General features: G+C 38.9%; 1 protein-coding gene and 2 long non-coding RNA genes across 3 annotated transcripts in view; 2 read left to right on the forward strand and 1 right to left on the reverse strand.

Moving 5' to 3' along the window:
* The first annotated feature begins 1371 nt into the window (after window positions 1-1371).
* Window positions 1372-8994, forward strand: LOC132659932 (uncharacterized). Its single transcript, XR_009600996.1, has 2 exons — window positions 1372-2805; window positions 5641-8994. It is a non-coding gene; the product is annotated as an uncharacterized LOC132659932 (long non-coding RNA).
* Window positions 8995-15433: 6439 nt separating this feature from the next.
* EIF4E (eukaryotic translation initiation factor 4E) lies at window positions 15434-56755 on the forward strand. Its single transcript, XM_004009683.6, has 7 exons — window positions 15434-15464; window positions 39427-39533; window positions 44856-44951; window positions 47706-47769; window positions 48473-48586; window positions 51272-51411; window positions 53494-56755. Exons 1-7 carry the CDS (start codon window positions 15447-15449, stop codon window positions 53606-53608), a joined length of 654 nt encoding a protein of 217 aa, XP_004009732.1. The 5' UTR covers window positions 15434-15446; the 3' UTR covers window positions 53609-56755.
* Window positions 56756-143412: 86657 nt separating this feature from the next.
* LOC105612638 (uncharacterized) overlaps window positions 143413-144179 on the reverse strand; it is a 3273-nt gene continuing 2506 nt past the window's right edge. Inside the window, exon 4 of the long non-coding RNA XR_001041040.4 lies at window positions 143413-143613. This is a non-coding gene — a long non-coding RNA (uncharacterized LOC105612638). The remainder of the gene's footprint in view (window positions 143614-144179) is intronic.

A 144179-nucleotide genomic window follows, 5' to 3' on the forward strand; every position in this document is an offset into this window, starting at 1 on the left:
ATCCAGCAATCCCACTCTGAGGCATATATTTGAACAAAACTCTAATTCAAAGAGACACATACACCCATATGTTCATAGCAGCATTGTTCACAACAGCCAAAACATGAAGACAGCCTAAACGTCCACTGATAGATTAATGGATAAAGAAGATGTGGACATACATATAATGGAACACTACTCAGCCATAAAAAAGAATGAAATAGTGCCATTTGCAGCAACATGGATGCAACTAGAGGTTATCATACTCTGTGAAGTCATAAGTGTTAGTTGCTCAGTTGTGTCCTACTCTTTGCAACCCCATGTAGCCCATCAGGCTCCACTGTCTATGGGATTCTCCAGACAAGAATACTGGAGTTGGATGCCATGCCCTTCTCTAGGGGATCTTCCTGACTCAGGGATCAAACCTGGGTCTCCTGCATTGCAGGCAGATTCTTTACTGTCTGAGCCACCAGGGAAGTCATAAAGAGAAAAGCAAATACCATGTGGTATCACTTATAAAGAGAATCTGAAGTGGCACAAATGAACCCATTTATTAGATAGACGTATACTCACAGACATAGAGATCAGACTTGTGATTGCCAGAGTGATGGGGGGTAGGGAGAAGGATGGACTGGGAGTTTGGAGTTGGTATAAATGCAAACTGTTACATTTAGAATGGATAAATGTAACAACAAAGTTCTACTGTACTGTAAATAGAGGGGAACTATATTCAGTCTCCTGGGATAAACCATAATGGAAAAGAATATTTTTTTAAATGTATATATGTGTATAACTGAGTCACTTTGCTGTACAACAGAGATTGGCACAACATTGTAAGTCAACTATACTTCAAATTTAAAAAAAAATTTGTGTGCCCCTTGACTAGGCTAAAGAATTCCTAGATAGCTGGTAAAACATTATTTCTAGAAATGTCTGTGAGGATGTTTCTAGAAGAGATTAGTGTTTGAATGGTATACCCATTTATGTGGGTGGGCGTCATCCAATCTGCTCAGGGGCTGAATAGAACAAAAAAGTGGAGGAAGGGTGAATTTGCTCTTTATTTGCTTTGAGACATCCATCTTCTCCAGCCTTTGCACTAGGACCCAGACTTAACATCAACTTCTCAATTCTCGGACCTTTGGACGTGGACTGGAACACACAACATTTGCTGCTCTGGTTCTTAGGCCTTCAGAGTAAGAGTGAATTACTCCAGTGGCTTTCCTAATTTTTCAGCTTGCAGACCACAGATTGTGGATCTTCTTGGCCTACATAACTGTGTGAGCTGATTCCTATTATATATATATATATATATATATGTATGTATATGTATATATATATATATATATATATATAAATCCCACTCCAATATTCTTGCCTGGAGAATTCCCATGGACAGAGGAGCCTGGCCGGCTATGGTCCATAGAATTGCAGAGTCAGACATGACTGAAGTGACTGAGTATGTATATATATTCCTGTTTGTATCTCCTATTGATTCTATTTCTCTGGAGAACCCTGACTAATAATCACATAATGTCACTTAGTGGGAAGGTCTGGCCTTCCGGGGTCCAGAATTTGGTGTTGAGGATTGGAGACTATAAGATCAGTTTGTTTAAATGCTGAATTTTTACCAAGCAAAAATAGCAGGGACATTGGAAATAACATTTCAGGATTTTAGCATTTCTAAATATAGATGTAAGTAAGGTATCTATCTAAGTATAATAACATTCAGCCACATTCTCAAACTGTATTATCCTAAATGGCAATAGTAATCCTTCAGGTCATGACATGGATTATTTACAAGCAATTTCTAAAAAATATGTAAATCACAACTTAAGTTTCCAGATGTGTCATTTTGCAAGTTAATACTTTTCATCTTCATTGACATATTCAGCTTAATATATGTACTCAGAGTGTTATGACAAATTATGCCATTATATCTTTTCTAATTCATTCATAAATTATAACAAATTATAAACTTCTCCAAATCAATTCAAATGCTAGTACATGTTCTTTTAAGTTTTTTAAAAATATGCTAAATATAGGTGTTCTTCTATACCTGTGTTTGAAACTATAATTATTCAAAATTTCGAACTGTCATCTATGTATATTGATTGTTACTGGTTGGGTTCCCTGGGAAGCAGACTCTGATACAGAGCTTGCGGCAACAAGCCATTCATTAAGTTGAACCTTGGTGGCTCACCATTATGTTGACAGCAGTTTAACCCTTGTGCTGCTTAGATCCACTTCTTATACATTCTGGAACACCTCCTCCCGGATCCAGTAGACCTATTTTTTAGGAGAAATTTAGAAGTGGAAAGAATTACAGCCCTGATGTCAGGGCCGTGACTCAGTTCATCTTGCCTCTCCTCCACTATCTGCTGAAGATTCTTGTCATTCTCTGAGAATACCTTTGCTGGTCTCGGCAGTTTGCCTCCTGGTTTGGCTCAGGTCCTTATACTACAAGTCTGATTCCCAGGGAACCGCATCTTCTTTGGTACATAATAATTTGTATACTTGTCCATTTGCCATCACAACTGGGCAGGATGTATCAAGAGGTACCCAAGTGGATTTTCTGGGCACCAAGCATATCTGTCCTCCCGGTTGGTCATCAGAGTCAGTGATTTCTGACACAATGATGATTCCTCTCTTTGTCTACTAAGTTGGATTTTGCCGATGATGGAGAAGAAACTGGCAACCCACTCCAGTGTTCTTGCCTGGAGAATCCCAGGGACGGCAGAGCCTGGTGGGCTGCCATCTGTGGGGTCGCACAGAGTTGGATACGACTGAAGCGACTTAGCAGCAGCAGCAGCAGATGGATCAGCCTTGGTAAGTGAAATTCATCTTTTGGGGTCCATGTGCAGCCACCATGCATATTCTATTTAAGCACCCACTGGTCAAGCACAGAAGTGGCTGATGACAGAGGCTGACTACTATCAAGTGGCCAAGTCATTTTGTTTCTTAGTTGCTTACGTTTCTTCCATGATGGATGCTGTCTGGTGGAGATTAACATAGGATACAAAGATCCTCATATTTTGCGTACACTCTCATCTGTTTATCCATTCTACCCTAGACCTACTCTATTCTAATTTTGTAATCTTCCTTCACATCTCTGCCCAGTTGGCCAAGCCATTCACCATTGACGTGAGTTTATATATGTTCTAACCGTGGGCCACTTATCTTTCCACACAAAGTAAAGGAGCCAGGGCACAATGTACCCTTGGGGAGGAAATTCACTCAACACCTTTTTTTTCATTGAGGCCACACTTACGTGGGGCTGTAGTGACTCTTCTCTTTTCAGCTTGTATCCACATATTAAGTTAACCCAGCCATGGTTCAAGCTGGAATCTTTCTCCTCCATAAACTCTTCCTGGGAAATTTCCCATATAGCCATAGTGAAAATGGAAGGAAAGATGCTGGTGCAACCTGCTTGTGCCCATTGGTCCTATTTATGCTGAATCCTAATGTACCACTTTCATCTTGTAATGAATCATTGCTAGCCTGCCTAAGCTTGGACTTGGTGAAATAGGTCTCACAGAACCCACCTCACCAGGATAGTTATAACCATATGGTTACTTGGTGTCCAGTAACCATGAGTAAGCCCCTTTTGGGATTTCCCTGGTTGTCCAGTGCACTCCGAACTCTCGATGCAGGGGCACAGGTTTGATCCCTGGTCGAGAAACTAAGATCCCTCCTACCGGATGGTGCAGCCTAAAAAAGCAATAACAAACAAAATAGACCCCTTTCTTCTACCAGGGTCTTATAACAGGCCAGAATTTTTTTTTCAAGAGTAAAATTTTCTGCTGAAAATGTTGTGGCCTTGCTCTAGAACCCTGGAGGCCTGCATTGTGATTATTCCACTGGGGTTTGAAAAAAGTCCGCATACTTTCACCACCATTGACACATCTAACATCATATGTCTTCCAGGCAGTATAGCCCAAGGCCTGATTGCACCATAGTCTGATACTGCTTCAAAGTCCTTTCTCCTCTGGGCCCTACTCAAAGCTAGCAGCCTTTCTTATCTCTTGAACCCACATGTAGAATATGCTGCCTTTAAAGCCTGAAGAGACATATTTGATGTTGGGCTTCCTTTTTCACTGTGGGGGAATGTGAGATACCATGATTGATCCTTTAGTTTGGAAGGCATATCCTGACATGCCCTTGACTAAAAAATTGTATTTTCATGTTTGATAGAAAACAACAAAATTCTGTAAAGCAATTATCCTTCAATTAAAAAATAAATAAGATTTTTAAAAGTTATATTTTCAGGGACTTACCTGGTGGTCCAGTGGCTGAGACTCTCTGTGCAGGGAGGGGGTGGAGGTGGAGCCTGGATTTGACCCCTGGTCAGGGAACTAGGGAGAAGGCAATGGCAACCCACTCCAGTACTCTTGCCTGGCAAATCCCATGGACAGAGGAGCCTGGTAGGCTGCAGTCCATTGGGGTCGCTAGGAGTCAGACATGACTGAGCGACTTCACTTTCACTTTTCATTTTCATGCACTGGAGAAGGCAATGGCAACCCACTCCAGTGTTCTTGCCTGGAGAATCCCAGGGACGGGGGAGCCTGGTGGGCTGCCATCTCTGGGGTCGCACAGAGTCGGACACAACTAAAACGACTTAGCAGCAGCAGCAGCAGCAGCAGCAGGGAACTAGATCCCATGTGCCACAACCTAAGACTCGGCACAGCCTAAATAAATACATGTATTTTGAAAAACTGTATTTTCATAGCAGGCTCCTGAATCTTAGTACATTTTATTCTCCACTCTTTGATTGCATGTATGTCCTGTCAAAGTCTCCAATATTGTAGCCCCTTCGTGCTTAACCAGTTTGATTAGAATGATGTCATTGATACAGTGGGTCAATATGATGTTTGCAGGATTTTCAGACATTCAAAACCTCACTGGGGGAATTCCCTGGTTGTCTAGTGGTTATGACTCTGTGCTTTCACTGCCAGGGCCCAGGTTCGGTCCCTGGTCTGGGAAGATTGCACAAGCTGTACAGTGTGGCCAAAAAACAAAACACCTCATGGGATTATACTAATGCTATTTTTTGTTGTTGTTGTTGTACAGTCACTAAATTGTGTCCCACTCTTTGCAACTTCGTGGACTGCAGAAGGCCAAGTTTTCCTGTCTTTCACTATCTCCCGGAGTTTGCTGAAACTCATGTCCATTGAGTCAGTGGTGCCATCCACTCGTCTCATCCTCTGTCACCCCATTCTCCTCCTGCCCTCAGTCTTTCCCAGCATCAGAGTCTTTTCCAATGAGTTGGCTCTTTACATCAGGTGGCCAAAGTATTGGAGCTTTAGCTTCAGCATCAGTCCTTCCAGTGAATACTCAGGGTTGATTTCCTTTAGGATTGACTGGTTTGACCTCCTTGCAGTCCAAGGGACTCTTAAGAGTCTTTTCCAGCACCACAATTCAAGAGCACCAATTCTATGATGTTTGTTATATTGTATTTAAAATGAAACTATTATAAGATTAAATGCATTTTTAAAAGTTACCAAGGGGTAAAAAAAGAAAAAAATAATCACCAAGCTAAAGAACAGTATAAAATAAAACAATAAAAATAAAATAATTGTTTAAAGAGTTTTTTTAGTGTGGACCATTTTTAAAGTCTTTATTGAATTTGTTATAATATTGCTTCTGTTTTATGTTTTGGCCCAGAAACAACTGGGATCTTAGCTACCTTGCCCAGGGATGGAACCCACACTGTCCTGCATTGGAAGGGGAAGACCTAACCACTGGACTGCCAGGGAAGTAATAAAATAACTTTTTAAATTCCAGTTTTACTCCAAAATTCCTTAATTTTTTTTTTCCTTGGCCATGTGTCTTCAGGGCCCTTAGTTCCTCAACCAGAAATCAAACCTGGGCCTTTGGCAGTGGAAGCAGGAGTCCTGACCACTGGAAAGCCAGGGAATTCCTTCCTTAAACATTTTGAAGGACAAAAGTTTAATTTATAGATTCAAGCCAATTTAAGCTGTTGTCCCATCCCAGCTTCAAATTAAAAAGCAAGTAGAAACATTCCCCTCTGGAAGTAGCTGTGATTTTTTTTTTAATGAAGCTAAGCACCAGACGTAGACCTACAAGACCTTCTAGAACTAAGACCAAAAAAAAAGATGTCATGTTCATTATAGGGACTGAAATTCCAAAGTAAAAGTCAAGAGATATCTCGAGTAACAGGCAAGCTTGGCTTTGGAGTACAAAATGAAGCAGGGCAAAGGCTAACAGTTTCGCCAAGAGAACGCACTGGTCATAGCAAACACTCTCATCCAATAACACAAGAGTTGACTCTACACATGGACAACACCATACGGTCAATACTGAAATCATATCGATTATATCCTTAGCAGCCGAAAATGGAGACACTATATACAGTCAGCAAAAACAAGACTGGGAGTTGACTGTGGCTCAGATCATGAACTCCTTATACAAAATTCAGACTTAAATTGAAGAAAGTAGGAAAATCCCCTAGGCCATTTGGGTATGACCTAAATAAAACCCCTTACGATTATGCAGTGGAGGTGACAAATAGATTCAAGGGATTCGATCTGATAGAGTGCCTGAAGGAACTATGGACAGAGGTTCACAACATTGTACAGGAGGTGGTGATCAAAACCATTCCCAAGAAAAAGGAATGCAAAAAGGCAAGATGGTTATCTGAGGAGGCCTTACAAATAGCTGAGAAAAGAAGAGATGCTAAAGGCAAAGGAGAAAAGGAAAGATAGATATACCCATTTGAATGCAGAGTTCCAAAGAATAGCAAGAAAAGATAAGAAAGACTTCCTAAGTGAACAATGCAAAGAAATGGAAGAAAACAGTAGAATGGGAAAGACTAGAGAACTTTTCACAGAGAATGAAATGGCAGCCCACTCCAGTGTTCTGGCCTGGAGAATCCCAGGGATGGGGGGGCCTGGTGGGCTGCCATCTATGGGGTTGCACACAGTCGGACACGACTGACATGACTTAGCAGCAGCAGCAGAGAACTTCTCAAGAAAATTAGAGATACCAATGGAGCATTTCATGCAAAGATTGGCACAATAAAGGACAGAAATGGTATAAACCTAACAGAAGCAGAAAATACTAAGAAAAGGTGGCAAGAATACACAGAAGAACTATTTAGAAAGAAGTCTTAGTGACCTGGATAACCATGATGGTGTGATCACTCACCTAGAGCAGACATCCTGGAATGCGAGGTCAAGTGGGCCTTAGGAAGCATCACTAGGAACAAAGCTAGTGGAGGTGATGGAATTCCAGCTGAGCTATTTCAGATCCTAAAAGATGGTGCTTTTGAAGTGTTGCGCTCAAAATGCCAGCAATTTGAAAAACTCATCAGTGACCACAGGACTGAGAAAGGTGTTTTCATTCCAATCCCAAAGAATGGCAGTGCCAAAGGATGTTCAAACTACTGCACAGTTGCACTCATTTCACATGCTAGCAAGGTAATGCTCAAAATCCTTCAAGCTAAGCTTCAACAGTACATGAACAAAGAACTTCCAGATGTGCAATTTGGATTTAGAAAAGGCAGAGGAGCCAGAGATCAAATTGCCATCATCTGTTGGATCATAGAAAAAGCAAGGGAATTTCAGAAAAATATCTACTTCTGTTTCACTGACTATGCTAAAGCCTTTGACTGTGTGGATCATAACAAACTAGGGGAAATTCTTAAAGAGATGGGAATACCAGACTACCTTACCTGCCTCCTGAGAAATCTGTATTCAGGTCAAGAAGCAGCAGTTAGAACTGGACATGGAACAACAGACTGGTTCCAAATTGGGAAAGGAGTACATTAAGGTTATATATTGCCACCCTGCTTATTTAACTTATATGCAGAGTACCTCATGCAAAATGCTGGGCTGGATGAAGCTCAAGCTGGAATCAAGATTGCTGTGAGAAATATCAATAACCTTGGATATGCCACCACCCTAATGGCAGAAGGTGAAGAGGAACTAAAGAGCCTCTTGATGAAGGTGAAAGAGCAGAGTGAAAAAGCTGACTTTAAAGTCACTATTCAAAAAACTAGATCATGGCATCAAGTCCTGTCACTTCATGACAAATCAATGGGGAAATGATGGAAACAGTGATAGACTATATTTTATTGGGCTCCACAATCACTGCAGATGGAGACTGCAGCCCTGACATTAAAAGATGCTTGCTCCTTGAAGGAAAAGCTATGGAAAACCTAGACAGCATATTAAAAAGCAGAGACATCCCTTTGCCCACAAAGATCTACATAAGTCAAAGCTGTGGTTTTTCCAGTAGTCATGTATGAATGTGAGAACTGGACTATAAAGAAGGCAGAGCGCCAAAGAATTAATGCTTTTGAACTGTGGTGTTGAAAAAGACTCTTGAGAGTCCTTTGGATGGCAAGGAGATCAAATCAGTCAATATTACAGGAAATCAACCCTGAATATTCATTGGAAGGACTGAAGCTGAAGCTCCAATACTTTGGCCACCTGATGTAAAGAAAGAGCCGACTCATTTAAAAAGACCCTGATGCTGGGAAAAATGGAAGGCAGGAGGAGAAAGGGAGGACATAGGATGAGATGGTTGGATGGCATCACCAACTCAATGGACATGAGTTTGAGCAAACTCTAAGAGACAGTGAAGGACAGGGAAGCCTAGGAGCCCATGGACTCACTGCAAAAAGTCGGACATGATTTAGCAACTGAGCAACAATGTCTTCTATCAGATATGTGATTTAATCTCCCAAAATAATGATACAGTTAAGTTGTAGTGTGGTACAGTTGACATATAATGTAACATTGCTTTTTAAGACAAAAAAAATGTTATTGAGTCACATTTAAATGTTTTCACTCAAATATTTTCAGTCAAGTACTATTGATTGATTTGCTCTTGAAGTATTAATTACATTTAGCTAATCTTTTTTTGTTACCTAACAAAACAGTAGTTCCCCTTTAGTTTTTCAGTTTCAGCAATGACTGCTGACATTTTCCTATGTATTTCTAAAATATATTTCAGAATGTAAAAATTAAGCTGTAATAAAGGAATAAGATCATGTTTACTTGCCATCTTATTTTATTGAAAAATGAAATAGATATCCCATTTGACTATGACTATCATATGAACCTATTTTCTTACCTTTCAGGAGGGAAAAACATATAGACATAAATGGAAAAATTTTTAAGCAAGGTCAGATTTTTTTTAAGGTTCCATCTCCATAAATTGCCTCACAATTAAACTAACAGGTTTCATAAATCTGCCTAGCATGGTATTTTTTTTTTTTTTTTTCATTTCCCAGAAGTCACTTTTTGTAAACTAAGTACATCCAGAGGAAAAGACCCTGATCCTGGGAAAGACTGAAGGCAAAAGGAGAAGAGAGTGGCAGAGGATGATTGGATAGCATTACCAACTCAACGGACATGAACTTGGAAAAACTCCAGGAGATAGTCAGGGACAGGGAGTCCTGGTATGCCGCAGTCCATGGAGTCAAAAAGAGTCGGACACGTCTTAGTGACTGAACAGCAACAACAGCAACATCCAGTCTGCTAATATGCATATCAGGGTCAAATCCTTTTCCCTTTCTTAAGACCTGATAATCTCAGGCACTGATGTGAGAAAGTATGGGCCTTTGTTTCCCAACTTTCCATTTCAGAGCTGTGAATGCTGTCACATTTGTACTGAATGCATCCACAGACCTGACAAATGCCCTCCCCAAATACCAAGTCTTTAATAGTGATTTCTCACTTTTTTAAAAAAGATATAAATGGCTTTCTGGGAGTATAATTATGATTATTTTATTTATTTTTACAAAACAGTAATCATGGTTTTCTGTTAGCTACTTGAAACATATAGGGTAATATCTGAGAATTTCTAGTACATCCCCTGTTTTTAAGAATTTAGAGGCAGATGAATTTAAAAATTTATAATTCACAAGTCTCCAAAGATGCTGTTGGAGAAGAACACTTGACAAGCCCTAGGGAGGGTAGCCATCCAGACAGTTCCTGTAGATTGGCACTTCAACAGAGAATCATCACAGTCTGAGGACACATAGAAAATCCAGTCCACAGGGGTAGTTTTGTTTTAGCCAAGCTACTAGAGCATAAGTAAAACAAGCTAAAAAACTTAATGCTATTTTTAAAATGGACTCTGAGCAATGTAACTATTGTGGCCTAGACATTCGTGTATCCATATCAACCCTACATATATACCATCAATACCAGAAGATATGTTTATCGTATGGTTGCTTGGTAAACCTGGAATCAAAACAAGGCAATTGTATAGTTGTGGTGTCCCCAAGAAACCATTCCCATTGGGGGCCAATGGACCAGAGTTCATATTTTTGTGCCAGGGTACTCTGTCCCCTCAACCCTGAATATTCATTGAAAGGACTGATGCTGAAGCTGAAGCTCCAATACTTTGGCCACCTGATGTGAAAAACTGACTCATTGGAAAAGACCCCGATGCTGGGAAAAATTAAGGGCAAGAGGAGAAGGGGGCAACAGAGGGTGAGATGGTTGGATGGCATCACTGACTCAATGGACATGAGTTTGAGGAAACTCAGAGAGATAGTGATAGACTGAGAAGCCTGGCATGCTGTAGTTCACAGGGTAGCAAAGAGTCAGACAGGATTTATCGACTGAACAACAACAACTACTCTGTCACCAGAACAATGCTAGATCATCAAATTTTGTTATCCTGGATTCTTCTGTTACACATGGCAAGCAGATCAACTTCCACCCATTAATACATTTCTTTCTCTAGACAAGTTCAGTGTAAGCAGTTAACTCAGGTATGTAGCAATGAAAATGCAGTCATGGATTTTCAGAAAATCCTCTCTGAAGTTCCACCCAAATTTCTGAATTTTGGGTGTTTACAATCATGTGGGTTATTTCTATAGACTATGATTGCATCCCATACATTTAAATTTTTTTCTAATTTCAATTTTAAAAGGTACATTAAGTGTATTTATAGTAATTGTTGGTACTAAACATGAATTTTTCACATCCTCTTCGCAGGTTATTTCTCATGGTTTCCGGTGTCTGACTTTCTTATTAGGCAGTCCAATTACAATCTAGTCAATATCATATATTGTTAATAGCCCTGAAGGCAGAGCTGTGTTTCTGGGAAAGTTATTTAACCTCAGTTTCATTATCTCAGAAAGTTCTTTTGAAGATAAAATGAGGTATCATCAACACATGTAAACTGCTTTATATGATGCCTGGACATAGAAATTTTTTCTATTGCATTATTAGTCCTGAGGCCCGACTTTGGTGAAGTTTTAAAAATCAGACTTGGGTTTTTCCCAAATATTGATTAGCAATCTACCTGCAAATCATCAAGGAGCTAATATTTTGCTAGTGGAGACAACAGACAATTAAATAATATTTAGTATAATATTGGGTTTAAAGCAAGGGTTACAAAGTGGTCTGATAAAGCAGTGCAAGGGGATAAATAGTAATATACTTCTTTCAGGGGACAGCACTGGAACAGAGATCTGAATGCAATAAGGGAAGAAGCTAAGTGACTGTCTCTATCATTAGGTGAATGAGCGTTTATTATGCTGCTTGTTAGCTGCACCCTTTCGGTTCTTAGTCACACTTCTTTATATGGGTAGTGAACTATTTATATACCCATGACTTAGGATGGCAAACAGATTTTACAGGCCAGAAAGGAAGTGCCTGGGCGTCCCATGTCCTTTCAATATCCTTTGAATATTACACATTTCCCATTACTAACATAGTACTTCTTGAATTGTCAAGTTTTGTAATTGAACTTAATATTAAAAGTTCTTCAAAGAGACCTAGGTATTTTGGAAGACCCTGTTGGAGGAAAGCAGCTCTGGTATGGAGGAAAGAATATCTTAGAGTCGAGAGAACTGGGTTTGGATTCCGGCTCACCATTGCCTGGTGGACTTGCCTGTGTCCCCTAACTTTACTGAGTCTGTCTGTCTATAAGATGGAGGTGATAACGTTTAATTATGCTTAAAGACAGTGAGTGGGGTTTTTTTTAAGCATATTATTTTCAGCATATTATACTATACAAAAAGTAGAAATAAGAAATTTATATTCATGTGATATTTTATCATGGTAATTATAGTTAACATAGAGTGCTTACTATGTTCTAAGAACTATTCTAAGCATGTTAATGGGTTAATTTATTTCTCACCCTGATCATGCAAGGTAAGTACTGTTATTGCCCCATCTAACTCATGACAAAAAATGAGGCAGAAAGAGACAGATATCTCCATATGGTCACACAGTAAATGGTAGAATGAGGATTATGAACCAAGAAAATTTGATATTGGAGCTCATGCTCACAAATACTAAACTGATTGTAATTTAAAAGATTATTCATCATGTTAGAAGCCATCATTTTAGGTCCTTCCTAAAGTAATATCATTGTAGAAAGTGACAATAGCAATTTAAAAAATAGACTGTCAAGTATAACCAAGTTTGAGAGTGAAAAAAGTGAAAAAAAAAGTGAAATGGTTTTTTAAAAAGTGTTAACTAGAGGTTGATTTAGATTATCTCTAAAATTAATACCCAACATTAAAATATTAAGAATCATTTACTTTATTATGGAATTTCATATCTTCAGTCTCAAAACCTACTCATTTTAAGACAAATGATTGCTTTGTACTAGTCAGAGTCTAAGAAAGGGATCTAATTTAAATAGATTGTCTAAAATTCCAAGGCCTATTTAAAAAAATTTCTAGACCGTGTTGCAGTAATATTTTTGAGGGATTGATCATGGCAGATGTGATTAGTTTGAACCAGAGTTAAACAGTGCCCAGTAAAACAATGACTTTGGTTATCTAGAAAATCTAAATAAAATTTGAATGACAAAATACATGATAAAAATGATGTGGTTTTTATTATGTATTTTATTAAATTATTTAAAGTCTTTTTACCAAGAGTTAAATCTATAAAGACTAGTAATGTATCAGCTTCAGGAATATACTATGCAAAGAAAAGATCATGACTAATTACAGATGTTAAATGATAACCAAATTATTCCAGGCTTTTAAAACAATAATTTCACTTCACTTCACCATGATACTGTGCTGGGTCATTAGTTATGTATTAATTATATAACCCCAATAAGTATAAAAGTATTTTTTTTATAAAAGCATTTTAATACCATATCCCATAATAAATATCCTGTTATTATGCTTTAAGTACAAGCACAAAAATGTACTTTTTCTGTGGATTAAAAGATAAAGTATAAAATTTCTGCTCTGTGTATTTCAGGTTGCTAAAACAAAACAACCATATAGATACATAGATTAAAAACCTAATCACCAAGTCTTCGACATGGCAGAATCTGATGGTAATATTAGGCAGACATATGAATGTGCCATAAAACACATGCAACAAAGCTCATACAAAATAGAAATTAGCTACAAAGAATAGGAGTATATACACATATATTGTAGAAGCACTAAGATGACTGATAAAAGTGAGGTGTGTTTTATCAAGAGCAAAGCTAATAAAATGGAAGCTATCATTAAACACAAGTTTTAAAAACATCACTGGTTTTCAATCCCACATGGGGACTAAAATCTCTTTAAATTTTAAATCTCTTTTGTTCTGTTATCTTGTAGCACTGGGAAAATAATACATCTATACTATATAGTCAGAGCGGGTAACAGGATACTAATTTTAAACAACAGAAAGTAAGACTGAGATCGACTGTAATTACTTTGCATAGGCTAAAAGTAGATAGTCTGTAAATAGAAATCCATATTATCCATTTATTTTTTCAGAATTCTACTTTAAACCTACTAAAGCTAAACTGACTGGTCAGAAGCTTCCATTAACTGTCTCTGACATCCAGGTAAACCAAAGCATATGAACAGGCCATGGTTTTTGAGTTCTTATTACAGCCTCAATTATGTGTTAGTCAACTCAAGCAACCATTATGTACTCAATAATAGGTATGACACAGTTAAGAACATCAGCAACACAGCAAGCAGGCAGGCACAGGCAACCTGCTTTTACTTATTTTTCTGGTGTGAACATTCTTAAAAAGCATGGAAAGTATCATTAAACCTTAGAGTAGCACTCTACTAGATATCTTTACCTCTATTTATAACCGTGCAGAGTAACACTGTCTTGAGAAATGACAGCACAGTATCCTACATGGAAAGGAAATGTAGGATGCCATAGTGGGGATGAATTTCTAATTGCCAGTGATTATTGTGAATATAACAATATTTTCCTGAACATTAAAGTCTCTGTGGAGGGTAGCTACAGTTAAAAAGTGGGGGGGGGGGGTCTTGTCTTGAAACTTTAAAATTGCGTTGGTGTATACGATAATGAAACAAAATACACAAAAGAAAAAAATTTTAATTGTTTAAAAAAAAAAAAACATTAAGGGAAGCCGCTGATCCTTAGGAAGACACGAGGTTGCTTATAGTGAAGCATTTATAGAGTCCGATGCATCTTCAAAACTGGTTACAATCACTAGCACAGCAAACCCTTGTGAGGTAAGTGTATTATTACCTGTGGTTCATAAATGAAAAAGCTGAGGCACTGACTAAGTCGCTTGCCTAACGAGAATGAGTCAACGTCAAGAGTCATAGTTGACCTAGCCTAACGACTCCTGACGGTCAGTCCAGGGCTTAGTCAGCGGGGGCCGGAGTGGCTTCCCTGGCTGGCACCTGGACTTGGGCTGTTTCCGTTCACGTTAAAGCAGAACAGTGGAAGCGAGAGGACACAACTTGCAAATCATTTTTACTTCCACTCAAGATTTAACCCTGAAGTCTTAATTTCAGGAGTTGAAACAGGAAAAGCTGTTGGGTGCATTCCCCCTCCCCCAACCTGTGGCAAGTGGGTACTGTGGGCGGTTCCGCCACCCCCTTTTCGCAGTGATGGCAATGAGTGACCACCAGTGTTAGCGGAGCCAAGGGACCGGGGAGGGTTGAATAATAGTTGCTCAAACAACTATTCTCCATCACCAACTCTTTTTAAAACTAAGAGAAAATGGTGAGAAGTCAAAAGAAAATTAAATAAACACACAGGCAACTCGTCCTAGGACCTCAACTAAGCAAATGAAGCCTTATTGAGCGTGCTGAGCCTTCGGTTCTCAACCTTCCGGGGAAGATGGGAGGACAGGGCGACAAAGGGCACAGTAGGCATGCCTGGCAGTAAGTGCGACAGCATCTATCCAGGCGGAAGACCAGAGGACTGAAAACCACCCTGCAGAACGCAAGTGTCCGCCGCTCCGAGAACCGCGAACCGTACCCACCGACCACGTGAACAGTTCTTTTTTTTTTTTTTAACTTCTTTGCCTAAAAGAAAAAAAAAAAAAGGAGGGAGCGTGAGAGACTTCACTTCCCAGAAGCCTCTCGTTAAACACGCAGCCGCAGTCTTGCGCAGGCGCCGCCAGGGCCAAACGGATACGTCCGTCACGTGAACAGTAGCCGGCCAATCCGGTTTGAATCTCCTTTTTTTCCTCTCACCCCCCCTCCCCCTTCAGGAGCGGTTGTGCGATCAGATCGATCTAAGATGGCGACTGTGGAACCGGTGAGTATTGCCTTTGGCCCCCACCCCCACCGGTCCCCGCGCTCGGTCTCCCTTCGGACTGGGGGACCCCGCGGGACGGCGTTCCCGGCGCGCATGCTACCCCTTGCCGCCCCCTCCCCCTCTTCTTGGGCCTGACCTCCCCGCGGACAACTGGGGGCGCCCCGGAGGTTGGCCGCTACGGCGTGTGGAGCACACGTTCTGGTGGGGGCCCGAGAGCTCGGGGAGAGGAGTGGGGGAGGGGCGGCGCGGCGCCTCCGGCGGAGCCTTGAGGGGGCCGCGAGGATGGAGGGTGTTCGGGGCCCTGGGCTAGGGTTGTGGGAATTGTGTTTTCGGGATAGGAGGGCGCGGAGCCGGCTCCGAGCAGGCGTCGGGATCCGCAGGGAGGGTGGGCGGCGAGCCGGCCTGGAATGAGATGGAGGAGGGCGCCCCGGGGCAGCCTTTCCCTCTCTCCCTCCCGAGCCTCTCTCTAGCCCAGGGACTCGGGTGCGGCGCGCGTGCCGGGGTTCATTAGACCCGTGGGCCGGGAGGCCGGTGGGCTCGCGTTGCCAGAAGGTGGGTTGGGCGGGAGTGGTGCCGCGGCACGCGCGGAGAAGCTTCGACCTCGCCGAGGGGAGCCGAGAGGGGCGAGCGCATGTTACTCCAGCGCGTCGGAGAGTTGCCGGGGTTGGCGGCAGGGGAGGCGAGAAAGGTTTGGAGTGGGGAGGCGAACCCCGTGCTGCGCGGTAAACCTCTGAGAGGAGGATGAAAGTTGGGGGGTGGTTAGAAGGGGGACCACATTGTCCTCGCCCCTCCGTGCTCGAGACCGGGCTGTCATGGAGGAGGGAAGGGGGAGGAGCGAGGCCTACGGAGAGCTGCTGCCGGTCTGGTTGCCGGCCGGACCGGCTGCATTTCACACGCGCCTGTCTTCCATTCATTCATCTTCGCGCTGTGCGCACGCCTCAGAGAATGGGACTGGGTCTAGATCCGTCTGTTCTTCCGAGTCTTTATCGTCTGGAAGATATCACAGAGCAGTTTATTGGAAATAGAAACTTAACTTTTCGAGTTAATTTTCCATTTGATTTTCTCTTTATCCGTTCTACTGGTTTCCCTCCCAATTTAGGTACCATCTTAAACTTCTCTGAAGCAAGTTGATCCCAGAGCACAAAGTTACCGCTCAAAGGAGAGAGTATCTTTGTCATAGTTTGGTTTTGCCTGCACTGGCTCACTAAAACTTCCAGGCTTATGTTGCCGTTTTAGGAATGTCGCCATCTAAGTGATAATTTAGAGGCGTAATACATTCACCAGAAAACCTTTGATATCTGGAACTAATTCCAGACCTTCGTTGCCAGATGTTTTCGTATATCTTTAATGATAGTTTGTGATTTTGATTATGGCTTCCCAATTTGCTTTGACTCTTTAAAGACTTCTATAACTACTTTGAAAACGAGGTATAGAAAGGTCTGTAGAATACAAAAATGCTTATTTTTCATTACATTGATGTGAACTATCTTGAGCTTCCTGCCAGAGTTCAAGGCAGAAAGCTTGATTATTTCTTTTATTGGTACCAGTATGCGTTTATTTTCCTGGAAATTAGATTGACTACAAAACTCTTAAGTTGCTGATACAATTAACTGATTTTTAGAACATTGATGTTAAATAGCTAAACGATAAATATGTAAAACCTTAAACTTAAAACCTTTTAATGGGTTATGGTATTACTTACAACTCTTTTGCCCTCTGTACTAGCATCAGTTAAAAGCTTACAGCTGGTAATAAGGGCAAGGCTAAACCCTCTAAACTAAACAATAATGTATTCTCTGAAGTTTCAGTAATATTTATTTAGGTCCTTTGGGTTTTGCAAATCTATGCTATTTTGTTTCAACAGCAGGGAGCAAAACTACAAAGTGTTGAAGGAGTGTTTTCAGTCAGTAAATATTTATAGCCCCTGATATGTTTAGGAGTTTGTACCAGGTGCTCTTGAAGATACAAATTATACAAAATGGGATTCTATACCTTGTTCAGTGTAAACTTTTAGAAGCTTAATTTCTAGTGATCCTGGTCAGTGATACAGTATAGTATTCCTTCTAGTTGCTGACCCTTGGGAGATTTGAACACTGCATTTAAATTTGGGGAGTAGGGAACATAAAAATCTGGTTTGTGAAAGTCGAGAGCCAGATTGAAACTATAGCAGTTTGAGGATGCTTGTAAAATACTTTAAAGGGTTCATTTTTAGTGTAAAAAATGCGGTTTTTTGTTTGTTTGTTTTGTTTTTAGTATTTTTAATGTACCCTTGTCCACAGATTAGTCGTTTAGAATTCTTTTTGGCAATTTTAAATAGTGGGATTTTTTTTTTCAAGCAACTGAATAGTATTTGTTGCAATTGAAGTATCCCTGTAAAAGCCTACAAAAAAGTGTGTTTATTCATTGCTATTTCAGTTAGCTTGTGAGTTTCCTTATTCCTTTTTTGCTGGGCATAATCATAAGCACCTAAAGACTCATAGGTTTTTCCTGCTTGTCCCACCTTGGTTGGCATTTGGGGAATTTTTGTCTCTGAAAGTTATGTAAAATATCAGTCATTGTCAATTTGATATTATGTGATTATCAAGTGTGTGTATGTGAGATCAGTTAAATTAAGATGTGTCTTAATGAATCTAAAAAACATGATAAAAATGAACTTACTTTCAAAACAGGAATGGACTCGCAGACATAGAAAACAAATTTTTGGTTACCAAAGGGGAAAGGGAGGAGGATGGGATAAATTTGGGATTAACAGAAACACACCATGATATATAAAATAGAGCACAGGGACCTGCTTTATAACACAGGGAACTATATTCGGTGCCTTGTAATAACTATAACGAAAAAGAAGGTAAATGTATGTGTGTATAGATTTAAAACTTTGCCAGTATACCTCAAATTAGCACAGCTTTGTAAATCAACTATACTTAAAAAAAAAACACCCAGGACAGAACACAGTTCAGTTCAGTTGCTCAGTCGTTTTGGACTCTTTGCCAGCCCATGAATCGCAGCACCTCAGGCCTCCCTGTCCATCACCAACTCCCGGAGTTCACTGAGACTCCCATCCATCGAGTCAGTGATGCCATCCAGCTATGTCATCCTCGGTCGTCCCCTTCTGCCCCCAATCCCTCCTAGCATCAGAGACTTTTCCAATGAGTCAACTCTTTGCATGAGGTGGCCAAAGTACTGGAGTTTCAGCTTTAGCATCATTCCTTCCAAAGAAATCCCAGGGCTGATCTCCTTCAGAAAGGACTGGTTGGATCTCCTTGCAGTCCAAGGGACTCTCAAGAGTCTTCTCCAACACCACAGTTCAAAAGCACGACAGAACACAGGGACACACGAAAGGATACTGAATGATAATAAATTTGTTAAGAAGGTTGATAGGCAAATTAAAGGAACCATTTATCTTAACAGGTACTGTGGTAAAACTTTGAACAATACTCTCCTGTTACTCTGTTGGCATTTGAATTGTGGCCAGGTCAGAATTAGAGCTTGTGAGTAGATCAAAGTTAGATTTAATATCAGTTGATAAAAATGGCAGGCCATCTTGCCTCCAGTGGGACATTGTTTTGGTAGCTTTTATCTTCATTCTGTTTTCTTCATTATTGGGTTGTTTTTTGACTTGTAATTCTTTTAAAGATAAGATATTTTTATTTCTTTAGTTAAACTGAAGGTATATAATTTTACTTGCTTTTACATTGTATCTTTTCAATTTTTTTAAACTATACCTTTGTTTCATAGGTGGAATCCACTTGGACAGTCAGCTAATCTAATGTTTCCTTTTTATCCCTTAGAAACATGTTTTGCAGAGAGTTTATAAAAAGTAAATCTTAAATTCATGTGGCAAATATGTTATATAAGGTGATGTTTTTTGCTAAACAAAGACTATTGACAAGCAGATCTTGCATATTAATATGGGTGTTTTTGTTTTAAGAAAACGTAGTGTTATCAGAGTTCATTCATCAGTCAAAGAAACTTGGTTCTAGTGTTTATATTTTACATTTTACTTTGTTTTTTTACTCTGAATTAATATTATGCCTAATTATTTGATTTAGAGAAGTCCAGCTTAGAAACAGACATAGTTTGCACTCCAAAGTTGCAGAGAATAAGATGTTTAATGAATTATGTAACCATAATCCAGTTTGGATAGAAAACTCTACACACACAAAAAATGTTTGTTAAGTATTCTATTTAATTTATATAAGATTAAGAATATAGAAGTACCTACAGTCCTGGATGTAACAAGGAACCTGTGAAGTAGTAGTTATAGCAATGGTAATTTTTTCCTCTCCTTCTCTGCTTCTATTGGAAATTTTCTTGCTGTTTTGGAGTTGCTCCATCTTTGTCATAGAGAATTTTTTGAGAAGTGGAAATGAGCCTGAATTTACAGTCTAATTTTAATATCTATGTGACCTTGAAATTTCTAAGGCTAGCTGAAAAATGGGAATACGATAGTGATTTTGATTTTCAAATGCAATGCTCAGAGATGACAATTTGTCAGTTACGAAGAACTAGATAAAGTTAATATTCCGTCGATGTGTTGCATGCAGGTGTATTCATGCATGGGTATGCTTACCTTTTCATCTCTGCTACGAGATTCACGTAGCTGACTTTATTTTTCTTTTCTTTGCCATTATTCAGAAATACAAAACTTATTACCCATTCAGTATCTTCTCTTTACAGTAAAAATCAGCAGTGTTCTCTTTAAAAGTTCCTATATGTGTCTAGAGAAAAAAGATGACTTTTGTCTCTTAAGTACTATGTAGTCATTTCTAGTCTCTTACTTCTAGAACCTGAGAATGTGATCAGAAAAATAAGATTTTTTTCCCCCCAGTTGGAGCTTTTGATACATCTTTCATAGAAACAGTGGGAAGCTGTAGTTTTTGCTCACTGTGTTCACTAAGAGTCTGTGGAATTATAACAGATCTAACCAGCCTTGCATTTCCAGGGCTACAGATTTAAAGTTCTAAGCAACTGACTTAATAGAAATGTTCTTTTAAATAATAGTCTGTAATAGTGAACTTTAACTTAAGCAATCTTTATAGGTTAATAGTTAACACAGCACTTACTGTATGTCAGGCATCTTACTAAGTGCTTTACGTATATTCATTTAATTTTTTAGCAGCCTTATGAGGTAGGTATTATTCTTATTTCGCAGATAAGGAAACCAAGGCACGGAGAGATGAAGTAACTTTGTGTGACTAACTTCCCCAAGATCGCACAGCTAAATAAGTGGTGGGGTGGAGTTCAAACTAAAGCAGCCAAGTTCCAGAGTGTGTTAAACGTGACACTGTCTTTCCAACAGGCATATAATGCGTGTTCCTTGTGTGACTTGGAATGATTAATTTGATAAACTTAATATTTTGCTACAGCTCTAAAAGAAAATATGTGGACGTTTGTTTTTAGTTTCTGTTGTACCACAGTGTTTGCTGATATCCAAAGTATAGAATCTTAAGGAAATAGCAACGTGTCCAAAGTCTGAGGACTAAACAAGTTAGTTACACTGTTCATTCTTCAGTAAATGGTCTAGGACTGACTTTGTGGGTTGATTTCTAAAGTAAGGGAATGATCTCTTCCCTTCTCCCCCTTCTGATTTGATTTCTGGACCTTGTCAATTCAAATGATTTGATAGGTGAAATATTTTGCTAGTTGAAACAGTATAGTAAAATTTTTTTTTAATTTGCAAATACGAAATCTGTTCTCAGCTAACTTTGTACTTTTAGTAATTTTGGTGAAAGGTCTGGCAAAGAGTTAAGCAGTTGTTTTGAAAAAGGTTCAGTTATAATATGTTACTCATCTTAAAAGTTGAAGTATTTGGGGGAGGTGGTAGTAATATGGCTAAGATTTCTCTGAGTAATCTTTGCAGCAAATTCTTTGCAGTAATCTATAAAGCTAAAATTTCTTTAGTTATGTATTTTAAACTTGTTACTGTAAAATGCTGTGCTTATTACAGTCAATAAGAATTTAATATTTATGTGAACTAAAAAATTGTTATAAAAAATTCTTACGGGGTTTTCCATGGGTCATCTTAGGATAACAGTTTATGTAACCACAAAGTCTGATAACTTAAAGTATTAACTAAGGCAAGAAATACTTCTTTTTCTTGTAGGTTTTAAAAAATTTTAATATGTGGATAAATACTTTTTATTGGTGAGATATTCACATTTCAAGTAACTAAAAAAAAAAAAAATTTCTGCAAGGGTCACATAGTTCCTAAGTGAGAGTGCTGGAACTCAAACCCAGGTTCTGTCTACAAGCTTTATTACTACACTTAGAAAAAACAAACTAAAATTCAACCAACACTCAGAAGTCCAACTCTTTACCTTCAGGAAAAAACTCCTACCTTAATGATAGAATTGATTCATAGGTCGCACACAAATAAACATAAAATCAAATCTGAAAGGATGTATGGGTGGTGGCATGATGGGATTATGAGTGATACAGTTTATTTTTTTGTTTTGAACTTGTACAACTTGTATTCTCAACCAGTATTAGTAAAATCACCCTTGGATCTTGATTTGTAGTTAATGTTATTTTAGCTTTTTTAATTACTTTTTCCTTAAAGGTGATGGATCCTTTTAGCAGTCTGCTGGAGTCTGTGACCTCATTATCAGAATATTGTTTTTAAATGTATTAAATAAAATATTAATACTTAGGATTACAAAGGAAAATAATTGAAGTACAGTAAGGATTAAAAGCGTTAACATGAAACATTAAGGATGTGCCTGGCACAGGCCAAGTCCTGTCTTACTGGTGTGGAAAACCTATCTCCTATTCTTTCCAACCACCTAGTTCTCTCCAAAGCATTCAGATGTTAACTGGCTTTTTTGAAGATTCTTCTGAAAAAATGCTGTCCAGGAGAATTTTCTGTGATGATCAAAGATTCTATATTTGTGCTTCCAATACAGTAGCCACTAGCTGCACTGTTCAGCCCTTGAAATAAAACTAATCCAACAAAGAAATGATTTTTAAACTTTAAATGTAATTTTTAAATTTTTAAATGTAATTTTTAAATTAAAATTCCATATGTAGTAAATGGATACTGAATTGGACAGTGGCTCTGGAATCTAGATATATCCTGGTTTATACAAGGATATATTGTATTACATATTGTATTACAACTTTGTAAGGAATAATGATACAACAAATGTCAGTTTTGTTGGGCAAGTTATTGTTTAATTTTATTCTAGGAAGACATCTTTCTAATTTTTCTTCTACATTGAACTTGCAAAGATAATTATTTGGTCTTGACAAAATTGTCAGATGACCTTGCTTTGCTGTTTAAGAAAATATGTGTGTGAATAGCCAGTTGTTGTTTACATTGTCCGCAAATCAATTTTTGTACAAAAGAGTACGCAATGAGGTTTGTTCAGGCTGTTCCCATCCAGATGGATCACTTCTAGGGTCAACCAGCAAGGTCAGTTCATATCTTTCTGTGGAGATTTGTATATTCAGTGTCCCTCCCACCCTCACCCCAGATTTCCATCCAAGGATCCAATCAACTGGTCGTATTTTGGAGGGCTCTCTGCTTTGCCATTTTATTTAAGGGACTTGAACATCTGTAGATTTTGGTATCTTAGAGGGTCCTGGAACCTATCTGCCACAGATACTGAAGGATATATATATATATAGATATATATATATATATACATACTATATTATATATATACACAAGCAAATGTGATATTGACCCTTGAACAACCTGGATTGGAAATGTGGGGCTTCACTTATGTATGGATTTTTTTATTTCACTAAATGCTTTCTATGATACTACATGATCTGCAGTTGAGTCCGCAAATGCCAGGTTTTGGCTGAGAAGAGCTGACTGTAAAGTTGTGTGTGGATTTTTGACTGTACGGGGTCAGTACCCCTACATTGTTGAAGGGTCAACTGTATATCCTTTACAAAAAATAAGTGATAGCCAACTCCATACACTATTCTGGCCTCTTGTGTTTTTAACTTACTATGTCTTTTAGAGCATTTCATATCAACAATCAAGTTTTCATTTTTTTTTTCTGATGATATAACATGGTTTGATGTTAAAACATTATATTGAGGAACACTTCTTGGGGTTCAATTAAGGCATATAAGTATATCAAAGTATATAATCCTGAATTGATTATAAGAGGGAATGTGATTGTTAATTTGGGGATGAATTATAGTACCATTTGTGTTTATTGGTTGGGCTGTGTTATCCATACCAGGTAAACTGAGGACTAGGTGATAAATTGAATAGTTAGAAAGGTCGGGGAAGTGAAGTGAAGTCGCTTAGTCGTGTCCAACTCTTTGCGACCCCATGGACTGTAGCCTACCATGCTTCTCTGTCCATGGGATTTTTCACTGGGTCTCCCGCATTGTAGGCAGACGCTTTAGCATCTGAGCCACCAGGGTAACTACTGTGATTATTTGAGAAAGGCAATATAAAATTCAAAGGTGTGGAAGATTGTTAGAGTTATGCCCCCTAAAGAATCATACCTCCCTGTATCTGTGTAATCATACTTTTGAGTAGTCTACAGCTCCCCTCCTGTCATACACACACATCCCTTACCTCTCACCCTAATTCTATCCCCAGTTTAGCCATGTAACTTACTTTGGAAATCCAACCATTTGCTAGTTAAGTGCTGTGATGAATAACTCTTACCTGTATTATTCTATACGTGAGGTAGTATATCTGTAGAGTGAATGTTTTGGCAACATAAAGCACTTCTATTACTGTAGTTGGCTATCAGGGTACATTTTTTTTCTTTTTAGAACTCCTTTCTAACTGAGATATTTATGTGTAGAAAAATACACACATGTCTGTAAGTTTTAGAGTAATGAACTGAAGACCCATCATGTAAGACATCATCAGTGCTTCAGCTTCCCTACTCCATGGTCACATTTCATTTCTCTACCTCCTCACCTACTCACTATCCTGACTTTCATGTTAATCATTTCCTTGATTTTTTTCAACAGTCTAATTATCTTTAGAGTTTAATATTCAGTCTGTGTATCTTTCAGCTGTTTTAACTTTGAAAAACTAAAGACTTAGATGATGTATCAGGAAAGCACAGTATTGCTACTGTAGTTGAATACACCTTCTGGGTTATAGCTTGGTTTCAACTTACTGAAATTTCTCCTAGAGTTCCTTTTGGGAATACCAATGGGTAAGATTATGTTCTGGGAAACACAGGACTCTATAGTTACCTGGTGGGGCTGTGAAATGGGCCAGGTAGAGAACCTTCAGTTAAGAAAGAGGTCTCTTGGAATGCGTTGTTCTGTATTTAAGAGTAGGTTAACTTTGGTGTCAAATCCTTAGCTGTTCCAGGGAGTAGGGCACAAAAGAAGGGGAGAAGGAGCTTTGTTAGCCTGTGTTTTAAGTTGAGTTAAGTGTATATAGACACCCAGGCCAGACACATGTCAATCTGTTTTTTAATAGAAGGTAGCATAGTAAGTAAGCCCTTTGGTCATAACAGATGCAAGATGAATGTAGCCTGAATCCCACTGCTCCAGTCTAGACTGTTGTTCTCTATATCTGGTGCACACCTGTCTTGCTTGGATCCCTTTTGACTACGTTCTTGATTTGTTCTCATGACTTCTGTGTTGCACCCCTCTGTTTGCCGAATCTCTTTGCTTCCTCGGATTATGGTTACTTGTTTCACTATGGTGGATCACATCTTCCAGAAAATTTTTGGGAAAAGGTGCATGAGAAAGATTTTTGAAACCATGCATATTGAACATGTAGTTTGGCTGGGTGTAGTCTTTTCTTTAGAATTTTTAAGTCCCATGGTCATTTTCTCTTATAATTGTTAATTCAGGAATTATTCTGATGACTTTTTTTTTTTTTTAACCGTGACCAGTTCCCTTTCCGTTCACCAGAAATTTGTCGAGTTTCCTTGTCCCCATTTCACAGTGACATACTTTAGTATGAATATTATCTGTTGTGCTGGGTACTCATTGAACTTTTTAAATATAGCAACTCATATCCATCTCTTCTGAGAGATCTATTGGTGATTTTCCTATGCCCTTTTTCTCTTTGAAAGAGTAAATTATATATTGGAGTCACTGAGTCGTTCATGTCTGCATGCTCGTGTGTGCTCTCTAAATTAAATCTAAATTTTGCTCTCATTTCCCATCTCTTTTTGTTTTGTTTTCTGTGTGTGCTTAGTCGCTCAAGTCGTGTCCAACTCTTTGCGACCCCAACAGGCTCCTCCGTCTATGGGATTCTCCAGGCAAGAATGCTGGAGTGGGTTGCCATTTCCTTCTCCAGGCGATCATCCCGACCCAGGGATCAAACCCCAGTCTCCTGCATTGCATGTGGATTCTTTACCATATGAGCCACCAGGGAAGCCCTGAAATGGAAGTAGAGGCATAAAACATAAGAGACTCTCATCCTTACTCATAAGTGAAATCGGAATTAAAACTACATTGAGATACCATTTTTCTATCATTAAATGGGGAAACTCTGAAATATAATTTTTATTGTACCCATATATCCAGTCTGGTGATAGTGGGTTGCCATGCCTCTCCTCCAAGGGATCTCCCCATTCTAGCAATTGGAACTGCATCTGTTGTGTCTCCTGCATTGGCAGGCAGGGTCTTTACCACTTCCAACTTTTTCTGTCTCATAATTTAAATTTCCAGATGTTCTCTCTCTCTCTGATCTTCTGAATGCTCATTTTTAGCTTCCTGGAATAATTGTATGCATGCACAATCTTAACTTTTGGAGGACATATATAGGTACATATTTTTAAAGGCATGATCTATCTATCCCTGGCTATTTTCTCCGAGTTGCTTTTTTTCTTTTTATTCAACTCATGGCAACAATCCTAGGGACTTGGAGTGGTTGGGTGGGGCTGGGGATGGAGAGACCTAGTTATTTCCGAAACAGCTTTCACTGGATTCTTTTTATTTATTTTTGGCTATGCTGGGTCTTTGTTGCTGCACATGGGCTTTCTCTAGTTGCAGTAAGTGGGGGCTGCTCTTTGTTGTGGGGTGCAGGCTACTCATTGATATGACTTCTCTTGTGGAGCACAGGTTCTAGGCCCACAGACTTCAGTAGTTGGGGTACATGGTTGCCATGCGGCATGTGGGATCTCCCCGGACCAGGGATTGAACCGGTGTTCATTCGTTGCAGGGCAGATTCTTAACCATTGGACCACCAGGGAAGCCCTCACCGAATTCTTTTTAATTTACTCCCTTCACTCCAACCTATAAAGGTGCTGCCAGGAGACTTTAAGGTGTATATTGATAGTTATCACTTGTCCATCTATATTCCACTTTCCTTTTTTTTTTTTCCGATGTTCTCCCCGTGATTGTGGACCTTTTTTTTTTTTTTTTAATTCACTGTAGTTTTAGTGCAGTTTTGACTGGGAACAAAATTAGAATCGTTTATTTATTCAAACATTTAAGTGCCTATATGTGCCATGCACTCTTGAGTGCTTAACTCAGCTCTCCCTTAACCTACGAGATACTGGATTACTGAATAGAAGAGAAATAACTAATACTTACTATGACATTTAAAAAGTAACTTGTTGCATTCTGATTATAGAATATAATGTTAACAATTTTTCTATATAACTGGGCCAAAAATGCCGGGGATAATAACAAACCTAGGAAGTTCTTTGCAGCAATCATATGCTCAAATACCGGAGTCTTTAAGTGCCTAGAAATTATAAATCCTAACAGTTTGCAGGATTCATAAATAAAGTGAGAAATACAGTAGAGGACTTTAATAAGTGAAGAATCATAATTTTTTTTTCAAAGAGTTACTGTTGGAAAGATGTTATTTTTTCCTAAAGTTAATGTGTACATTCCGTATAAACTGAATGAAAATATTTGCTAGTGCAGTGGAAGCTACACTTGATGCTGGGGTTCACAAGCTCGCCTTAGGGCTGCTTTCTTGTGTGGCCTGCTAACTAAGAATGGTTTTTATTTCACAAGATTGTAAAACAAAACAATGAATAAGTGATCAGATTCCCAGCCTAAAATATTTACTCTCCGGCCATTTAAAGAAAAAGTTTGTAAGTTTATTTGAAAGAATAAACAAATGAAAATGGCAGTAAATTTTTGAAAAAGAGGAGAAAGGGGGAAAGAAGAATGTCCCCTGCAAGGAGAAAAAAACATTCAACAAAGGTACTTTTAAAAATGTGATGTTGGTGCAAATGGGGAACTGACATCTCTGGAGCAGACTGAGCAGTCCAGAACTAGACACTGTATGTATTTGGGCTTCAGTATTAATTTTGTCATAATAAATTTGGAACATTTAGATATGTATGAAGAAAAAAATCATCTGTAATCCTAACAATATGTTCTCTGGTTTACTTGTTTGTGGGCTCTCCCCACCCCCCATCCCCATCATGGCTCTCTTTGTGCCTTTTCCTATTCCTTTGACTTTTTTTTAGAGCAATTTTAAGTTCACTACAAAATTGAAAGGAATGTCCAAAGGGTTCTGACATATCTTCTGTCCCAACATGCACAGTCTCCCCTGCAATCAGCGTTCCACGCCAGAGTGGTACATTTGTTAACATTGAATGAACCTACATTGACATATCATTAGTACGTCAGGATTCACTCTCATTGTTGCACATTCTGTAGGTTTGGACACTTGACATAACCCATTTACCATTATAGTTTCATACAGATTGTTTCACTGCCCAAAAGTCTTCTGTTTATCCCTCCCTCCTCCACAACCCTTACCAACTACAAATCTTTTTACTATCCTTTGTCTTTCGCAGAAATATAGTTGTTATCATATAGTTGTTAAAACATTATGTACCCTTTAAGGATCCTTTCACTTAATAATATGCATTTAAGATTCCTCCATGTCTTTTCACAGCTTGGTATCTTATTTTTTTATTGTAGAATAATATTCTATTATCTGAAGGTATCACAGTGTATTTGGGACTTGTTAAATTTAAACAGTGGCTCCCAGCCCCCTAAAAGTAAAATTCTGTTTATTCAGTCCTGAAATCTTTTTCCGCATTTATGTTAGCATAAATTTTATTTATGTTAGCATTTTAAAGTGATTTTTCCAAACTAGTATCATATCATATCATAAACACTGTGATTTGTCTGTTACCTTTGGTTGTATCTTTTTTGGCTCTACTTTTGCTTACTAATATATATAAAGCTCCTATTATCCTGAGAGTTCCTTTGAATAAATACAGAATTAAAAGTATGACTGGGTTAAAGATTATAGATGTTTTTATATTTGGAAGTTTGGGTGGTTCATGAAGTGGAAGGATATAACCAAACTCTCTAACCTGGGGACATTTGAAACTGTGACTACAGTACCTGGTTTTTTAATTTTTAAGGAAATACAGGTTACTTCTTTGGAAGGATGATTCAGATACTCAGAATAAAAGGATAAATCTAATACTCTTATTAAAACCATAGTTTTAGTAAGGAATTTTAACGTTGAAATTTAAAATTTTACCATTTAGCATTCAGTTCAGTCGCTCAGTCATGTCCGACTCTTTGCGACTCCATGGACTGCAGCATGCCAGGCCTCCCTGTCCATCACCAGCTCCTGGAGTTTACACAAAGCTATATCCCCTTGCTATTTAGCATTATAGAACTTAAAATTAATGCATGGAATTTAAAAAGAATTCAACTGCTTGTTTAACTGTGACATGTTAAAATTGATCATTTAAACTAACATTTAATCAGTATTGTTACATTTGAGTAACGCTTTTCAAATTAAAAGAAATAAACTTAAAAAAAAATCTTTTTACTTATTTTTTGCTGTGCTGGATCTTCATTGCTGTGTGCGGGCTTCCTCTAGTTGCAACTTGTGAGGGCTCCTTTCCAGTTGCAGTTCTCAGGCTTCTCCTTGCAGTGGCTACTCTTATTCTAGGGCGTGCATACGCAGGCTCAGTAGTTGTAGCTCATGGTCTCTAGAGCATGCTCATGGTCTCTAGAGCACGGGCTCTCAGTAGTTGTGGCACATGGGCTTAGTTGCCCCGTGAGATGTGAACTCTCCCTAGACTAGAGATAGAACCTGTGTCTACTGTCTTGGCAGGTGGATCCCCAGGGATGTCCAGGAATAAAGTTTAAAAGAAGCAGCAGTTAAATTATTTATACTGTTTGCCTTTCAAATTATAATTTAAAAACTTTAAAGAATGAATGAAATATAAATTATTACATTACTGGAACCAGTATAATTTTGTGCCATGTAGATGCATGTCCTAACATTTTAATATTAGTGATTTATTTGAAGCACTAATTTTTACTTTTATATAATGTTCAACTTACATAAATTTCTCCATAGCTATTTTTTAGTTTGTCTTGAATTGGAAGATTGGTATTGATATATACACTACTATGTATAAACTAGATAACTAGTGAGAACCTACTGGATAGAACAGGAAATTCATTGCTCTTTGACAACTTGATTGGAAAATCCAAAAGAGAGAGGATATATGTATATGTATAGCTGGTTCTGCTTATACATATATCCCTTCTTTTTTAGACAGATTTTATTTTCTTGGGCTCCAAAATCACTGTGGATGGTGACTGCAGCCATAAAATTAAAAGATGCTTGCTGTTTGGAAGGAAAGCTATAACAAACCTAGAGAGCGTATTAAAAAGCAAAGACACCACTTTGCTTTTAGATTTGTGTATAGTCAAAGCCATGGTTTTCCCAGTAGTCATGTATGGATATGAGACTTGGATCATAGTGAAGGCTGAAAGTGAAAGTCTCTCAGTCACGTCCAGCTCTTTTTGACAGTCATGGAATTCTCTATGCCAGAATACTGGGGTGGGTAGCTGTTTCCTTCTCCAGGAGAGCTTCCCAACCCAGTGATTAAACCCAGGTCTCCTGCATTGCAGGCAGGTTCTTTACCAGCTGACCTCCAGGGAAGCCATGAAGGCTGAGCGCTGAGGAATTGATGCTTTTGAATTGTGCTGGAGAAGACTCTTGAGAGTCCTTTAGACTGCAAGGAGATCAAACCAGTCAGTCCTAAGAGAAATCAACCCTGAATATTGAAAGGACTGATGCTAAAGCTGAAGCTTCAATACTTTGGCCACCTGATGTATAGAGCTGACTCATTTGGAAAAGATCCTGATGCTAGGAAAGATTGAAGGCAAAAAAAGAAGAGAGAGACAAAGGATGAGATGGTTAGATGGCATCACTGATTCAATGGACATGAGTTTGAACAAACTCAAGGAGATCATGAAGGACAAGGAAGCCTGGCATGCTGCAGTTCATGGGGTTGCAAAAAATCAGACATGACTGATTAACTTTGCTTTACAGCAGAAATTAACACAACATTGTTTTATATTCCAATAAAAACTAAAAAGAATATATGAGTCTTCTGGTTGCCTTTGGTTTAAATAGCATTAACATTTAAATTTTATTGTTAACCTTATTCTAGATCATACATATTTGTTATTTCTTCAGTCTCTACCACACTTTCTGAATTGGTAGACTTGTCCAAGATGTGCAGAATAATTTGGTTGACAAATATTAATGATATTTTAAGAATTAGTTTATTTTAAATGCCTACAAGTCTTTCTAGTTTTAAAAATTAAGTTCTAGAAGATCAGAAATTCAAGTATGACCTATAGGAATTATTTTATGTAAGTGAAATGTCATTAGATATAGCTTGCTGACTATCCAAAAATACTTATTTTTAGTTATAGCACAGCAAATTGAACTCAAAAATCTAGTGCTAATCTTCAATTTTAGATATTATAACTTGAACAGCTATTAAATTTTACAGTAATTTTGGGACACAATGCAGTTTGTGCAAATGGTCACAGCTCTTCCCTCTATCCCTCAATTTTCAATTTTTTTCATTGTTTAGGTCAAATTAGTTTAAAAGAACATTAAAAAGTACTGTTTGGAATCAGAGAGAATATATAGGATCTCACAGTCCTTTACATGAAAAAATTATCTGAGCAGTGTTTTAAACCGTAGAAGATTTGTATTTTGCTAAATCAACATTTATTGTTTAACTTTTCTTAGCTTTTTAGTTTGTGGCACAAAGGTATCACCAATTTGATCCTTTGATACAGACAGGGAATACTTGCAAAATCCATAGCTATACTTTTCCTGATGAGTGATGCCAGGTTAGCGGATATTCCTTTACTATGGATAATGTAGTTGAAAACTAACACCCAAAAGTAGTTGGTTTAATTATTTGTGGCAGTTTTTACTGTTTATACCAGATTTTTCATTCCTTATAAGGCAGGTGAGGCCATTTGTTTTTGTGTACTAGTTAATTATACTAACTTACATATGGGAGGGTCTGTGGGAAATGCATCTTTGCAAAAAAGAGACCTGGGAACTGAATGTTTGCATAATAAAAGGAAGAGTAAAAGAATCATGAAGTCTATTTACATATGTTGCTGCTGCTACTGCTGCTGCTAAGTCATGTCAGTCGTGTCCGACTCTGTGCAACCCCGTAGATGGCAGCCCACCAGGCTTCCCTGTCCCTGGGATTCTCCAGGCAGGCAAGAACACTGGAGTGGGTTGCCATTTCTCTCCAATGCATGAAAGTGAAAAGTGAAAGTGAAGTCGCTCAGTCGTGTCTGACTCTTAGCAACCCCATGGACTGCAGCCTACCAGGCTGCTCCATCAATGGGATTTTCCAGGCACGAGTACTGGAGTGGGGTACCATTGCCTTCTCCAATTTACATATGTTACTTATATCAAATAATAATATTCTTAGAGTTAATTATTTGTATCCATAAAAGAGAGCTTTTATTTATGTTTACCTGTAGCTCTAAGCTATTTTGATCATATAGGTATTTAGTATACTATCTTGCATAATATAAAATCCCTATAATTAATCATTGGCATTTACATAGTTTTTCCTAGTGGAGTGTGTATGTGTGTGTGTGTGTGTGTGTGTGGGAAGAGTGAAATGTACTATTCGTGTCTTTTTTGTGGCATGCACTTGGAAGAGAGTGAAGGTGTGGAACCCGAGGCTATGGTATAAAGCATGGTATTAATATATACTGTAGGGTTATACCTCCTGGAACGAGTGTCTTGGTAACCATTCTGGACACTTGGGAGAGTGAATAAGGCCTCTAGTAGTAATAATTATGCTGAAACAACAAACAGGTAAAACTTAGAGACATGGTATCCCTATTTGTGAATCTTGACAGTCCTGCTATTTATATATATAGACAGTACATGTTAGTGTCCACGGCTTAAGTTTGAAGAGCAGAGAATAATAGTTTCACAGTATTCTGAAGATTGAATATATTGAGATGAAAGTGAAAGTCGCTTAGTCGTGTCTGACTCTTTGTGACCCCACGGACTATATACAGTCCATGGGATTCTCCAGGCCAGAATACTGGAGTGGGTAGCCATTCCCTTCTCCAGGGGATCTTCCCAACCCAGGGATTGAACCCAGGTCTCCTGCATTGCAGGCAGATTCTTTACCAGCTGAGCCACAAGGGAAGCCCTATATTGCTTCCTATAGGCTTCCCTATATTGAGATAATGTATATAAATGTAGCCTATTGCTTGTTAGTAACTGCTTAGTAAGTTACTAAAGCATCTGCCTACAACACGGGAGACCTGGGTTTGATCCCTGTGTTGGGAAGATCCTCTGCAGAAGGAAATGGCAGCCCACTCCAGTATTCTTGCCTGGAAAATCCCATGGACAGAGGAGCCTGGCAGGCTGCAGTCCATGGGGTCGCAGAGAGTCGGACACGACTGAGCGACTTACGTATACGTATAACTACTTAGTAAATGTTACCTATCATGTAAAAAACTCATAGTTTGGTACAAGTGTGAGGATTGGTGTTACCACTTGAAAAATCATAAAGCACTGCTGTCCTTTTCTGTTCTTTGCTTACCCTTCTGTTCATTATTTCATACCTTTAATATGTAGTGCTTTCAGTTTACTGAAGCACCGGGTTAATAAACTGAGAGTTGCTGTTCAGTCACTAAGTTGTGTCCGACTCTTTGTGACCCAGTGGACTGCAGCACAGCAGGCTTCCCTGTCCTTCATTATCTCCTGGAGTTTGCTCAACTTGTGTCCGTTGAGTCAAATGATAAATTTGTAATACTATACATTAAATTTTTAAAAATTGATGTATAGTTAATTTACAATGTCCTGTTTCTGGTGTACAGCCTAGTGATTCAGTTTATTAATATATGTGTGTATATGATTATAATGTTATATATTAATATATGTATGTATGTATGTTTGTGTATCTGCATTCCACTATAGGTTATTGCAAGATATTAAATATAGCTTCATGTGCTGTATAGTAGGACCTTGTTTATATTATGTATAGTAGTTTGTATCTGTTAATTGAAAGCTCTTTCCCCCTCCATATTTTTTTTTAATTACTAATTTTTGGCTATGCTGGGTCTTTGTTGCTGTGTGCAGGCTTTCTCTAGTTGTGGCGAGCAGTGCACAGGCTTCTCATTGCGGTGGCTTCTCTTGATTCAGGGCACAGGACTCAAGGGTGTGAGGGCTTCCATAGTTGGGGCTCGTGAGCTCTAGAGCACGGCGTCTGTAGTTATGGTGCTTGGGCCTAGCTACCCTGCGGCATGTAGGATCTTCCTGGACCAGGGATTGAATCTGAGTCTCCTGCATTGGCAGGTGGATTCCCAACCACTGGTCCACCAGAGAAGCCCTCTTCTTCAAATATTTTTATTTGAATATCATAAACTCAGCAAATCCAAAACCAGGTTTAGTAACTTGTTCTTAAACTGGTTGTCTCTTCTGTTCCCTTACTTGTTAGTTGTATTTAATAAATTTGACCTGTCAGTTACTGGCTTCCTGAGGCGCTTTGCAGCCTTGCTCCAGTGTACTCTTCTAACTCTATCTTTGGTTTCATGAACGCTTACTTTGGACTCCCTGCTTCCTTACTATCTCTAGAGAAAACTCTGCACCATCTCACAGCTTTATTCACCTTTCTACCCACCTGAAATGTGTTATACAGTGGTTTTTCACTTGCAGATTGTCTTTTAGGTTGAAATTGTATTTGATTACTTTGAGAGTAGCCATGGTGATTAAAATGAGCCTTTCCTGGTTTGTCTGGATAGTTTCTGGATATTTAAAATGTAATTTTCAGTGAAATTTCCTTCTGTGGGGTGACCACCAAGCTGGGTGGTCACCAAGCTGGAGGGATGTTGCAGGACATTGCAGTAGAGAATTCTGTTTTTAAATTGGATGTAGGAAATGCCTTGGCTGTCCGGTCTCTTGGACCGGGGATTGAACCTGGGCCGTGACAGTGAAAGCACTGAGTCCTAACCACTGGACTGCCAGGAAACTCCCCCTTTCAGGGTTCTTTTGAAATATGTTACTTCATTGTTTTTTGTTATATGTCTGTAATTAATTTGGCATATGTCTAAGATTGAAAGCAAAAGGAGAAAAGGGTGGCAGAGGATGAGATGGTTAGCATCACCGACTCAATGGACAAGAATTTGAGCAAACTCTGGGAGATAGTGGAGGACAGTGGAGCCTGGTGTGCTGTATAGTCCGTGGGGTCACAAGGAGTCGGATATGACTTAGCAACTGAACAACAACTATAACTGTAAACTAATTTTTGATCAAAGAATTTAATAATACAGCATGGCCATCATTCTGGACATTACTTCTCATTATATGTACTACCACAGATTTAAAAGGTATGGGAGGGACTTCCCTGGTGGTCCAGTGGCTAAGATTCTGCATTCCCAGTTCTGGGGGTCTAAGTCTGATGCTTGGTGAAGGAACTAGATCCTACATGCTGCAGCTAAGACGTGGTCTAGCCAAAAAAAAAAAGGGTGTTGGAGCTTCCCCGTAGTACAGACCACTGCCATGGAATTAATCATAAAGGTTAAAATAACATCGAACATGGCTACACTTCGGTGTGTTTTCTTGCTTTATCTAAGTTGAAAAAATGCATCCTGGTTATTTATATCAAAGTTAAGAGATTTTAACCAGAAAATAAAACAGGAAGTTGAAAGAATGAACAGAAAATGATTTTATGATGGGGCCTGTCTCAGTAGTCTCAAACAAAAATATTTTCCTTTGCAATAATTTACAACATAGTTGTTAGAATCAAGAAGCTTTCAGGGTGAAGGATTGATTGTAAGCTTTTTAAAGCTTTGAATTGTTGTGATAAGTAGATGGCCATAGCACAACATGACCTGAGAAAATTTGTACTGAGAAAATACATCCTTATAATATTAATGTTTCCATAAGTCATTTCCATCATGAAAATATTCTTACTAGATTTGGTCTGTGGCATATTTTTGTAGAATATTTGAGTAATTTTTATTGTGTCATGGAAACAATTGGCTATTAATCATTTATTAGGATTTGAGAAATTCAAATAAGCTTAAAAATTTGAACATCTATCAGACTCTAGATAGTAGCTTAAAAGGCTAAAAAAGACAGGAATTCCCTGGTGATCCCGTGGTTAGGACTCTGCACTTCCATTGCAAGGGGCATAGCTTCCATCCCTGGTCAGTGTCGCCAAGGAGGGGAAAAGGCTTATATTAAAAAACATGTCAAATACTGAAAAGATTGTCTGCAGTTAGTAAACATTTTTTCAAAGCATTTTAGAGTGTTTGTCTTAAAACCTAGCTTGTTTGTGTAAAACTGAAAGCAAAGATGAAAGATTTTAAAATAGTATACTTATTCACACCTACACACATTTATTTAAAGATTAATAGCTATTTTTATTTCAGTTATAGGAAAACTCCAAAATTGAATATTCTTAATGTAAAGACTAAAATTTCAATTAAAATAGAACTTTCAATTTAAAGGAACATTTTTTAAGGAAGTGAGCGTATTTGGTTTTTGTTCTTAAATGTCTAGAGACTTGATACATCTAAGTCTTCCATCATTCTCCTAATGGTGAAGAGAGCAGAATAGGAGAAAAGAATGTACTTGCTTAGGAAGTGGCATTATGTATCCTCTGAAACTTGTTATTACTCCTAGTGTAATTCATTGTTTTTTAATGTGCTGCTGAGGTATTGATAAAAGATGTAAACACTGTGGAATTGTACAATTGTGGATTGTAATGAGGATTTTGAATTCATGAGTACATCTTACTAATCATTGTCCTTAGGTAAATAAGAGAATTTGCAGTATTCCTTAACTTTGAGAGGAAGAGTATCTTTTTTTAAAAAAGTTTTTTGCCATGCTGTATGCATGTGGGATCACAGTTCCTCAACCAGGGAATGGCAACCCACTCTAGTATTCTTGCTTGGGGAATCTCATGGACAGAGGAGCCTGGTGGGCTGCAGTCCATGGGGTCACAAGAGAGTGAGTCGCAACAACTAAACAAAATCAAGACTGTCTGCTAGCCCTGTTATCTGGATCATGTGTATGTTATCTAGGTCTCTTTCTATAGACAGTTAAATCTCTTGATCATCAGTTGCTATAGAAGATTTTTTTTGCATTGTTCCATTGTTTGCTTTGTATTGTTGATAATAATCATAGAGGCTCAGACTTTTCCTGTGAAGAATAGAGTTCAGTTCTTGTGGGGCAGTTAATTTATCAGATTACCTTGATCCTGTCAGGGATTACTTTTAGAATTTGCTAGGCATATAGATTTCTTCTGAAAACTAAGGATTTTCAACCATCCACTCTGGCTGGATCTGAACTTAGTCTTCCAAATGCTGTTCAGCCTCTGAAGTCTTGGCTCAGCTGTTCTCGTCTAGGCCACCCAGAGTTGTACTCTGAACATCTCAGTTTAGGAGTCCCAGCCAAGGATTTGAGACATTTATACATAGATTTTTGAGTCTCACTCCTGCAGCTCCCTTTTCTCTGGTACGCTGTTCCTGAAACCCACCTGCCTTATCAGTCCCTAATTGTTTCCTAGTTTCTCTATTCACTCAGACTGCCCGTGTTTGGAGGCCATCATTAATTTTAAGCTAGTGAAGAATGGCATTTGGTAATGATCATCTGTTTGAAGATTTAAATGTGTTGTGATGAGAAAATGCTGGTAAAAATGGTGATATTAAGGCATTGGCTACTATATGTAAATTTTAGGGCCTTAACTACTCTGTAAACATTTAAAATTTAAGGAATCAAGCCAGTAAGTTTCTGTTAGGTGTAGCATTGTCATCATTGGCATTACAATTGTGAGCAGAATCGAGATAAAGCCCTTGCTATGAGTAACTTCATAGGCTAGTAAAAAGTAGTTCCTGGAGGTGTCTTTTTGATTGGAAAAATGAATTTTATTTTGTAAAATATGTATCATCTGTCTGCTTTGAAATCTTTTAGATCATACATCTCTGATTTAGAAAATGTTAATGTGAATATGTATCTTTATTGTTTTTCTGGTTCAGTTTAAATCTGATATTCAGACACTTGTTGCAGTGCCCTCTTCTTTTGTATCAACTTGTTTCAGCTTCTGGTCCCTTTTCTTAGCAATCTTTTTGTTGGTGCCAATTTACAGTAGGGTGAAGAGTTGCATAGGTTAATGTGGGGAATATGCATTATTCTCAGGCTCCATTTTTCCATGACATTTTTAAATGATGATGATAACTGTGTTTCAGTTCAGTTCAGTAGCTCAGTTGTGTCCAACTTTTTGCGACCCCATGGACTGCAGCACGCCAGGCCTCTGTCCATCACCAACTCCCGGAGTCTACTCAGACTCATGTCCATTGAGTCGGTGATGCCATCCAACCATTTCATCCTCTGTCATCCCCTTCTCCCGCCTTCAACCTTTCCCAGCATTAGGGTCTTTTCAAATGAGTCAGTTCTCCACATCAGGTGGCCAAAGTATTGGAGTTTCAGCTTCAGCATCAGTCCTTCCAGTGAATATTCAGGACTGATCTCCTTTAGGATGGACTGGTTGGATCTCCTTGCAGTCCAAGGGACTCTCAAGTCTTCTCCAGCAGTTCAAAAGCATCAATTCTTTGGCGCTCAGCTTTCTTTATAGTCCAACTCTCACATCCATGACCACTGGAAAAACGATAGCCTTGACTAGACGGACCTTTGTTGGCAAAGGAATGTCTTTGCTTTTTAATATGCTGTGTAGGTTGGTCATAACTTCTCTTTCAAGGAGCAAGCATCTTTTAATTTCATGGCTGCAGTTACCATCTGCAGTGATTTTGGAGCCCAGAAAAATAAAGTCTCTTGCTGTTTCCACATCTGTTTGCCATGAAGTGATGGGACTGGATGCCATGACCTTATTTTTCTGAATGTTGAGTTTCAAGCCAACTTTTAAACTCTCCTCTTTCACTTTCATCAAGAGGCTCTTTAGTTCTTCACTTTCTGCCATAAGGGTGGTGTCATCTGCATATCTGAAGTTACTGATATTTCTCCCAGCAATCTTGATTCCAGCTGTACTTATCCAGCCTGGTGTTTCTCATGATGTACTCTGCATATAAGTTAAATAAGCAAGATGGCAATATACAGCCTTGATGTACACCTTTCCCGATTTAGAAGATTTCAATTCAAGCTGGTGTCCAGCTTTTTTCCTTAGGATCGTTTGAAAATGACAGAAGTTGCTCAACTTTATAAAGTTACCATATATCATAACAGTGTGACATGAAGGCAAGGATCTGTGTAGTATTGCCTTACTCATTTTATAAAGATTTTTTGTGTGTCATGTAATATAGTTAATTATGCTCTCCAAACTTTAGTTGAACTGGCCCTTCCCACTAACCACCCCTGCCATGCACAGCACTTTAATGGGATGTTAAAGATACTTCATTCTCCTATTTTCCATGGTGTCTAACAATCTTATGTTAAATTTGTAATTGGAAGATAACAATATATATTTTAAATTTGAGAAACATTTTGCTCTTAATGAAGAGATGCTAGAAGAGTCTAGTGCTTTTCTTAGAGTTTGGCTAGTGGTCTACTTTATCAAATGCTTCTCCTATAATTCATTCTTTAAAAAAAATGTTATGGACAGTATTGGTTAAGATTTATTTAGAGTATTGCTGTCATAGAGATTAAGTTTTCACAACATTGTAAATTAACTATATTTCAATAAAAATGTACAAATAAATTTCTTAATGTTATTTCTTCATGTTAAGAAGTTTATAATGTTTAATTATTTTCCACTAGGAAACCACCCCTACTCCAAATCCCCCGCCTACAGAAGAAGAGAAAACAGAATCCAATCAGGAGGTTGCTAACCCAGAACACTATATTAAACATCCTTTACAGAACAGGTAAGCTTTCTGACACATAGATTTTTTGACTTGGGCAACAACATAAATGGTGAATGGGACAGGTTTGGAGGGGAAGGTTAGAATAGACTGGTTTTAGGTATGTTAGGTTGAGGATTCCATTTTCACTTTGATGACCCACATCTGGCAAGCAGTTTTATGTGTGAATCTTGCGCTCAGGAAGTGTAACTTTGAATGGTAGTTGAAACCATAGGAGTAAATGAGTTCTCTTAAGTGAATCTGACTCACAACAGAGGCTTGGAATATTAGCACATGGGGATTTTTTTTGGGTAAGAATGGCTATGAAGATAACAGACGTGGTGCAAAGAGAGAGGGGGTTGGGCAGGGATGAACTGGTAGTTTGGAGTTAACAGATGCAAATTATTATATAGAGAGAGTGGATAAACAACAAGGTCCTACTGTATAGCCCAGAGGACTATATAGTTAATATCCTATGATAAACCATAATGGAGAAGAATATGAAAATATATATACAGATGTATAGCTAAGTCACTTTGCTGTACAGCAGAAATTACCATAACATTGTAAATCAACTGTACTTTAATAAAATTTTTTAAGAATGCCTGTGGAAGAGTATAGACATATATACTGCATAAACTAGGGCAGAGTGTTAGTCATGGAAACCAAGAAAATGGTTTAAGGACAAGGTACAGCATATATGCCCCAAAAAGGTCAAATATTCATTGGATTGAACAATAAGTCTTTGCTAACACTGGAGAAAGTTAGTAGAGTAGATGATAGAAAAAGATTGGTGTAGTTTGAAGAGTGAATAGAAATATACAAATGTATAGAGCAGGAATAGACAATTTGAAGGATAAAGTTGAGATGGTCTGTGAAGAAGAAAGAACCTAGGGTATGTGGAGTCTGGATATTGGTTGGTTTGTATTTTAAGAGAAGTTTAGAAGAGGAAAAGAGAGTTTAGGATGAGTTAAGTTTTCATAGTTGCAATGTAGTAGTTTAATACTTCAGTATATGCTTTTTCCTATCTCCACCCTACCACTTCCCAGTATGTGCTTTTACTTAATTATCTTTCTTGTTTATCTGATAAAACTTAACTTTAATTCACTGAGAGCTGATGGTGGGAACACTTAGAAACATTGTAAGAATCTGGAGGAAAGTAAATTAGATAAATTAACTTTCAAGGATCTGTAATTCCTTTCATTCCCCCTCTCCCAGACCCTATAAGTCTATAATTAGGTTTCATTTATCTGAAAAGTGTGTTGTTCCTTTATGTCCTTTTTTTTTCTTCATTATCATTGTAGACCTTCTGAAGTAATAGTCCAAATATGCTTTAGTAGTTTTTTCATAGAAGGTGGGTGATTCAGCGTACCCTCCAGGGAGGAACAAGTCAGTTCTCTAGATACTGTGGATTGTCAGCCAATGTGTGAAATACCGAAGGTCGAATAGTTGATAAAAGGAAAAAATTCTTTCTCAGGAAAGATTGTGCCAAACTAATACTAAGTTGGACAATTGATGAGTGGCAGTTTTATACAGTTCATCCTAGCAGCAGTACTAAAACCTTTAAAGTATTTTCCCCCCATCTTTTCAGTGGTATCATATAAAAAGCTCACTGTTTTCTCTCTGTGAACACAGTTCTTCATGTTGCTGTTATTGTGGGAGATCAAGGCATATATCCGTCATAGCTTAAGATGAAATCTGAGATTCCTGAAAGGTGCCCTTATCAGTGAACAAACTGATTAAATCCTAAAATGAAGTCTGTGAAGATTTTAATTTCTCTATAATTTCTTATTTCTTGTGTAAAATAACATCACATTGAAAACTGTTCTAAGACATTTTTGGTTCTGATTTTGGTGATTTCTTCATTATTTACTTTTTGTAAATAATTTTGTAAGGAATTATGTTTTCTTTAAAATAAAAACCACTATCGTATTATAAGAACGATTAAATCATTGAGGCTCTAAGTATACAAAGTTTTAAGTTCTCTGTTTTTCCCTGATACCTTCTTCCTCATTTTGTTTTGCTCCACTCCCCAAAATAGTCTGTTAAAAATTTGGTTTGTATTTTTCCAAAACCTTTCAATGTACATATATATACTTTTTTAATCTATACAGATTGCAGATTGCCATACTATTAAGTCTTTATTTTAATCCACAGCTTTGTTTTAAATGAATATACAGTCATATTTTATCAGGCTTACATTAATGAGTATGCAGAGTTTTTAAATTTACAAACAGTACTAATGTATGCATCCTTTTTTTTTTTTTCTTTTTGCACTTGTGTGAATATAGTGGTATATCTATATGGTAAAATTTCCGAGTTCTTAGGTTTAAGACTGCTCATTATCTACCTTTGTAGACACTGCCAAATTATCCTCCTTTATCTGCTTAGACTTACTGATTTCTACATCCTTGCCAACTGGTACCGTCAGTCTTTTAAATTTAATTGCCTGTCAGGTTGGTTCTAGCCTAATTTGCGAAAACAATGTCTTATTGTTTTGAATGTGCATTTCTTCTATTGAAGTTTCAAACAGTTTTGTTCAAGACAATTGCTTATTTGTGTTTTTACCTGTGAGAAGTCTGTTCAGTTCTTATTGTCTGTTATTTTCTTTTTGGTTATCTTTTCAAGTTTATTTCTAAGCATTGTACATTAGGGATGCTAACCGATCCAAGGGGGGATTAGGTTGAAATACACTTCCAAATCATTTGTCTTTTAACATTGTCTAAAGAGTTGTGTTATTTTAAAGGTTTTTTTATTTTCATATAATCAAATGCCAACTTTCCTCCATGGTTTCTGGGTTTCATGTCAGTCTTAAGAGAATTTTACCCACATATTTATCCTTTTTTTTTTTTAACCCACACAATTAACACATTTAATAGTGGCCTAGAAGTCTTCTTGCATGTATATATTATGTTTATTATATTTTTAAAATTATTTATTGTAATTATTTAAATCTCACTTCTTTGGGCTCATGACCCCTTTACATTCTTAAAAATTATTGAGGATTCCACAGTGTTTTACAGGTTATATAGATTTTCATCTATTTTCATTTGCTATATTAGAAAATCTCAAAAAATATAAAATTACATATGTACTTAACCCATTGCATTTTAATGTAAATGATTTTTATGGAAAAAATTTATTCAAAATAAAAAATACATAATGAGAAGAACAGCGTTTTTGTAAATATGTTCAAGTGCCTGGCTTAATAGAAATCAGCTAGGTTTTCATAGCTGGTTCTGCATTTTCAAGTCTTTGGAGATACGTTGTTTCAGAGGAAGTTTAAGGATAAAATATGACCTCAAATATACCATGGTTGGAAAAGGAGAAATTTTAATGGCCTTTTATAATTATGAATATCTCCTTCCTTTGATACTAGGTTTCTTGCAGGTTAGTTGCAATAAAGAATCTGAAACCACATCTAAGAACTTTTTTCTACTCTGTTGCTTTAAAATCCATTGATCTGTCTTGCATTTGAAATATATATATCCTTCTTCACTCATGAATACCACTGGTCATTTAGAAAATACTGGTTCAGTGAGTCTGTAGACCTTAATATTGGCATTTTTTATTATATGATATCAAAACAATAACATTATCATTACTAAATGTCCCAGAAATATACCCAAGTTTTGTTAAATTGTCATGCTCAGTGACACCTGCAGGCTTTCCAAAATTCTGATTTTTCTCCTGAAAGCTTAAATTTTAGCTACATGCTCACTCTGTTCATTTTTCAAGACGTAACCATGATTGATCAGCCTATTCTTCCAAGTAAAAGTGGTGTTCTTTGAGAAAGCGACTAGTTCTCCTCACAACTCAATGCCTAAGCATTGTCTTTGGTATGCAGAAGTATTTTTTGTGCAGAAAAAACATGTGCACAGATTGAAATTTAATAAAACAAGTATTTTATTACTGCTTCATCAGTGGCATTCTTACAAGAAACTGGCAGTTACTCTTCTGAGAGTTGATTATAATACAGGAACAGTGACAAATGGTAGACATGGGTGCCACTGTATGATTCTTGTTATGTACATCACTGCTAGGTTTACTGTTGTTTTTGCATCATCAGTGAACATGTTAACACAGTGAAAAATAAAATATCTTAGGACTTTTATGAAATAGTTTTTACTCATCAGTGCTCCTGAAAGGGTCTTAAGATGCCTAAGGGGATTCGTAAACCACATTCTAGAACTGTTGATAGGCACTTATGATGTTTCCAGTTTTCCAAATTTAAGAACGTTATTGTACAGATATTTTTGCTTAGTCATCCAGTCATTTTCTAGAATAAATCTTTAATGGCTGCAATTTTTTTTTAATGGAATGGAATTTTATTATTTTCAGTTGAAGTGTAACAATTTCAAATGTACAGCACAGTGATTCAGTATTTGTATGTATTGTGAAATGATCATAATCAACATCTATCACAATACATACTTATAATATATTTTCTTATAATGAGCGCTTTTAAGATTTAGGCTCTTCACAACTTTCACATTTGCAGTGCAGTGTTATGAACTGTATTTACTCTGTTGTACGTTGCATCCCCATGATTTATTTTATAACTGGAAGTTTGTTCCACTTGACCCCCTTCATGCATTTCCTCACCCCTTTGCCTCTGGGAACCACCAGTCTGTTCTCTGTATCAGTGAGCTTGGGGTGGGTTTTTCTCCTTTTTTAAAGTTTTTTTTAGATTTCATGTATAAGCAAAATCATATAGTATTTGCTTTTCCTGTCCAGTGTGTGATTTATTTAACTTGTTACAAAGTCCTATGGTCCATCCATGTTGGAAATAGCAAAATTTCCTTCTCTTTTATGACTGAATAATCCATTGAATATACACATTCATACATACATACATATTTTCTTTTTTCACTCCTTGATGAACATTTAAGTTGCTTCTGTATCTTAAGCTCTTGTAAAGCTGTACTAATCATGGGAATTCATATATCTTTTTCAAGTTAGTATTTTCATTTTTTCAGATAATATCCAGAAGTGAAATTGCTGGATCAAATGGTAGTTCTGTTTTTTTATTTTTTCAGGAAAGACTGAATTAGTTTTAGAAATCCAGGGTACAGTACTTGATACTGTATGTTTAGTAGTTTTTCTGCCTTTGCTTTTTCAAAATATTTTTTTCCTTGATCACGGGTTGGCAAATACAAATTACCAGGTAGGTGTTGAAATGCATCTCATTTTATATGTCTGAAATTATCAAGCATTAATCATGAAGTTATAAAATATATGTCTACTTGAAAACTCTTCAGACAACATTTTTATTAATAAGTGAACTCACTGCTGCTTTGAACATGGATGTGAAACTTCTGTTGACACTGACTTTCTGTTTTTTAGATGGGCACTCTGGTTTTTTAAAAATGATAAAAGCAAAACTTGGCAAGCAAACCTTCGATTGATCTCTAAGTTTGATACTGTTGAAGACTTTTGGGCGTAAGTAACCATTTTAGGATGTTTGTTTTATTGTGTACATTTTTATTTTAAGTTGTATTCGCAAAAAGAAGGGTAAGGTGAACAGTTGATATTTACTTTTTTGCTTGTTCATCATTTCACAACTGTTAGAATTGGTGATTATTTCTCAACAGTTTTAGAAAGCTTCCATCTTGTCATCATTTAGCTCTGCCTATTCTATTCCTTGTCCTAAGATATCATTCATTGAGAATCCTTTATTGTCACTGGAACTTCTGACAACTTTTAGGACCTTGTCCCCTTTCTTGGTTACCTAGGCAAATTTGCTCTATTTTTATTCCAGAGCTTTCTTAGGAAAAGAATGCTTTTCTTAGCATTTCTGCAGATTCTTTTTTGTATAAACTGTGGATTTCCTGTGATAAAGATTCTGAGATTTCAAAGGCTGAACTGCTCATAAATCAGGGTTTGTCAAAGAATGACAGTATCTGTGATGATAGATAATTTTATTGCACTTTGTAAATAAAACTTAAGAATACTTGAAATATTTTTGAGATTTTGTTTCAGATTTAGCTATATAATTTAATTTAGAGCTATAAAGTTCTGTGCAAGAAGTTTTAGAATATTGATTCTTTAAAACAGTTTAGTTATGTCTTATTTGCTTGAAAAATATTTAGGGAGAAACTGTTGGAGAACATGAAAGATACAGCTTATTAAAAACATGTTTAAGAGCTGTAAGTTACCTAGCAGTTATCTAAGTATTCTAATTTGTTCAGTTCGTGTATTTTGGATCATATCAGTGATGTGATTCCTGTGTTTTAATGTTAATACTTGGGTGTATCACACAGATAGATTATGGTTAGAAAATTGTAAATTAATAAATTATGATTTAAAATTTTATACATATGTATACTTCCAGCATATTAGGCATTTAGTGTGCATATGAATCACTGAAAACAAAGCATAGAATAATTAAAGAAAACTATGTTGAGATCACTTTGGTAAGAAAACTATGTTGAGATCACTTTGGTAAGAAAACTATGTTGAGATCACTTTGGTCGCTTTTAATTGAACTTATGGGTTTTGTTTTTTTTTTTAATTTAGTGAAAACATTTTTAAAAAATGAACTACATTTGAAACTCCTAGTAATTCATAGGCCTAGTTAAATTATGGTTCTGTTTTGCCCTTCATCAAAACATTGAGTGTTTTTCTTCTCTAATTGTATTTATTCAAGAGTTTTATGAAGCATAATAGTCTCCAGTATCCTGTGGAGGAGGGGAGAGCAAGAGTTCTGAGCCATTCTCCCAGTGAATAAGATTTGCATTTATCTAAGTTTGTTTGGCTGTCACCAGTTTTACATAATTATATATTTAAGTGACCTCTAATTAGAACATGACGCCACAGTTTTTAGGTATGTTGTAAGCAATATTATTGCTGAGTGGATTTTTATGCCATAATTGAAAGGTAAACCCTTAAGCTTTCTGTCTTCGTCACTTAGTTTCTCCCTTTTGGGGGACAAATTTAATGAAACAGCTATTGAGGTTTTTTTTTTTTTTTTTTTTTTAATCTAGTCTTGTCTGTAGCATTAGGATTCTATTTAAGTGTGCCATTAACAGATTCTAATTGTAAACTTAGTAAGAGACCTTAGAGCATGATTAAGGAGAAAGAAGACAGCAGAAAGAATCATTGGTCTTTTCTACTTTGAACGCCATTGAAGAATGTCCCTTCCACACTAGACATTAACTGTATAGAAGTGGTGGTTCTAATTCTGTAGTTACTGTTAGTATCCATGTCTCTCTTCTGGCCTAGTGGAATCTTGTCAGTGATAATCTAGTTTGGAAAGAGTTACTACTAGATAGAATAACCCAACAAGCTGTATGCTGTCTTAATGCTCTCTCATTCAAATTGGATTTGTTGTTAAACTGTGAGATGTCATCCAGAGAATCCTTGACTCTTTCTTAAAACTCTACTTGAAATACTCACAGACTGGGTTAAAATAGCAGTAAGAAAATCTTAATAAGGGAAATAACCATCCGTGTGGTATTATTGCTAGTTGTATAAGATCATCACTTTGGATCCAATCTAGCATTCTGCCTTCAGGCTAGTGGAATACCTAATTCATCCCAAATGTTAATCTGTTACATTGCTATTTGGGAAATAGTTTAGAAATACACATTCTGTGGTTCCAGCCTGTATTTAAGGAATTAAAATTCTAAGAAGTAGGATGTAGAACTATTCTGTCTTTAAAAGTTCCCCCAAAGATTATTGTGCTTGCTGACTTAAACTAGTAATAGTGTGTAGTGTTTGGGGACTGTTGATCTTTTCCGCTCTTTGGTACTTTCACAGATAATAGTAATGTTGACTTAGTTTAGTCATGCAATCCTGATGATCAGGGAGTTTTGTCTTACTTTCTCTAGATTTGTCTTTTTGTGTGTTTAAAATGGCTTATTAGCCTCCTGGATTCTTTCATTTACTTAAAGGCATCTGGTACCTCTCTTCTCAGTTTCTTGTAATAATATGTATATATTAAGTTAACTAATGCACCAAAATTGTCAGGATAAAATCACTGAAGATATTTCTAAAAATCATTAGATGTTGATTCTTAAAGCTGACTGTTATTAAGATCTGTTTGGTCTGTTTCAGAAATTGACTCCATAGTGGGAAAAAAGTAAATGAGTTTTTATCTTGTTTATTTTTATCATATTCTCTGAATGTACATATAAACACCTAAACTCTACACTACATTTTCTATGTTTATAATTGTTCTTTTCTTTTACCTAGTCTGTACAACCATATCCAGTTGTCTAGTAATTTAATGCCTGGCTGTGACTACTCACTTTTTAAGGTATGCTTAATTGGTGACTTCATATATTTTTTATAAGACTGGACCATTCAGGTATTCATTAAAATCTTACCATGAACTTAGAAATAGTTAATGTTGTGATGCTTGGAGAATAATTGTATTAGCTTTACCATATTTTAGCATAAGTATATTTTGGCTTCTTTTAGTATAAATAATTGAAATTAAGTGAGAATTTGGCGGTATGGACACATACTGTGATTGATTTTGAGGAGATCTTTGATTATCCACTCTTATTTCTTCTTTATATACTTGAGTAGACCGAAGTGCAGTTTGTCAGGAGTATGTGCGTCCTTGAGATACTTATATGAGTTTTGTCAGCTGTTAGTGGGTGGGACAGTCATTAGCTCTCTGAAGTGGTATAGCTTTCATATGTATTTTTTAGATGTAGAAATGTGCATGGCTTCTAAAAGGTGTCTGTTACTCAGAACCTCCAAAGTATATTACTTTAGAACCTCCAAATTAAGTCAAACCCCAGATTTGATAGCTATTAAGTGCCCTAGTCAAGGCTCTGTTTTTGCAATCCCATGCCTCTGGCTTTAAGTTTTGTGTGCTTTCGCACTACCTCAATAACAGTTTTATGAGTATAAAGTAAACAATTAACACGGTTGTTGCTTACTGTTTTTAGTCATTATCTTAAGTTAAACTAACAATATTGTCTCATATTGTTGTACCCCTAACCTTGTAGGATGGTATTGAGCCTATGTGGGAAGATGAGAAAAACAAACGAGGAGGACGATGGCTTATTACACTGAACAAACAGCAGAGACGAAGTGACCTCGATCGTTTTTGGCTAGAGACAGTAAGGTTTTAAAATTATAAAGCTGTTTTTGAATACTAAAACTTTGTTGTTGTTGTTCAGTTCAGTCGCGTCCGACTGTATGCGACCCCATGAATCGCAGCACGCCAGGCCTCCCTGTCCATCACCAACTCCCGGAGTTCACTCAAACTCATGTCCATCGAGTCAGTGATACCATCCAGCCATCTCATCCTCTGTCATCCCCTTCTCCTTGTGCTCCCAATCCCTCCCAGCATCAGGGTCTTTTCCAATGAGTCAGCTCTTTGCATGAGGTGGCCAAAGTACTGGAGTTTCAGCTTTAGCATCATTCCTTCCAAAGAAAGCCCAGGGTTGATCTTCAGAATGGATTGGTTGGATCTCCTTGCAGTCCAAGGGACTCTCAAGAGTCTTCTCCAACACCACAGTTCAAAAGCATCAATTCTTCGGCACTCAGCTTTCATCACAGTCCAACTCGCACATCCATACATGACCACAGGAAAAACCATAGCCTTGACTAGATGGACCTTAGTCGGCAAAGTAATGTCTCTGCTCTTGAATATGCTGTCTAGGTTGGTCATAACTTTTCTTCCAAGTTGTTGTTGTTATTCAGTTGCTAAGTTGTTTCTGACTCTGTGACCCCATGAACTACAGCACTCTAGGCTTCCCTGTCCTTCACTATCTCCCATAGTTTGTTCAAACTCATGTCCATTGAGTCAGTGACACCATCCAACCATTTCATCCTCTGTTGCCCTCTTCTCCTCTTGCCTTTAATTTTTCCCATCATCAGGGTCTTCTATAATGAGTCAGCTTTTTGCAGCATGTATCCAAAGTATTGGCGCCTCAGCAGCAGTCCTTTCAGTGAATATTCAGGGTTGATTTCCTTTAGGATTGATTAGCATGATCTCCTTGCTGTCCACAGGACTCTCTTCAAGAATCTTCTGCAGCACCACAAGAGTCTTCTCCAGCACTGCAGTTGGAAAGCATCAATTCTTCGGTGCTCACCCTTCTTTATAGTCCACCTCTAACATCCATACATGACCACTGGAAAAACTATAGCTTTGATTATACGGACCTTTGTCCGCAAAGTGATGTCTCTGCTTTTTAATATGTTGTCTAGGTTTGTCTAGGTTTGTCAGGTTGTCTAGGTTTGCCTAGGTTTGTCTAGGTTTCCCAGGAGAAAGTGTCTTTTAATTTCGTGGCTGCAGTGACCGTCCACAGTGATGATGGAGCCCTAGAAAATGAAATCTGACTCTTGTTTCCCACATTTTCCCCATCTGTTTGCCATGAAGTGATAGGACCAGATATCATTATTTTCGTTTTTCTGAATGTTGAGCTTTAAGCCAGCTTTTTCACTGTCCTCTTTTACCTTCATCAAGAGGCTCTTCCTCTTCACCTTCTGCCATTAAAGTGGTAGAAAACTTTGTTCCTTTTTTGTTGGTTACTCAAAGAGAAGATAAGGATACCCACTCTAGAAATCTAGACCAGCACTTAATTTTGTTCTACCATGTGAATGAATCTTGTATACTTTTTACATACTAGTACAGTAAAATGCCCTGCTACATATTACAAATCCAGAAAATGATTGGCAGTTGGCTGACTTTACACGATAAGGTCATCCTTGTCATTTCATTAAGTTCAGAATTGTGGTAACTTTCACATTTTGTATGATACAAGTTTTTACAGTTCTTAGAGTATTGCTTTGTGTACTAAACTTTTTAGATTCGTGAAGGAAATAGTGAAATTGTAGCTTGATATCATTCAGCTTATATGTTGTGATATAATTTGGAACTTTTGGCTTCACACGACATTTATTAAATTGAGATACTAGATGTTTTCTCTAGTGAAAGGTTTTAAACCCCAGGGTTTTAAGATCAGGGATTATAGTCTTTTTGTATCTTGAACACTAGTCTGGTCTGTAGTTAGCATATTAAGCGTGCCATATGGCATGCACAGTCTTAGTTCCCTGACCAGGGACCCAACCTGAGCCCCCTGCCGTGGAAGCTTGGAGTCTTAACCACTGGACCACCAGGGACGTTCCTGGTTAGCACTTACTAAATTGAGCAATAATAAATATTTCAGTAAATGGCTTTTATTGAGGAAAAACTTAATTTTTTTTGGGGAGAGATTATCAGTAAATACCATTTTAGAACTCTTTATTAAGTCATTTCAGTTTTGCAAGATGACAAAAGTTGTGGAGACGGATGGTGGTACTGAATATATTTAATGTCATTAAACCTTAAAAATGGTTAAAATGGTAAATTTTATGTTATGTATTTACCATGTATATATTTTTTAATTAGGGAAAGTTCACGAAAAGCAACAGGAACAGGAGGCATTTCATCCATGAGCAGCTTTTTCATTTATTCCATTAAAACTTGTTTACTGGCAAGTGTAGCAGCAGAGCAAATGAATATTAATAATAATTCACCTTTTTTGTGCCCTGACATCAGTTGCCCAGTTTACTGGAAAAGTTATCAAAACTGTTAATGTTTTTGGTATTAAAGAATCAAATTAACAATTTTTTAAAGGCAGGAGGACAATTATATATATATATATATATATATATATATATATATATGTATATATATAAAACCCTTCATTTTAAAAACTTTCTTAGCTTTGTATATAAATATATGAGACATTTTGCAACTTAAAGAAGCTGTTTATAATCTGTTGAATATAATTTGAAATTGAATTTTTTCTTTTAAGCTGCTGTGCCTTATTGGAGAATCTTTTGATGACTACAGTGATGATGTATGTGGAGCTGTTGTTAATGTTAGAGCTAAAGGTGATAAAATAGCAATATGGACTACTGAATGTGAAAACAGAGAAGCTGTTACACATATAGGGTAAGTTTTGCTGTTTTTTACTTTTAAAATAGATAACTAAAAGCAGAACTACTTTTTTAAAAATATGTTTATGTAGATCATTATTTTTCTTGTTTTCATGAACGCTTTTATAACTTTGAACAGCTGTATTGATATTCTATGTCTGGTTCGTCCTTTTTCATTTCTGTAAAATTTCTTTTTCCTATCAATGGAGTATAGAATCACTGGAACACTGTTTTAGCACGTCACATTTTATTTATCAAATGAGAATGTGTCTTTTCCTTAATGTACTTTAAAAACCACAGTGCTTATGTATAATACTCAATATGTTGGTGAATATTGGCAAATGGTATATGTGTATTTTGCCACATATGTGTACACTTACATGAAAGTTCCATTGAGATGTAAGTGACAGTAGCTTGGTTTTGTCCATGCTTAAAACCTACATGTATATATTTTAAAACTTTTTGGCAAATATTACTATTTGCAAAAATTGCTTATCATTTTTTCCCCCTCAAATGTCAGTCAGTGTTAATTTTTACTAAATTTAAGTTAGTAAAATTGAACTTTAAATTTTATATTGAAATTAAGTATACAGGTCATAGGTCTCAATATGTTTGATTTGCCCCTTTGTATGTTGATTTTTCCAACAGTATGAATTCTGTGAACATAATTCCTTTCTGTATTAAAAGATGTGGGGATTTTCCAGGTTTCATTTTCCAGAGGGTTTCTATAAGAGAAAATTGATAATTGATTGTCATGATATTCCTGATCTTTTTGTCAGCATTGAATCTTATCGATTGTGAGGATCTCATATTTCTTTGAAAATGCATTAAAGGAATTAGATATGAATTTCTTTCCTTGGGAAGATTTTTAATTGTGTCAGTGTTAACAATTTTTGAAATCTTTATTTAAACATTTGACTTCAGTTTTTCAAGGAAGGATATTTTTCCGCCCGTTTAAGCTTCATGGCTCAGTGCTCTTGCTTTCTGGCATTTTTAGTGATTAAGTATAATTGAAGGTACATTGCATCCTAATGTCAACTTGATATTAATTGTAATTTTAGTTATCACAAAATTATTTTTAAATACCTTATTCTAGGGAAGGTACTGAAATCTTCTGGAGGATACAGTATGAATAAATTTTCCTAGTATACTGGAGGATTCAGTTCCATGAAAATATATATATATCTTTATTTTTGTTTCATTTGGTGCTTATTTTAAAATTTTGCTATTCTCAGATACCAGATTTCTAGCCTGACTTATGATGTTCTCAGATTATATGGTGATCTGTGCCCAGTTTTACCTTGTCAGCCTTATCTCTCATATTTACTTTTCTTGCTAGCTGTAGCCACTGAGCTTTATTTTTATTTCTCAGCCTTCAGATGTGCTTAATTAATTCTCTTAGCATTATACTTTTGACCTCATAAATTTTAAAGGAGAGATTTCTTTGATTTCCAGGAGATTAGATCCTTCTTGTTAATGATATTACAGCCCCTGTACTTACCCTCCTTGATACTCATCATGTTTGTCCTTAAAATAGAATCACATGATTTGAAAATATTACAAATTGCCTTCGAAGTGTTTAATTTTTGAATGTGCTTTCTTGTCAGTAATAGATAAGGTAAATGTAATTGCAGTAACATAAAATATATACTAAAGTTTATATGTACAATATAATTGAAGCATGTTAGATCAAAAAATTAAAATATGTGCATGTAATTGATTATATACAAATTAATTTTGCATGTGATATAGCTCCACCATATGTATTTGTGATTATTTGTTTGGAAATAATCAAATACTCTAAACTATAAATACCATAACCCCAGGGACTGTCCCTGCTTTGCTTATTATTAATTTATTGATAATTAAATTTAGCAACATTTACCACAGTACCTGGTACATAGTAGATTCTCAAATATTGGTTAAGTGATTAACCAAGATTGTAGTGAAAAGGAAGAGTATATTTTGTTAAAAGGAAAATGTGCAGTTTCTTATTTCACGCTCCAGGTTTTTTTTTTTTAGTAAAGAATAGTATTGCTGGATTTGGGGTGTATGTTTGAATAAAAATTAATGGCTACTTTTCTTTTTCTTCCTATAGGAGGGTATACAAGGAAAGGTTAGGACTTCCTCCAAAGATAGTGATTGGTTATCAGTCCCATGCAGACACAGCTACTAAGAGCGGCTCCACCACTAAAAATAGGTTTGTTGTTTAAGAAGACACCTTCTGAGTATTCTCATAGGAGACTGCGTCAAGCAATCGAGATTTGGGAGCTGAACCAAAGCCTCTTCAAAAGCAGAGTGGACTGCATTTAAATTTGATTTCCATCTAAATGTTGCTAAGATATAAGAGAAGTCTCATTCGCCTTTGTCTTGTACTTCTGTGTTCATATTTTCTTTTTTCTTTTTTTTGGCTAGAGTGTCCATTATCTCAATCAAAGAATTACAGTACACATCATCCCCAGAATCCATAAATGTGTTCCTGGCCCAGTCTGTAATAGCTTAATAGAAATAACCATTACAAACACATTTGACCCATCTACAATATTAAAAAAAAAGAACTTGCATTTCTGTACCTTACAAGAGAATGATTTTGTTTACGTTCCATTGTATGCAGGAGCATATTTTGCTGGTTTGAAAGAGTATGATGCATACAGTTTTCTGGCAATTTTCTTTGATTCTTTTTACAGCATTATCTGTGCTGTACTTCTTGCTGATGGCTGCTAGATTTTAATTTATTTGTTTCCCTATTTGATAACATTAGTGATTCTGATTTCAGTTTTTCATTTGTTTTGCTTTAGTTTTTCTTTCTCATGTAACATTGGTGAAGGATCCAGGAATATGACACAAAGGTGGAATAAACATTAATTTTGTGCATTCTTTGGTAATTTTTTTTTTTAACTTAAAACTACAATGCTTTGCTACAAATTTATGCATTTCATTCAAATCAGTGATCTATGTTTGTGTGATTTCCTAAACTTAATTGTGGATTATAAAAAATGTAACATCATAATTACATTCCTAATTAGAATTAGTATATCTGTTTTTGTATCTTTATGCTGTATTTTAACACTTTGTATTACTTAGGTTATTTTGCTTTGGTTAAAAAATTGGCTCAAGTAGAAAAGCGGTCCCATTCATATTGAGACAGTGTACAAAACTGTAAATAAAATGTGTACAGTGAATTGTCTTTTAGACAACTAGAATTGTCCTTTTATTTCTCCATCTATGTAGAAGGAATTTGTATTTCTTATTGCAAGGCAGTCTCTATTGTGTCTTCTCTTGTAGTGTCTTCCACATGAATAGCATAAGTTTGGAGCATTAGTTTGGTTATTTTGTTTATTTTAATTTTTAATAAATTGAATAGGTAGCATCATATATATGAAATTAAATTGATGTGGCTTTTTTTTTTTTAATAAGGCGCAGTCCTTTAGGCTTAGGTAAATAATGTACTCTTAATATCTTAAAACTCATGAAAATTGGAACCTTGATGCATCACCATTTGATTGGTAGGGATAGTAGTTACAAAACTTGGTTGTTAAGATGTTCTTCTTTAAGTGTCAAAATAATAACATAGGGAAAGACTTGTAGGTGATGGGGGTGTATGCATTAAGAATTTTGTTAGTGTTGCTGTCTAAAGAGAATTGGAATAAACAGGTTATGAAGACTCATATTTTTAATGATAAACTGGTGTATGGCTTTATGTAAAATTGAAAACTTGATCTACTCTTTAAGCAAATTTGAAAACAGCTTGTTTGTAATGCATAATTGTATATTTCAGATTCGATAAAATGAAATATAACTATTGTAGACAGAGTGAGCTGAACTGTAGGTAGAATAACCATTAGTTGAGAGGAAATTTTGTCTCTAGATGGTGATTATGAATTAATCATTTAAAACTGGTAAGTTTGACAAAAATCCTGTGTAAAATAAACGTGAAATTAATAATACTGATTTTATTGAAGAATTTAAAACAGTTTAAAGGGTACCACAAGCTACCATCTGAGTATTCTCAATACCACAAACACCCCTTGTTCAGTATTCTATAAATACTGTGTCTTTTATATTTATAATCTCAATATATGTACCTAATAATATCTTGTTTAAATTTGGGTGATTGGTTAAGGTGACTTATTGTCTTTTGGTATATGTAGTTTGTGAGCACTTCAAGAGCTTGCTTAAAAGTAACAGTGGTAGTATTAGTATGTTGGCAGTGGGTGGCATTGGAGGAATGCATCAGAAATCAGTGCTTTATTAATTCTAGCATGCAGTCCATTTTAAGAAGTATCAGCCTATGAGAGTCGAGAAATAATGCATTAAATGTACACAGTTCTAAATTGTTAAGAATCCTAATTTATGGCATTTTATTATCCTCCTTATTATCAGCTGAGAATCACAATTGGTTTTAAGTCTTTTTTTCCAGTGTGTGTGGAATGATTCTGAGTGTCTTTGGCAAATATCACTTAAATATCACAATAACTTGCAAATATTTATAACTATTAGCATCTTTTCTAAATATAAGATTAGATTGTACATGATTTTCTAATTTACTTTTTCCTTTCTGTTCAACAGGATATTATAGCTTAAATATATTTTCATAATAGATTAATAAAATAACCTTTAATGGATAATTAGTATTTCATCATAAGGATATGCCATATTTCATTTAACCAATTTAATTGTTAAAATTCTAGTTCTTCAGAAGGATTTGAGTTATACTATGAACGAATCAAAAAGTTAAAATCCTTACTTAGTACTTACTGTATGCCAGGCAGTATTCTAAGCACTTCACATGCACTTTAACCTGCACAATAATCCTTCGATGTAGGTGCTCTTATCCCCTTTTTACAGATGAAGAAACAGAAACAGTGAGGATTTAAGTCACTTAGTATGGATTTGAGTCCTAGAAATTTTGTTCCAGAAATTCTGTAAAGCACATGAAACAGTCTCAGAGGTGTGGAGCCTACCTCATGGGCTACAGTAAATTGTACCAGATTGTAGTCAGTGTATATAGGTCAGAACATTTTAAATTTTACTTCCTTTGATAATGAAACGTATAAGAGATAGGGAATCCCCTGAGGGTACTCTGTTCACACTCAGTTAATCATTTGGCTTTTTTTCCTGAGAACATGGAAACAAAGGTACAGGAGTTTAGAGATACATAGATCAAGTGAATATTTTCATATCCGGTTTTAAGTATCTGTGTCCTGTTATCTTCTAAGATAAATGGCAAAATAAAGTGAAGCTTTCAAGTTGAGATTCTTAAATGCTGAAGTTTGCATTCAAAAGGATAATTTTAATTTACTAAGGCAGTGTGATAATGTGATGTTTTACATTTTAAAATTAAAACAAGTTAATGACAAGTCTCTGTGCTACTTTTTATCTAATTGTTGGATTGGATTGTCTTCATTTACTGAGTAGAAGGGAAAAAGACCTGAATTTTCTCACTCAAGAGTTAGACCCGGATAAATGGAAGGTTTCAGATCCAACTGACGTTAAGAAACAAAACCCTAGGTAGTGCTAGCAGGTGTCTCTCTAGACCAGTATAGAAACTGAGTATCTAGAAACGTCTACAGAAATCAGCTATTGCTGTGACATTGTGTGTGTGGAAGTTGCTTCAGTTGTATCTGACTGTAGCCTACCAGGCTCCTCTGTCTGTGGAATTCTCCAAGCAAGAAGACTGACTGGAAGTGGGTTGCCATGCCCTCCTCCAGGGGGTCTTCCGACCCACGAATCACGCCTATGTCTCATGTCTCCTGCATTGGCAAGTGGGTTCCTCACCTCTAGCACCACTCGGGAAGAAGTATGTGAGATATATATATATATATATAAAGTATATTTGTGACAGGAGTGTGCATTTTGGGGTTTAAACCTGCTCCTCTATCACATACAGTTGGAGAGACACCACTCTTAGGTTGTCTTCAGTAGCCAGGATCAGCTCATTTGCCCATCAGTCACTAAAAACAACCAGCTTGTTATCTCTACTTTTCATTTCAGGCCCAGTCTGTAGCATCTTTCAATAATACTTTTATATCTTGCTTACTGTAAATTTCAAAGTAGACATGAGGTAGTCATCCTAACACCTTGGATAGTTTCATGTTTTAATATTCATGTGATTATTTTACTGCCAGAAGCAAAAAAACTGAAACTGGGTGTGAGATGAAATGTGCTATGCCTTTCCCAATTCACAGGAACCAGATTCCATGTTTTTAATCTTGCCCCCTTTTACTTCTGAGCTTATAAATTCTTAATAGTCTTGCACAGAAGTTATGTCCCTACTTTGTCTCCAAAAAATGCATTTTGAGTACCTCAGTTTATTGTGCTGTAGATGCTGGATGTACAGAAGAAAACAAAATAGACTGGTCCCTGCTCTAAACTTTTAAAAGCAGGTATCTATTAAAAATAACTCTATATTTCCGTGGTTTCTGCAAATAGCTTGTATTATTGTAAAAGAACTACAGTTTCTGTTACTAGGGATTAGTCTAGAGGTAAATGTAAAACACCCTTTCAACACTAACTTACAGCAAGTCTAAATGGATCACACTACGTAGGAGGACTCGACCAAACCCTCATGTGTAAATTACAGCTTTTGCAAGACTTCTGCTTTACATTGCTGAAATCTGTATGACTGTCCAAGTAGTTTTGTGGATGTGGCTCTTTTTCAGTTATGAAATTTTGCTTTTAAAAGCTTCGTTATTTTAGCATACTTTTGAATTTGTTGAAGCATTTTCAGTGTGATTGTGTCTGCTTTGATATGGTTTTGTAGATAACAGTTCTCCGTTCAGCCTGTTTTTTTTTTTTTCAGTGTTTGACCAGACATAACACATAACCTATTTTGACTACAGAAAGGTAGTCTTTCTGCAGAAGGTGACAATTTCCTACCTTCTTCAATCCTACTTTTCTTTTTCAAGGTACCACTCAAATTTCTTATATATGTCTAAGAATTTTCAGTGCATACACCAGGTACGTGTGCCTTTTTTTTGGACCCAGATTGTTCAGCATTGCTTTCTCATTTAATAATCTTGGAAAGTTCAGTTTTACATGTCATAACATATAAAACTTTTATATTCTAGTGATTATATGAATGTATGCCTTGTTGGAGGACTGGCTTCCTTCCTTGCTTGCTTGTAATTTTTGCGTTCACAGTTTCCCAGTGTAAATTGTAGTCTTATCTTTGCATAGTACAATTTTTTTGATATGTGCAAAAAAAGCAGTTTCCTTTTTGTTGTTGTTTAGTTGCTAAGTCATGTCCAGCCCTTTGCAAGTCTGGGCTGAAGCCAGCCAGGCCCCTCTGTCTGTGGGATTTCCCAGGCAAGAATACTGCAGTGGGTTCCCATTTCCTACTCCAGGGGTCTTCCAAAACCAGGGATCGAACCTGCATCTCGTGGCCAGGTAGATTCTCTACCACTAAGCGACTTGGGAATCCCTTTTCTTTAGCACTCACCAGATGGCCCTTAGTCTCTATGCATTCCAAACCCAGACTGTTCTAATGTACATAAAAGGATCATCTTCAACGTTGTAGTTGTGTTCTACAGAATGCCGCTTAGCAAGTTTTTCAGTTTTGGTCCTCATGATATTTTTATGATCGATACTGTTTTATTTTCTTCTAATGAGCCAGTATTGTTTTAAAATAGAAGTAAAATAGTTCTCTAGATTGAACTTCTTCCAAAGGATAAGCATTAAGTTGTTAAATCTGTTTTAGGCCTATAAACATTTAAAAAGCTTGAATCAGCACTGATAACAGGACCGAGTTTTGTTTTGAAGCCTCAGATTGAATTTAACTTTGCAGTTTTTTTAAATTGAGAACATTTCCCAGATTCATCTTTATATTGTTATAAAAAGTTTCTTTCAGCACTTGTTCTGATTTTAAGAATGTTTGTTTTTCATAATTCCCATTTTGCACATTTTTTCTCCTTTCAGAAAATCATTCTTTACCTTCTCTTCATGCTTTTTTCAAGTGTTGCTATTTTATAAGAATTCTGTCTTTAAATGTTCATATCTTCCATCTTTACTATTCTTAGGTCATGCGTAGTGTCACTTTGTGACAGTAGCTTCCAAATCTCTGTCCTTAGCCACGACCTTCCTCTTGTGTTTCAGATCCATGTTTCCTCGTGCCTACTGAACCTCTTGTCAGGGCAGCAAACTATACCTCATAGGTCATATTTGGCACGCGTTCTGTTTTGTAATTGCTGTAAAGTTTTATTAAAACGTGGACTTGCCCATTTGTTCACGTCTTTTTTTTTTTCCTCTTTGGTGTGTGTTCTATAATGACAGTTGACTAGTGTGACTAAGACAGGCATACAAAGTGTAAGGTAATGCTATCGGGACCTTTGTAGAAGTTTGCTGATCCTTACTCTAAACGTATTTTGGTGACAGTGTCAGTAAATGTAAATGTCTTAACCTGTTTCATTTCTTTTTCACTTCCAGCAGGCCCCTAACCCCATTCCCACCTGATGACTGCATTAATCCAGTCAACAAAGTGTGATTTGCCTCGATACCTAGTTTTTTCCTCTCTGCTTGTCCTTGAGTCCATTGCAGTTTCTCTTGATTGTCCGTGGTATTGTCTGGCTTCTTAGCTTAAAGACATGCCACTGAGCCCTGTTTTACGTTTTCCATGTCCTCAGATGCTCATTGTTTATCTGTATGTTAAGATTTCTTTTACTTTCTGAAAAGCAGCCAAGGTAACCAGAGGTCTGTAACTGGGAAATACTGGAGCTTATGTACTTGTTCTAGAATGATGATAATTGGGATTTTAACTATAAAAGTGATTACACAGTAGTTTCTTCATTTAGCAAAGCTTTAGGACTGTCTTAATACATTTTTTTGTGTTACCTAAAGCAGCATGTGGTATGCTTTTCTTGCTTTATTATAGGAGGTGAAAAAATAAAGATAGAATGTTAGAAAAAATTAAGCCAGAAGTGAGGTTAGCATGCAAAATGCATTACATAAAGCCCATTCTAATCAAATAAAATGGAGAAGCAAGTCCTTCAATGATGCTGTCATGCTTGGGCAGTTGCCTTTTGTAGGACACAATTTTTGTGTTTAGTATCCAGCTGGCTAGATGGTCGAAGACAGGAGTCAGTAGATGCTCCACAGTAAAGGTGAAGACTGCGTGGCAGCCTGCTCTGGAAAAGTACACACATGCTTTGGTGTCCGATAGCCTCACTTCACATTCTAGTTCTGCAGTCTATTTGATGTATGAACCTAGTCGAGTGAGTTGAGATTTCTAAGCCAGTTTTTATCATCTCTGAAATGAGGAGTGATACCTATATCAGAGGGCAGTCATGAGACAAGATTGGTTGTATATAGTTCAGTGCTTCAGCTCAGTTCAGTTGTTCAGTCGTGTCCGACTCTGCGACCCCAAGAATCGCAGCACGCCAGGCCTCCCTGTCCATCACCAACTCCTGGAGTTCACTCAGACTCAGGTTCATCGAGTCAGTGATGCCATCCAGCCATCTCATCCTCTGTCATCCCCTTCTCCTCGTGCCCCCAATCCCTCCCAGCATCAGAGTCTTTTCCAATGAGTCAACTCTTTGCATGAGGTGGCCAAAGTACTGGAGTTTCAGCTTTAGCATCATTCCTTCCAAAGAAATCCCAGGGTTGATCTTCAGAATGGACTGGTTGGGTCTCCTTGCAATCCAAGGGACTCTCAAGAGTCTTCTCCAACACCACAGTTCAAAAGCATCAATTCTTCAGCGCTCAGCTTTTTTCACAGTCTAACTCACATCCATACTTGACCACTGGAAAAACCACAGCCTTGACTAGACTAACCTTTGTTGGCAATGTCTGCTTTTCAACATGCTATCTAGGTTGGTCTTAATTTCATGGCTGCAGTCACCATCTGCAGTGATTTTGGAGCCCCCAAAAATAAAGTCTGACACTGTTTCCACTGTGTCCCCATCTATTTCCCATGAAGAGATGGGACCAGATTCCATGGTCTTCGTTTTCTGAATGTTGAGCTTTAAGCCAACTTTTCTACTCTCCACTTTCACTTTCATCAAGAGGCTCTTTAGTTCCTCTTCACTTTCTGCCATAAGGGTGGTGTCTTCTGCATATCTGAGGTTATTGATATTTTTCCCAGCAGTCTTGATTCCAGCTTGTGCTTCTTCCAACCCAGCATTTCTAATGATGTACTCTGCATATAAGTTAAATAAGCAGGGTGACAATATACAGCCTTGACGTACTCCTTTTCTTATTTGGAACCAGTCTGTTCCATGTCCAGTTCTAATAATTGCTTCCTGACCTGCATACAGATTTCTCAAGAGGCAGGTCAGGTGGTCTGTATTCCCATCTCTTTCAGAATTTTCCACAGTTTATTGTGATCCACACAGTCAAAGGCTTTAGATAGTCAATAAAGCAGAAATAGATGTTTTTTCAGGAATTCTCTTGCTTTTTCGATGATCCAGCAGATGGCAATTTGATCTCTGGTTCCTCTGTCTTTTCGAAAACCAACTTGAACATCTGAAAGTTCACGGTTCACAAATTGCTGAAGCCTGGCTTGGAGAATTTTGAGTATTACTTTACTAGCATGTGAGATGAGTGCAATTGTGTGGTAGTTTGAGCATTCTTTGGCATTGCCTTTCTTTGGGATTGGAATGAAAACTGGCCTTTTCCAGTCCTGTGGCCACTGCTGAGTTTTCCAAATTTGCTGGCATATTGAGTGCAGCACTTTCACAGCATCATCATTCAGGATTTGAAATAGCTCAACTGGAATTTCATCACCTCCACTAGCTTTGTTCGTAGTGATGCTTTCTAAGGCCCACTTCACATTCCAGGATGTCTGGCTCTAGGTGAGTGATCACACCATCATGATTATCTTGATCGTGAAAATCTTTTTTGTACAGTTCAGTGTATTCTTGCCACCTCTTAATATCTTCTGCTTCTGTTAGGTCCAGACCATTTCTGTCCTTTATCGAGCCCATCTTCGCATGAAATATTGCCTTGGTAGCTCTAATTTTCTTGAAGAGATCTCTAGTCTTTCCCATTCTGTTTGCCTCTATTTCTTTGCATTGATCGCTGAGGAAGGCTGTCTTATCTCTTGCTATTCTTTCGAACTCCGCATTCAAATGCTTATATCTTTCCTTTTCTCCTTTGCTTTTCGCTTCTCTTCTTTTCACAGCTATTTGTCAGGCCTCAGACAGCCATTTTGCTTTTTTGCATTTCTTTTCCATGGGGATGGTCTTGATCCCTGTCTCCTGTACAATGTTACGAACCTCCGTCCATAATTCAACAGGCACTCTATCAGATCTAGTCCCTTAAATCTATTTCTCACTTCCACTGTATAATCATAAGGGATTTGAATGATGCTAAAGCTGAAACTCCAGTGCTTTGGCCACCTCATGCAAAGAGTTGACTCATTGAAAAAGACTCCAACAGAGGATGAGATGGCTAGATGGCATGACTGACTCGATGGACGTGAGTCTGAGTGAACTCTGGGAGTTGGTGATGGAGAGGGAGGCCTGGCGTGCTGCAATTCATGGAGTCGCAAAGAGTCGGATATGACTGAGTGACTGAACTGAACTAAATGGTCTGGTGGTTTTCCCTACTTTCTTCAATTTAAGTCTGTATTTGGCAATAAGGAGTTCATGATCTGAGCCACAGTCAGCTCCTGGTCTTGTTTTTGTTGACTGTATAGAGCCTTCTCCATCTTGGCTGCAAAGAATATAATCAGTCTGATTTCGGTGTTGACCATCTGGTGATGTCCATGTGTAGAGTCTTCTCTTGTGTTATTGGAAGGGGAGTTGAAGAGTTCAGTGGTTGATGCAGAGCAAATCTGTAATGAGTTTTAGCTTTTTGTAGGTCTTCCTTAAAAAAACTCCTGCAGTGTACGTCATGCAGTGACTGACACTGCAGTAATTCTAGCTTTTATAGGATTGTTTTTTAATAGCCAGTGTAGGCTGGTAAAATGATGCAAATTGCAATTCCATAAACGAAATTGTGTATGGGGCTTGACCACAGTTTGAGATCCAAGTTTATAATTCAGCCCATTGTATATAGTTCCATGGTGTGATGTTCTTAATCTAACAGTTTCGGTTGGATGTGAGTTATGTGTTAACCCCTCAGGGTGGCTATATGTATGTATCAAGTTGTATTATTTATAATTTCTATTGTTGTAAAGCCATTGTATGGTTTCCTTGGGCTGAATGTCCTTGTATTCTCGTATCAAGGACCCCTGAACTAGGGGAATGGTAGGGGCTGCATACTCATTATCCTCAAGTGAAATTTGTAGGTAATATAACTTGCTTACCACTTATTTAAGAAAAAAATTCCCTATCTACAATAATAGAGCTAATAATAGAATAAGAGGGGAAATTAGAGGGAAGTTTCTAGGAAAATAATTTTAGCTCAAATGTAATTATTTAAGGAAAGTAATCAGATATTTGAACACATACCCAGTATCAGTGTGAACATAACTCTAAATGTAAGTTAGAAAATTACTATGAAATGGTAAACAATGCTTAGTTAAGTTCTAGACAAAAGTATGCCTTTTTTTCATGTTATACAAGATATTTCTGGAAAATTCAGTATGTTAAAATTGTGCAGATTATTTGGTGTTACATGTTAGGTAATACAGTTTGATTCAAATTTCAACATTAGAAGTAGACTTAAAAATCTTTTATATGAATGACTGGCAGGGTGTTTGATTGTCATTTGGGATACCTGCTCTTAGGTGTGTACATCTGTGTATTGCTCATCCCTAATAAATCCAGATGTACCTCACCTATAATTGTTACAATCGAAGTGTCCCATAAATTTCTACTGGTTATGGTAGTCAGTGGTACTGTGTCCCTTGAGAACCAATCCTTTTCAAATTTCACTGTGCACATGAATCAGTGGTCAATCTGAAAGATTATTGCTGGAGTCAGGCCTTAATTCTACATTTCTAAGAAACTCCTAAGTGGATCTTGTGATGATTAATGTGACCCAGGGACCATACTGTATGACATAATCTATATCTACAGTGTTCAAAACAATAGCTCAGATATTGGGCATTCTGTCATTGCTTTAATAAGTTTCAAATAGCAGTGAGTTTTACTTTACTTTTGAGTAGGTATCTGAAGAACTAAAGTGCTGTACTCAGTATGTCAGCTAATTTGAAAAACTCAGCAGTGTGGCCACAGGACTGGAAAAGTTCAATTTCCATTCCAGACCCAAAGAAGGGCAATGCCAAAGAATGTTCAAACTACCATACAGTTGTGCTCATTTCACATGATAGGAGGGTTATGCTCAAGATCCTTCAAGTTAGGCTTCAATAGTAACATGAACGGAGAACTTCCAGATACCCAAGTTGAGTTTAGAAAAGAGAGGAACCGGAGATCAAATTCCTAACCTTCATTGAATCATAGAGAAAGCAAGGGAATTCCAGAAAACGTGCTGCTTCATTGACTACGCTACACTCTTTGTGTACATCACAACAAACCGGAAAATTGTTAGAGACTGCCTTACCTGTCTCCTAAGAAACCTGCGTGTGCTTCAAGAAGCAACTAGAACTGGACATGGAACTTCTGACTGGTTCAAAATGGGGGAAGGGGTATAACAAGACTGAATTCCGTCACCCTGTTTGTTTAGTATACATGCAGAATATGTCATTCGAAATGCCAGGCTAGATGAATCACAAGCTGGAATATCAACAGCCTCTTACAGATAATGCAGATGGTACCACTCTAATGACAGCGAAGAGGAGCTAAAAAGTCTCTTGATTAGGACCAAAGAAGGAAAGCTATGACAAACCTAGGTAGCATATTTAAAAGCAGAGACATTACTTTGCCAACGAAGAGCTTGCTCATTGGAAAACACTCCAATACTGGGAAAGATTGAAGGCAAAAGAAGAGGGCAGCAGAGGATGAGATGGTTAGATAGCATCACTGACTCAGTGGACGTGAATTTGAGCAAACTCCAGTAAACAATGGAGGACAGGGGAGCCTGGCATGCTGCAGTCCATGAGTTCTCAAAAAGTGGGACAACAGCAACAAGAAATATACTTTAGAAGCAGAGTTTCATATTTTTCTTGTGAAGGTTGAGCTTGATAAAAACGTGCCTAAGTGGAATGTCATCAAATCTGCAGATGGGTCTACCTCTACTGAGAGATTGTTCTAAAGTATCAAACAGCATTTGTCAGTATATTTCTTACTGTAGCCTACAATAACATTTTATGTTGTGGCTTTGTTTATATATGTATATACCAAAAGTTTCACTCAGCTGTATTCTACCATAGGGAATGAAGGCATCTTGAGATTTTTCTATGCTAGTCTATTTTAAAATTTTGGTCTTGGTCCTTTTCAGATAGTCACAATCTGTAGTTTGAAAAAAATACCATGGAAAGTGTCCTTAGTAATGTGAACCTATTAAATTTATAAAGCAGTTTATATCAGTTGGCATTTTTTAAAAAGTCTCTCTAAATCCTCTAGTGATGGTTTACACTTGGTTAATTTAATTTTTTAATTTTCTTTTTTTTTTTTTTTACTTTACTTTACAATACTGTATTGGTTTTGCCATACATTAACATGAATCCACCACATGTGTACATGCATTCCCAAACATGAACCCCCCTCCCAATTTAATTTTTAATTAGAGTCTTAAGTACAAAATACATCCCTAGGTAGCTGAATGAGTTATCTTGCCACTTGGCATTGTTAACTCTTAATCAGTTAAATAGTTTAGACATTCTCCAAAGTAATAATGCTGGCTTTGTGCTGATAGGTACTCTGTGGAATGTGGATTTTCAAGACAGCTATTTAAGATCACATGGTTCATGACTGGTAAACCAATCATTTGCAACAACATGGATACTTAATTTGTATAGCCAAAGAGCCTGTATTAGTCTTACCCAAGTGTGGTATCAGCTTCCTAAATTAAAAATTAGAAGGTGGAGGAAATATGTGCGTTAGTTTATCACACCATAATTCTAATCTATTAAAGATATTTCTTATTTCAGTGTCCCACAAGTATGAAAGTGCAGATTCAGTCTTTAGTTGTTCAACAATATTGATTGAGCACCTATTACGTGCCAGCCATTGCTGTTGAATAGACACGAGAACAGAATAGACATGATTCCACCCTGATGATGACCATAATCCGTGAGTTTATATAACGTAAATGTGTGAAAGTACCTTACTAAATGGTTGCTATGTGCCAGACTAGTTTATACTAATAGACCAAAAATCTCTTCCCCTAATGATGCTTTTGCTCTAATAATAGATTTGTAGATATGTTCATTTTCTACATGTATTTCTAACGGTTTTTGCTTTGTGCAGTTCAATGCAATGTTACTTGATGCTAAAAGATGACAGTTTTCATTGTGCTTTATCATACAGGGAAATGGCTATTTTTCCATTGCAGTAGACATCATTGATGTTACCTGCTCAGAACCTTTTGCTTCTAGAACTGTTGCTTCTCTCTACTCCCTGAGGTCCACTTGGCTTTAGGTCTGACTCTTAAATGAATAGATTTTATTTCAGACCAATAAAAGTTATCTATGTATGAACTACAAATAAGCATTTTAAAACTTAATTTTGACATAATTTCAAAGTTATAGAAAATTTGCAAGAATAATATAAAGAATTTCCGTATACCCTTCACCCAGATTCATAGATGTTAACATTTTACCCATTTTATCTTGTTTTGATTCTTTCGCCATGCCACGGTGCATGCAGGATCTTAGTTCCCCAGTCAGGAATGGAACCCGTACCCCATGCACTGGAAGCACAGCATCACTGATAGGGAATTCCTGCCACTTATTTAAAATATGTTTCTAAACCACTTGAGAGTAAGCTGATGTCCCACTCTGTCCTAAACACATCAGTGTGTTTCCTAAAATTTTTGGTGTATATTTTCTAAAAACAACATTTTCTTACATAACCACAATGCAATGATCAAATCAGGAAATAAGGGTTATTATAGTAATATAATCTATAAATTTTATTCAGATTTAGCCATCATTATTTTACTGGACAGTTTCCTTGATACCAAATGAACGCCTCCATTTATACCTTGCATTTAGCTATCAATATTCCTTTAGTCTCTTTATTTGAAACAAGTCCTCAGTCCTCTATGTTTAAGGAGATAACATTTTTGAAAAGTATGTGCCAGTATCTTGTATAATATCTCTTTCTGGGTTTGAATGGTTTGCTCATGATTAGAATCAGGCTATGACCTTAGGGCAAATATAGAATAAATACGTTTCTCAGGGCATCTTAACCAGGGAGCACATGAAGTTTGTTCGATTGCTGGTGTTGGTAACTTTGACTGCTTGATTAAGGTGATGTCTGTGAGTATCTCCATTATAAACCTGTGATTTTTCCTTTGTAGTAGTTAAATCTCTTGTAGCAGAACTTCCTGTTTTTCTATAATTATCCTCAAAGTTTTGATGCCCATTGATGGTCTCATTTTCAGTTACGATTGGCAAGTGGTGATTTTTCTACTTCCGTCATCTCTGTATTCATTAGTTGGCTTCTTATTGTAAGAGCTTTATAGTGCAGACTCAAGATTTTTTTCTTACAGCCAAAAGATAAAAATTCTCCCCAGTATTTGACTGCTACTTCTTTTTTCAGTGTTTATTTTAAACTATTTTCTTTGCTTTTGTCTTTATAAAATGTATATTTTATTTTTACTTCTTGCAGTGGATATTTTAAGTTTTCAAAGCATTCTTGTGTTCTTTGCAAATGTTAACTATTCCATGACATGTAATATTTTTAGCCCTTTTTAAGATAACCCTTATGGCAGAAAGTGAAGAGGAACTAAAAAGCCTCTTGATAAAAGTGAAAGAGGACCCAGCAATTCCACTGCTGGGCATACACACCGAGGAAACCAGAATAGAAAGAGACACATGTACCCCAGTGTTCATCGCAGCACTGTTTATAATAGCCAGGACATGGAAGCAACCTAGATGTCCATCAGTAGATGAATGGATAAGAAAGCTGTGGTACATATACACAATGGAGTATTACTCAGCCGTTAAAAAGAATACATTTGAATCAGTTCTGTTGAGATGGATGAAACTGGAGCCGATTATACAGAGTGAAGTAAGCCAGAAAGAAAAACATCAATACAGTATACTAACACATATATATGGAATTTAGAAAGATGGCAATGATGACCCTGTATGCAAGACAGCAAAAAGACACAGATGTGTATAGCGGACTTTGGGACTCAGAGGGAGAGGGAGAGGGTGGGATGATTTGGGAGAATGGCATTGAAACATGTATACTATCATGTAAGAATCGAATCACCAATCTATATCTGATGCAGGATACAGCATGCTTGGGGCTGGTGCATGGGGATGACCCAGAGGGATGTTGTGGGGAGGGCTGTGGGAGGGGGGTTCATGTGTGGGATCGCATGTACACCCATTGTGGATTCATGTCAATGTATGGCAAAACCAACACAGTATTGTAAAGTAAAATAAAGTAAAAATTAAAATTTTAAAAAAAAAAGTGAAAGAGGAGAGTGAAAAAGTTGGCTTGAAGCTCAACATTAAGAAAACGAAGATCATGGCATCTGGTCCCATCACTTCATGGGAAATAGATGGGGAAACAGTGTCAGACTTTATTTTTGGGGGCTCCAAAATCACTGCAGATGGTGACTGCAGCCATGAAATTAAAAGACGCTTACTCCTTGGAAGAAAAGTTATGACCAACCTAGGTAGCATATTGAAAAGCAGAAACATTACTTTGCCAACAAAGGTCCATCTAGTCAAGGCTATGGTTTTTCCAGTGGTCATGTATGGATGCGAGAGTTGGACTGTGAAGAAAGCTGAGCGCCAAAAAATTGATGCTTTTGAAGTGTGGTGTTGGAGAAGACTCTTGAGAGTCCCTTGGACTGCAAGGAGATCCAACCAGTACATTCTAAAGGAGATCAGCCCTGGGTGTTCTTCGGAAGGAATGATGCTAAAGCTGAAACTCCAGTACTTTGGCCACCTCATGCAAAGAGTTGATTCATTGGAAAAGACTCTGATGCTGGGAGGGATTGGGGGCAGGAGGAGAAGGGGATGACAGAGGATAAGTTGGCTGGATGGCATCACCAACTTGATGGACATGAGTTTGAGTGAACTCTGGGAGTTGGTGATGGACAGGGAGGCCTGGCATGCTGCAATTCATGGGGTCACAAAGAGTCAGACATGACTGAGCAACTGAACTGAACTGAACTGAAAGTTTTACAATTTTCAGTTTTTCAAGAGGCTAGTTAGATTATTTTTACACTGCATTTTCTCAATGAGTAATAATTTTAATAATTTATACTGTTACATAATCACATTTTCAATATTTAATGTTTATCTCTGACCCCAAAGTCATCACTTTTAAAAATAGTAAAATCAGCTTTATTATTTTGATCTGACTATAAAATAGTTGCTTATTAAAGATTCAAACAATTTAAACAGGTTATATGAGAACTACTGTTAATGTTTTGATGGTCAGATTTTCATGTATTCATAAACACCCACATATACACAGAACTAGTTAAGATATGGGGCTACAATTGACTCAAATATTTTGCTAAAAGTAATACTAACTATAGAGGTTTATTAATTAAATATAGTATGAAGGCTAGAGGTTGGTGGTTATAGGATTTAGAGCAGTTTATCAAAGTCAAGACTTTGTACTGACTTTTGATTTTCTTGGCTTTCCTTTCATAGTCACAAGATGGCTCTCACAGCTCCAGCCATACCTTCCTCAGATAACTTATGTTCAACAGCAGGAAATAAGCTTCTTCTCCTTATATCCCTCTTTTCAAGGAGAAAAGAAATCTTTCCTAGGAGACCCTAGCAGATTTTTACTTTATATTGATCAGAGTACATGGCCATGCCTCAACCTCAAGAGAGGCTGGGAAAGAGTGCTTCTGGCATTTTCTGCTTCTCTATTGAGAGGTAGAAAGATAGCAAGAAAGAATGAAAGGGGAGGGCTGTTGGACAGCCAACAATATCTGTCATATTTGTAACTGTTTATAAGGTGGCCATGTCTTGTGTTTATTTTGGTGTGGACATTTTTTCAAAAGAATTCTTTTCCTTACCAAACTCAAACCGCACATAACTATTATTTAAAATCTATTACCTCAGCTTTCATCATGCTTATTTATGCACACAAATATAGAGAGGAGGTTTCATTGGTTTGTAAAATGAGCTCACATTGTATACATTTATCTGAGTATTGCTTTTCTTGATTACTATTTAATACAAATCCTCCTGTCAATAGGCGCAGATCTAATTTCAGCTATTTTAAAGCTTACATGGTCTCGGCTGTCTAGGTACCATGTTTTATCCAACCATATCCTTATTGGTGAGCATTTTTTTCTTGTCTCCAGTTTTTATCCTCTACAAATAGTATCATTACACACATCCTTCTTATGTATATGTCCTTATATTTTGAAACTTAATTTAGATTATGTGGATGCTGACCCATTAAAAGTTAAAGGAGATATTGTCATACATGTGCATAATTTTATATAAATTTTAAAATGTATAAATCCATATGTTCTTCTTTAGAAGAGTTCCATTTTCTTAGCACCTTTACTCATGGTTGTTTGCTCATTGTATGTTTGTTCATTCCACCAACAGATTTTGAGTATTTCTGCCATGTGTCTGGCATTATTCTAGACACTAGATTGAAAAAAGTTTCTGCTTTCCTGGAGTCTAGAGTCTACTGAGAAAGAGAAGCGATAAGCAAGTACATTACAACAATTATAATAAACAATTCTATAAATATTGCACAAATGCAATAAGACAATCAATCAGTTACACTAGGTAACTGATAAGTGTAAGGAAGAATAGAGTAAGATAAGCAGAGGAAGCTTTGTGGGAGGAGGATTCTGTATTAAGTGATAAGGGCACCTTTCTGAGCGGTTGACTTTGGAGCAAAGACCTGATGTAAGTGAAGGAGAAAGCCATGATAATATCTTAAGGAGAGAGTGTTTAGGCAGAAGGATCAATGTTTTTTTACATTTGAAGATGCATTTGAAGCTGGACAGTGGCTGAGTGATAGAGAAGAAAGCAAAGAAGAGAGGTCAGAAGGGGCAGTCTTGACTAAGGTAGGCCTGGTCAGTCATAGGGGCTTCTTTGATAGCTCAGTGGTACATAATCCGCCTGCAGGAGGAAATGGCAACCCACTCCAATATTCTTGCCTGGAAAATATGGACAGAGGAGCCTGGTGAATTACAGGCCCATAGAGTCACAAAGAGTCGAACACAACTGAGCACGAGCCAGTCAGCCATAGGAAGACCTTGCATAAGGTGTTAACTGAGGCTTGCCATTCTTAACAGTTTGATAGATATAATATATCATTGTTTTATTTCTCTGTATATTAGTGTTTTGAAAATATTTTCTTAGGTGTCTTTGGATTGATTCATCTGCCTATTAACATTTACTCTTCTGCATATTTATATTCATAGTCCACTTTCCTGTCAAGTTGCTTTTTTACTGTTGTTTTCAATGAAATTACTTACTTGTTTTGCATTATAGCTTTATAAGTACTATATTTTCTCATCCACAAATTGTAAACTTTTTTCAAGACACAACTATTTGTGTTGTTGGAGCTTACAGATTTATGATCATTGTACTAGTTGCTTTTTCTATAATGTGTCTTTTTATTTTGCTTATGACTTAAAAAAATTTTTTTAAATTTATTTTTAAAAATTTCAGCCACATCTTAGTTCCCCAGCTAGGGATTGAATCTGTGCCCCCTTCAGTGGAAACACAGAGTCTTAACCCCTGGACCACCGGGCAAGTCCCTGCTTAGAAGTTTTAATATTATATTGTACATTGGTTGATGTGAGTAGAGAGAAAAGGTTTCACACTTACCAGCTTGTGACTTTGGACAAACCTCTCTGCTTTCTTTCCTAATCTATAAAATAAGGATTATAATAACATCTATCTCATGGAGTTGTTGTGAGCATTAAAAGAATTAATACCTTTATGTAGAACAATGTCTGGCACACTATGTATTATACAAGTGTCTGTCATCCTTCATTATTTTAGTGGAAAAAAAAATCCCAGAAGGGAAATATTCAGAAACTCTACCAGCCATCTACACCATCTTAGCAAATACTCAGGAAAAGACTAAAATTTAACTAAGAAAGAAGCTAAACTAATTTTATTTTGTATTGTTAAAAAAGAAAAATCTAACACTGATCTTTTTCAAGGGGTGGGATAGGAAGATGATTCTTTTTTTCTTTCCCACAATCTTTTTTCCCTTTATCCTAGAAGCTTGTATGATTTTATCCTTGAAATAATCAAGTTTTATGAAGCTAATCTAGATGTGTGGATTTTCTCAAAACAGCCTTAACTGGGGCTCCTGACCCCTTTAATCTACAAGTTTACATTTTCTTTTACAATCTTTTTTGGGTTGTTTTGGCCTTACCTTGTGGCTTGTGGGATCTTAGATGCCCTACAAGGGACTGAACCTGGCTGGGCCCTTGGCAGTGAGAGTGTGGTATGCTAACCACTGAACTGCCCAAATTCCCCATGAATTTGTTCCCCATTGCCTTTCCTTCATCTTTATTTCCTTAATTTCTCCTGGTACTCATGATTTTTTTATGAGAGATGCCTTTGGATCTGTCCAGCTTAGTTGTCATCTTTGCTCTGGAGTCCCATTTTTTGCATGCTGCTAATGTTTTGAGATAGGCCTCTGACCTGACCTTTAATTAATCGAGGTCTAAACAGTGACCTTTCTCTAATTAAAAAAATTTATAAATTTAAATCCATGGTTTGTGATCTGTAGTCAGATTTTCTTAAGCACTTTCATTTTGTGTGTTTCAGGTCACTTCTTTGCCCTCCAGTAGCTCTGTTCTTCCTCACTCTGGCTGCTTAATTAGGGGCCTTGTTAGTTCCTTTTGCCTCTGTAGGCTTCCACCCTTGCTCGGGGTTCAAGTCTTACTGCTGATATACCTGCAACTCTACTAGTTCTGAGAGGCACCGGGTTTTCTGTCTTGCAGTCTCCTGGCACTCAAGCCAGAAGGTTGTTTATCCCCTACTCAGAGCTCTCTGCTTGCCTGAATCCTCAGATTCTGGGAGCAGGAAGGATGCAGTTAGTGAGTCATTTCCCCATTTATCCCTAAGAGCCAAATATGTGAAAGGACTGAGACCTGGTCATGTACCCCAAGGCTCTTTCTCTTTCTACAAGACTCCCAGGTTTTGTCAGGCCTGAAAGGGCAAGTCCAGACTTCACTGTCTTCAGAAGAGATCTAAGGAAATTTGAGATCTAACTTATGCACACAACCTGCCCACTTGGGAGAAGTAGTTGGTATTTGGGCTGCAGTTCAAAGAGTTGAGCAGTAGGAAATACATTAACACTGCCATCTTCCCAGAAATTTCCCAGTCTTGAACTCTTAGTTTTGGGTTACTTGTTAGACATCTCTTTATGTACCTTTTCGAAAAAGGATTCATGATATATTTTCTCAGTCTTTGCATATCTGAAATGATCTTTTGGTTTCTTTTTACATGTTAAAGGAAACTTGAATATATATAAATGGCTAATGATTCTAGAATTGCAGTTTTCTCTGAACACTATAGATACTCCTTAATTATTCTTGGTATGTGAAGTTACAGTCAGGCCCACCACTGATGTTTATAGGACCCAAGGCAAGAGGTTGAATGGAGATCCATATGTCTAAATATTTTAAATGTTTGAATCATAACAAACTTAAAATATCCTCTTACCTTGGCAAATAAAGTTTTATTATAATAAAATAGAAAAAGATGTACAGTGCTATTGTTTTTATATGACAGAGTATAAAATATCAAAGATGACTGAATTTCATTATTGCACATATCTGAGTGTTTAACAGCAGTGTTTGGGTGAGTAATAAAGACATATGCCTTTGAATAATGATTCTGTTTCAGGATTCTCCTTTAGGAACACTGCTTATTTTGATTCTATTCTCTACATATTTATATATTCATTCATTGTTTTTTCTTATCTTTTCCAAATCTAAAAAAAATTTTCCCATTTTTCTTACTTTAACTCTAATGAAATCACTGATTATATTCTGATAAGAATTTGCTCACAATATCTATTGGCAGTGAAGTATAAAAATGTATTCTAGGTATATAATATTTAAACATTTCATAAAATGAAATTAAATATTAAAATTATTTTTATACTTTAAAAAGTCTTAAAATATTTAAAATATTAAAATTAGGCAGATATGAATATAATTATTATCTCAATTTTAAAGAAACATTAAATAACAATTTTTGGAAACTTTAATGAAATGTAATTAAATAGTTTTATAAATAAAACTCCTTGCAATTCTAATGTCCAATGTCCATCTTGTTGCTAATGTAAAAAATCAGTTACACACGTTACATGTTACTTATTATTTCTACAACTACTTATACAGAAATGTAAGAGTAATAATAAGTTGTTTAACATTGCAAAGTGTTGAACTTTATGTACCTGGTGTGAATGCCTTACTATTTGTGAATCATTGTTATTTTAAAATCTATTCTTATTTAGTCCCTTAACCTAGAATACCTTTGTCAATTTTCCTCCTTAGATTGCCATTAGACGAAACCAGATCAGTTGTCTTCTAGGATGTTGCATATTCTGGATTGGTCTGATTGTTTAACTTAATCCTTTAACTCCCACATTCCTATTAACTGGAGGGTTAGCCCAAAGGTTTGGCTAGAAACACATTAAACGTTTTGTGTTTTGGCAAGAATGCTTCATGGTTAATGTTGTGTATTTAATATTGCATCCCATCAGTGAGCACATAATGTCAAGTTTGTCACTTGGCTGAGATGATAATGCCAGCTCAATCAGTTGTAAGATACATTTTTCCTTTTCAATAAGCAAGTAGTCTGTGGGGTGATACTTGACTCTGTGCCAATATCATCTTCAACAACCTTTTACCCAATGGTTTTAACATCTTGTCTGAATTAATTATTTCACTAAGAATTGCAGAAATATTTTCCAGTTAAACAGTTCCTTCTACATTTATTAGCTGACATTCTTCTGTAAAGAATTTTCCCTCACCAACAAAATATGTTATAGTTCTTCCCCAAAAGCAGGATAAATGTTTAATTCTTTACAGAGTGAAAAAATTGTTACCTATAATGGATGAAGGGGGCATAGGAACAGGAGAAGGACAGAAGAAAGACTTCTCTGAGTATAACTTCTTTTTCCCCTTTTTAAAAAAACCATTAAAAAGTTAAAGTATAGTTAATTTGTAATATATTAGTTTCAGGTATACAGCAAAGTGATTCAGTTATATATATGTATATATGAGTAACTTTTAATATAGTTTTTATTTTCTCTTACGAATGTGTCATATAGGAAACATTACATTTAGAAGAAATATAAAATGCAAACATCCAAATTTAACTTCAATAATCAAAAGGCCTATTTTTATTTTATTTTGGTAGAATCTACACAGAGAAAAATAAGTATTCCAAGTGAATGTTGAATCTAATACTCTATTTATACATGCTTAATGGAACATATCCCTGAAGAAGGAAATGGTATTCCAGACCAGTGTTTGGGAATCCCTGGGGAATCCCATGGACAAAGGAATGTGTTGAGCTACAGTCCATGGGGTTGCAAAAGAGTCTGACATGACTAAGTGACTAAACAACAACAACAAAAGGGATATATTCTAAGGACAAAAAGAACCGCAAATAAATTTTGAAATTTCACTAGGTAATTTTATTGCTGATAATAGACCCAAGATTTTCACTGCCAGAGAAAAGATACACAAAGATAAACCCCAAAGTCCAGAAAGTCCCTACAATATCAAATATGATAAATATTATTATAAAGTCATTTTAAAATGTTTAAGAATTATTTCCTAGTTTTGCCCATTGAAAGAACATAAAACTAGTGATACTCCAACTGGTAAAATAAGATTCCCAGGTATATATGATCTCATTCATAAAACTGACATTCTGTGGGAAAACTGTAAAGCTGGTTAATTTAGTGCTCTACTCCTTAGGTGCCTGCATAAGTGGAGAACACACCGCACTAACTGAATGCATCACCCAAGTCCTCCTACATTAACGATAAGTAGGTGAAGTGGTCTAGATGCTTTGGAAAACAGTTTCTCAAAATGTTGAATATAGAGTTAATGATTGACCTAGTATGTCCACTTCCAGGTTTATATCCAGGAAAATTACAATGTGCACACCAAAATCTGTACATGGATGTTTGTAGAAGCGTTATTCATTACTTTTCTTATGTTTGATGTTTAACCTGCTCTTCTGAGAGACAACAATAATATAGTCTTACAAGGGAGTATAGTGGTTTTTCTATTTAATTATCAAAAACAAAATAAAACATCTTGTGAGGAAAATAATATACTGGTATTGGCAGGTGAAAAGAAAAATCTTGGGAAAAAATGTAGCAATTCTGCTAAATCATGACCCCATGTTAACACAGACATAGATCTTTTCCCACCTCTCTCATATCAGAATAGTATAAGTTCCCATGGAAACATTACACTGACTTTTATAGTGAGACAGCAATTTTTGAAAGGTGATTGCACCCCACTCCAGTACTCTTGCCTGGAAAACCTCATGGGCGGTGGAGCTTGGTGGGTTGCAATCCATGGGGTCGCTAAGAGTCGGACACGACTGAGCGACTTCCCTTTCACTTTTCACTTTCAGGCACTGGAGAAGGAAATGGCAACCCACTCCAGTGTTCTTGCCTGGAGAATCCCAGGGACGGGGGAGCCTGGTGGGCTGCCATCTACGGGGTCGCACAGAGTCAGACACGACTGAAGCGACTTAGCGGCAGTAGCAGCAGCAACCTTAAATGGGCCTCAGTGATACTTCATGGTTGAAGTACATACAGCTCCTTGGTCCATTCACTGTACTACCCTTCTGATTATTTCACACTTCTCTTTTCCCTACTTCCAAATCTCTTCCTCTAGCCTCACTCTGCCAGTTTCACTTCCTAATTCTCTGAAAAGATGGAAACAATCAGAAAATAACTTCCTAGGCTCTCATCACATCTTATCCCACCTTGCACAGGACATTACTCCAGCATTTTCTCTTTATCATTGTCCCTCACTGCTGAGTTATTCCCGCTGCTGCTCAGTCACTTCAGTCGTGTCCAACTCTGTGCGAACGTATAGACGGCAGCCCACCAGGCTCCCATCCATGGGATTCTCCAGGCAAGAACACTGGAGTGGGTTGCCATTTCCTTCTCCAATGCATGAAAGTGAAAAGTGAAAGTGAAGTTGCTCAGTCGTGTCCAACTCTCAGCAACCTCATGGACTGCAGCCTACCAGGCTCCTCCTTCCATCGGATTTTCCAGGCAAGAGTACTGGAGTGGGGTGCCATTGCCTTCTCCGAGTTATTCCTATCAGCATATATATATATATATATATATGTTATTTCCCCAGTCCTTTAAGAAATTTCTAACCCCACCTTCTCTGCTACATACTGCCTTGATTCTTTGCTTGGCAGCAAAACTCAAAAGAATTATCTGTATATTCCATAGGACCCATATAAATTTATGGAATACTTCATCTCTCCAAAAGTATCATGCCCGTTCCTACTCAACACATCCTCAAAAGGTAATCAATATTCTGACTTCTACTGTTATTTGCTTTGCCTAACCTTAAACTTCATATAAATGCATCATCAGTATGTACTGTTGTGACTACTTTCACTTAATACAATGTCTGTAGTCTTCATTCATTTTGTTGCAAATATCGATAGGTTTGGGGTTTTTAAATTAAATTATTATGTAGTATTCCATGTGAGACTCTACCATATTTGATTCATTCTTCTATTGATGGACATATGGGTGGCTTCTATTTTGACTATTTTGAATAATGCCTGTGTGAACATTCTTAAAAATATATTCTGATAGAAAGGTGCACTCATTTTTTGCGGGTATGTATTTAAGGGTAGAATTGCTACTTTGAGGGGTAGGTGTATGTTTCATTTTACTACATAGTATCATCAATTTTTCTATTGCCTAACCATTTTCCAAAGTGTTTGAAATAATTTACCTTACCATAAGTAATATATGAGAGTTCCGACTATTGCCTCTTATCCTTATATTATTTGACAGTAATAGTCCCTTAAATTTTAGTCACTCTGTAATCTCATTGTACTCTATTATTTCTGTGACAAATAATTAAACACCATTTCATTTGCTTGTTGGCCTTTTGAATGGCCTCTTTTGTGACAGACCTCTTCAGGACTTTTACCTATTTAAAAAAAAATTGAGTTATGGTCATTTTCTTACTGATTTGGATATGTTAAATTTATGTCATGAAGATCTCTGTGTCTGTGATTTGCCTTTTTTTCCTTGCTTAATTTTGTCTTTTGATGAGTATAGTTCTTAATTTTAATGAAGTCAGCCTTTTATGGTTAGTGTTTTGTGTGTTCTACTTAAGACTGTCATGAGGAAACTTCCTTGTTTTGGTCTAAAGGCTTTATTCTTTTACAGATTTACAATTGTGATGTATCTCAAATTAAATTTTACATGTCACGTTTGGTAGGGATCAAGTTATGTTTTGGTCTGTAAAATGTTCCAATACCCCTTACTGAGAAACCATTCATTTCCTCATCAGCTCAGCTCAGCTGAGCTCAGCTCAGCTGCTCAGTCGTGTCTGACTCTGCGACCCCATGAATTGCAGCATGCCAGGCCTCCCTGTCAATCACCAACTCCCGGAGTTCACCCAAACTCATGTGCATCGAGTCAGTCATGTGCATCCAGCCATCTCATCCTCTGTCGTCCCCTTCTCCTCTTGCCCCCAATCCCTCAAAGCATCAGGGTCTTTTCCAATGAGTCAACTCTTCGCATGAGGTGGCCAAAGTACTGGAGTTTCAGCTTAAGCATCATTCCCTCCAAAGAACACCCAGGACTGATCTCCTTTAGAATGGACTGGTTGGATCTCCTTGCAGTCCAAGGGACTCTCAAGAGTCTTCTTCGACACCACAGCTCAAAAGCATCAATTCTTTGGTGCTCATCTTTCTTCACAGTCCAACTCTCACATCCATACATGACCACCGGAAAAATCATTTCCTCTTAGACCTGCCCTAATTAACCTAGGTCTTTTTCCGACTATTCTGTTCCATTGGTCTGTTTGTATATCTTGTGCCAGTCCCACACTATCTTAATTACTGTAACTTTGTTCTCATTCTTGAATTCAAATATCTTCTTTTCAAGCTTAATTTGGCTCTTCTGGTTCTGATTTTTTTGATACCTTAAAGTAATACATATTTATGCACCCAATGTGGATAGGACCCAATTTAGGTTATCAGCAATCAGTTGATAGAAAAAATCCCTATATGGTGCTTGAGCAAATATTTTGAAAAACTTTAGATGGCAAAATCTCACCACTAGTATTTTAAGTTTCCTTAATACATCTGTTCTCATTCCTTCCTTCTCCCTATTCCTATGATGTATAGAAATGTACCAGGTTTTACAGTGAGGGTGAAGTTATTGCTTTATACCGGATCCTTGATATTCATTTTGAGACTAGTGGTAAGAAGAGAAGGATTAAGAATGATTACCTATGACAAAAGCACAGAAGAAAGATAGGTAACAAATTCCCAGCTTTATCCCATGTATTATCATTGATACCACAAAAGCATTTATTAAATAATGTATTGAGAAACTTTACATTTATACCAGCGGTTCTCAACTAGGGAGTGATTTTTACCTCCTGGGGGATGTCTGACAATGTCTAGAGACATTCTTTTGGTCATGATTGGAGCAGGAAGTGGGAGGGAGAGGAAGGTACTTCTGACTTCTAGTGGGTCCTGGCCAAGAATGTAAGAACAACTGCACCAGACAACAAAGGATTATCCAGCTGAAAAATGTCAGCCTGCAGAGATTAAGAAACCCTGATCTGGATCTGCATCTTTCTCCAAAAGAAAGATCTTTGAGTCAGTACCTCACCCATTTAACTCTGCTATGGTTTATGTAAATAAAGTTAAAGACAGCAACCAGGCAGTGTGTGCCTTGATGAGTGAATATGCTGCAGAAGGATGGAGAGGTAGGATTTTAATGTTAAGATAAATCACATCCAGTTAACTGGAGAATGAAATCAAGAACAGAAGGAGGAAATGGTAGTAATGTGAACTAGGCGGGTCATAGCATCTCCCAACCCCAACACAACCATGGAGATTAAAGTTGACAAACTGTCTCGCACCTTGGGGATAACTATTCTCTCCTGACATAATTGTTTTGTGGAAGGGGATGGAGATATGCCACCTTACTCTCAGGTATTCAGAGAGAAATGGGTGTTTTTTGTTTTGATAGCTACAATTTGAAGCCAGAGACTACATGTCTACATATTGTTTTTTAACAGTCACATATTTTTCCTGCTCTTCTGCTCCTTCTCTTTCACTGGTTGCTTCTCTCTCCTAGAGTTTAGAATCCCAGGTTTTGGAACCACCAATGTATTTTTTCTCTTCTATTGGGTCATTTATATTAGCATATAAATACATTCTTTGTCAGCAAAGGTCTGTCTAGTCAAAGCTATGATTTTTCCAGTAGTCATGTATGGATGTGAGAGCTGGGCCATAAAGAAGACTAAGCGCTGAAGAATTGATGCCTTTCAACTGTGGTGTTGGACAAGACTCCTGAGAGTCCTTTGGACTGCAAGATCAAACCAGTCAATCCCTAAAGGAAGTCAGTCCTGAATATTCATTGGAAGGACTGATGCTGAAGCTGAAGCTCCAATACTTTGTCCACCTGATGTAAAGAGCCAAGTCATTAGAAAAGACCTGGATGCTGGGAAAGATTGAAGGCAGGAGGAGAAGGGGACAACAGAGAACAATATTGCTGGATGGCATCACTGACTCACTGGACGTGAGTTTAAGTAAGTTCCGGGAGATGGTGAAGGACAGGGAAGCCTGGCGTGCTGTAGTCCGTGGGGTCTCAAAGAGTCGGACACGACTGAGGGACTGAACAACAACAACATAATTACAACACTATTATGTCTGCCAACTTAAAACGTTAAACTTTTGCTTGAATCATTCTCTGTTCCCCTTTTCAGCAAAGCTCAGAAAGGTTGTGTTTACTCATTGTATCCAATTTCTTTCTTCAAATTTTTCCTGAAGTCACTTCAGTAAGACTCAGCCTGGACTTCCCAGGCAGTCTAATGATTAGGACTCCACAGTTACATTGCAGAGGGCATGGGTTTGATCCCTGATCAGGGAACTGGGAAACCACATGCCACATGGTGTGACCAAAATAAATAATAAGGCTCAGCTTACATTCTGACTTATCTCTCTACTTCCATCCTTGATCCTGTACGTTCAGTACTCTGTGTTGTATTTCCAGATCTATTTCTTTCCATAGTGCTCAGCAACTTCTAAAACTGTTTACTTATTCAACATTTATTGATCACCTACTGTGGGCCAGGCATAGTAGCAGTTGCTGGGGATATATCAGTGAACAAAACAGACAAAGATATCTTACTTCATATAGCTTATATTTCATAGGGAGGAGACAAGATAAACATAAGGAAATCATATGGCTTAAAAAAAAACAAATGAACAGTGGATGATCATCAGAATAACTGTTTTGTTGTTGTTCAGTTGCTCAGTTGTATCTGATTCTTTGTGACCCCATGGACTGCAGCACACCACGCTTCCCTGTCCTTCACCACCTGCCGGAGCTTGCTCAAACTCACATCCGTCGAGTCGGTGATGCCATCCAACCATCTCATTCTCTGAAATCCCCTTCTCCTCCTGCCTTCGATCTTTCCCAGCATCAGAGTCTTTTCCAATGAGTCGACGCTTCACATCAGGTGGCCAAAGTATTGGAGCTCTAGAATAGCAATTGAAAAAACCCCACTGATCTTGGTCTTACTTTAGACGTACTAAATCAGAACCATTAGGGTGTGGCCTAGGACCTATATTTTTTAAAACTCTAGTTTATTCAGAACATTGGGATAAATGTTTTAAAGTATAATTATGTGTCAGAACCAAGGATAATGGCACATTTGTTCTTTAACAATTTATTCATATTATACTTATATCTTGATAGAGAGGAAAAAAGAGACCTCTCCTCGTGGCTCAGATGGTAAAGAATCAACCTGCAATGTGGGAGACCTGGGTTCAATCCCTAGGTTGGGAAGATCCCCTGGAGGAGGACATGGCAACCCATTCCAATATTCTTGCCTGAAGAATCCCCATGGACAGAAGAGCCTGGCAGGCTACACTCCATGGGGTCACAAAGAGTCTGAGTGACTAAGCACAGCAACACATGGGGAGTACGGTAAGTATTCTAAAACTTAGGTTTCTGGATGATTTTCTCCTGAGCCAGGGCTTTTTCCACTGGATAGGTATTATTTGGGAAAATAGTCATTAGGGAAGTAGTGAGGGCAGACCATCATTCAGGAAGAGGAATGAAAACTTTCAGAGTCCGGGTAAGAGGCAATAATCTTATGGTTAAAGTATTGAAAAAGATGGGGCTTCCCTGGTGGCTCAGTAGTAAAGAATCCACCTGCAGTGCAGGAGACCAGGGTCCAGTCCCGGGGTTGGGAAGATCCCCTGGAGAAGGGAAAAGCTACCCACTTCAGTATTCTGGCCTGGAGAATTCCATGGACAGAAGAGCCTGGCAGGCTGTAGTCCATAGGGTCACAAAAAGTCAGATACTACTGAAGAAACTGAGCATGCCGTGAACAAGATCCATGATGGGGAGAGAAATGTTTTGGAGAGGTGACTCTCGGCAATTGTGTTGGGAGCAAGGTATATGAAACTTGGTATTAGTTATCTATTTAGTAAAAAAAAAAAAAAAAAATGACTCCAAAACTTATTAAGGTAAAAACAAACATTTGTTATTGCATTGTTTCTATGGGTTAGGAGTAAAGGAGTGGCTTAATTGGTGGTTTAGCTTGAGATGTCTTATGAGGTTGCAGGCAAAATATTGGCTGTAGTTGTGGTCTTCTGACATTTTACTGAGGTTGAAGGATCCATTGCCAAGATAATTCATTCCTATGCCTGTTGGCAGGAGACTTCCAACACAGTAATTCTCCATTGAGCTGCTTGTGTGACCTGCAATTACAACATCTCTCATGACTTAGGCTTAGAAATCTGCCCTCTTACTATTTGCAATGTCTTATGGCTATCCTCCCATCGGAAGAAGACCCAGTTTCCCCCTCAGTCAGTCTCTCCCATCAGGAAGGTTCCATAAGCCTCTTATCCTTCTCCATCAGAGGGCAGACAGACTGAAAGCCACAATTACAGGAAACTAACCAATCTGATCACATGGACCACAGCCTTGTCTAACTCAGTGAAACCATGAGCCATGCCATGTAGGGCCACCCAAGACAGATGGGTCATGGCGGAGAGTTCTGACAAAACGTGGTCCACTGGAGAAGAGAAAGGCAAACCACTTCAGTATTCTTGCCTTGAGAACCCCATGAAAAGGCAAAAAGATAGGGCACTGTAAGATGAACTCCCCAGGTCGGTAGTTGCCCAATATGCTACTGGAGATCAGTGGAGAAATAACTCCAGAAAGAATGAAGAAATGGAGCCAAAGCAAAAACAACACCCAGTTGTGGATGTGACTGGTGATAGAAGTAAAGTCCGATGCTATAAAGAGCAATGTTACATAGGAACCTGGAATATTAGGTCCATGAATCAAGGCCAATTGGAAGTGGTCAAACAGGAGATGGCAAGAGTAAACATCGACATTTTAGGAATCAGTGAACTAAAATGGACTGGAACAGGTGAATTTAACTCAGTTGACCATTATATCTACTACTATGGGCAAGAATCCCTTAGAAGAAATGGAGTAGCCATCATAATCAACAAAAGAATATGAAATGCAGTACTTGGATGCAATCTCAAAAATGACAGAAGATCTCTGTTCATTTCCAAGGCAAACCATTCAATATCCCAGTAATCCAAGTTTATACCCCGACCAGTAATGCTGAAGAAGCTGAAGTTGAGCAGTTCTATGAAGACCTACAAAACTTTCTAGAACGAACACCCCAAAAGATGTCCTTTTCATTATAGGGGACTGGAATGCAAAAGTAGGAAGTCAAAAATTATCTGGAGTAACAAGCAAACTTGGCCTTGGAGTACAGAATGAAGCAGGGCAAAGGCTAATAGAATTTTGCCAAGAGAACACACTGGTCATAGCAAACACTCTCTTCCAACAACACAGGAGAAGATTCTACACATGGACATCACCGGATGGTCAACACTGAAATCAGATTGATTATATTCTTTGCAGCCAAAGATGGAGAAGCTCTATACAGTCATCAAAAACAAGAATGGGAGCTGACTGTGACTCAGACCATGAACTCTTAATTGCCAAATTCACACTTAAAATGAAGAAAGTAAGGAAAATCACTAGACCATTCAGATATGACCTAAAATCAAATCCTTCACGATTATACAGTGTAAGTGACAAATAGATTCAAAGGATTAGATCTGATAGACAGAATGCCTGAAGAACTATGGATGGAGGTTTGTGACATAGTACAGGAGGCAGGGATGAAGATCATCCCCAAGGAAAAGAAGTGCAAAATGGTCTGAGGAAGTCTTACAAATAGCTGTGAATAGAAGGGAAGTGAAAGGTAAAGGAGAAAAGGAAAGATATATCCAATTGAATGCAGAGTTCCAAAGAATAGCAAGGAGAGATAAGAAATACTTCCTCAGTAATCAATGCAAAGAAATAAAGGAAAACAAAACAATGGGAAAGACTAGAGATCTCTTCAAGAAAATTAGAGATACCGAGGGAACATTTCATGCAAAGATGGACTCAATAAAGGACAGAAAAGGGATGGACCTAATAGAAGCAAAAGATATTAAGAAGAAGTGGCAACAATATACAGAACAACTATACAAAAAGATCTTCACCACCCAGATAATCACAATGGTGTGATCACTCACCTAGAGCCAGACATCCTGGAATGTGAAGTCAAGTGGGCCTTTGGAAGCATCACTATGAACAAAGCTAGTGAAGGTGATGGAATTCCAGTGGAGCCATGTCAAATCCTAAAAGATGATGCTGTGAAAATGCTGCACCTAGTATGCCAGCAAATTTGGAAAACTCAGCAGTGGCCACAGGACTGGAAAAGGTCAGTTTTCATTCCAATCCCAAAGAAAGGCAATGCCAAAGAATGCTCACAGTACTACACAACTGCACTCATCTCACACGCTAGTAAAGTAATGCTCAAAATTCTCCAAGTCAATCTTCAACAGTACATGAACCATTAAATTCCACACGTTCAAGCTGGATTTAGAGAAGTAGAAAAGGCAGGGGCACCGGAGATCAAATTGCCAACATCCTCTGGATCATCAAAAAAGCAAGAGAGTTCCCGAAAAACATCTGCTTTATTGACTATGCCAAAGCCTTTGAGTGTGTGGACCACAACAAACTGTGGAAAATTCTGAAAGAGATGGGAATCCCATACCACCTGATCTGCCTCTTGAGAAATCTGTATGCTGGTCAGGAAGCAACAGTTACAGCTGAACATGGAACAACAGACTGGTTCCAAATAGGAAAAGGAGTATGTCAAGGCTGTATATTGTCACCCTGCTTATTTGACTTCGATGCAGAGTACATCATGAGAAATGCTGGGCTGGAAGAAGCACAAGCTGCAATCAAGATTGCAGGGAGAAATATCACTAACCTCAGATATGCAGATGACACCACCCTTATGGCAGAAAGTGAAGAGGAACGAAAAAGCCTCTTGATGAAAATGAAAGAGGAGAGTGAAAAAGTTGGCTTAAAGCTCAACGTTCAGAAAACGAAGATCATGGCATCTGGTCCCATCTCTTCATGGCAAATAGATGAGGAAACAGTGGAAACAGTGAGAGACTTAATTTTTGGGGGGCTCCAAAATCACTGCAGATGGTGACTGTAGCCATGATATTAAAAGATACTTGCTCCTTGAAAGAAAAGTTATAACCTACCTAGACAGCATATTAAAAAGCATAGACATTATTTTGCCAACAAAAGTCTGTATAGTCAAAGCTCTAATTTTTCCAGTAATCATGTAGGGATGTGAGAGTTGGACTATAAAGAAAGCTGAGCACTGAAGAATTGATGCTTTTGAATTGTGGTGTTGGAGAAGACTCTTGAGAGTCCCTTGGACTGCAAGGAAATCAGTCCTGAATATTCATTGAAAGGACTGATACTGAAGCTGAAACTCCGATACTTTGGGCACCTGATGTGAAGAACTGATGCATTTGAAAAGACCCTGATGCTGGGAAAGATTGAAGGCAGGAGGAGAAAGGGACAACAGAGGATGAGATGGTTGCATGTCATCACCGACTCAATGGACATGAGTTTGAGTAAGCTCTGAGAATTGGTGATGGACAGGGGAGCCTGGCATGCTGCAGTCCATGGGGTCGCAGAGAGTCGGACATGACTGAGCAACTGAACTGAAGAGTAGAAAAACACAAAAAGATGATAAAATAACCTCAGCAACTTGTCTGTGCCTTTAGAGTTTTCCTATAGGAGACTGAAGTGATATGAGCCTTCTTGTCTCCTTAAGATCACCCAAGTTGTCTCTTATAGGACAACTAGAAACCATACCACAATAATGTGGGCTTCCCTGGTGGCTCAGACGGTAAAGAACCCTCCTGGAATGTGGATTCGATCCCTGGGCTGGGAACATCCCCTAGAGGAGGGCATGGCAACCCACTCCAGTATTCTTGCCTGGAGAATTCCCATGGACAGAGGAGCCTGGCGGGCTACACCCCATGGGAGGTCACAAAGAATCAGTGACTAAGCACAGTATGATAAAGCAATAATAATCTATGCTGCCGGGGGCCAGCGTGAGGAACTCCGCCCATGGCAAAGGTCATGAGGAAGGAGGCTTGGCATACGCAAAGGCGTGATCAAGCCTCAGGAAACCCCCTGTTCCCGAGCATCTAACCCCAAAACCAGAGTCTGTTTTATGCTCTCACCTACACCTCTGACTTTACGGGGGGCTCTCCCCCATAACCGTTTCTCTCGGAGAAGGAATAAACGTGCAGCTCCAAGGCAATAAAAATTCTTGGGCGTGACAAGAGTGTTTCAGCTTACGGACTCCTCTGAAGGTTATCTAGCCCGCCTGTATGTGATTGTTTACAGTCTCCCAACCTGAGAGGCATGAGATGTTTTAGACTTACTAAAGGCAAATTCTTTTGGGGAGTTGGAAATTATTAGTACAGTGGGTTGGTTAGGAATTATATTGGTGAAGGGTTTTTCATTTGTTGTGTCAATAATTGCTGCTAATTCCCTGCTCTGGGTGGGACAAGGATGTCTCAGGTCAAACCTCTCTGCTGACAGACTAGCTTGTGTGACAGGATTATCCATACTCCTGCCACATGATTGTTTACTACCTCTCAACCATAAACAGCACAGAGAGTTTTGGAGTATTTTGAGAGTCTTAATTAGCATAGGGCTTTTTCTTCTTGTTGAGTCAATGATTGCCGCCAGGCCTCCATATCCTTAGGCACCTGGGAATATATTAATCAATGTATTTGGAATATAGAAAAGGAAACATAGTAGTTTTTAAGGTTAGCAATACTAGACTTTTTGAGTTAATGAATTTTGTCTTTTGTAATAGATCACTGTACTTTGTTATAAATCACTGTGTCCTTGCTATGCAAAAATGTAACTTTATCACTATCTTAAGACTAAACAGATCTTAAGGGGAACATTGGTGAAAGGATTTTCATTTGTTGGGCTGATGTTTGCTGCTAAATCTCCATGTTCCCTGCCCTTCTAATGAATATAACTAGCATATAGGAGAAATAAGTATTAACCTTTAAGATTAATCATGTTAACCTTGGGTTAAATAAATTCCTTTCTTGATTGTAACTCACTACACCCTCACCCTATAGGAATGTAACTTTATTTGGAGGGTGGTGCCTGGTTTAAGAAAAAACACCCTTGGAAGAAATAAGTTTTTTGGTTATCAGAAAGAAAGAATCACAAAATGTCAGCAGGTCTCACTCATAGCCGGAAAATGATGTAATATCCCTAAGACCTTTTTTTATACACTTATGTGAAGCACATGATTTTGTTAAAGGTCAAGACTGCTGACCCCCGCGTGACTCTGTATTCATCCCTATGTGTAACAAAAGTATATAAGCAAACCCAAAAAATAAAGAAATCGGATCAGTTTCCGGAAAGACTGATTCCCCCATGTCGCTTCTTTCTTGCTCCCGTTTTTCTGGCTGAATTCCCATCTGGAGCATGGATGCTATTCCACGTAGACCAAGTTATTCAGCCTCTTTTTCTACACTATCTCCTACTACACTATCCGTTTCTAATCTCTCTATATATCTGTAATTAAATGTGTATTTTTCCAAAGACGCTGATGCCATCCCCCCACCTTCAAATCACCCTGGATTCCCCGGGGCTGGACCCCGGCACTATGCCCTCACTGGATTCATACCAGGAATGCAAGGAAAGTTACTAAAACAAAAGTAATAACTAAACAGGTTAATAAAGGAGAGTCATAGGAGTACCTGTGCCGATATATACAGGCATTTTTATAAAATTTGACATCTATTATTGATTAAAAAAATACGCTAACAGCATAAGAGATTGGTAGAGATTTCCTTAACATATTATAAAAGAATTCATGTATAGGCTGGATTGGGCTTTATCTTAGAGGTTCTGGAGAAGAATCCTCTTTCAGCCTTTTCAGGTTGTTGGCAGCATTCTGCTCCTTGAGGTTGCAGAACTGATTCCCATTTCCTTGTTGGCTGTCAGCTGGGGGCTGCTCTCAGCTTCCAGAGACTGTTCATATTCCTTACCACATGGTCCACTCCATTTTCAAAGGCAGGAAACTCATGTCCAATCCTTCACACATTTGGAATCTCTCTGACTCCCATTTATATTACCAGCTGAAGAAAATTCTATGCTTTTATATGGCTCATGTGATTAGGTTGCTGCTGCTGCTGCGGCTAAGTCACTTCAGTAGTGTCCAACTCTGTGTGACCCCATAGATGGCAGCCGACCAGGCTCCCCCGTCCCTGGGATTCTCCAGGCAAGAACACTGGAGTGGGTTGCCATTTCCTTCTCCAATGCATGAAAGTGAAAAGTGAAAGTGAAGTCGCTCAGTCGTCTCCAATCCTCAGCAACCCCATGGACTGCAGCCTTCCAGGCTCCTCCATCCATGGGATTTTTCGGGCAAGAGTACTGGAGTGGGGTGCCATTGCCTTCTCCGTGTGATTAGGTTAAGCCCACTTATATCCTCTCTCTATCTTAAGGTCAAGTGACTAGTACACTTAATTGCACCTGCCAAATCCTTTTGCTGTGTAGCCTGTATAATCATGGGGAAAACGTTAAAGGGCAGAGACCATAGACACCATTAGAATTATGCCTGCAACAGAAGTTTAGAGGAGCAAGGATGGGATTCTGAAGGTGGAATGCATAAATGTGCAATAAACAGAGAAGTAATATGAGGCTATAAAGAAATCTTAACACACTCTTCCTCTGAAATTTAAATATAGTCACAGTTGGGAAAAAATTGTTCTTATAAAGAGAAAGCATTAAAAGAAAAAAAGATGGATTGTAAGTTACAAATATTAAATTACATATTTTTGGAATAAAGAGTCACTAACCACTTCTGTCATTAATTATATAAATTATGTGAAGACTATTCTGAAGTTCTATTCTCTAACCATTAAAAGATTTTTATGAGGGATAATTTGGAGATGTGTTTTGCAAAAAACATTTACAAAGCTTTCTCTTCTTTTCTATTTTGAGTATTATTATTTTTTGAAGTATAGTTGATGTATAGTATTGTCTAAGCTACAGGTGTACGATGTGGTGATTCATAATTTTAAAAGGTTATATAGTTCATTTATGTTTTTTGTATAATATTGGCTATATTCCCTGTGCTGTATCCTTATACCTTATTTTCTATTGAAGTAGAGTTGATTTACAGTGTTTCCAGCATACAGCAAGTGATTCAGTTTTATATGTATATGTAATTATATAAATAGATTCTTTTTCAGATTCTTTTCCATTTAGGTTATTACAAGATATTGAATATAGTTCCTCGTGTTCCTTGTAGCTTATTTTATACACAACAGTTTGTACCTCTTAATCCCCTGCATCTATCCTGTCCCTTACAAAGCTTTCCTAATGACTGTGTAGTACTAGTGTGTGCTCAGTTGCTCAGTTGTGTCTGGTTCTGCAACCCTATGGACTGTAGCCTGCCAGACTCCTCTGTCCATGAGATTTCCCAAGCAAAAGTACTCGAGTGGGTTGCCGTTTCCTTCCCCAGGGAATCTTTCCAGCCCAGGGATCGAACCCGCATCTCCTGTGTCTCCTGCATTGCCGGTGGATTCTTTATTGCTGAGCCACTGGGGAAGCCCTATCTCTTTAAACACAGAGAAAAGAACTATCGAGTTTGAAGTATGTTTATTTTTCTTTTCTTAATCCACTGGTACAAAATGCGTTACTGAGTCCTTTTTCAAGAGACTGCTGAAAACTACTCAGATGTATTATAATTAACCATCTCACAATATTCCAAAGTAACAGGAACTGTGTGACTAATTCTAGTCTCATAGGAGATGCTAATGCTATATATGGAGAAGGCAATGGCACTCCACTCCAGTACTCTTGCCTGGAAAATCCCATGGACGGAGGAGCCTGGTGGGCTGCAGTTCATGGGGTCACTAAGAGTCGGACACGACTGAGCGACTTCACTTTCACTTTTCACTGTCATGCACTGGAGAAGGAAATGGCAACCCACTCCAGTGTTCTTGCCTGGAGAATCCCAGGGACAGGGGAGCCTGGTGAGCTGCCATCTATGGGGTCACACAGAGTCGGACACTACTGAAGCGACTTAGCAGCAGCAATGCTATATAACAATTATTCAAACATTTTTAAAGTATTTTTTAAAATTGAGGTTTATCAAAGTTTAGAAATTTATAAATGAAAAGGCTATTAGGGATTACTAAATAAGCATGTGGAGTGCTTACACTGTATAGTGTGTTATTCTGTATTCTAAGGATCTCTTGTTAGGTCAATGTCCAGAATAACCTATGACACAGAGTACCCAAGTTCATACTTTCTCAATCCATTACATGTGGATCCTTAGATACACAGGGCTTCAGTGTTTTGCTTAGAAGCTAACATCTTTGTCTTCTCTTTTCATACATTAAAACATAATCTGAATAACAGTAGCCTGAGGAAAAGTAATTTTCCTACACCATCCACCAATTATAAGCCTCCCTTCTTCCTTATCTATGCACACACTTCCAAGTTTTAAGAAATGTTCTGATAACATCAACTGGAAAGGAATGGAAATTGGTAGGAACACACTTTGTATCCACTTAAGTTTTCTGTTTCATTTTCATAACAAGATTTCCATAATAATTTCCAAACTTTTTATGAGGTAGAACAAAGGCAGTGTGTCATAATAGAAAGTGCCCTGTGTTAGATCCAGGGAACCTGGGTTTCTAGTCCTGATTGCTAAGGTTTTCTTGGGCAATCTTGACCAAGTCTCAACTTTTCTCTGGTCCTAATTTTTCAACCAATAAAATATTAATAGCTTGAATTAGAAAATTATTTCTCAGAGTGTGTTTCATTCATGAATGTTCAATGCTAAAGAAAGTCTGGGAAAACTGTATTAAGCCAGCCTGAAGGGATTTTTTGTTTTTAGAGCAGAACTTCTTAGAACCTTTAATGTGCCAATGTGTATTGTGAATTTCCAAGGGGGAAATAAATTATTCAGGATTTTCTAAACTTGCCTGACTATACAACTCTTTTACTGAAAGCACTTAATAGAAACACTGTTGAGAAATGCTGAACCAAGAAATTTCTGAATTTTTGTACAGTACTGTGATTCTATAATGATACCCAAGCCATTGTTCTAATCCTTTAGGGACCACATTCACATCTCGGTGTTGGACTTAAGGTCTGCTGTCTCAGAAATTTGTCCAGGGAGTAAGGGATGCGGGTAAACAGACTTAAAGCTTTTTATGTTGTCGACTCGAATACTGAAACATGTCAGAAGGAATATGTAGAGACTTATGCTGTTACTGACATTATTACCATTTATGGATAAAATACAATTTTTCTGACCATAGGAATGAAAAATTTTAGACCTTACATTAATGTTTTGCTCTGACTTTACTGAAGTTTTTGAAATAAAAGTAAATTGTTTAGTTTTTTTTAAAAAGATGATTGTTAAAACTATTCAAGCAAAAGAAAAAGATTTATGAAGCTAGAAATCTTTAACAACAAATAGACTATTTTTCTATTTCTTAAAAAATTTTTTGTCTTTTGAACCTTTTATTTTGTATTGGGTATAGCCAATTAACAGTGTTGTTTGCTCAATGTCATGTGACAGCCTGGATGGGAGGGGGGCTTTGAGAGAGAATGGATGCATGTATGTGTATGGCTGAATCCCTTAGCTCTTCACCTGAAACTGTTACAATATAATAACAAATAGACTTTTAAATAGCAAACAGACTTTCCATTAACTCGTCCTGCCTAATTTTTTGAGGAGTGACATGTTTGCACATCATTTACAATTAAAAAGGATTATTTTTACACCTGCTTAGCTGCTCCACTGTTATTTTTGATATTGATTTGAAGTATGTTTTCAACTATAATGATATCTGTTTTGAACACATTTTATTGACACTGGATTCAACTTCCTGTGGAGCCTCTTTGGCAGACATTTTAGAACAATGTTTTTCAGGTTATTGTATTTCATGGGTCAGTAAGATACATATTTCTAAAATTGGGCAAGGAAGTTTCCCAACTTTTTAATTTTGCAAATGGGGCAAAATAAAAGCAACTAGCAAAAATGGTTAATAGAAAAAAATAGTAAGGAAGAATAGTTTTTATTAAGTGCTTTTCAATGAAAGAGTTTTATAATCAGGCAAGTTTAGAAGATCCTGAATAATGTATTTCCCCCATGGAGGTTTAAAAGTCACTAGCAAGAGGCCCCCTAAAAACAAACAAAGAAAAAGGGCAGCAGCATCTACTATCTCCATAAGATGAAAGAAGGCCATTTTAATATCACAAATTTAGAAAATCATGACATCAGAATGAAGAGTTATTTCAATTTTAGTTTCCTAAGAAGTTAGCTGCATTGGACTCTTTTTCCTCAGTGGTCTACCCTGCTGTGGCAGGGAATGCGGAAGAAGGTTTCTTGTTCACCCACATGGACAGGAACAACTTTATCACAAACTCCTTTGGTCCAGGGATCGATTACAGTTTCTGATAGCTGAGAGGGGCAGGAAGCCTGGGGGGCTGCTGTTTAGCTGCTCAGTCATGTCTGACTCTTTGTGACCCCATGGTCTATAGCTCACCAGGCTCCTCTGTCCATAGCATTCTCCTGAGGTCCTGGTAAATCTATGTGCATGGCTGAGGCAGTGGTTCAGCAGCTGCTTCTATGCTGCAGGGTTTGAGAGAAGAGGCGGGAAGGCAGGGCAGGATGGGTGTCCTAAATGTCCTTTTTGAATTTGATATGTTAAATGCCTCTCACCATTGCCTTGGCCTTTGCCTGCTCAGCAAGGAAGCACTTTGAGTCAATTATTCTCTGAAATATTATTTTCAGTGCCACTGAGAGTTGGTGACATTTTCCTTGGCTGCGTCTCATGACCTATTTATAATATGTGTTTTAAAAATATGCCTGGTTTGACAATTCAGTGTCTGTTGAAAACATGGAAACATGAGTGGAAAAGGGTATGAAAACTAACAAAACATACACAAGCCTAATGTATAGTTTTAGCATTAAGAGTCATACTAAAATCTCGACCTCCCTGGTCCCAGATAGCAGAGTCAAGGTGAAAGCTACTGAGCTGCGTTTCCATTTCTCCATTGGGTCTGTGTCCAAGAGGCAAAGATGAGGTCATTTTGAAGAGGCACAAGCTGGGGATCAGCACAAGCCTGTTTGTGTTTGCACTGGCAGACACCATTATATGTGACCAGCCCCACCTCATCGGGGGAGGAGACATCCCCCTGAAACAATGGAAAAGACATTCTTTAACATCAGAAATACTGGTCAGCATGAGCTTTCCACCCAGACTGTCCTCAGGGCTATGTGCCTATCCTGTATGAGCCCCAGATGCTGGGGAGGTGTTTACTGATGGCATTGCCTCCCTTTCCACATCCACAATTCTTCACAGATCAAGTCTGCCCCTGTCCTCTTGAACCCTACAGTCTCCTGATGGGCAAACAATCTATTTCATGCAAAAGAACCAAGAACATGGTTGGAGAGATCGTACTTTCTGGGTGTGTCACTTGCTTTGGAGAAAATGTTTCCATCTAATTAGGTTAAATTCCATTCCTTTCATCAGTTGTGAAGCAGATAATACATGAATTCAGTCTTGTGTCTTCTATCACCTTCTATGCAGCTCTCAGTTATCTGCCCAGAATCAAATAGAGATGCTTTTATTTACTTTTATTTGAATAGAGAATATAAATCCTATGGTTTAAAATTTGAAAATACAAAAGTACTTGGTTTCCTTCAATCCATGTCTCTTAGCCACCTAGTTTTGTTGATGTTGTTTAGTCACTAAGTCATGCCCAACTCTTGTGACCCCATGGGCTTTAGCTTGCCAGGCTCCTCTGTCCATGGGATTTCCCAGGCAAGAATGCTGGAGTGGGTTACCATTTCCTTTCCCACGGGATCTTCCCAACTCAGGGATCAAACCCACGTCTCCTGCAAGTGGATTCTTTACCGCTGAACTAGCACCTGTTCCTAGTTAGTAGTTTCTGGTCTACCCTGCCGTGGCAGGGAATGGGGAAGAAGGTTTCTTGTTCACCCACAAGATTTACATGAAGAGGGTTGATTTCTAACTCTCCTGTCCTTTGACTCTATCTTGTGCTCCTTCCTAAGAATGGAGTGGACTACATGATTGATGAGTTTAAGAAAAAATTGGTATGTGGAGTTCAGTCCTTGCCCTCAAGGGAAGGAAAGCCAAGATGACTCCAGCAAAGACTTTTTACTCCTCAACTCCATGTTGGAAAATGTACAGGGTGGCTCTCACCTCATAAGCTCTCAGAGGCTTATGAGGGCCCAGCTTAAGTGGATGAGATTGCTTGCTTGTGGTTTCAGTATCGAGTAACCCTACTGTTGACATGTTTCTGAGTTTCATTCTCTGATATTAGCTTTGACGATAATGAAGATAATGTTTTGGATTCCTTTGCCACTTTTTGTTTCCTATCAGCCACAACATATAGACTATATCTAGAGATATAGACACAAGTAAATTCTTTCTTCCTTTCTTTGAAAAATAAGTGGTGGTATGCTAAGCACACTGTTTTGTATCTAGGAGATTATTTATTTTCAGTATATAAAGAATATAAAGTATATATTCTCATTTTTCTCTATGAATGCATAGAATTCCATTGTGTGGAAGAATCATTATTGACTTAATCAGTGCCCTATTAATGAATATTTAAACTAATCCTAATCTTTTGATGTTATTTATATGCTATATAGTAAATGACCTTATACATATGTCATCTTGCTTCCCCGCAAATATTACCTAGTTGACAAAATTCTGCAATTAGTATTGCTAGGTCAAAAATCTGCATGTGCATTTGACATATTTCTGGTCTTTGAAATTAGTCTCTTGAGTAGTCTACCTGGTCATAAAACATTACTCAACTGTGGCTTTCTAATAAAATTTAATATCCAGTTCAGTTCAGTTCAGTTCAGTTGCTCAGTTATGTCTGACTCTTTGTGACTCCATGAATAGCAGCATGCCAGGCCTCCCTGTCCATCACCAACTCCCGGAGTCTACTCAAACTCATGTCCATAGAGTCGGTGATGCCATCCAGCCATCTCATCCTCTGTCATCCCCTTCTCCTCTTGCCCCCAATCCCTCCCAGAATCAGGGCCTTTTCCAGTGAGTCAACTCTTCACATCAGGTGGCCAAAATACTGGAATTTCAGCTTTAGCATCAGTCCTTTCAATGAACACCCAGGACTGATCTCCTTTAGGATGGACTGGTTGGACCTCCTTGCAGTCCAAGGGACTCTCAAGAGTCTTCTCCAACACCACACTTCAAAAGCATCAATTCTTCGGTGCTCAGCTTTCTTCATAGTCCAACTCTCACATCCATACATGACCACTGGAAAAACCACAGCCTTGGCTAGATGGACCTTTGTTGGCAAAGTAATGCCTCTGCTTTTGAATATGCTATCTAGGTTGGTCATAACTTTCCTTCCAAGGAGTAAGCGTCTTTTAATTTCATGGCTGCAGTCGCCATCTGCAGCAATTTTGGAGCCCCCCAAAATAAAGTCTGACACTGTTTCCACTGTTTTCCCATCTATTTGCCATGAAGTGATGGGACCAGATGCCATGATCTTCGTTTTCTGAATGTTGAGCTTTAAGCCAACTTTTTCACTCTCCTCTTTCACTTTCATCAAGAGGCTTTTAGTTCCTCTTCACTTTCTGCTATAAGGGTGGTGTCATCTGCATATCTGAGGTTATTGATATTTCTCCCTGCAATCTTGATTGCAGCTTGTGCTTCTTCCAGCCCAGCGTTTCTCATGATGTACTCTGCATAGAAGTTAAATAAGCAGGGTGACAATATACAGTCTTGACATACTCCTTTTCCTATTTGGAACCAGTCTGTTGTTCCATATCCAGTTCTAACTGTTGCTTCCTGACCTGAATATAAGTTTCTCAAGAGGCAGATCAGAAGGTATTCCCATCTCTTTCAGAATTTTCCACAGTTTGTTGTGATCCACACAGTTAAAGGCTTTGGATAGTCAATAAAGCAGAAATAGGTGTTTTTCTGGAACTCCCTTGCTTTTTCGATGATCCAGTGAATGTTGGCAATTTGATCTCTGGTTCCTCTGCCTTTTCTCAAACCAGCTTGAACATCTGGATGTTCACAGTTCATGTATTGCTGAAGTCTGGCTTGGAGAATTTTGAGCATTACTTTATTAGCATGTGAGATGAGTGCAATTGTGCAGTAGTTTGAGCAGTCTTTGGCATTGCCTTTCTTTGGGATTGGAATGAAAACTGACCTTTTCCAGTCCTGTGGCCACTGCTGAGTTTTCCAAATTTGCTGGCATATTGAGTGCAGCACTTTCACAGCATCATCTTTCAGGATTTGAAATAGCTGACCTGGAATTCCATCACCTCCACTAGCTTTGTTTTAGTGATGCTTTCTAAGGCCCACTTGACTTCACATTCTAGGACATCTGGCTCTAGGTGAGTGATCACACGATCGTGATTATCTGGGTCATGAATATGGTATTTAAAAAAAGATTTCCTACTGTTTTTCCTATTTGTATTTTGAGATTGCATTGAATTTTTGCACTTACTTGAGGGGAACATCTTTTTAAATTTTTATTTATTTTTGGCATCACTGTGTGAGGCTTTTCTCAGTTTCAGTGAACGGGGCTACCAGTCAGGGGGCTACTGTCTCGTTGCTGTGCGCAGGCTTCTCATGCAGTGGCTTCTCTTATTGCGGAGCATGGGCTCTAGGACACGCAGGCTTCAGCAGCTGTGGCACACAGGCTTAGTTGCCCTGAGACATGTGGGATCTTCCCAGATCATGGATTGAACACAAGATCGAACCCAACTCCTGAACTGGCAGGCGGATTCTTTACCACCAAGCCACCAGGGAAGCCCAGGAGAACATCTTAATGAAATACTTCTCCCTATGATATTCTTTTAGTTATTTAAGATTCTTCTTGTATCCCTTGGTGAAGTTTTATTTATAGAGATTGTGAACATTTCTTATATTTATTACCAAATATTTGATATTTTAAATCTTAAAAAAATTTTTTGTTTTTTATTTAAAAAAATTCAAACTTATAGGGAAGTTGGAAAATAATACAAAGAGTTCTCATATTCCCTTACCAGTTTCACCAATATTCAATATTTTGCCACATTTACTTTATTATTGTCTTTCTTGATGTCATTTTTTTCCCTGAAGTTTTTTGGGATACATTGTGATTATCTTGTCCCATACTTCTTTAATTTTGTCCAAGGTAATAATGTGCTAGGGCTTCCCAGGTGGTTCAGTGGTAAAGAATCCACCTGCCAAGCAGGGGAGGTGGGTTTGATCCCTGAATTGGGAAGATCCCCTGGAGAAGGGAATGGCAACCCACTCCAGTATTCTTGCCTGGAGAATCCCATGGACACAGGAGCCTGGCAGGCTACAGTCTATGGGTCACAAAAGAGTCTGACACAACTCAGCAACTAAAGAACAACAGCAATACTGTTGTTTAATCTGAAGCCCATATTCCAACTTGTCAATTGTCCCAATATTGTCGTTTGTAGCAACTTTTTTCTTTCCTGAGACAGGATCCACCTAGTCCAGGATCATGAATCGCATCAGTTGTCATGACTCTTCACCTTCCTTCCAGTGAACGGGCCCTCAGTCCTGGTCTTTCATGAGGATGACGTGTTTGAAGAACATAGGTCAGTTGATTTATGCTTTGGGTTTGTCTGCTGTTTCCTCAAGGTTCCAGTTAGGATATGAACTTTTGGCCGAAAATAACACAAATACTACTGTATTCTCAGGGTTTCATATTCAGAGGCTCATTTATGTTCATTGTTTCTTATTTTGGTGATATTAATTTCAATCATTATTTCACCTATATCCTCTAATTAGTTAATGTATGTATACATGTGTTTCTGCACATCTTGTGAGCAGAGGTACTGCCTGCCTCTGTCTGGATACTCTTCTTTTCAAGTTGTAGTGAACAGCTTGGAAAATAGAGATGGTGCCATTCTTTGTAGCAGAGGAAAATTTCATTTACTGTCCAGTATTGTGACTTTTGAAAGGAATCTGTATTACATATTTGGCCTTCTGGACCCTTTCAGTCTGAGAATAGTACAGTTTTCATCACAAAAGCCATTCAACAATAGGCTAATTTTCAAGAAATTCAATGGACCTTTCATGTTCCCTACTGTCTACAGGTGTCTGGTATTGCTGAGTGTTGGAATGACCCCAAAAAACTTCTGCTCAAAAATATTTCTGATTCTATCTCCTTTGCCTTTCTGCTCCACATACCTTAATAAGGCAGTTGGGTCACTGAATGTAGCTGTCCCCTGAAAAGGATCATTTCCTATCGGTGTGCTCCTGGGTGAAGATCAGGGATGGAGGATTATATAGACTTACCTGGACTCTATCCTGACCATTTCTAGGCATGATGCACTCTTTCTTTCCCCTAACAGCAATCCTGGGCCAGCCTGAGTGGTACACCCTCTAAGTGGCAGCCCTGCCCAAAAGGGGGCACAGAGGATAAACTTAATCTGGTTCAGGTACTCGGGTTCTCTTTGGACTGAAAAGGTCTTAAATTGTAGGATAATGACTACCTAGTTGAGCACACTATTCATCAGGTCCCTGTGCAGACCAGAGTGGAGGACATACAAGTCTTTGTAAATTTTACTTTTTAAAATTTACCTTAATTAATGTTGTTTTGGCTGTGCTGGGTCTTCATTGCTTTGGGTGGGTTTTTCTAGTTGCAGGAAGCGGGGGCTACTCTTCACTGAGGTACGTGTGCAGGTTTCTCATTGTGGTGGTTTCTCTCGTTGTGGAGCACAGATTTTAGGCCCGTGGGTTTCAGCAGTTATGGCACATGGGCTTAACTGCTCCTTGGCATGTGGAATCTTCCCGGACCAGGGATCGAACCCATGTCCCCTGTATTAGCTTATCTACCGTGCCCCCAGGGAACTCTCTGTAAATTTTATTTTAAGATGGCCTTATCCATCTTACACCTGATCTTTCCAGATAAAATATCTGAGTATAAGTAGAGTATGACTGGAAAGAAGATGAAGCTTTAGCTACTGGACTGGGACACAAAGATTTTGTTGCAATGGAGAGAAAACAACAACCCAGCCTTTAAAGGAACACCTTAGAGCCCAGTGGTATGGAGGAGGGAAGGACCTTAAGTGACCTTTTTCTTTCAGAATCATCTCTGGCACTTTGCTCACGAAAGCCTCAAAATGCTCTGTTGTGGCTCCCAAACTGTCACACGTACATTGACTTTAATTGACTGCTGGGTCTGTCATCTCCCACCAGATACAAGGGAAGCCAAGAAAGTGTGATGTCCTAAAAGGCAAGTGAAAAAAGTGTTTCAAGAAGTATGGACAGAATCAACTGTGCAAATGCTGCCGCCAGTGTGAGTAAGAGGAGGACTTAGAACTGGTCACTGTTACGGTAATATAGAGGCCACTGGTCACATCGCCTCTTACAGTTTCAGTGATAGAGACCTGGCAGTGAGAAAGAAATGCTAAGGAGAGATGGGTGTTTCTCAAGTTTTCGAGGCTGTGAGGAAGAAATGAAAGCTAAATTCTCATCTTCCCTGGTGGGAAGTGAATAGATGATATATAACTCCACTATTTTGATTAGATCAATATTCAGAGTTTAATTTATTATGACTATGTAAACTTTATATGTAGATGAAACAGGTGTTAAACTATGATTATTTTTCCTTTGCTGTCCAAGTTTTTGCAGAATGCAAAAGGAATTGGTATCTAATCTACAAGTGGAGAATTTGACCCTAGAATTAGTTTTCTAATGTACTTTCTACTACTGAAACTCTAAACTCTCCACCACTGTCTAAATCTCTTTTCAAAACTTTCATAAGGGTTAGGTAGTCCCACACGTTAACAAAATTGGTTCATCCACTGAAATCAAAAAGAAGGCAGAATGCATGCCTCTAGGTGAAGGTAAGTTGGTAGATTTCTTGGAAGGATCTTGAGAAAGTTATTTTATGATTGCAGCTGTTTTCTCAATGGAATAAGAAGCAAGTTCATCAGTGAGAGTGAGAAAGGTCAAGGGGTGAGAAATTTAAGAAGAGAGAGGAAAGTGTGAACAGTTGTGGAGGAAACTAGGAGAGTAAATAGACAAGAAGATGAAATTTGGTTTCCCAGGTATACTGGGGGCCCTCTTGAGGCTTGTGATCACCAGTTTAAAGTGATGCCTCTCAGCATGCCCTGTGATTTCTTTCTAGGCATGTTCAAGTGCTCAGATTTTGGAACAGAGTAGGCAGAGCATTAGATCAGGGTTGTATTAATAACTTTGCCAGACAAGCACAGCAAAAGGCAGAAGGGATGGGAGTGGAGGTGTTATGCAAGAGAATGGTGATATTGATGATGATGAACCATGGCATCTAAGCTGGATAAGGAAGGAAATGCAGATGTCCAGGGGTGACTGGACCATCACCAGGTAGTGGAGTGGAGGGAGCGGATATTCTGCGGAAGGCAAAGAATTGTTGGAGTAATGTTAAGGGAATGAAATGAAATAAAAGATTTGAAGATAATTTGAGGTTGTTGGGAATGACAGTGTCTAGATATAACCATGAATGAGGTCGGGGGTGGGGGAAAGTGGTGGAATCCTGCAGTCACTTGATCTGTAGAGCAAACAACAGTGATGACATGTAAAGAACACTTTACTGGTGGTACTAACTCCATCTACTTTAATGAAGAATTTTGTTATGGCTTATCTTAGGAGAACCAAATGAACATAGCACACTGCTATGGAAAAGGTAGCTGAAGGGAAACAAAGCAAGGTCCACCTAAATAAATATCACTCTAAGTACTCAAAACTATTTTAAAAATACCTGTTCAGTTCAGTTGAGTCACTCAGTCGTGTCCGATTCTTTGCAACCCCATGGACTGCAGCACGCCAGGCCTCCCAGTCCATCATCAACTCCTGGAGTTTACCCAAACTCATGTCAATTGAGTCAGTGATGCCATCCAACCATCTCATCCTCTATCGTCCCCTTCTCCTCCTGCCCTCAGTCTTTCCCAGCATCAGGGTCTTTTCAAATGAGTCAGCTCTTTGCATCAGGTTGCCAAAGTATTGGAGTTGCAGCTTCAATATCAGAAATTCCAATAAACACCCAGGACTGATCTCCTTTAGGATGGACTGGTTGGATCTCCTTGCAGTCCAATGGACACTCAAGAGTCTTCTCCAGCACCACACTTCAAAAGCATCAATTCTTCGGTGCTCAGCTTTCTTCACAGTCCAACTCCCACATCCATACATGACCACTGGAAAAACCACAGCCTTGACTAGATGGACCTTTGTTGACAAAGTAATGTCTCTGCTTTTTAATATGCTGTCTAGGGTAGTCATAACTTTCCTTCCAAGGAGTAAGTGTCTTTTAATTTCATGGCTGCAATCTCCATCTGCAGTGATTTTGGAGCCCCCAAAATAAAATCTGTCACTGTTTCCACTGTTTCTCCATCTATTTGCCATGAAGTGATGGGACCAGATGCCATGATCTTAGGTTTCTGAATGTTGAGCTTTAAGCCAAATTTTTCACTCTCCTCTTTTACTTTCATCAAGAGCCTCTTTAGTTCTTCACTTTCTGCCATAAAGAGGTGTCATCTGCAAATCTGAGGTTACTGATATTTCCCCCGGCAATCTTGATTCCAGCTGGTGCTTCATCCAGCCCAGCATTTTGCATGATGTACTCCGCATAGAAGTTAAATAAGCAGGGTGACAATATACAGCCTTGACGTACTCCTTTTCCTATTTGGAACCAGTCTGTTGTTCCATATCCAGTTCTAACTGCTGCTTCCTGACCTGCATACAGGTTTCTCAAGAGGCAGGTCAGATGGTCTGGTATTCCCATCTCTTTCAGTATTTTCCACAATTTGTTGTGATCCACACAATCACAGGCTTTGGCATAGTCCATAAAGCAGAAATAGAGGTTTTTCTGGAACTCCCTTGCTTTTTCAATGATCCAGCAGATGTTGGCAATTTGATCTCTGGTTCCTCTGCCTTTTCTAAATCCAGCTTGAACATGTGTAAGTTCACAGTTCACATATTGCTGAAGCCTGGCTTGGAGAATTTTGAGCATTACTTTACTAGCGTGTGAGATGAGTGCAACTGTGCAGTAGCGTGAGCATTCTTTGGCATTGCCTTTCTTTGGGATAGGGATGAAAACTGACCTTTTCCAGTCCTGTGGCCACTGCTGAGTTTTCCAAATTTGCTGGCATATTGAGTGCAGCACTTTCACAGCATCATCTTTTAGGATTTGAAAGAGCTCAACTGGAACTCCATCACCTCCACTAGGTTTGTTCGTAGTGATGCTTCCTAAGGCCCACTTGGCCTCGCATCCCAGGATGTCTGACTCTAGGTGAGTGATCACACCATTGTGATTATCTGGGTCTGAAGATATTTTTTGCATAGTTCTTCTGTGTATTCTTGCCACCTCTTCTTAATATCTTCTGCTTATGTTAAGTCCATCCCTTTTCTATCCTATATTGAGCCTATCTTTGAATGAAATGTTCCCTTGGTATCTCTAATTTTCTTGAAGAGATCTCTAGTCTTTCCCATTCTATTGTTTTCCTCTATTTCTTTGCACTGGTCACTGAGGAAGGCTTTCTTATCTCTCCTTGCTATTCTTTGGAACTCTGCATTCAGTTGGGTATATCTTTCCTTTTCACCTTTGCTTTTGGCTTCTCTTCTTTTCACAGATATTTGTATGGCCTCCTCAGACAGCCATTTTGCTTTTTTGCATTTCTTCATCTTAGGGATGGTCTTGCTCGCTGTCTCTTGTATAATGTCACGAACCTCCATCCATAGTTCATCAGGCATTCTGTCTATCAGATCTAGTCCCTTAAATTTATTTCTCACTTGCACTGTATAATCATAAGGGATTTGATTTAGGTCATACCTGAATGGTCTAGTGGTTTTCCCTACTTTCTTCAATTTAAATCTGAGTTTGGCAATAAGGAGTTCATGATCCGAGCCACAGTCAACTCCAGGTCTTGTTTTTGCTGACTGTATAGAGCTGTAAATATCCATTAATGGATTAAATAGATAAATAGAATGTGTTATATCTATAAATTGAAATATCACTTGGCAATAAAAAGGAATCAAATTTTGATACATGTTGGGCTTCCCTGGTGGCTCAGATTGTAAAGAATCTACATGCTTCAAAGCAGATATACCTTGAAGACGTTACACTAAGTGAAAGAAATCATTCACAAACCACCTCATATCATATGATTCTGTTTATATGAAATGTCTAGGGTAGATGAATCTACGGATCGGTAGGTAGGCAGGAAATAGGTAGGTGATTTCCTAAGGCTGGAGGAGGGAGGGTGAGGGGACATGTTGGGTGATTGTTAATGGGCATGATGAACTCTGTGACTATACCAGAATCCCCGGATTGTGCACTTTCAATGGATGAACCACCTGTATGCTGTGTGCATTGCATCTCAATAAGTATGCTATTTTTAGAAATGAGAAATAAATCTTCAAATAATCAGCAATAGAGTAACACATATGAAGAAACTGAGTTTTAAGCGATTTGCTTAAAGGCCGTTGCTTAGAGCCAAGATTTAAACTGGGGTAAACTGGGGTTGTCAGCTCTGAGATCAGACTCCTAACTTCATAGCACACTGTGAACCGACATTGCCAATTTCATTTTCTATTTCATATTTCATAGCTATGAGTAGAATAACTATCCTCAGTGAGAATATTCTGGCAAAGGACTGAGGAGGGACTGTGAATGTGGTGAGGGGACTATTCTCTAAATTTTGGATTGTTTCTTTTAGTGTGTGATTGTGTATGAGTGTTCTGTGGGTTTGAGGTCTTTTGTATTCAGTATATTGTGTTTTTTCCTTTATGAATTCAACAAAAAGTTTTGGGCATCTGTAATATGCCCGAAACCATCTCCTATAAGAGAAATTACTGGTGCCTACCTACTCCTTCCTCCTAGAAATTTCAGGAGAACTCGGCTTGTACCTGTTGATAACTGTACTTGAACTACCAATTCATAGTCTTGAGTTCTGCAACTTATAAATCAATTTTCTAAACCTATATGAAATGAATCTCTCCTAAGTAGTCTTTTAAAACTGTTTCTAGTAAAGAGAGTATACTTAAAACTGTCCAATGGTAGTTTTTTTCTTTTTGTTGAATAGGAATGGGTTGGTTATTTTCAGCATTTGAATTGCTTTTTATGGAAATGCCGTGGGTTTTAGCACTATTAGCATTATTAAATACAGTGTAATCTACTTGTACATGTGTACAGATCCAATAACCAGATGGTGGTTTAGTTGCTAAGTTGTGTCCTACTCTTTGGAACCCCATGGCTCCTCTGTCCATGGGATTTCCCAGGAAGAATACTGGAATGTGTTGCTGTTTCCTTCTGCAGGGGATCTTCCCAGACCAGGGATCGAACCTGGGTCTCCTGCATTGCAAGCGGATTCTTTACAACTGAGCCACCAGGGAGTTCCTCAATAACCAGAAGTATCTACTTGTCTATATCTATCGATACAACTTTTTAAGATTATAAACCTATTCTATGGTTAACAAGATGATAAAATCATAGGAACTGATGGCACCTTAAAAATGCTCCAGTCCAGTTCTTCTGTATCATGGTTGAGGAAACTGAGGTTCAGAGAAACTGGGATTTGCTGTGAGCATCTGCCCTCTGGGGGAGTCTATTGTCTTCACTGACCATTATTTTAAAATTTCAACAGCATGGTATGACAAAGGCATTTGTGATGAATGGTTCCATCTTTTCTGCCAAGAGAAGTTTAGGTGAGGAAACTGGATCAACACAATGGTTTGGAGCTATACTTTTTCTTTACACTGTACAAGATTTTGAGAAAATATTAGTTGTGAATATCAAATAAAAGGGGTTAGGCTGAAAAATCCCCACACACCCTTTTTGGTGCAGCCATTTTTTACTTTCATTATAAATTGTGTTTATTAGGAGTTATTCTTAGTTAATCTTACTCCCATCTCCCAAATTTATTTTATTGTTTTCCCAGTACAAAAATAATACACATGCTCATTACAGGAAAATTAGGCAAACAAAAAAATTATATAGAACATTGATAATCCCACATTTTTTAGAGCCATCCACTTTCTAGTTTGTTTCATATATTTTTAGTATACAAATATATTATATAAATGAAATTATACTGTAAGTTGCTTTTTAAATTTAATTATAAGTTTTGAGAATCTTTCCATGCTTAGCAGTATATTTTTCTGCCCATTGGGGTTTTTGTTGATTTGCTTTTATGTTAGAAAAATACCTCTGAGGGAGCATGCTTATATTCAGCAGATACTGATTAATCACCTGCTATGTGCTATGCCGGCCCAAGGAGGATACAATAGTGAACAGGACGGATATAGTCCTTATATCCTACAGGGGAACACAAGCAATATAAAGTACACACAAAATAATTGATAGTTTAAGATAAATGAAGTCAATAAGAAGTGAGCTCCAGTAGAGTCAGAAGGCACCAGTTTTAGGGAGAGTGATCAGGAGAAGCCTCTGAAGACATGCATGACACAGACAGGAGGAGGAGGAGAAGTTTCCAGATATAAATAGCATGCACAGTCATGTGACAAGCATTCCAGGGTGAAGCACTTCACTGCCAAAGCCCTGAGTGCTGGGAAGAACTTAATTCATCAAATTCAGTCAGGGAAGGGACTTCTCTGGTGATCCAGTGGCTAAGTCACCATGCTCCCAAAGTAGGTGTGTGAGTTTGATCCCTGGTGCCCTGGTCGGGGAACTAGATCCCATATGCTGCAACTAAAAGTCCTGAATACTGAAAGTAAGATCCAGCACAGCGCCCCCTGCCGCCCCTCCACCCCGTCCCTATTTTTCAATCAGGGAAAAAAGCACATGAACTGAAAAACTGATTTAAGGTGCCATTCCATGCATTCATTGTGTGGATTTAGACAAAATCATTTTGTCTGTTTCAGCCTTAACAATACTGAGTGGATGGTAGGGAAGCATCCTTCTAGGCTTAAGATGAGACAGAACCCATGTCAGAACTTAAAAGTCAGTCCAGGACTCTTTCTACTGTTGATCACATGTGTCACCCTGTTCAGATGGACTCAAACCTGAATCCCTTATCAGTGAAACAGAGCAGAAAGAGCATGTAAGGTGAAGTCTGGCCTGGGTCTGAATCTGAGCTACATACTAGTGTAATCATGGACAGATTATTTAGTCCTTTAAATCTCAGCCTTCTCATGTATAAGGCAGCAAGGATGCTTCCTGCCTCCTGTGACTCTTGTGGAGATGAAAGAAGATGAGGTGGGTGAGCGCTTAGCACAGGCCCTGGTGCATAGCAGGCGCTCCAGAAGTTCATACCAGATTCATCAGAGAATTCAGTGTTAGATCAGATCTATCTCTGTGTGTGTTAGTTGCTCAATCGTGTCCGACTCTTTGCGACCCTATAGTCTGGCCCTCCAAGCTCCTCTGTCCATGGAATTCTCCAGGCAAGAACACTGGAGTGGGTTGTCATTCCCTGCTTCAGAGGATCTTCCCAACCCAGGGATCGCACACAGGTTTCCTACACTGCAGGCAGATTCTTTACCATGTGAACCACCAGGAATCTCTTAAATAAACTTTCTATACATTTGTTTCTGAGGTTATTGAGGTTATTAGAAGAAAGTTAGCACTTACATGAATATGCTTGGAAACACAGGGTATTTTATTTTGGTGGTATTTTAAAGCTGAACTGTCATAATGTTTTAGAAGCTGAGCCCCTCCCTCACAGAGAGTTCGTAATTCCTGGTCTATATTTCTGCTTGGCTCAGAAGTATTCCTGTCCTACTTTTGCAGCTTTGGTCATTTCTAATTTTTTTCTCCTGAATCTAGTCTCTTCCTTCTAAACAGTATACCCTTCAGTTCAGTTCAATTCAGTTCGCACACTCAGTCGTGTCTGACTCTTTGCGACCCCATAGACTGCAGCACGCCAGGCTTCTCTGTCCATCACCAACTCCCAGAGCCTACTCATAAACAGTATAACCTTCAAGTTAACAACAACAAAAAAAACAATGCCGACCACATTTGAAAGAGCAGAAATGCTTATCAAATATGCTGCAGTGTCCTCAGGAACCTGGGGGCACTTTCCCCGTGGAGGGCCTGGGATCGCTGTGGTTACTGAGCGCACATGTGGACCAGGAAAGCTTCACAGGCATACATAACACTGTGCATTCAAGTTCGTGTTGTTTGCTGCCTTTTGAAAAGCATAAGCGCTTTTCTTTTTGAAAGTGAGCACGCGTATATAATGGGGTTTCCCAGGTGGCACAGTGGTAAAGAATCTACCCGCCATTACAGGAGACACAGGAGACTCGGGTCCAATCTCTGGGTTGGGAATATCCCCTGGAGTAGAAAATGGCAACCCACTCCAGTATTCTTGTCTGGAAAATTCCACTGACAGAGAGGCCTGGCAGGCTACAGTCCATGGGGTTGCAAAGAGTTAGATGTGACTGAGCATGCAGGCGTATATAGTACATTTGTTTGTTGGCCTTTCTTGTCTTTTTTGTTTGGTTTGGTTTTTAATCAGACATTAATCAATGAATCTTCTCCTTGGGGGAAAAAAAATCATCTTCCGCCCTTTAAAAATCAATTTAGTCATAGGAAATATAAAATAACTAACCCTCATTCATAGGCAATAACTCTGCCTTGAACTAATAATATAGACAAAGGGGATTTTTCTTTTCTGGTGCTGAATACTTCAGTAACTCCTTACACTTCTTTTCTCATTCACCCAAAGCACTTCTGCTTTATTTATTTATTTTTATTTATTTTTTGGCTGTTCCACGGGGCATGTGGGATCTTAGTTCCCCAATCAGGAATTGAATCAGAGACCCCTGCAGTGGAAGCGAGGATTCTTAACCACTGGACCATCAGGGAAGGCTCTGTCCACTCTTTTTTAGATTATATTCCCATATAGGTCATTATAGAGTATTGAGTAGAGTTCCCTGTGCTCTACAGTATGCCCTTATTAGTTATCTATTTTACATGTAGTATGTATATATAACTTCCCTGGTGGCTCAGATGGTAAAGTGTCTGCCTACAATGCGGGAGACCCGGGTTCGATCTCTGGGTCGGGAAGATCCCCTGGAGAAGGAAATGGCAACCCAGTACTCTTGCCTAGAGAATCCCATGGATGGAGGAGCCTGGTGGGCTACAGTCCATGGGGTCGCAAAGAGTCGGACAGGACTGAGAGACTTCACTTTCACTGTCTTTTCATTTTCAGTGTATATACGTCAATCCCGATCTCCGAGTTTATCCCACTCCATTTCCCCCCGGGCTTCCTAGGTGGCACACTGGTGAAGAATCCACCTGCCATTGCAGAGGACTCAGATACTCAGGTTTGATCCCTGGGTCAGGGAGATCCCCTGGAGAAGGAAACGGCAACCTGCTCCAGTATTCTTCCTTGGAAAATTCCCTGGACAGAGGAGCCTGGTGGGCTATAATCCATGGAGTCTCAAAGAGTCGGACATGACTGAGCACATGCACACACCATTTCCCCCCATCATAAATTTTGTTTTCTATATCTGAAAGCACCTCTGCTTTATTTTAGGGAGGGGAAGAACTAATACTTAAAGGACATTTGTAGTTTTTGTTGACCTCAGCTAATCAAAGAATCATGTGAACTAGCCCATACTTTCTGTCTTCACAAAAACATACACACACACACACACACACACACACACACACACACACGGAGAACATGAAAGCTATAAAACATCAACATTTTGAGAGACAGGAAGATGAAGAATCTAGACAAAAAGGGGGTTGAAATGGACAGTGAGGAGAAGACAGAGAGGTCTCACTATTTCTCAGTGTGGAAGAGAGAGGGTGTTAAGAAACACAGCATGGTGGGAGAGAGTCATGGCCAACGACAAGAAAATGCAGAGACAGAAGAGAGTGGGAAAGAAGGAAAAAGGAAACGCAGGGAAAGCAGATTAGACCAGTACTTGATCTGATTTTGAGTCACTGATACAGCTTTCACCAGCTGTCCCCTTGTTTGGCAGGGGTGTCTCCTAGCTTCAGTGCAGGATACCCATGGTCCCAAAGTGCTGCTTGTGTTTCTAACTTCTATACTTGTTTCTCTGATTGCTCTAAACTTCAGTTTTAAACAGCTTCCTAAATAGAAATTATCTGCAAAATGTGTTGTCATTAGTATAGTGATATCTTGATCTGGTCTCTTGAGCTCAAGGTTTTTTGTTCTTTCAAGCTAGAGTTCAGATTTTTTAACCTGGAATCTAAGGACTTACCTGATTGATCTCTGCTCAACCTCCCTTGTTACCCTAGCAAATGTCAGCTACTTTGGCAAGGACAAGCTGCTTTCTCTCCTGCCAACTTTGTGCCATTCCCTCCTTTCAGGAATTGGCTTCCTTTCCCCCTCCTCCTTTGGGGTCTTGTCCCAGACTCATGTCTTCCATGATTTCTGATCATTCCAGCCTATGGCACTCTTTTTCTCCACTGAGATCTTGTAACATTTATGATTTGTAGCATTAATCTGGTGCTTAACCACATATGACATCATCTTGCTAGTGCTAACTGAATTGTAGCTCCCTAAAGACAAGATTTTGGAGAAGGAAATGGCAACCCACTCCAGTGTTCTTGCCTGGAGAATCCCAGGGATGGGGGAGCCTGGTGGGCTGCCGTCTATGGGGTTGCACAAAGTCGGACACGACTGAAGTGACTTAGCAGTAGCAAAGACAAGGTTAGGTCTTATTTGTTTTATAAGATAACACCCAGGAAAGTATTCTGTCAGACAATCAGAATCCAGTGGAGGGTACCTTGGCCACATTTATAAATGATCCCAGTCTCAGTTTGTTCATAAAATGGAAATGATAATAATTCCCCTATGAGGGTGAGATTTAAGTGAGATTGAAACAAATTGCAGAGTGTTAGCACATGAAATTGGTTCTAAAGTACTAATTTTTATGATAATAGTTTCTATTAATGTTATTAATGTAACAGTTGATTAAGAGTTTATTTGCCATCATTACTGTGATAATCCCTGTCATTTGATCAGAGAAAACACATAATTAAAAAGCCTTCTTTTTTTCTTAATTCTAGAGTTTGATTTCTTTGTCCTTTCTTTAGATTTCAGATGCTTTCTCTAGTTGGTCAGTTGGTGGTCATTCAACAGGCTTTGACAAGGTCCATTTTGTATGCTGATGGTGCCTATACCAAACCACCTGTCAGAAATTTTAGCAAAAATTGTGATCCAATATACCCACTATATTGATAAGCTCTCTTCATTAAAATAGAAAAATAACTTAATCTAGCTATGTAATAGATTAGCTAATTGATCATCTCTAGCCTCATGTATTTGGGAGATGTACAGGTAACTTCATCTTCAGGTACAGCTAGATCAAGGGTGAAATGATGCTATTGAGGCTCATTCTTGCTCTGCTGTCCTGTAGTTGGCCTCATATCTTTTCATTGCAGACCAGCTTTCTCCATTCAGTTAGAGAAGATATCTTCTGGCAGCTCCAAGTTTACTGCTTCAGCTTCATCAGAGTTCTGTAGCTCTCACCATGTAGCTTGGACATCCTGGACTAATACAATGCTCTCATTGGTCATGCTTGAGTCATATGCCTATTCGTATATTTTGTGGGCTGGTTCCACAGGAACCAGATGGATCAAGAGTAAGGAAGTGGTGATATTTCAAAGGAAAATCTACCAGGTGAAGGAGGAATGGATACCTGCTGTTGCTGCTAAGTTGCTTCAGTCGTGTCTGACTCTGTGCAATCCCATAGATGGCAGCCCACCAGGCTTCCCCATCCCTGGGATTCTCCAGGCAAGAACACTGGAGTGGGTTGCCATTTCCTTCTCCAGTGCATGAAAGTGAAAAGTGAAAGTGAAGTTGCTCAGTCGTGTCCGACTCCTAGCGACCCCATGGACTGCAGCCCACCAGGCTCCTCTGTCCTTGGGATTTTCCAGGCAAGAGTACTGGAGTGGGTTGCCATTGCCTTCTCCAGAATGGATACCTATCAGGCCTCAACTTCAGGTATTCATCACAATCGCCTGTTACACCTGTAGTCATTTATATTTCTACTTAGTGGCAACTACTCTTCACTTTTTGGAATATGGGAAGAGCCTCATTCAGAGTTCTTGGCATAACAGGGTTCCGGTTAACATCTAGCATTTTGTTAATGAGACAAAGAACAAAAAAAGACCTTTTCCTGCATCTCTGTTTCTCACCCTACCTCTTCACGGAGGCCAAGTGGGAAGGAATCCAGAGATTATTATACAGAGGGTAGAAGAGAAGATGAACCTGACACGAGCCATCTGGGATCTGTTTTCCCCCATAGACTGCCGGGCCTGTTTCTTCCCATCTCTATTCTGAGAAAGCAAGAGTTTTACGGCTCCCATGGCAACCATGAACCTGGTCCGTTTAACCAGCAGTACTTTCATTTCCCAGGTCAGGGACGACTGGGTCCTTTTCGCACATTCTCATACACAGTCAGGGCCGTTGCCACAGCTACATCATAGAGTTTCCTCCTCGGCTGAATTATGGTCAGATTTTACCACCATTACCCCTGCCTTGAAGCTTCCCTGACCTGGGTTTCATGTCATTTCCTCCTGCCAAAGAAACGGTTGTTCCAGGTGGGGCTCTCTCGCCTTCAGCACCTGTGAAGGCAGGCAGACATATCAGTGTCTCTTACTGTGCTGTGAGAGGATCTTCATCGCTGACACCATGTGCATTTTGTTCATTGCTTTCTTACAGAGCTTTTATGTTCTGATCCTCTTTTCTAATCATATCATATTCCAGAGAATTGGGAAATCGGGTAATCTCCTTTCTCTCATCAATGAAAAAAACACTCTAAAACATTGGTTCTTTGTATTTGCAAAAAAAAAAAAAAAAATTACATGCACTGTTTGTTGTGGGTCTTTGTTGCTCAGTCCTCACATCTGGTATTCTGTTCCATTTACCATGGAAATGGGAAGTACTCTGTGTAGCTATGGAAATGGTGATCTACTGTTTTCAGCTGTATTAACAGCCCATTCTGATATGAGCAACTGTAACAAGCCTGTAGCTCTTCCCTGGTGGCTTGGTGGTAAAGAACTTGCCTTCCAATGTAGGACACATGGGTTTGATCCCTGGGCTGGGAAGAACCCCTGGAGAAGGAAATGGCAACCCACTCCAGTATTCTTGCTTGGGAAATTCCCTTGACAGAGGAGCCTGACCCCATTCCATGGGGTCACAAAAGAGTTGGATATGACTTGTGACTAAACAACAAAAACAAGCCAGTAGTTTTCTAAATCAGTGGTCAAAGCTAAACCATATTCCGTTAGTCGTTTTATATAAAAAGACACTTACTCCTTGGAAGAAAAGCTATTACCAGCCTAGACAGCATATTAAAAAGCAGAGACATTACTTTGCCAACAAAGGTCCATCTAATCAAAGCTCTGGTTTTTCCAGTAGTCACATATGGATGTGAGAGTTGGACTGTAAAGAAAGCTGAGCACTGAAGAACTGATGCTTTTGAACTGTGGTGTTGGAGAAGACTCTTGAGAGTCCCTTGGACTGCAAGGAGATCAAATCAGTCAAAGGAACGGTTAAGATCAAACCTAAAGGAAATCAGTCCTGAATATTTATTGGAGGGACTGATGCTGAAGCTGAAGCTCCAATACTTTGGCCACCTGATGTGAAGAACTGACTCATTTGAAAAGACCCTGATACTGGGAAAGATTGAAGGCAGGAGGAGAAGGGGACGACAGAGGATGAGATGGTTGGATGGCATCACCGACTCAATGGACATGAGTTTGAGCAAGTACTGGACGTTGGGGGTAGGCAGGGAAGCCTGGCGTGCTACGATCCATGGAGTCACAAAGAGAGACATGACTGAACGACTGAACTGAGTTGAACTGATTAATAGGTATGACCTGTGTTTATCCTGGAACTCACACTCAGTGAAGGGAGAGGATCTTTGCCATTTCCCGCATTACCTTCTGTAGGGACATGACTTGCACTGGCCCTACCTAAAGCAGGTGCCCAATAATTGCCGATCAAGATGCTGGCACTTCGGCTCTCCACTTGGTGCTTTCGTTTCTCTATAAATAGCATATGTGTCATATGACATGTCTTCCTCCTTTGTTTGGAGAAAAGTGGTGAAGACAGTTCATAGTATGGCTTGAATCTTATTTTTCTTATTTTATTAATTTAAAGAATACAACTAAGTAGGTTTTAGTGTATTCACAAAGTTGTATTACATCAAATTCCAGGAAATTTTCATCTCTCTCAAAAGAAACTGTACCCACTATCTGCCATTCCCCATTTCCCATCCTTCCTAGCCTCTGGAAATCACCATTTTACTTCCTTTCTCTATGGATATGTCTATTCTGGACATTTTGTAGACATGGAATCACATACTATGTAGATTTTTGTGTATAACTCCTTTCACTTACCATGTTTTCAAGGTTCATCCACGTATTTCAGTTCAGTTCAGTTCAGTTGCTCAGTCGTGTCCGACTCTTTGCAACTCCATGAACTGCAGCACGCCAGGCCTCCCTGTCCATCACCAACTCCCGGAGTTCACACAGACTCACGTCCATCGAGTCAGTGATGCCATCCAGCCATCTCATCCTCTGCCGTCCCCTTCTCCTGCCCCCAACCCCTCCCAGCATCAGAGTCTTTTCCAATGAGTCAACTCTTCGCTTAAGGTGGCCAAAGTACTGGAGTTTCCATGTATCAATACTTCATTCTCTTTTATAGCTGAATAATACTCCATTATATGGATATACTACATTTAGTTTATCCATTCATCAGTTGATGGATATTTGGATTGTTTCCATGGTTCAGCTATTATGAATAATGCTATGAACTCCTGTGTACAATTTTTGTGTGGACAGACATTTTCGGTTCTCCTGGGTATATACCCAGGAGTGGTATTGCTAGGTCATACAGTAGCTCCATGTTTAACTGTTTGAGGAACTGCCAAATTGTTTCCTATTATATTATCAAATATTTTAAAAATTATAGCTATACATTTGAGTTTAGTGTACTTTATTGAATCCATGTTAAACTCCATTTGACAAAATTCTATGCAATGATGTTAGTTTAGAACGAAAGGCACTTTCATGCTTTGCTAGTGATGATTTGTTGCAGATTATCTAGAAAGCAATATGGCTAGTTATCAAGAGCATTAATAATGTTCAAATACTTTATCCTTGGATTTCCACCTCTAAAATATGATGAAAGTTTACACACAAAGACACGCCTTATATGAATGAAAACCTGGAGCACAGAAATGCGCAATAGACTAATGCTTACAAGTATTATGATAAATCTGCTTGGTACGATTTTTAAGAATCTATCAAATATTAGTTTACCAAGATTTTAAATGATGGAACATGTTTTGAGAATAAACAACATACAAAGTTATAATTCTGGAAGAAACACAATTTTATATTAAAATACATAGGAAAAGAAAATAAACGATTATGGCAGAGTAATTATTGCTGCTGTTGTGTCTAGATGTTGAAGTTAGGGTCATTAGGGTTTTTTAAACTTCTTTATAATTTTTAGTACATTCCATATTTTCTATATTAATACTCAGTAGTTTAATAATCTATAATAAAACTGATAAGTAAGTAAACAAAAAATTAACACCCAGTTTCTGGAATCCTCTATTTCCTGTTATCTTTTCTGCTAGACTCTTAAGCATCTTGCAAGGTGCCAGTCAAAGGTCACCTCGTCTGTGGAAATCATCCTACAACCTTGGGAACAGTTAGTGTCACTCTCTCCTTTGTGTTTGTCAACTCCTTGCATGGAGCTTTCCCCTTCAGATATCACAGTGACGTGACTGTCTCTCCCACTAGACTGAGGATAAGGAGCCAGGTTTTGCCATCTTGTGTCTGTGGTATCCAGGACAGCATCTGGTATAAAATAGATACTTACTTCATCATTATTATGGCTGTTAACTGGCTTAGTTCACTATCCCCTCACGCTCGTGCTTGAGATACACATCCCAGGTGATAGTCCCAAGAAACCGAAGAGCTAGAAGCCACGGGGGCAAAGATATTTCTCAGCTCCATCGAGGACTGACTTGATGTTTTCCTGCTCATGGTCACATGATCCAAGGTGAGTGTCATTTCTGTCCCTGGCAGAAGAAATATCATCTTCTGAAACAGAATGAATAATTTGTGGCTGATTTCTGCTATAGCTGAACTCTGATCTTTTCCATAGTGAATGGATTAGACTACTCTAAATAAAATCAATAAAAAACTTTTAGGTGAAAACATCATCATGCCTTAGGTCTCCTCACTGGCAATCTTAATATCTAGTCCTGAGAGTAGCCTTTTTGGATTCAGCTCTGTAAAGTAGATGGGCCTAGATTTTCTTACTCCATGAATACCCAGTAAGAAACTTTCTCACATGTGTTATGCTAATGAGTTAGTTACAAAATGCTTTAGCTATGTGGCAAAATGAGATCCAAAGCTGGATGATGGTTTCTCATCCAACTTTGAATCTCAACTTTTCATCCAAAGTTAGAGGCTGTTTTTTTCTCCTAAAAGTGAAAACCAGGTAAAAAAATGAGGTAAAATATATACAATACTGAATGACATGAGACCAAAGTGAATGATTTCGTATCCAAATTCTATGCCTGTGTACAACCCAATGACAGTGGATTCTCTTTTCCCTTTGTGAAGGTTAATTTCATATGTCAGCTTGGCTAGGTCATAGTATTCAGATACTTGGTTAAACATTATTCTAGAAGCTTCTGTGAAGGTATTTTTTTTAGTGAGATTAACATTTTAATCTTTATGTGGTGTATACACACACAAACACACACACACACACACAGTGGAATACTCAGCCACAGAAAAGAATGAAATTTTGCTATTCGCAACAACACAGATGGACTTGGAGGGCATTATGTTAAGTGATATAAGACAAAGAAAGACAAATGCTGTATGATATCATTTATACGTGGAATCTAAAAAATACAGCAAACCAGTGAATATAACAAAAAAGAAGCAGACTCATAGATTTAGAGAATAAACTGGTAGTTGCCAGTGGGGAGAGGCAATATAGGGGTAGAGGTTTAAAAGGTATAAACTATTAAGTATAAAATAAGCTCCAAGGATATATTGTACAACACAGGGAACACAGCAAATATTTTATAATGAGTATAAATGGAAATGTTGAGTTTCAAGCCAGCTTTTTTCATTCTCCTCTTTTACCCTCACCAAGAGGCTGTTTAGTTCCTCTTTACTTTTTACCATTAGAGTGGTATCATCTACATAGAAAATTCTGAAAGAGATGGGAATATCAGACCACCTTACCTATCTCCTGAGAAACCTGTATGCAGGTCACCTTGCTTACTTAACTTATGTGCAGAGAACATCATGAGAAATGCTGGGCTGGATGAATCACAAGCTGGAATCAAGATTGTTGGGAGAAATACCAACAACCTCAGATATAACTTGTAACATATATATGTTATGTCTGTATACTTCAATTAAAAAATTAAGAAAAGTATTTTAAAAATGTAAATCTTTAATAACCTTCCACAGATTACCTTCCACAGCATAGGTGGCTCTCATCTAAACAGATGAAGGCCTTAATAGGAAAAGACTGACGTTCCCAAGCAAGAAGGCATTCTGCCTGCAGACTGCTTTTAGACTCAAATTGCAGTTCCTCCCTGAGTCTCCAGTCTGCCAGCCTACCCTGCAGATTTTGGACTTGCCAGGCCTCCAAATCATGTGAGCTGATTTCTTAAAATAAATCTCTATATATACACACATGATGTTCCTTCTGTTTCTCTGGATAACCCTGTCTAATACACCCTCCTACAGCTGAATTGTGAGTCAAGTGAAACCCCTACTATTGTGGTGTCCTACTATTGGGAAATAAATTTAATAAAGTTGTGTAAAAGAATTTCAAGCTGTGGATGAAAGGAGAGTACAATCCTTAATTATTAATAAGGACATTGACCTCTTCAAGAATGTGAAGCCCTTTTCCTGAGGATCCCGGATTCCTTTAGTAGAGAATACTATTTGGAAGCTAAGACCTGTGTGCTGGATTTGGTCATTTCCATTGGGCAATTGCTACACCCAAGCCCTTTCAGGGAAGAGAATTAGGAAATTTATATATAAACATATGTTTACAATTATGTTTATTTATCTATATATATTGAAGACCATGTGTTCATATTAATATTTCCAATTCCAATCCAACAAAACAAGATTTATTCTAATTTTCTCCCTTTCCATGTTTGTAGCTCCCTTCTCTGAGAGTGAGAAACTTGACTCTCATTATCCCTAATGTAAATACTTATTTGATCAAGTCTCTTCATCTTGTCCAGGCTCTCACACCCTGCTTTGGGCTATAGCAACTCCTCTTTACACCTTTGTCAAATGCCTACCTTTCTTGGCTCCTTATAATGGTTTTGAACTGAACTGTTCAGAAAAGAAAGGGAAGGTAGATGGTGGGAAGCTGCTATATTGCTTAGGGAGCTCAGCTGGGTGTTCTGTGGTGACCTAGAGGGGTGGGCTGAGGGCATGGAAGAAGGTCCAAGAGGGACGGGATATATGTATACATACAGCTGATTCATTTTGTTATATAGCAGAAACTAGCACAACATTGTAAAGCAGTTATACTCCAGTAAAAAATGATGAAGGGAAAAAAAGGGAAGAGAAATGAAAGAGGAAGTGAAAAACAGTAGCCAATTTTTGTTAAAAGTGCATCATGGGCAAGGGATTATGCTGGGTGCTGTTTGGGATACAAACAATAATATTAGTAAAATACATCAGAGCTTATAGATTTAGCAGTCAGCTGGACTAGGTTATACTCCAATATCAAGCGGCTCCTATGTCTCAGAGGCTTAAGACCGCAAAGGTCTATTTCTCACTCACATGTTGTATCCTTCGTGTCTCTGTTCTATTTTGTCTTTATTCCAGGATGAGGCTAAAGGAGCAAACCATTCCTGAGATGTGCTAATCTGGAGATGGTCTTGCAATAGACGAAATAGCAAGATGATTGGAACCACATGATGGGTCTTGAAGTTTCTGATTGGAAGTGGCCTTTGTCATTTCTGCTCACATTTCACTGACCAGTGGAAGTTGTAAGACCAGACTTGGCATTATTGGGGAAAAGAGGTACAAACCTTCTACAGAGAGAGGAAGTGAATATTTGAAAAATATAATGCAATAAACCACATGGATCTGTGGATCTATACCCTTAACTAGCAGGCACAATATAATATAGGAAAATGCCTACTCCATTTGACCCCGTTTTGCATTAAGATGGCGGGGGGGGGGGGGGAAGATAGCAAACTGAAAGGTATAGCCCTTATGTGATCAAGATATTTTGTGGTCTTGAAGAAAAAATGATTTCAGGTGAAAGGGAGAAATAGATAAAACTGGCAGTAAAGACTCTTGCCTGGGTAGGATAGAGAGAGGACCTAAGAAAAGCAGCATGTTCTTCAAGATCTGGAGAAGGAACATAAGATGTAACATTCCTGAGGAGGTTGGTGTTCAGCTTAATAATCTAGGTTTGCACTCTCCTCTCACCCACAGCCCTAAAGGGGTCTGTGGAGCTTTATCAGATTCATTTCCCAGCAGGGGAGTTTCAGAGGAGCGTTTCTTGCAATTTGTTCATAACAGGGGAAGAAAGAACCCACTATCACTGGACTGGACTGGATGTATAGGTACAATAAAAATTATATTTCAGAGTTTCCCCATTTAATATTTGAAAAGTAGTATCTCAGTGTAGTTTTAATTCAGATTTCACTTATTATGAGTAAGAATGAGAGTCTCTTATGTTTTATGCCTCTACTTCCATTTCAGGGCTTCTCCGGTGGCTCAGATGGTAAAGAATTCACATGCAATGCAGGAGACTAGGGTTCGATCCCTGGGTGGGGAAGATCCCCTGGAGAAGGAAATGGCAACCCACTCCATATTCTTGCCTGGAGAATCCCATGGACAGAGGGGACTGGTGGGTTATAGTCCATGGGGCTGCAAAAGAGTCAGACACGACTGAGTGACTAGCACACACACTTCCATTTCAGTGGGTGTGTTTTTATTCATTTGTTGTTGTTCAGTTCCTCAGTCACGTCTGACTCTTTGTGACCCGCATGGATTGCAGCATGACAGGCTTCCCCGTCCTTCACTATCTCCCAGAGCTTGCTCAAACTCATGTCCATATGACTGTTTTTTTTCTGTTGGGCTTTGAGTCTTTTTCTAACTTATTTCTAGGAAAGGTTGAGAAGGATTTTTTTGATCTGGGCTGCAATGAGGAATTCTGCCAGAACTGAGCCAGGAAGGGATGGGACACAATCCTTGGGATGTATTACCCAGTCTGTGGAGAAGGCGTGTTGATCACAAGCGGGAAGCCTCAGCTGTTTCCAGTATTTGGGAAATAGCACCTCGTCCCAGGGTGGGGCTTAGGGCTTGTGTGGCCTGGAAGAAGTGCAGTCCCGCCCTGGGCAAAGAGAAGTTCTGTCAGGTTTCCTAGGAGTAGACTCTGAGATGGCTATTCCTTTTCCAGCAATTTTTTTGAGTCCTTTCTGGAGAAGATGAGTGAAAGAACCAGGATGGGTGACAGGAGGAAAACTAAGCAGGAATGTGGTCTCTGTGGGAGAAGAGGGCAAGCTCTAGAGGAGGAATCACACCCCAAAGCCAGCCATCCCCCCGCAGCAGAGGCTTACTCTTTCCTCTCCATGTAGGTAAGTCCTTGGCAAGGGGAAAATATGTAATATGGTACAATGAGATTGCCAGTAAAACACATATTTGGCCAAACCAAACATTATACATTATTGGAAATGAAGTAGCACCTGGTTGCACTGAAATAGTAATTTATGAGTGCATGTAAAAGTAAATTCAGATTTCAAATCCACCTGGTAGGCAGGTTTGGCCTATATGTTTTATCGGCAGCACTAGAAGTATATACTGTTAAATGTGTTTGAGATTTTACTTTGAAGGATACGTGCAAACAAATATAGCTCTATATACATGAGCCTGGTTTCTGGCGCCATTGTGCAATTACAGAAAAATATACATGTTAAATTGCTGTATCTAAGTAAAAAATATTGCCAGGGTTTGTATAAATCTTACTACCCAACCTTCACTGCAAGACCTGAAAGTGAAATAAATTCAGAATTTCATTAAAAAAAAAAAAAAGGTGGGGAGGGTACAGCTTCCAGGTCAAAATGGTTTGGGTGTGGCCGAGGACAGAGCGTAGCAGAAGGGCACAGCTGTGGGTCATTAGCCATCCCCACCCAACCTCCACTCGCAGCAGCTGAGGGCTGGTGCAGTCGCCCCTAAAGGGCATCTGGGCGGGGCCCCAACAGCTTCCCTTCACATATTGTAGGATCTGGAGTTCCTCCTAGAATTCTGCATTATCTCCCAATGTGCAGGTCCAAGTGTGCACTTGAATGTCCCCTAAAAATGTTCTCAAATAGCAAGTGAGAGGGCGTTCAACAAAACCTAATGGATACAGCCCAGAAACATACCTGGGAAACTCATGAATCATGAGTTAGATGATTGTCAGTTAGACTTGTAGTTCCATTGTCTAGGATAATCATTTGTTATCTCCAGCCAGATACTCTGCTGGGACCCAAGTGTTAGTTGATGAACGTTTTGATTATTGAGTCCCAGCTGTGAATTGCCAGCAGCTTGACTCTTCAAATATATCACACTGTTACAGGCGGTAATGGCTCCGATGATGGTGGCAGAGTGTAGCCCAAGCAAATATTTGTAATTGACAATGAATGTGTGAGCAGGATGCTAATGAATGGACGTGCTGATTATTTTTCCCTGTCACAAACATTAGCTCTTGTTGGGTTTAACTGTCAATCAGAATCAGATGCTGTAGATTAGAATGCTGGCCAAGATCCACAGTGGGGAAGAACATAAGAAAATTTGCAAATTGTATAACGTTTGATAAGTCTATTGCTAAATATGAATTGCTTGTGGATGTTAGCAGGAGGTCGTGGCTTCATTATAGACCTAAATGCAAAGCATTTAGATTTATAAGTACAGTGAGATTTCTGAAGGCTTTCATTTTAGAACAGGAAGCCAAGCTGATGACATTTTGTTGGATTCAGGTGGATGCCTTGAACTAAACAGTGAACTTTCAGATTAGATGTATCCACAAAACACATGTTTTGTTCTCTTCGGTTTCCTTTCTTGTTATAAACATCAGCATTCCGTTTCTTATTATAACGTCTGATGTCCTTTATGTATACTTGCATATCTTTGGTGGGTTTGTTGGTAACATTGTCTGTGTATTCTTGGTGGTCTCAGCATTTTCATTATCATTCATGACAGTGACCACTATTTCCAGCAGAGTTTGTATTCGTGGGCTTAGCTTGTGATGCTTTTTGTGTTTGAATGTAAAAGCTGCCGCATCTGTCTTGCCTTCAATGTCACGTGTTAGCTCTTAGTGACGGGGCCCTGAATGACCAGGTGTGGGTTGTGCCGCCCGGGCAGGAGTGTCTCTTGTAGCTATGACATGACACACAGACCCTGAGCTTAACCTGTTCCTCGTGGGTGACTTGGTGGACCTTCGGTCCTCCAGCGACCCTCCCGACCTGCTTATTCGATGGGTTGTCTCTTCGTACATCAGCGGGTCACAAAGGGGCCATTGAATGTCAGAAGCAAGTGTGGTGACAATGTGCATAGGGGGGCTTATAAGGAGTGACACTCCGTGGACTCTCTCCTTTGTGAATCTGCCAGGTCCCCTTGGGAACCTTCTTCATCTCAGCACCAGGACTTACCTTTAAGGCGTTTTAAAAAGCTCGCTTATCAAGAGTGAGGAGAGGGCAAATGGAACCAGCAGCTGTGTTCACGGATAGGGTAAAGTGGGCTTTTGATCACAGCTTTGCCCAGAAGAATAGCTGCACAGGGATGTGTGTACCTTACTGTTTTCAAACTCAGACACAGCTGTGCAGCTTTGCTTTAAGATGGAGCGTGCTGCCTTCCCCTTCAGTCACTCTGTGTGTTCCTCCAGAAACTTAGAACAGCAGCGGCAGGCAACATTTCACAGCTCAAGGGCTCCTTTGCTGAGAACATACTCTGTGCCGGGCACTGTGGCAAGGAAAATGCTTATCCAGTCCTTCTAGCCATTCAGTGTTGCACTAAAGGTACTAGGAGTATGCGCCTTCAGGATCCTTCCTTTGCCATCTAGAAGGTAGAAGCTTGTAGGAAATTAAATAAGTTTGCTGAGGTCACACAGTTAGCAAGAGAGGAGCTGGAATTCCACCCTAACCTTCCTGACATCAAAACCCTTGGTCTTAACCACTAGGCTAACTGCTCCCACCGTCCATGCCTGCATGGCTGGCAGCAGCCTGCTCTGTGTCTGGGTGGGGGCAGCGCCTGGTGGTCTGCTCTGATAGAGGACCACTTAGGATTATACCTTTTTCATAATTTGTCATCATAGGACTTGGACTGGCATATTTATTCAGGAGGAGCTCAGGACTTGTTGTCCTCGTCTTCTACTCTGTAAATTCAGGCTGATTCCAGAGCCTGTTCTGTCCCTTTCCCAACCCCTGGGATCAATTTCTCAGCCCTGCCACAGGCTACTAGATGAGGCTCAGGTCAGGCCATGTCCTCAGACTTCTTATCCCCCACCTTCCCAGTGGAGCCCAAATCCTTCCAGACTATTCTCTCCATTGCTGCCAATGTGTTGCTCCACTGTGGGACTTGCTGGTTATTCTCCACTGAGTGGAAATTGGAGCCATAGTTTTTTTTGTTTTGTGTTTTTTTTTTTTTTTTACTTTCCTTCTCTTGGGTTCAGAGAGCATGCTGTTGCTTTTCTTATCTCCTTTGTGCTGCCCAGGCCTACTTCTCACCACTTCTGCCATTGCTACCCTATTCTAAATTGTCTACACTACAGCAATGGCCTTTAACTGGTCTTTTAAAAATTTTTATTTATTTATTGGAGCATAATTGTTTACAATGTTGTTTTAGTTTCCGCTGTACAGTAATGTGAATCAGCTATTGGGAGTGTGTGCATGCATGCTCTGCCGTGTCTGACTCTTTGTGACCCCATGGACTGTAGCTCCTCAATCAGCTATAAGTAAACATATATCACCTCTCTCTTGAGCTTCCCTCGCACTCCTCATCCCACCCCTCTAGGTCATCGCAGAGCACTGAGCTGAGCCCCGTGTGCTATACAGCAGGTTCCCACTAGCTATTTATGTTACACGTGTATAGATGTCAGTCCTAATCTCCCAATTCATCCCACTCTTCTCTTCCCGCTCTGTGTCCGCAAGTCGGTTCCCTACATCTGCGTCGCTATTCCTGCCCTGGAGCTGTGCTCATCTGTACCATCTTCTAGATTTCACATACATGTGTTAATACATGATGCTTCCTTGTCTCTTTCTGACTTACTTAACTCTGTGTGACGGACTCTAGCTCCATCCACATCTCTACAAATGACCCGATTTCATTCTTTTTAATGACTGAGTAATATTTCACTGTATATACGTACCGCATCTTTATCCATTCATCTGCCATTGGCCACTTAGGTTGTTTCTATGTCCTGGCTATTGTAGACAGTGCTGTGATGAATATTGGGTTACATCTTTCTGCTTCTACTTTTACTCTCCTGTATGTGTTATCTACTGTTGTGTAACAAGTTATCCCAAAACATAATAGCAAAAACGACATACAGTGTTATACAGTTTCTGTGAGTCAGGAAGCGGGAGAGCCACTGAGCTGGCTGCCTCCAGCTCAGTGCTTCTCGTTAAGCTGCAGCCCACCTGCGGGTCAGGGCTGCAGTTACCTGTAGGACTGGGCAGAAGGATCTGCTTCCAAGGTCACTCAGCTGGCTGTCACAGGCTTCAGATCCCATGGGCTTTGGACTGTGGGCCACTGTTCCTGGTGTGGACACCTCCATAATGTGACTTGCAGTATGGCGGCTGGCTTCCCCCAGAGTGAGTGATCTGCGAGAGGGAGAGGGCAAGAGCAAGCAAGAGAGAATGCTCCAGGTGGAAGCCACAGTCCTTTTGCTGCCTGATCTCTGAAGGGTCATCCCACTACTTCTGTCATACCCTATTTATTACATGCGAGTCCCTAAGTGCAGCCTTCTTCCCCGTCTTCACGGGGAGGCATTATAGGAGGGCAGGGATACGGAAGGTGGGGGTCATTTGGGGTCATCTAAGAGTCTGCCTACCACATCCCCTATGGTCTCCTCTCCACCTGACAGCCAGAGACTGCATTTTAAAAACTTGATATTTTGAGATAATTATGGATTCCAAAGATTGTCTTTTTCGTGTGTGTTTTAATTTTGGCATCTGAAGCTATGTAAAGGTACACTTACAAATTTCATGGGACAGTTGTACACACTCAGTAAAGTGAAAACTGTGCAATATCACTTAGTATCTCAAAATCAGGAACATACTTTTCAATTGTTTAAACACAATCCAGGAATTAAAAGCAAAATCAGAATCCATCTGGTCATACTAATCATCAATTAAAAATGCCACCACTTACTATTTGATAAAACATTCAGTATCTAGGATCAGTATCTAGTAGGGGATATGGGAAGGTCTCTTGAGTAGTTATGGGACCAACCAAAGGTGGGTACAACCAGGTCTAGAACAGCAAGTAAGGTTCCACCACAGTTCCTGTAGCTTTCACTCTTTTCCTTTGTCAGTTAGAAGTGAACAGTGAGAATTAAATATTTATCTTTTCACATACACAAGGTATGTTGTGAAAGCATGTGAAGTGAAGTTGGTTGGTGGTGTCCAACTCTTTGTGACCCCATGGACTATAGCCTACCATGCTCCTCCATCCATAGGATTTTCCAGGCAAGAGTACTGGAGTGGGTTGCCATTTCCTTCTCCAGGGGATCTTCCCAACCCAGGTATTGAACCCAGGTCTCCCACATTGTAGGCAGATGCTTTAACCTCTGAGCCACCAGGGAAGTCATAGTTGCCTATAAACATGTGCTGTGCTAAGTCACTTCATTTGTGTCCGGCTCTTTACGACCCCATGGACTGTAGCCCTCCAGGCTCCTCTGTCTATGGGGATTCTCCAAGCATGAATATTGGAGTGGGTTGCCATACCCTCCTGCAGGAGATCTTCCTGACCCAGGGATCAAAACCATGTCTCTTCAGCCTCCTGCACTGGGAGGCGGATTCTTTACCACTAGCGCCACCTGGAAGCCCCAGTAGTACTGCTAGATTGCGCTGACTGCCTTCAGAGCTTGAAGGAGACACCCTAATGAAGGCCGTGAGGGTAGCAGAAAACTTCCTGAAAGAGCTCATACCTGTGCTGAACACTGAAAGGTACACTAGGAGTTACTTAACAAGATAAGAGGGTGAGGAAATGTTCTAGGCAAGACATAAAAACAGGTGCCAAAGCACAGAAGTGAGAGAGAACTGTTTAAAGGAATGTTTATATCTTAAGTAGTTTAAAAAATGATGCATAAATGTATATAGCAAAAGCATTAATCATCTCTGACCCTGGAAAGATCAATTACGTCTTTTATATTACAAACAAAAACAGCTTTAGTGTTTTTTTAAATCCCTTATCCAGTAATACTTGAAAAGGAAAATAGAAATTATTTATTTTTACTCTCAACATGTCTGTGAAAAGAATTAAGTTAAAAAACTAAGAACACTGAAATACCCAAGTCTAGAATGAATGCAAATATTTTGTCACATAAAATATTATCTTTAAGGGTACGTTTGATAATAAAGGCTATACATGCAGTTTTAAAATCTATAAATACAAAAGGCATGTTTGTATTTTGACCACAAAAGATGTCATTTTAAAATGTAAATCATTTTACATATCATGGCAGCCACCTGCTCAAAATCTGTCATTGGCTTCCCAGGGTCCAAAGTCCTTATCATGACCCACGAAATCCTTTAGGAATCTCCGCAGTTTTTCCGACCCCCTTTTCTTCCACTCTCCCCAGTGCTTCCTTCCTTTCTGGGACAGGCCTCCATTATTTCTGTCAAACCTACTCCATCTCAGAGCCTTGACCTTGCTGTTCTCTCTGTACAGGACCCACCTCCTGGAGGAACCACAGGCTCCATTCAGATCTCTTTGGAAGTGGCCACTCCTCAGGTGCCACCCCTTGCCACCCTAATGGAAACCACCCTTGGTTTCCTCTTCCTTGTGTGTGTAAGTCACTCAGTCGTGTCCAGCTCTTTGCGACCCCATGGACTGTAGCCCTCCAGGCTCTTCTGTCCATGGGATTCTCCAGGCAAGAGTACCGGAGTAGGTAGCCATTCTCTTCTCCAGGGCTCTTCCTGACCCAGGGATCGAACCTGTGTCACCTGCATTGCAGGAAGATTCTTTAACATCCGAGCCACCTTTTTCTGCGTCATATACAACTGACTTGACTTGTATATCTCTTGTATCCTCCAGTAGAATATTAAACTCCCAGAGTGCAGGACTTGGTTTTGTATTTGCCTAGGACAATGTCCTCTGTGCCTAGGACAATGCCTTGCCGTAAACAGGTGACAAATATAATGTGTCCCTCTGGATTGAATCATGTGGAAGTGATGAAGTTCATATACACCAAAAGACAAAGGAGGAATCAAGTGATTTCCATGGTGTCCTTACCCTGTGCCCACAGGCCATCTTCTCTCCTTGGACTAGCAGTTTAGTCACTCCAGTCCACCAAGACCAACAAGGAGATTTTATCTCAAGATGTCTGAATTTGGATGCTGTCCTGCTAGGATGTTGAAAATCCAGAGTCTGAATCGCTAATTTATGGGGAAACTGTTTTCAATCTCCTTCAATCTCCTTTGTTTCAGAATGAGAAACAATACCCCTTCTCTTGGGAGCTCCTTAGTGAGGGGTAACACCTTTTACGGCTGAGAGAGGAGGCGGAAAACATGGACTGATGGAGATGTCAGCTGGGGCAACAGGGAATCAAAAGGTCAGTCTTGTGGGCATTTGTTGTAAGCACCATAACTTCACTTCAAGCCTCCTGCACAGTGATGGGGGGAAAAGCCAGAGGCTGAACGGTTTCTGTTATTGTCTTTACTTCAATAATAAAACATTTTAGTGGAGAGTTTCTGATACACCTTTTAGTATGTCAGGCTTTTATCCTGGACTCTGTCCTAACTTGTGAGGAGATGCTGGAGGATAGTGCAAGGGCTGGTAAAGAGAGAGACTGTAGGATTTTTATCATCATATGGTGAGGGAAAAAAAGGGCTCTCCTGGGTCAAGGAGGAGCCTTTGCTTTATACACATTGCAGCTGAGAAATTGACAGGGACGGGAGAGGAGCCTATGGCTGCTATCGTTTTACGGAATTTTTCTTCCTTTAAAATGACAGAATATTTTATATAGCCCATGGATTATTTTTTTCTGAGTAGCACCTGAATGTGAGAAGCATCTCTATGGAGTAAATAGAATAATCTCTGTGGAATAAATTGTGTGTCAGCATTTTCATTTTCTAGGCCTGGTGGACTTTCAGAGGCCTTTTCTTTTTTTAAATTTCTCTTTCTTCTCAAAGCCATAACATTAGAAAACAGCTGCTCCATTGTATCTAGAAATCAATTAAAATAGAGGATACTAATTTGTCTTAGTCTCTATTTTCTCACTTTTAAAATGGGATTGGATACCTGAAACTAATGTAATATTGTGAATTGACTATAGTTCACTTTAAAAAATGGGCTTGATAGTCACACTGTATATGATTATCAGGAAGATTAGACAGTATAGCCACAGCTCTACATGCAAGAGTTTTATAAATAGTGGTCCTTCCATAAATTGTTCTCATCATTGTTTTAATATTATTGTTAGAAGGAAGAAGACTAAAGGGTTTAAATCATAGCCTTAAACAGCAGTTTAAGGAAGGAGTAATTCCAAAGACTAAATGACCAAAGAGAAAGCGAGTTGGTGGTGATTTTGAATCAGTTTGTACAACTTTCAGCTGTAACCCAGTAAAGTATTGCTTTCCTTCTATTATTCAATAGTTAAATATGAAAGACAATTAATTGGCATGCTTTTCAACTTTTTGCTTAATGTGTGTTAGTCACTCACTCGTGTCTGACTCTTTGTGACCCCATGGATTGTAGCCTGCCAGGCTCCTCTGTCCATGGGATTCTCCAGGCAAGAATACTGGAGTGGGTTGCCATGCCCTTCTCCAGGGGATCTTCCTGACCCAGAGATCAAACCCAGCTCTCCTGCATTGCTGGCAGATTCTTTACTGTTTGAGCCACCAGGGAAGCCTTTTACTTAATGCTTTAAAAAACAAATTTTACTTAAAAATAGATTTTGTATTAACATGGTTCAAAATTCAAATGCCTCAAAGGGTGTATAGCAATCATTCTTCTGTCCTCTTATGTCCTCATGCCTGTCTGGAGGCAGCCATGCTACTGATTTCCTAATAGCCTAATTCTATACAAAAACTTGTATATTTCCTCCTCCACACAAACTGAAGCACAAAATAGCACTTGCCTTTCTGCATCTTTCTTTTTTCCACTTAGAAAATTTTACCCACAATGATCCTCATTTTTTATGGTTATGTGTAATTCTTTGCATGGATGAACAAACTTTACATCTTCCATTAATGACCATCAGGTTGTTTCAGTCTGTTGCTCTCACAGAGAGTGTTGCAGTGAATAATCTTATGAATATCTCATTTCTCGAAAGTGCAAGGATACCTGAAGGATGAAGTCACAGAGGAAGAATACTGATGGGAATGACCAAGTGCACTCCAGAGCACTCACATCAGTCTTTCCCTTCACCAGCCATGTGTGAACAGGCCTGTTTCCCCCCACACCAGCTCAGTGCCATACCAGGTGTTCTTCACCTTTGCTCTTTTGATGGGTAACCCTTTAATTTGCATTTCTCTTGTTATGAGTATAATCGAACATCTAAAATATATGCTTAAGAACCTTTTCTGCAAACTGTTGGTCCTCTCCTTTGCCCGCTTCTCTACTAGGCTACTGGTAAATGGGATATTAAAGGTTAGAGTGAACTGAATAGTGGGAAGAAAGAGTTCTTTTTCTTTTAAGATTTTTTTTTGATGTGGACCATTTTAGAAGTACTTATTGTATTTGTTATAACAAATACAATATTTCGGTTTTGGTTTTTTTGGCCATGAGGCATATGGGATCTGAGCTCCCTGATCAAGGATCAAACTGGCAACCCTGGCACTGGAAGTTGAACACTCAACCGCTGGACCACCAGGGAAGGCCCATGAAATTTATCTTAATATTGATGGACTATATTCAAATTCTGCTCCAATCTTTTATCAGTTATGTAAACACTTTTGTGCTTCAGTTTCCTCATTTCTAAACTGATGATAACTATTCCTTCTTCACAGCACTCTAGGAAGGATTAAAAGAGATAACTAATGAAACACATTTAGTGCTTATTTAACTCTTTGTAGGTGCTCAATACATCAGGTTTTTCCTTCTTTGACTTATGAAGATTACAATAAACGTTTTCATATTCCTAAGGCGTCACATATAAGTTATCTGGGGAAAAAAGAAGGAAGAGAGAAAAAAAGGCATGGAGAGGAAGGAATCAAGGGTAGGACAAAGAAGACATATTTCTTGGCTTGAGCATCTTCAGTCCCTTTATATCTTGTTGCCCAGTATGCTTCTAAAACACTTGTTCCTCTGAAGATGATCAGGGAATACAGGCTAATTTTAATATTATCACAAGCAAACCATAATTAAGTAAGTAAATCTGCCCAGATGCTCATTCTGTGTTACAAAGTCAATATGTAGTGTGGCTTTAAAAAGCCGCTTGCAACTTGGCATTATCTGGGGAGGGGGCAGTTCTTGGGGCCTCACACAGAATCTTATAGTCAGCTCTCCAGAATGTTTGCTATACTGACACAGAGCATTATTTCTTTTTGTTTGCAAAATAGCAAGAATGTCATCTTCTCGACTTTTCCTCTGGGCAGATGTGAGTTACTCTCCTGTATATCACTGTGCCTAGCTCAGTGCCAAGCACACAGGAGAGGCTGAATCAAAATGCATAGTGGACTGAACCTGTGCTTTTGAAATTTAATATGAGTCAAGGCTAAAACCCCAAATGAAGAATTACAAACATCTATGACCTTCAGAAAGGACAGTGACGCACTCTTCTTCTCTGTATCCATTTAAATGCCAGTTTTGTCTGGAGAGCCGTGGGTTTCAGTGTTTTTTAGTTCACCACATTCTATTTTTATTTCAGATTTCCTCTCTCTGACTCACCAAATGTGATCTGCTGTACATTCATTTGAAATAAAATTAATTGTAAATCTGTTTTGTGAATTCCTTAATATCTCATGAGGTAAATGGAGAGCCTGGAAGGTGTTATGAAACTTAATGGAAAATCACACTCTGGAGACCCCAGGATGTGATATTTTGATAGCACCATAGACAGTGAATGCTGAGGAGGACTTCCACATATTTTCTCTATTCCTAAGCACTTAAAACCTAGACAGCATATTAAAAAGCAGAGATATTACTTCGCCAACAAAGGTCCATCTAGCCAAGCTGTGGTTCTTCCAGTAGTCATGTATGGATGTGAGAGTTGGACCATAAAGAAAGCTGAGCGCCTAAGAATTGATGCTTTCAAATTGTGGTGTTGGAGAAGACTGTTGAGAGTCCCTTGGATAGCAAGATCAAACCAGTCAATCCCAAAGGAAACCAACCCTGGCTATTCATTGGAAGGACTGATGCTAAATCTCCAGTACTTTGGCCACCTGATACAAAGAGCTGACTCACTGGAAAAGACTCATGCTGGGAAAGATTGAGGGCAGGAGAAGGGGGCGACAGAGGATGAGATAGTTGGATGGCATCATCAACTCAATGAACATGAGTTTGAACAAACTCTGGGAAATAGTGAAGGATAGGGAAGCCGGGCATGCTGCAGTTCATGGGGTCACAAAGAGTCGGACAGGACTCAGTGACTAACCAACAACAAAGCATTTAAAAATCAGTTGCTCTGTTCTCTGTAGGCCTAGGTCATAGTTTCATATGAGTGAACGTGGCCTGTGCTTCAGCCATGTAAGTTCTCCAAGCTAAGGATAAGAGGGGCTCAGAAGCCCCACCTTTACTTGCTGACACTGAGGGTATGAGCTTTGTGGTTCACTTTAGAAAGAGCACATGCATTACTGCCAAAAGCTCATCTGGGCTTCTGCCAACTTGTCTCCTGGCCTGTGGAGAGCTGCTTCTCTCTGTGTGTGCTGAAAAGCCACTTGCAGACCCCTCCTTTTTGCTTGTGCCCCCTGCCTTTGTGGGCTGGGGGAAGCCGGGGTCGGGGGAGGTAGGGAGGAGGGATCAGGAGGCTCCTCCTCGTGCCGGTGCACTCAGTTGTCTGAGGTCAGAGAGGCTGCAGGAATGAGCCCCCAATCTCTTCCTGTTTTAATACACTTTAGCCTTAGGAATACTTGTCAGACTTGGCAGGAAGGTCACATGTATAGAGAACATTCCTGTCTGGGCTCTGAGCCTACCAGTGGAGCCCAGAGTGCCAAGTGAGATCACATTCAGTCCTCAACTCCAAAGATTTGCTGTTTGCTCATCGGACCCTTTGTCCCTCTGTTCCCCTTTCTCATTTTTATCCAAAATGGACAATCCTTGCTGTTTTCTTCAGGGAATGTGCCATAGAGTGAGCAAAGGCTACAAGTCCTGATGAATTTTGCCTCTTGCTAGCTGATTTGGTAAAGAAGTGTGGACCTCAAGTTCACGGTACCACTAGTTTGTGATACAGCCTCAAGATACCCCTGTTTCTGGGCCCTGGAACCATGGGGAATTGAGTTAGCAGTGTCAGCCTGATTCAGTTTTTGGGCTTGAACATACACTTCAGGATTGGAGCTTAGCAGAAGCTCTCACAAGGAAGAGCTTGCCAGGAGTTGGAGAGTGACTCAGCAGGGGCTCAGGAAGCTCGGTGCTAAACACTGAAGACCTGGCTTGTCAGTCGCAGAGAAGATTATCTGAAGGAGTAGGCGAAGCTACAGGGACTGAGGAAAGGAATGAGGTAGTTCAGGCTGACAAACTGCTTCAGTCTCCTTGTTTCCTTCTTGTGAGTTGTAGTTTCAAAATCAGCAACAATATTTGAGAAGTGTATATGTAATATTCAAGTGTTATACAGTTGACGTTTGTGTTTGTATTTGTGTAACTTGGACTACGAGGGGATCCAACCAGTCCATTCTGATGGAGATCAGCTCTGGGAGTTCTTTGGAGGGAATGATGTTAAAGCTGAAACTCCAGTACTTTGGCCACCTCATGTGAAGAGTTGGCTCATTGGAAAAGACTCTGATGCTGGGAGGGATTGAGGGGTGGGAGGAGAAGGGGACAACAGAGGATGAGATGGCTGGATGGCATCACTGACTCGATGGACGTGGGTCTGAGTGAACTCCGGGAGTTGGTGATGGACAGGGAGGCCTGGCGTGCTGCGATTCATGGGGTCGCAAAGAGTTGGACACGACTGAGCAACTGAACTGAACTGAACTGTACTTGTTTCTTGGGTGACATGAATTCAGTAGGATACAGTCAAGAGACAGCTCAATTTTTTCCCCCTACTGGTGCCCATAATCTCACTTGGTCAGACCTCTTGAATGCATCTAGGGTAGCAATGAAGTTCTTTAGTTTCTTGTTAACTTATTGGGGTCTCATATCATTTATAATAGCATTTCAGTAGTTCCTCTTGTGTTTTTCAAATATTCATCATATCAAATAACAATAGTGGAGGTTTAAGTTTTTCCTTTCTAACATTTATGCTTTTAATTTCATTTTCTTTCCTAAGTGTGTGTATTCCAATGTAGTGTTAAATGAGAATATTGATAATGGATATTCTTGTCATGTGGTTTTGAAAAGCATAACTGAGGCTACGGTAAAATGCATGCTTTGATATAATGCAGCTATCAACATAAACTGCTCACATCTAGTCGTCTCTCTTTTAAGAATCTATTCACATTAGAGATTCAGACAATTTATTATTTATCAGTTCTTCATAGTAGTATTATTTATCGGGTTCATTATAGTAGTATTTATAATGATGAAAAATTAGAAATCTAAAATTAAATTAAATCTAAATTAACACTGAATTATGGTATATTCATATGATGAAATAGGGCTGAATTATTTATTAGCACATAACAAATTACCCCAAAACTTAGTGGCTTAAAATAATATTTATTATCTCACACAATTTCTGTGGGTAATGAACCCAGGGACATCTTACCTGGATGGCTCTGCCCCAGGATATATCATGAGATTTTAGTCAAGTTGTTGGCCAGGCCTGTGGTCATCCGAAAGCTTGACCGGAGCTGTAGGTTCTGCTTTGCCGGTGGCTCCCACGCATGCTTGAAGAGGTAGTGCTGGTTGTTGGCTGCAGGTCTCGATTCCTCACCTCATGGACCTCTCCAGAGGTCTAGAGCTGTTCTCTGCAGCAAGTGATCCACAGGAGAGCAAAGTTGAAACAGCATCTTTTTTGAAGTCATGCTCTGCTTGTTTTCTAATATTCTATGTGTTGCACAGATCAGTCCTATTCATGGCGGTAGGGCCCTCAATAGGGATATGAAACCAGGAGGCAGGATTACTGGAGGTCCTTGGAAAGGCTGGTCACTACAGTCTGAGCCCTGGCCTCCAATGATTCTCACCCTCACACATGTGAAATACAATCACCCTTTGACAAGGTCCTCAAAAGTTTCCTCCTGTTTCAGCATCAGTTCCAAGTCTAGAGCCTCACCAGCTAAGTCAGGTGCCAGGGGCAGATGAAGCCCTTCAAGAATAGTTTCTTCAGTATATAGTTCCTATGAAATGGAGTATTTCCTGTCATACCAATAAACAAGGATGTCACAGCCGTGAGGGATTCCAGCCCTCCAAAGGTGAATTTCTGAGCCCAGGAAAAACAATACCTGCTCTCCCACAGAGTCAACCACACCCCATGGTGAGCATTGGCCCCAGATAGCTGGGATGCATATGGAAGGAATGAGTCTCGCATCTTCCCATACATAGAAAAGCGCTAAATTCCTTAACTTGAGGTATCTGGCTTCCTTAATTAACAATAATCTTTTGATGTTCAAACTGCTTGCCCGTTATTACAAGTTTACCTTTTTCCTCCCCGCAACCTCCTCAGAACAGTTCTCTCTGTGTTGAGCTGCTGTCTCCTGGGCTTGAAGTCCTAAAAATTCCCACCAAATAAAACATAACTCTCAACTGCTGCTGCTGCTGCTGCTAAGTCACTTCAGTTGTGTCCAACTCTGTGCGACCCCATAGATGGCAGCCCACCAGGCTCCCCCGTCCCTGGGATTCTCCAGGCAAGAACACTGGAGTGGGTTGGCATTTCCTTCTCCAATGCAGGAAAGTAAAAAGCGAAAGTGAAGCTGCTCAGTTGTGTCTGACTCTTTGCGACTCCATGGACTGCAGCCCACTAGGCTCCTCTGCCCATGAGATTTTCCAGGCAAGAGTACTGGAGTGGGTTGCCATTTAAGCCAGCATTCCAAGTACAGTTCAAGTACAGTTCCTCTCAATCTGAAGACATGTGGATTACAGAGTCAAGTTACCTGCGCCCTCCCACACCTGATATATACTGGTGGGATAGCCTCTAAATAATATTACAGATACTCCCATTCAAAATGAGGACAACAGGAGGCACACAGAAGTCACTGCTTCATAGAAATCCTAATATCCAGCTAAGCAAATATGGAAAATTTCCTTAAATAGGACTTGGGTCCACTCTTTTCTGGGAGTGATTCTCTATAGCTCCTGGTTCTACCCTCTGAGCTCTTAGTTCTGCCCTCTGATTCGTCCTTCCTGTTCCATTAAAGGTAACCCATGATTTGCAGCTTAGAGATAGTCTTACCCTACTTCTTGCCTCTCAAAGTTTGACCATCTGAAGGTCTCTTTTCGTATTGTATGGTTTCTGTCTATGCAGTCCACCCTGATAATGTTTCTGCCAATATTAATTTAAAACAAAAAACAACTCTGTAGGTTACCTGCAACAGGGCAGTTAAGTGGGGTTTATTCCATTAGTTAAAAACCACACCGTAAATCTCTTCAAGATAAGCCCTTTTCTACCTTGGGCTGTTGAAACTGCAGAGGGACAATGTCCATAAACTTTCAGAAGCCCTAGAGTTCTCTGAAGTACTACCTTAGATTTTCCTTAATCACTAAATGAGATTTTTACAGTCACAACCTCAACTTCATCTTTAGACCGTGTTTTCTTGGAAGAGCCCTGGATTTGATCTTTGCCTGGAAGCTAGTTTACAATTTTAGCATTTTCTGTCATCTGGAAAGTTTCAGAAGCAGAAAGTCTTGACTCCTTTTTATTGAATAATTCTTCCTTCAGCTTATCTCTTCTCTTACTTTTTGCTATAAGAAACCAAGCAGTACTTTCAACACTGCCTGGAAATCTTAGCTAGATCACTTAGCTCATTAGATATATTCCTCCCCCCACCCTCCATATTTTTGCATATGACATTTGCTAAATTTCCTGTCATGTCTAACAAGAATCTCTTATCTTATAGTTCCCAGTAATATTTTCCAGATTTTCCTGAGTCCTTACCAATGGCATCCTTGAAGGTCATCAGGCTTCTGCTAACTTCTGAGTCTTCCCTGTCATAAAGGCACCCCCACATTTTAGCTGTTTTGTTATGATAGTGCCCACATCTGATACCAAAGTGATAATTATTTATATGCAACACTATTCTAAAATGTAGATATTTAAAATGATAAATATTAACTCCCACAGTTTCTGTGGATCTGGAACCCAGGAGCAGATTAGCTTGGTGATTCTGTCTCAGTCTCTCATGTGGTTACGATCAGGGTGTCAACCAGGGCTGCAGTCATCCAAGAACGTGACTAAGTGGGAGGATCTACTTCCATGGTGACAAACTCAAATGTTAATACCTAGCAAACTGGTGCTGGTTGTTGGCAGGAAACCTCAAATCCTCCCCACCTGCACCTCTCCGCAGTGGATGACTGGAGCCCTCATTACATGTCCCCTGGCTTCTCCTATACTGAGTCAAACCAAAAAAGGTTTGAAAACTGCAACATCTTTTATGACATAGTTTTGGAAATCAAACTTTTTCTGAAGTATCTTATTGGTTTTGCCGGTCACCTCTGTTCAATGTGAAAAAGTACCGCGTAGAGTCATGAACACCAGGAGGCCGTAATCACTGGGGTCATCTTGGAGGCTGGCTACCACATGTTTTATATAATTATGTTAGATATCTAAAATAAGGTATTTGAAAAACCTTAATAATTGGTTAAATGAAAGAAATTCTTTTAATTTATTAAAAATAACTTTTACGTTATTATCTGGATATGCTGCTTCATGCAGAAAAGGTAGAGCAGAAGGAAAACAAAAATCTTAGCATTGTTTATTTCTAGGTGAGTGGATGGTGAACTTTAAAGTTTTGTTGTTTTTTTTTTTTTTTTTTTACTGTTTTGTGTATCCTTGAAACACAACACTAGTGTATATAAACAATTTTATAATGGACAAACTCATGAATTTTGAGGGAACAAATTAGAATAATGATTTATAATTTTTGTTCCTTTAAGAAACAAACAATATCATCTTCTCTTAGTTTAAAAATGAAAATTTCTACATTCTTTAAAAAAATTAATGAAAACTTTAAATGGTTGGAGCTGTTAACTTCTAGTTTGGCAATTGATGATTTATTAAAAGAAAAATTGGGAGTTCCCTAGTGATCCAGTGATTAGGGCTCTACGCTTCCACTGCAGGGGGCACAGGTTTGATCCCTAGTCAGGGAACCAAGAACACACAAGATTTGCAGTTAGGCAAAAAAAAAAAAATTTTTTTTTAATCATACTGCCAAATTTTAAGTTAATATTTGTACTGCTACTGCTGCTGCTGCATTGCTTCAGTCATGTCCGACTCTGTGCGACCCCATAGATGGCAGCCCACCAGGCTCCCCCATCCCTGGGATTCTCTAGGCAAGAACACTGGAGTGAGTTGCACACATAAATCATGTGTGTATGCATGCATACATGAGTGTGTTCAATAGTAAAAGGGAGGAAAAGACTTCTTTAAAGGTCATTCCTGCAAGTCATTGCTCAGTAAAATATTCTTTGGACTATTTAAATTCAATACTAATTTACAAGTACAAACTTAGATTTTCTCTTTCATTTGAACACCTGCCTCCACAATTTCTTCTAAAAAGGTGAAGTTTAAAGATTCCTGTAAGATTATTTGAAATAGAAAGACAAAGCAAAGTTTAAAATCAAGCTGTAGGTGAACTTCTGAAAATACACCAGGCTTGAGATTTTTCTGAAGCTCTTTCTGGAAACTAATGCAGAAGTTATTTTCTTTCCTTTGGGTGTGAGGACAGTCCATATTCATGAAAGAGCTCAGGATTCTGGAAGCCTTTCCTAATGATTCTGTATCCACTCATATCAGAGCCACTGTGGCTGTTTGTAAAGTTTCCTTGTACAAAGGTGTCCACTGAGGGCTGGTGGTGCTGAAATTCCAGCTCATATGTCCTTGTCCAGCAGTGAGGGGAAATGGGGCTTTCCCCCTCCTGTTTCACAAAATGGCTCCAGATGGGCAAAGAGTGAATTCTATCACTCCTTTGTATTATGAGCCCTAGGAAAACTTAGGCATTTTATTCGAATTACCAAAAACGATACTAAAATATAGGGAGTGAGTAGAGACTGAGGTGGAGAAGGCAATGGCAACCCATTCCAGTACTGTTGCCTGGAAAATCCCATGGACGGAGGAGCCTGGTATGCTGCAGTCCATGGGGTCGCTAGGAGTCGGACACAACTGAGCGACTTCACTTTCACTTTTCACTTTCATGCATTGGAGAGGGGAATGGCAACCCACTCCAGTGTTCTTGCCTGGAGAATCCCAGGGAGGGGGGAGCCTGGTGGGCTGCCATCTCTGGGGTCGCACAGAGTTGGACATGACTAAAGCGACTTAGCGGCAGCAGCAGAGACTGAAGGGAGATAAAAATGTTAAGAATTTAGTAGCCAATTATAATAGGTTCATGAACTCACATGGAGTATGAAAAAAAATGTTCAAAATTTTCAGTATCATTTTATTTGGTTTGATCTTTCCCCATTGCCCATCTTTTGAATAGAATGTACTGGAAGAGTAGGAGGGGACAATTTCTTTTTCTTTCAGGTGCTACTTGTCTTTCCATTTTCATGCTACCAAAGCAGGGTTCAGTACAACAGAAATAGAAAGAAAGTCTCAGAAGAGACTTCCTACCAGTCTGCTAGGAAGCAACCTTTTTCCCTTATTTCCATGAGAACAAGAATTTGTCGGGATCTGTAGACACCACAGAAATCCATGACTCTGCTGTTGCTGCCCTCTGTCTGTGTCCAAGGAAATGGATTTCAAATCCTTCTTCAATTTGATAAAGGAAACATAATGGCCACTTCTTTTCCATGCCTTTCTGACTGCTATTCTTTCACTGACTACCATGTTATTTTATATTATTTTTGGTCATGGTTCTCCTTAGAGTCCAAGCACTCTAGTTCCAGTCTGTAACTGGAAAGTCCACAGACATCATCTAGCCCAAACCAAATACATAGCATGTGAGGGAAAGGAGTTCTGGAGTAGTGACACTGAGGCCAAGATAGGTTAGAACTCAGGTTTGCAGCTCCCAGCCCAGAATGTTTCATATCCACTTTGCTTTCTCCTTGTAGTATGTCCATTTCAGTAAATACTGAAGTAACATTCTGCATTTCTCATATCTCACCAGCTATTTGGGGCACAGACATCATGCACCCCTAGGCACAAGTACCTCAGCCCGTGTTTACTCCTTCAGCCATAAACAGCTCTTCTTATGTAAATTATTAGCACCAAGGGCTGCCTACTACTCAACAGTTATGTTTAGATGTGTTTGAATCCCATTTGGGCCATAAGTCAGACATCAGCTATAATATCCTGTAATAGCACATAATATTTTATCTGTTTGGAAATCTCATTACAGGTAGACCTTGTTTTATTATGCTTTGTTTTATCATGCTTCACAGATACTGTGGTTTTTTGTTTTAGTTTTTTACAAATTGAAGGTTTGTGGCACCCTGTACCGACTAAGCGTATTGGTGCCATTTTTCCTATAGCATTTGCTCACTTTGTGTCTCTGTGTCACATTTTGGCAATGTTTCAAACTTTTTCATTATTATTATATTCATTAAGGTGATCTGTGACCAGTGATCTTTGTTACTACTACTACTCACTAAATGTTCAAATGATTGGCATTTTTTTTTTAGCAATAACATTTTTAAATTAAAGAATATACTTTTTTTAGATGTATGCTATTGCAAACTTAATAGACTGCAATATAGTGTAAACACGACTTTTATATGCACTGGGGAACAAAAAAATTTGTGTGACTCACTTTATTGTGATACTCAGTTTATGGTGTTGGTTTGGAAGCGAAGCTGCGCTATCTTTGAGGTCTGCTGATACGAGAGTGTTGGGACTTCCTTTCAACAACCTTTTCTTTCACTTTATTATTTAAAAATTTTTTAAATTTTGTAGTGAATGTTGTTCAGTCATGTCTGACTCTTTGCAACCCCATGGACTACATATAGTCCATGAAATTCTCCAGGCCAGAATACTGGAGTGAGTAGCCTTTCCCTTCTCTAGGGGATCTTCTGAACCCAGGGATCGAACCCAGGTCTCCCACATTGCAGGTGGATTCTTTACCAGCTGAGCCACTAGGGAAGCCCAAGAATACTAGAGTTGTTGCAGGAGGGCAGACCCATTCCAGGGCCTGAAACTGGGCTTTTGTCTAGCACTCAAAAATGAATTGTCCGCAGAGACACATGTGCTGACAAAGCAAGAGATTTTATTGGGAATGAGCACCCGGGTGGAGAGCAGTAGGGTAAGGGAACCCAGGAGAACTGCTCTGCCGAGCAGCTCGCAATGTCAGGCTTTATGGTGATGGGATTAGTTTCCGGGTGGTCTTTGGCCAATCATTCTAATTCAGAATCTTTCCTGGTGGCACACGCATCGCTCAGCCAAGGTGGATGCTAGCGAGAGGGATTCTGGGAAGTTGGCGGACACACGCGGTGTCTCCTTTCGACCTTTCCTGGACTCCTCCGGTTGGTGGTGGCTTATTAGTTCCCTATTCCTTATCAAGATCTCCTGTCATAAAACAACTCATGCAAATGGTTACTATGGTGCCTGGCCAGGGTGGGCGGTTTCAATCAGTGTGCTTCCCCTAACAGAGCGGGTAGCTTATCCTTTCTCCAAGGGATCTTCCAGACTCAGAAATCAAACTGGGATCTCCTGCATTGCAGGCAGATTCTTTAAAAACTGAGCTATCAGGGAAGCCCTTATTTTGTATTGGGGTGTAGCCAATTAACAATGTTGTGATAGTTTCAGGTGAACAGGGAAGGGGCTCAGCCCTACATATGCATATATCCATTCTCCCCCACCTTTTCTTTCACTTTAAACTATACCGAGTCTCTATTTATGTGAAAATCCCCCCAGGATCAATCCACAAAGGTATTTTCTCCCCCTATTAAAAGTGTGACATAAATTATAATTCAGTTGATACTTTTGCAGTTATTCATAAGTTATGATTCGTTTTTAGGGCTGTCTTTAAAAACTTACACTCATGTGTTAGGATATTTCATAGCATTCTTAGGAGAAAATACACCAAACATCTGATTTGACAATGTGACTGCACCAAGAAGCTTGGCATTTCTCTAGATTAGGGGTTTAGAAGGTTGGCAGGTTTCAGACCCTATTTTGTTTTAGGAAGAAACAGGTTTCACTAACGGGATGAACACAGGAAACTCAGGGGCTAGAGTAAAAGTGAAATTTTTGTTTAGACTCTGCTTGTAAAAATGGAAGCCCATATTCCAGTGTTTGGGATGCGTGTGAATCTGAACATGGCAGGATCTAGGATGATCTGGGCTCTTATAGTGCCTGAGTGACATCATTACTGGAACCAAGGATCTTTATGGAGTCATGTGGATATTAATGTAGACAGGGCTGACTGTCTATTGATCTCAAGGTGTGGCTGGTGGGTTGTTTTGTCTTCAAATAGACATCCCTGATGTCATGTCATTACTCTTATTTATCTTGTCCTCCTAAACCTTCAGGCCCAAGCAAGCCTGTTTTGGGGAGAGCTGCCAGCCTGTGTTCCTGTTGGCACTCAGGGCCTCCCACCACATGTAGGAGCCCTGGGTGGGTTCCAAAGTGACAGGAGACCTTTGTGTTCACTGTCAGTCCTCAATCTTAAATAAAGACCACTTCAGAAGCATTAGGGGAGAACCACAGCAGGACTATCCTGAGAACCTGAAAAAGTGGATTCCTCAAGACTACCGTCCACATCAGCAGTCCAACAGGATTTATTCCTTTTAATTTCCAAGATTTCTAAAAAGCATGAAACCCGGTACTACCCCTTCAGCAAGATTAGATTTAGGCAGTATGACAGTGTGCTTTGATCAATGGAAATCTTGTGAGCAGACAGGTAACCTGCAAATGGCACTTGATGATTAAAACAACTGAAAGAACTAGACTGTTTGTAACTAGATTTTTTTAAAAATTGAAGTATAAATTGATTTATAATGTTGTGTTAGTTTCAAGTGTACAGCAAAAGAATATATATACATTCTTTTCAGATTCTTTTCCATTATGGATTATTATGAGATATTGAATATAGTTCCATTGTGCTATAAAGCAGGCCGTTGTTGTTTGTCTATTTTATAAATAGCTGTGTGTACCTGTTAATCCCTAATTCCTGGCTTATCTGCCCCCCTCCTCAACTTTTCCCTTTTGGTAGCCATAAATTTGTTTTCTATGTCTGTGAGTCTGTTTCTGTTTTGTAAATAAGTTCATTTGTATGATTTTGTTTGATTCCACATGTAAGTGATAGCATATGATATTTGATTTGTCTTTCTCTGTCTGACTTACTTCATATATTATGATAATCTCCAGGTCCACCCATGTTACAGCATTATTTCATTCTTTTTTATGGCTGAGTAATATTCCATTTGGAGAAGGCACTGGCAACCCACTCCAGTACTCTTGCCTGGAAAATCCCATGGACGGAGGAGCCTGGTGGGCTGCAGTCCATGGGGTCGCTAAGAGTCAGACACTACTGAGCAACTTCCCTTTCACTTTTCACTTTCATGCATTGGAGAAGGAAATGGCAACCCACTCTGGTGTTCTTGCCTGGAGAATCCCAGGGACGGGGGAGCCTGGTGGGCTGCTGTCTCTGGGGTTGCAGAGTCGGACACGACTGACGTGACTCAGCAGCAGCAGCAGCAGCAGTACTCCACTGTATACATGTACCGCATCTTGTTTTATCTATTCCTCTGCTAATGGACACTTAGGTTCTTCCATATCTTGGCTACTGTAAATAATGCTACCATGAATATTGGGGTGCTTTCATCTTTTCAAATTAGAGATTTTCATAACTAGCTTTTGGATTAAATATTGACCAGCTTTATTATTTATTTGTTTATTTGTTCAATGAATGAATTGTTCATTCAGCTAACATTCAGTTAGGGCTTACTTCAATGATCTTTCATCAAAGGACCTGAGTTCTCTGCACCACAAATTTCACAAGTGAGCTGTTAGATTCTGGTCAGAACATACGTTTTATTGTGATGCAGATGAGAGCATCTGTGACTACAGTGATGTCTGGTCTCTAAAGTTGAACGGGTCCTGTTGTAGAACCATGGAGAGTGGGACAAAAACTCGTTACAAGGCACAGCAACTAAGAGGGACAGTAGAGTCAGTGGCCGGAGAGACCATTTCTGGTCACAGGAGATCTTTGACTCTGAAAGGATATAAAAAAGTATGATTAGGGTTGGAAACAATTTTTCTTCAACAGCAATATGGTTCTGAAGGGTGACCAAGTGAAGACTGCAACAACTGAGTTTTATAGACTTTATAAAGATTGTTCTCCTATGGGAGCGATCTTGGTAATTTGCTGCTAACTTCTTCAGCTCCCAGTCTAAGCTATACACAGATAATTATAACAAAGAGGAGTTAAAAAAAATGTTGGGGTTAGAGAATAGGGGAAGTTTATTTTTAACTAAGTCACGAAAGGGCAGAAAGGGAAATTCAGGGATGTGATCAAGGTGAGCAAAGTCCATTCTGGGCAGATGGTTATCATAAACAAGAACCTTGCCTTCTCCCCTATTTGTTTACATACCTTTTCAAATCATTGAGGTGGATAGAAAAGGATTAATGTGCATTCTCATCTTAAAATAGTGTATCATTGCACTTAATAATTTAGTGCTCCGGCTGTACCCCATTGCAGGCCAGTGGGGCCTCCTTGGCCTGTTGCTTAGGTTCTGGCACCATGCTGCTGTTAGTTCCCCCTGCCATGAAAGAACACCA

Source organism: Ovis aries, chromosome 6 (genome assembly GCF_016772045.2).
Source record: "Ovis aries strain OAR_USU_Benz2616 breed Rambouillet chromosome 6, ARS-UI_Ramb_v3.0, whole genome shotgun sequence".
In the NCBI taxonomy this organism is placed as follows: Eukaryota; Metazoa; Chordata; class Mammalia; order Artiodactyla; family Bovidae; genus Ovis; species Ovis aries.

Coding starts and splice junctions, on each gene's coding strand:
- EIF4E (XM_004009683.6), top strand. Junction 39,534..44,855: donor AAACATCCTTTACAGAACAG/GTAAGCTTTCTG, acceptor TCTGTTTTTTAG/ATGGGCACTCTGGTTTTTTA. Junction 48,587..51,271: donor ATCGTTTTTGGCTAGAGACA/GTAAGGTTTTAA, acceptor TTTTCTTTTAAG/CTGCTGTGCCTTATTGGAGA.